This window comes from Balaenoptera ricei, chromosome 6 (genome assembly GCF_028023285.1).
Source record: "Balaenoptera ricei isolate mBalRic1 chromosome 6, mBalRic1.hap2, whole genome shotgun sequence".
Lineage (NCBI taxonomy): Eukaryota > Metazoa > Chordata > Mammalia > Artiodactyla > Balaenopteridae > Balaenoptera > Balaenoptera ricei.
The window spans coordinates 118,029,731-118,151,626 of NC_082644.1; the positions used below are offsets into that span (position 1 = coordinate 118,029,731).

Consider the following 121,896-nt stretch of genomic DNA (forward strand, 5'->3'; position numbering starts at 1 on the left):
GTGGCTCTAAATGGTACTATTAGCCATTACATTCTTCATCGCCATGCTCTTGCAGAGAAAAAGGAAGGCCAGTTCTACTTTAGAATGTCCTTGATGAAGCAGTAAAAATGATTTTATTAAAGCTTAACCCTTGAGGACATACCTTTTTAGTATCTTGTCCGACAAAATGGGAAGTACACGAAAGGCACTTTTCTGAGGTGTACCAAGGTACGATGGTTGTCTCTAAGAAGAGGACTTGTATGACTCAGTTGCCCGCTGAACTAGCTGCTTTTCTCCAGGACCACCATTTTTAGCTGAAAGACAAACTATGGCTACTCAGACTGAGGTATAAAATAGATCTGCCATCCACTTGACTGCCCCTCAACCTGGCGGCCTTGTCATCATTGGGGCATCTAAACCCACATGGGGACCCAGGAGGCTCCTCAGATGCCACATGATGAAGGGTCGCTGGCTCCACAAACCCCACTTCCCCTTGGACCCAGACAAGTGAGCATTTTAGAAATAGAAGGAACTCCCTGGTGGTCCAGTGGTTAGGGCTCCATGCTCTCACTGCTGAGGGCCTGGGTTCAATCCCTGGTTGGGGAACTAAAATCCCATAAGCTGCAGCGTGGCCGAAAAACAAAAACAAAACAAACAACAGAAAATGTGTATCTCCCTTAAAACTTAAATATCACCAGGAAGGTTGGAAATCTAAATGATAACGCATGTGAACAAATGACGGTAACGGAACTGACCAGGATACCAGCAAAAGTGCCATTTCAATTAGATTATTTTTATTGTGGTAAAACCCACATAACATAAAATTGACCATTTTAACTACTTTAAAGTGTGCGATTTAGTGACATTTAGTACGCTTGCCATGTTGTACAACCATCACCTCTAGCTCCAGAACTGTTTCATCATTCCAAAGGGAAATCCCACAGCCATTAAGTAGTCAGTCCCCATCCCCCCTCCTCCCAGCCCCTGGCAAACACTAATCTGCTTTCTGTCTCTATGGACTTACCTATTTTGGGTATTTCATATAAATGGAATTATATAATATAAGGCCTTTTGTATATGGCTTCTTTCTCTTAGCGTAAAGTTTTCAAGGTTCATCCATGTTATAGCATGTAACAGAACTTCTTTCCTTTTTTTTAATTTTTTAAAGTTTTTTTAAAAATTAATTAATTAATTAATTAATTTATCTTTGGCTGCATTGGGCCTTCGTTGCTGCGCGCGGGCTTTCTCTAGTTGCAGCGAGCGGGGGCTACTCTTCGTTGCAGTGTGCAGGCTTCTCACTGCGGTGGCTTCTCTTGTTGCGGAGCATGGGCTCTAGGAGCACGGCTTCATTAGTTGTGGCACGCGGGCTCAGTAGCTGTGACTCATGGGCCATAGATCACAGGCTCAGTAGTTGTGGCTCACGAGCTTAGTTGCTCTGCGGCATGTGGGATCTTCCCAGACCAGGGCTCGAACCCGTGTCCCCTGCATTGGCAGGTGGATTCTTAACCACTGTGCCACAAGGGAAGTCCTAGTACTTCTTTCCTTTCAATGGTTAAATAATATGTCAGTATGAATCTACCCCATTTTGTTTATCCACTCATCGGTTGACAGACATTTGGGTTCTATCTTTTGGCTATTGTGAATAATGCTGCTATGAACATTCCTGTATACGTTTTTGTTTGAACCTCTGTTTTCTACTCTTTTAGGTATACACCTAGGAGTAGAATTGCTGGGTCATATGATAATTCTATGTTTCACTTTTTGAGGAACCACCATACTGTTTTACACAGCAGGTACACCAGTTTACATTCCCACCAGCAATGTATGAGGGTTCCAGTATCTCTCCATCCTCACCAACACTTGTTATTTTCCATATAGCCATCCTAGTGGGTATGAAGTTGTATCTCACTGTGGTTTTGACTTGCATTTCCCTGATGGCTAATGATATTGAGCATCTTTTCATATGCTTATTGGTCATTTGCTTATCTTCTTTGGAGAAATGTCTATTCAAGTCCTTTATCCGCTTTTTCATGGGGTTGTTTGTCTTTTTGTTGTTGAGTTGTGTTCTTTAGATATTCTGGATGTTAGACCCTTTTCAGATATATAGTTTGCAAATATTTTTTTCCCATTTTGGGTTTTCTTCTCCCTTTCATGATAGAAAGTTATATTTTGAAATCGATTATTTCTCCAGTACCTACATTTCTGGGATCCTGACACAGAGGGCAAGACCTGATTCCTAAATTCTCCTACCAATGACCTTCCTTTATTCTACGTTTATCCTCACCTTCCCATCACGTGTCAGATCCTTCAGTTGGTATGGCTTCCCGGGGCTCCATGTTGAGGAAGATTCTGACATGGTTCCTTGGGAAGGAGGACCACAATTCGGGAATTCTGCCATTGGTACAGAAGGGGAGCAGGTAGGATGACTTTCTGGTACTCGCCATCCCATCCTTTATTTAGGAGCCTCCTTAGTGAGTTTCTTCTTTCCTTTCCCTTCCCAAGCCATATCCCTCAATAATTTTTCACTGCCTTTTCTCAGCCAAAGTTGCCAAGTTTTGTTTTCATGAAACAATATAATCAGGCAACTTTGAACTCTCATGGGATATATGACAATGTTAAAGAAATGCTGGGGATTTTAGGTGTGATTATGATATCATGGTATTGTGAATATTTTTAAAAAGATCTTTACCTTTCTAGAGATATACACTGACATAATAATATTCCTTCTACTTTTATATACATTTGAAAATTTCAATACAAAATAAAATAATACAGAAAAACAATCGCACCGAGTGCTGAGCAAAAGGAATGGAATGAGGTGCCCAACATTTTCCACTGTGTAAAGTGGTGATTTCTTTTACTTGCCCGAAGTTGCCAAGTTTTAAATCTTATCCTCACACTTCTTTTATTCCCCAGTCTTGGCTCTTTCCTTCTCCTGGGTCTTTCTCCTTAGATGAAAATGGAGGGCAAATTCCTAAGACTCAGGTGTGATGTGAAGAGAAATTGCCAGCATTCCCTGCCCTGAACTCCCTTCGGCATGAGCCCCTCAGAGGAGAACTTGCTTTTAAGCCCACCTATGTCAGGTACTGAGACCCAGATGCTGTCCACCTTGATGTGAGTGCCAAGGTCTGTGCTGGGCCCCCTGCTGCCTGTTCAGATCCAAGTGTCGTATTTTTACCTCAAGGCTCCCATTCCTACTGGAGTGCACATTCCCTGGGATGTGGCCACTTTTCTGATGGTTACGAGCCAGCCCGTGGTCCCTTCCCAGTGCCCAGATGCTCCCATCTCTGGGCCTTTGTTCAAGCTGGTCCCTCCATCTGGAATGTTCTTCCCGTCTCCTCTGATTAAACTCCAGTCTTCCTTCAAAGCCTGGTGTCAAAAGCACCTGCACCAAGAAGGCTCCCCCAGCCTCCCCAGGTGGAACCGATTTCTCCCCGGACTAGGATTCTTTTTTCCCTCCAGTTAAGATGACAACATTTTCTGAACTGTAATTGGGACTCACACTCTCTGTCATTAGTACAATTGCCTTTTGGAGAACAGGTGCAGAGAGTATGAAAGCAGGCCCGTCCAGGAATCCTGGCACATACGTTCACTGCACAAATTGTAGGCCTCACGTTCCTAGATTGTACTGCAAGTTACTGCAGTTCTGGGCCAGGAGGATGCACTAGACCAGGCCAGAGCCAGGCTCCAATGATTCAGGCCCAGCTCGGGCCCATGCCTATGTAATAGGGAAGAAACTTTGTATTCTATTACAAGTTGATCACTAAAGGGATGTTGCCTATAAGCTTAAATTATACATCATGGCCCATCTCTGGGGACCCTGCCTCCCAGGTAATGAGCATTAAGCTAAAATACCTTTATTTAGCTCACAGGAAACATCCTGATCAGGCCCACCTGAGAATGACTGCAGGAAGGAAGAAATTAACACAACCCTCCTGGAGGCTGACCTGAACCAGGAAATATTTGACTTTACTCCCTCCCCTTTCGGTATAAAAGAAGCCTGAATTCTAAGTCAGGCAAGATGGTTCTTTGGGACACGAGTCCACCATCTTCTCGGTCTGCTGGCTTTCTTGATAAAGTCGCTGTTTCTTGGCCCAACAACTCATGTCTTGATTTACTGGCCTGTCTTGCCACAAGCAGTAGGAGCTTGGACTTGGTAACACCTGGAGGTAGTGAGAGCTTGATGAATCAGTTTTTATTATTGTTGGGTTTTTTTTTTGAAAACCCCTTAACTTGAGAGTTTCTTGAACAGAGGGATGATTAATTTATTTTTAATTAATTAATTAATTAATGAGGCTGCATGGGGTCTTAGTTGTGGCACTGAGATCTTCGTTGCAGCGTGTGGGCTCTAGAGTGCACGGGCTTAGTTGCCCTGCGGCATGTGTGATTTTAGTTCCCTGACCAGAGATCAAACCTGCATCCCCTGCATTGGAAGGCGGATTTTTAACCACTGGACCACTAGGGATGTCCCAGATGATTTATTTCTCATCTTGCCATTTCTCAGCACTCTGACTGGCCTTGCCATACTAGATCTCAGTAAATATTTTTTGCAGTCAGATGGAATGTCTTCATTAGACAGAATGAGTGGAGGTTTGGATAAGACATGGGGTGGGGAAGCACAGGAGGTCCTGAGAACCAGGAAGATTATCTACAAATAATCTGCCATCAATCTTCCCGTCTCTGTACACATATGCTGCTCCCTCCATCGGCGGTGGGGCGGGGGGGAGTTCTGAGGTAGCCCTGTGACTCACTTTGACTGACAGAATGCACTCCTAAGAGGCCTGTCAGCTTCCACGTACACTCCTTTGGAAGCCAGTTGCCATGCTATAAGGAAGCCCAGACTGTTCTGCTGGAGAGAGAGGCCACAAGGAGAATCCTGGAGCGTGAGACACCTCATGGTGGAAGAGACGGTGCAGCGGCATGAGTGACCCCTGTCAATACAAGGTGGAAGAGAAGACCCTTCCAAAACACCACCAAGTGGTGAGAAATTACAATTTGTTGTTTCAAGCTACTAAGTTTTGGGGCTGTTTGTTACACAGCAAGTGATCACTGACAAGGGAAGCTCCAATGTGTCTGAGATGAAAAAGGAATAACAGTAATAACCAACATGTGCTGAATGCCCACTAGATGCCAGCTTGTGCTAACAGCCAATATACATCATCTCATTCAACTTCTCACGACAGACCCCTTCCCCAATTTTCAGAGGCTCAACAAATCAGAGGCACTTGTCTAAAGACACACAGTAAATGAGGATAGAGACAGAATCTAACTCAGGTCCGTCTGACTCCAACTCCTGCACTTTTTTTTAACCATGGTTCCATGCTGGGGGCAAGTCCAGGGGAAAGGCATAGACCCAGTGCCTGCTTCTGGCTTTAGCTTGGACACCCACTGAGGAGGTGAGCTGAGGTGAGCTGGCTGGGCCTCTGTGCTTTCTGGAGCCTGTGGGTGGTGTGCATGGCCATGCTGTGGACAAGATGCAGGCTCTGAAGGGTGAAGGGTGGCTTGGTCTTGAAGCTAGATGGGGCCCCCAGGAGAGGCTGCTGGGGCTGCCCCCAGGCTCTGGGCTGAGCCAGCACTTTAAGGCTGGCTCCCTGTTTGTGGTCAGTGTCTAGTGGTCCTCCACTTCCCTTCCCTTCAGCTGGACACTGATTTTCCTGAGCTTTCTGAGGTCTGGATGGCCAGAGAGGCTCTCCTATCCATCTGACAGCCAGGCGGTGGTGGGTGAAGATCCAGTAGCCTCAACCAATTGATCTGTAAAATGGGGTTGATGATAGACCCTAACTCACAAAATCATGGTGAAGAGGCTGGGATATACAGAAAGTGGGTGCAGCCACAACAAACCCTCAACAAATGTGCATTCTCCTTCCTACCCAACTCTGTCACCAGCTCCCTGTGGGAACTCAGGCAAATCACTGAATCTGTGTTTTAATTTCCTTACCCGAAAATGCTCAGTAAAAGATTGATTGATTGATTGATTGATTGATTGCTATGTTGGGTCTTCGTTTCTGTGCTAGGGCTTTCTCTAGTTGCGGCAAGCGGGGGCCACTCTTCATCGCGGTGCGCGGGCCTCTCACTATTGTGGCCTCTCTTGTTGTGGAGAGGCCTCTCTTGTTGTGGAGCACAGGCTCCAGACGCGCAGGCTCAGTAGTTGTGGCTCACGGGCCTAGTTGCTCCGCGGCATGTGGGATCTTCCCAGACCAGGGCTCGAACCTGTGTTCCCTGCATTGGCAGGCAGATTCTCAACCACTGCGCCACCAGGGAAGCCCCAAAAGGGGAGTATTCTTGATGGAGGGATGAAAGAAACCCAGCAAAGTCTTAGACTCTCCAGGCAGTGGATTGATGAGGGGAAGCTTTCCTGGCTTTCTTTTGAGGCCAGGGCTGGACAGAGCACTAGCAGAGGTCAAATTCTTGCTCTGAGAGTCTCAAGATTCTCTCTCCCTTCATTTTTTTCTTGTTTCATTCAATCATCTTTCATTAAACACCTACGAAGTGTCACAGATTGTGGTCCAGGTGTTGGGGAATTAAAAAATGAATAATTCAGTGAGTCTCTTTGGATGAGCGCCTAGTCTTGTAGGGGACACAGATATGTATAAAAATGACGACCATCAGCAAGCCTGGGACTGTGACAGAGGGAATGTTGGAGTGTGCCAGTGGGGGTTAGAGAAGAAAAAAGCAGAGAAAGAGAAAGAGAAAGAGAGAGAGAGAAGGGAGGGAGCATACAAAGGGAGGCAAATTTCCAAAGGAGTGAAAGGAAAAATAAAACCTGAATCTGACCAATGACAGGGCTCCCCATATTCCACGTGAAATTAATGCAAAGGAGATCCATATCTAGCCATAACGTGGTTTTAAAAAAGAAAATTGTGAATAAAGAAATATATTTATAAGTATTTTTTTAAATTAAATAATTTATTTTTGGCTGCGTTGGGTCTTCGTTGCTGTATGCAGGCTTTCTCTAGTTGCGGTGAGCAGGGGCTACTCTTCTTTGCGGTGCAAGGGCTTCTCACTGCGGTGGCTTCTCTTGTTGCAGAGCATGGGCTCCAGGCGCACGGGCTTCAGTAGTTGTGGCTCGCGGGCTCAGTAGTTGCACCTCGCGGGCTCTAGAGCGCAGGCTCAGTAGTTGTGGCACACGGGCTTAGTTGTTCCACGGCATGTGGGAATCTTCCTGGACCAGGGCTCAAACCCTTGTCCCCTGCATTGGCAGGAGGATTCTTAACCACTGTGCCACAAACAGGGAAGTCCCAAGTATTATGCAAAAATATTAAATTTCAATGTAACAAAAAACAGTGATCACATTTTGGGACAAATAAAATTATGTATTCAAGAAATCTGTAATTCGCTGTGAGAGGTAGATGAAATTCTCCCTTGGGCTCAGTTTGGGGGTCCGAAGAGATTCCTCCACTCCTAAGCAGAGTTGCAAGTTTCCTGATATTTAAAAGCAGCAGAAGAAAAAAAGAGCCTAAACGGAACAAACTCTTGCCCATTGGTTCATGCCAGCTCTCCCCAGCTTTGCCCTGCTCGGTGCACTCATTCCATACCTCCTTTCAGTGTTCCAGCCCTGGGTATTGCTGTTTACTTTTTAGTAACTTTAATGAAATGAAACCGTCTCCTTGAATGTCCCTCTCTACATCGCAGGCAGTCTCTTGGAGCTAAATGACCGCAAGGTCCAGCCTTGGTCGAGCCTTCATGCTCTGCTCTCTTCCTCCCCCTTCCTACCTCTGTCCTCTCTGGGTCCTGAGTTCTGGGAGAGTTTGGACAGGCACCTTCACAGTCCTAGAGAAATCCCAGGTGCCCGCCCCGGTTGACAGCATCAGATCACAGACAACAGCCCCCCTACCTGCCCCAGTATCTTAGCCTTGTTTTCCCCAGGAAACCCTCAAACGTCAAAGAGTAGCACTGCTGGGTTCAAATCCTTGCTCCACCACCCATGCCATTAGTGACCTCGATTTCCTTATCCATAAAGTGGGAACAATAATAACTGTCTCCCAAGCATTGAATTATCTCTTGTAAAGTGCTTAGCAGCCTGCCCAGCTGGGAAAAGTGCTCAATAAACAGTACGCATCATCGTGGCTGTTGTCACCCCAGAAAAGTGCAGAATGAGAATGATTTCCTGAATCCGGGACAAAACCTGGGGTTTGTGGTACAAGTGAAGCACCCGCTGCCATTTAAATCCCACGGACTTAGCAGACTCTGCTGTCCCCAGAGGGCGTCACTCCCCTTCTAGATCTGCCACCGGAGCAGAACACCTGCCCACTTGACTTTCTCTCTGCTTGCCATCTGTGATATCTCTTCACCTGTCTTCCAGAGCACTCAAAGCCCTCCAAACTTTTCATCTTTTTTTTTTTGTTCTCTCTCACCGGATAATAAAAAGAGGTAACCTCCTGGTTCTTAAAGAGTTCCAGAGTCCATTACCTCCCAGCCAACAAGGTCAAGGGCCAGACACTCATTCCTCCATTCAACAATATTCAAATATTTTTAAAAATTATTTATTCATATTTATTTATTGGGCTGCGTCGGGTCTTAGTTGCGGCATGCAGGATCTTCTCTAGTTGCCCCACTGCATGTGGGCTCTTAGCTCCCAGACCAGGGATGGAATCCGCGTCCCCTGCATTAGAAGGCAGATTCTTAACCACTGAACCACCAGGGAAGTCCCCAACTACATTCAAACATTTATTGAGCGCCTACTGTGTGCCAGGCACCTTGCTCAGTGCTCACCATAACCCTAACCCTAATCCTACTCAGGCTGAAATGGGTTAACTTTCCTTCCAGGTCTGACTGTGTGGCCTCAGGCAAGTTACTTAACCTCTCAGAGTCTCCATTCCTCACCTGTGAACTAGAACAATAATATCTAACACCGAGTTGGAATTAAATGAGACCAACCACTCCCCTGCGGCTGGCGTTCACCGTTGGTGTTTACGGTGTATATGGACAATTGCCAGAAATGATTTGGATTCCAAGCTCCAGATACGTTTCTTTTTGTCGTTGCTTTTTCAAATTGTTTGTTTTTCTAATTGCCAAAGCATCTAGAATTAAAAGTGAGTATCCCCCTCAGCCCTCGCGACCTCACACCGCAGAGGTAACCGAGAACAGAGCGCATTCTCCCTGACCTTTTGTCTTGCATTCACACAAATACACAAACACTCAAGAGAATTGGTTTATTATGTTTCATCTTACGAAAATGGAATAAAGTATCTAGACTGTGCAACAACCTTGCTTTTGAAGTAACAATGTACTATTACTTCAGTTTCCTTTCCGTGCTTACATCTAATACGTACTTTAACAAGATCCGGGCTCACGGTCTGGCAGCGGGCGCTGCGGTTCTGCAAGGGGAGGGGGCGGAGATCCGGACTCTCACACCTCCCTTCCCAACCCTCCCTGCGTCAGGGCCTCACCCGCCCCGGCCCCCTCCAGCCCAGCCCCCCTTCTTCCGGACCTCTCTCCCCGCTTCTCGCCCCAACCCCCTCCTCTGGGCCTCCTCCCCTTCCCAGCCCTCCCCCCCGACGGACCCCTCCCCCTTCTCTCCGGGGGCCCCTTCTAGGACCCCCCCACCCCGGGTCCCCTTCCCAGGCCCCTTCTCCCGGCTCCGTCCCCTAGGCCCTCCAGCCCCTCCTCCGGGCCCCTCCCGCGAACCCCTCCCCCTCCCAGGCCCCCCTTCTCTCATACCCCTCCCCCTCCCGGGACCCCAGCCCCCTCTCAGGCCCGGGGGCGGGGCGGGCGTCGCGGATCCCGGGAGGCGCGGCAGGGGGCGCTGCGCTGGCCGAGGCGCGGCTGCGGGCGGCGGCGGCGGCGCCAGGAGGAGGCGGGAGGACGCGGGGGCGGTGGCAGGCGGGGGGCGGGGAGCCGAGCGCGAGAGGGAGGCGAGCGGCTAGACATAGGCTCCGAGGCTCCAGCGAGCGAGCGACGAGCGAGCCCGGGAGGGAGGGAGCGAGCTAGCAGCCGCGCCGCCGCCTCGCAATCCGCCGCCATCCCGCCGCCTCCGCGCCCGACCGCAGCCCGACCGCCATCGCCCGGCCCAGTCGCGCCCGCGGAATCAGACCAGGTGGGCCTGGGGCGCGGGGCGGCGCGGGGCCGGGGCGGCGGCGGCGGCGGCGGGCGCGGCGCTAAGATGGAGGCGGCGCGGCCCGGCCGGCTTTGTCTCGGCGGTGGCTGACTGACAGCGGCGCCCGGGCCCGGCCGACCTTTGTCCGCGAGCGCCGGGCTCGGCCCGCCCCGCGCTGCCGCCGTTGGCCCGCGGGGCCGGGCCGGGGGCCGCCGGGGGGCGGCGGGCGGCCAGCTCGCCATTGTTGTGGCGGCGCCGCGCGGCTTGGGCTCGGCTGACTGCGGGGTCGGGCCGCTCCCCCCGCCGGGCCCGCAGCCCCTGGCGCCCCCGCACCCCGGGGCCGGGCCTGGGCGCAGCGCGGCTGGGGGCCTCCGGGGGAGGGGCCGTCGGGGCGGACGGGTCCCCGGAGCCCCCGGAGTCGCCTTTCCGCCCCACATTCCGGCGGCCGCGAGCGCCTCGGCGGTCGGGGGCGTCGGGGCTGGTTTCCTGCCGCCCGGCCCCATCTTGCTTCCTAGCGAGAGCGGCTCCGGGGTGCAGAGCCGGGGTCGCGGCGACCCTCGGGGCCGGCGGTCGGGGGTGGAGTCGCCTAGCCTTTTCGGGTTCCCCCGGGGGTCCCCGAAGTTGATGGTCAGGGGTTGCCGGCCTGTGTGCCAGGGACAGGGGGTTAACAGCCGCCCAGACGGCCGCGGTTTGAGTGCGGGAAGAAGAGGATTATTTTCAAAACACTTAATGCGCTGTTGCTGAAAATGTTTAATAATAAACAGGATGTCGCTGCTCAGGGCCTGCCAGATGGGTTTTTTTTCCTCCTTTCCTTTTTCTTTCTTCCCGCCCCCCCTACCTCTGCCTCCTAAGTAAAACCTAGCACTGTTGAAATCGCGGGCCTCTGAAGAGTGGATTTGCCTACATAAAATTGGAAGGCGTTTTTTTCCTTTTCTTTTCTCCCTCTTTCTAAATATCGTGGGAGGTCCGAGCCACCTTTGGCAAGCCGAGGAGGTGTTTTTCAGGGGAATGGTTCGCTTGAAGGAAGTGGGAGAAGGGGGGCTGGGGGAGCCTCTCCGGAGTGTGTCATTTGCTAAATGGCTGCCCGGGCGAAACCTTTAGAAAGCTTCGGTTTACAGGATTGTTGAATTGCCCCTGAGATTTTTTTTTTTTTCCTTTAAGGTTTGGTATGCATTTTAAGTGCTTTCTATATCCTAATCTAGTTTGGTTTTTGTAATCATCCGTTTGAAGTCTTAGCGTGCTTTCTCCGAATACAATTGCAGCCATCTAGCCCTGTGTGCGCAGTGCTGTGGTGGAAGGTGGGACTGGGGAGGCCCAGGCTTTGGGGTGCAAATCCTGCTTCTGTCGGAGAACTCTGGAATTCTCAGAGGCTTCATTGGCATACGTGGGGACATTGCATCCTCCCCCTGAAGATGGTGAAGGACCTAGGAGAGGGCCTGCCACACAGTTGGTGCTTAATAGCTGCTTCTCCTATGGCTGTTCGTATGCCTGCCATCGAGTCCTAGGGTGGAAGTTAGCCACTTGTGGTGCCACCCGTTGTGCTGAGCCGTCAGGTGGATGCCACAGGTGCTGGGCTAAGGCATGGCCAGGGGAAGACTTCCGGGCACAAAACATCACCGGGTTCTTGCTTATTCCGTGCTGGGGCTCTGTGGGGAGACGAGGATGGGAAAGAGCAGCATTTGGAACCCTCAAGGACTACATAGACCTGGGCTGTGTGGTGGTAGGTCTCTGTCCTTGGATCCGAGGTGCCTGCCTCTTCTGAGGCTGTTCCTGCAGCTCGGGTTAAGGCACAGCAGAACAGTACAAGATACTAGATGCCAAGGACAACAAGCAGAGGCCCAGGGAGTCCTGCCTCTTGAGGATAACTGTTTTCCTTTGGGAATGGCAGATAATCATTTGCTTGTTTGGGCAAGTGTGTCTCTTGGAGCCTGGATTCTGGTCCTCACTGGGTTACCGTACGCAGGTTTCAGCCTCAGCTCCTGCATCTGTAAAATGGGAATAATTATGTCTTGCCTTGGGTATCTGTTGGGTCCCTTGGGAGCCTCACATACTATTTGCAGCAAAGCACTTCCGTCCACGGGAGGATGATGAAAATGTATGTTTTTGGTTACCTAGTTTTCTGGTTTGTTTCTCCTAGTTCCTGATCTTTTTCTCCTGTTACCTTGGTTGGTGGAACCACCCCAAATTCTATCCGCAGCTAATGTTTTGATTTTGCCTGGAAGCACCAGAATGGCCTAGAAGAGCTAGGCTACTCAACCAAATCTGGGGTGTGTGCTGTTTATGGGAGACCATAGGAAGGACTGAGGCTAATACTCGGGAGACTGACCCCAGTCTTGGTCACGGGTGAGGGCTGAGACCCAGGTTACCTCTGGGCCAAACCTGTAGCTTGTTTGTAAAGGGCCTTGGAGACAACTCTGCTTGGACATACGGTGGTTGTGCAGTTTAGTGGGAAGTTTGTTTTGGTTCATTTTGGCATTCCCGCAGACATGTTGGTTGTGTTGTGTTTTGTTTTTTTTTGTTAAACCTCCTTGGAACCTCCTCCTGGCTGTGTGACTGAGACATTTTAGCGGGTCAAGTCCTCCTTTTCCTGCTTCCTGCCTCTTGGCCCATCCTTTCTATTTGATTTCAGCCTGGCTCTGCACTGTTGGTTAGCTGGTTGGTTAGGGGAGGTGATGAATTAGCTCCTCTCCCACAAGCCTTTTTGATTACCTGTGAATTTCAGTTACCACTGGCTCCCTAATGCTGCTTGCATGGTGGAGGGGCCTGTCATGCCCTACAACATTCTGGGTCCTCTCCGGGCTCCTTCAAGCGCGAACGGGTAAAAGGAGAGCCTGGGGAAGGAAGAGCCGGAAAACCTTGGGAGAGAGGAATTTCAGGAATGGCAAGTCAGAACCAGTTCCTGCACCGTGTAGTTGCCTGGAGCCGGGCGAGGGATGTTTGTTATGCCTTTTGGTTGGTCCATTCCCCCCACCCCCTTTTAAATTTCAGTTCTTTTTTTCCTGAAGGATTATTTTATCGTGCTTTCAAGATTTTTTTTTTTTTTTGCCTTGCACAAAGTACTGACTCATGTTGCTAATGGCTGTATGCTGGTTGTATGTCTCATTATTCTGCCGGTTTAGGATTGTTCATTTCTATGTTTGTTTCTGTTTCAAACCAGAACAGGCCAGTTGGGTCAGTACACGTATTCCTAAATTTGATAATGAGGCTTCTCTACTGTCAAATGTGCGTATCTTGTTATGGGTGGGCAGGTGTTAAATAGGGCCCATCTACACTAGATTTTAAAGTGATGCGTTTCCCTCTGAAGAATAAAATTTCCAGCAGAGATCTGTCGGGGTTTGTGTCCTGAAATCTCATATTTTAGTCAGGGCAAACTAGACTATCTTCTTTTTTTTTTTTTTAATTAATTTATTTATTTATTTATTCATGGCTGTGTTGGGTCTTCGTTTCTGCGCGAGGGCTTTCTCTAGTTGCGGCAAGTGGGGGCCACTCTTCATCGCGGTGCGCGGGCCTCTCACTATCGTGGCCTCTCTCGTTGCGGAGCACAGGCTCCAGACGCGCAGGCTCAGCAATTGTGGCTCACGGGCTTAATTGCTCCGCGGCATGTCGGATCTTCCCAGACCAGGGCTCGAACCTGTGTCCCCTGCATTGGCAGGCAGACTCTCAGCCACTGCGCCACCAGGGAAGCCCCTAGACTATCTTCTTTTCCAATCATAACTTGATTTCTTTCTGAAGATCCTTTTCTGGGGCTTGTACAGACTTGGGAACCTTGGGTCTGTCATTTGAACAAATAAATAAAGGCGTAATCTGAAAAATATATGTATGTATAACTGAGTCATTTTCCTGTACACCTAAAACTAACACAATACTGTAAAGCAACTATACTTCAATTAAAAAAATAGATAAACAGCGAAGATTTACTGTATATCACAGGGAGCTACATTCAATATCTGGTAATAATGTATAATAGAAAATAATCTGAAAAAGAAAAATATATATAAGTAGATTACTTTGCTGTACCCCTTAAACTAACACATACTTTAAACCAACTATATTTCAATTAAAAAAAGAAAAGAAAGAAAGGCGTGGCCTGTGGTGCTGGAGATGAGAGCGAAGTGAGAGATGGTGAGCCTTCCGGTGAAATAAAATTGTTTATGACAAGCTTTTGGGTGTACAAAGTGCCATTTGGACCGGCCTCCTCCCCTGGGAGCGCGGAGGACCTGGGCTGTGCTGTCGGTGATATCACCGAGTCTCTGTGGGTGGCACGTCGGAGTCTGCTCTGGGAGGGAGGCGTGCCCTCGTGACTTGAGCCAAAAGTCTTGGTCGAGTTTGTTCTTAACTGTACTTGTTGATTCCCCGCCCCCCCCCCCCCCCCCACCCCGTGGCCTGAGCTGAGGGCTGGGTTCCTCTGTAAGGTGCCAGCAGCGTGGTTGGCTTGTAAAGCTTGTGCATGCAGCAGGACGTGTCTGTGGGCAAAGTGCAGTCTAAAGTTGCTGTCCTGGTCCTTTACATTGTTTTTCGGATGACTTCTTTCCGCTCTCACCTCTACAGCTGGTTTTGTAGCTCTGCTCTGTATCCTTTCTTCCTCCTTTCAAGAAAACTACCAGCCTTTTCCTCCTTGTGGTGGTGCAGAAGCAGTATGTATTGCTTTTAGAAGTCACTGCCGAACATCGGCCAGGCATGGTGCGAGGCCCTTTAAGTGCGTTTTTCCCCATTCATAAAAGGAACATTTTCACTGAAAAAAATTTGCAAAATACTGAAAAGTATAAAGACAAAAATAAAAACAAAAATCACCTGTAACCTCACCATCCAGAGATACCTACATTAAGACTGGTTTATTTCTTTCCTTTGATTTTATGTGTTTTTTTTCAAAATTAGAAAAATATACTATATACACTATTCACGGATCATAGTTCCTCTTAACGTTATAGTATGTTTCTCTAAGTTACTGAAAATATGATTTTTTAATAATTGCGTAATTGCTGTTATATGGATATGCCATGATCTGCTTACTCCTCTGTTATTAGACATTGAGGTGGTTGTTACCCATTTTTTGTTATTATAAACGTAACTTTAGGGAGCATCCTTGCGTGTAAACCTTGGGTTCGCATTGCTGATTATTTCCCGCAAGTGGAATTTCCTGGTCGGGGGGCTCCTGCTTTGGCTCTCTCTGGAGCAGCACCAGTGTCCTCCTTGGTCACTCCATCTTCAGCCTTGGGCACAAGGCGGCCTCCTTCGTGGACCACTGAGTTCTGGGTGTCTCAGTCCTGGCAAAGCCTTTTGATGGGTGGGGCTTGGGGTCTTACTCTGTTTCCTGGTATGAGTCTGGACAAGTGTCTTGACTTAAATGTTTATTGTTCTGGGGACGCAGATGTGGATGCCCCACTTGTGTTCCTTAGGAGCTCATGATCCAGTGGGGGGAGGCAAGCACCTGCTTACAGAGGCCTTCGGGAGCTCCTCTACCCAACTCCATCATCACCCGCCTGTTGCATCATCTTTCCTAGCCCTGTTGCTTTTCTTTTTTTTTCTTTTTAAAAATATTTATTTATTTATTTGGCTGCGCTGGGTCTTAGTTGCCGCGTGTAGGATCTTTAGTTGCGGCATGCGAACTCTTACTTGCGGCGTGTGGAATCTAGTTCCCTGACCAGGGATCGAACCTGGGCCCCCTGTATTGGGAGCGTGGAGTCTTAACCACTGGACCACCAGGGAAGTCCCCCCTCTTGCTTTTCTTTACAACTCTTTCCACAACTTTACAGTTTTTTTTAACAATTATTTTATCATGGTAAAATACACATAACATAAAATTTATCATTTTAACCATTTTTAAGTGTACAGTCCAGTGGCATTAAGTACATTCACAGTGTTGTGCAACCACTGTCCATCTCCAGAACTTTATCATCTCAGTAAATTGGCACTCTGCACCTATTAAACGCCCCCCCCCCATTCCCCTTGCCCTCGGCCCTGGCAAGTGTCATTTCACTTCCTGTCTCTAGGAGTTCGATTAGTCTGGGTCCCTCAGATAAGTGGAATTATCCAATCTCTGTTCTCTGGTGAATGGCTTCTTTTATCTAGCGTAATTTTTCAAGTTCATCTGTCTGTGTTGTTGTGGCATGTGTCTGGATTCCATTCCTTTTTAAGGCTGAATAATATTTTGTTACACACACACCACATTTTGTTTATCCATTCATCTATCGATGGGCGACAACTTGGAAATAGATTTTTTTTTTAAATTTATTGAATTGTCCCTCTGCCCCGGTGGAGTGAATGAATGAGTGTCACATGAAGCAGATTCTTTCGCTTCCGTTTCTCCCTGTGCTCTGCGTCTCACACAGAGGGCACTCCATCAGCACGTGTAGGATGAGCGATGGGGCTACTTAAGGGGGCCTGGTGGGAGCCCACCGAGAAGTCGAGCCCAGCTCAGCCTGGGTTCCAGTGGTCAGGGAAGGCCTTCTGGAGAACGTAGCAGACTTGAAGCAAGCACCTCTTGCAAACAGTAAGCGAGCCCTGGAGTATTAAAAATGTGTTTCCAAGTTGAAGTCAGAAATGCATGGGCCACAGAAGAAAGCTGGTGGGGTCAGCTTGCTTTCCAGAGCCCCAGGCCCTTTGACTGTGGGCATGGTGGGAGTGCTCTGGTGGGGCGGGGGCCGGGGCCACCCAGGAGGCAGGTAGGACTTCACCTCCAGACATTGAGTTGATTCTCCCAGCCTGCTTGGAGCTCATCTCCGTGTGAAATGGGGGGTGAATCTCACCGCAGGACCAACTGGAAAAAGGAGGTCATCTCCTGTGCTCTTTCCATGGTTCCTTTGTGTCTTTAGAGCTTTTTTCGGCAGGTGTTGTTTACATCCAGTTCAGAGCTTAGAGAACTGCTCTGTTCCAGGCCGTGCAGAACATGCAGGCCAGTCTGGGAGGGCTGACCTGTCAATGGGACTGAATGGACTGAGTGTTCAGAAATAGTTGGGGAGAGTGGAACGATGCCCTGAAGCATAAAGTGGAATTCTTTCTGATACAAAATTAATTACAAAAGTATACTTACTGGAAAATAAAAAGAAAAGAAAAAGCAAGGGTACATAGAAAAATGAAAGCTCTTCCTTCTGTCTTCCCAGGCGGTAGCCACTATTTATGGTTTGGTGTGTTTATCCTTCATGTGAATATGGCCCTTTGTAGGCAGGTTTTTTGAAGAGCAAAAGTGGGATCATACTAGGCTTTCTTCATTTTTAAACTTATCATGAGCATTTTTCCATACTAACATATACAGATCTATCATACTGTTAATGTTTTAAAAATAATACTTAGGAGGTTTTTTAAAAATATGCAAGTGTATGGAAGAGGAAAACAAAAATAGTTCTTAATCCCTTGGCCCAGATATTCCCAGTTGACTTTTTTTAAAAAGTAGTTAGAAAAATTCAATCTGTATTGAAAAGCGTAAGGGTTCCTCTCCAATCTCTCTGAAAGGAAACCATTATTTGAAGTTTTTTGTGATTCCTAATAGAAAAAAAAAATTATTCACATTATCCATCCATATATATGTATATTCTTCTTATAGCAGGTTGCCCTTTTCACTTAATGTCTTGGTGTGCTCCTCGAGGGCCTTTATAGATGGATTACATCATTTATTTTAGCAACTGCGGAGAATAGTCTGTGGATATACTTGATTTATCCCGTTTCCTATTGGTGGACAGTTGGGCTGTTTCTAATTTTGGGATATTACACAATTTTGGTAAAGTTCAGTCAGCTTCTCTTCAAAAACATGTAATTTGTATATAATAGCATGTGAGAGCGTGTTCCCGTAGTGTGGACTCTTCCTGTTGAATAGCATTTTGGTAAGAATTCTGTTAAACTCCTTTTCAAAAAACTTTGTGCCAGTTTATATACAATAGTATATGAGAGCGGGTGTTTCTGAACTGTGGGCTTTCCTAAGTGAACAGCTTTTTGGGGTCATTTTGGGCATGCACATTTCCCAAATTAAAAGCAGTGACTGTTTCAGGCTTTCTGTAGTCGGTGTAGGATCTCAGGCTGGGATGGGTGTGGACACGTGTATCAGAAATGGCATTTGCTGTGGGCTCCCAGTGCGGAAGTGGCCCTGGGCGTCTCGTTAGGTGAGGCCAGTAGGGGGACCGGCGGGGGGCTGTGGGCAGGGGCACAGGTAGCCAGATCTTAGCTTGATTTTCCTTATCAACTAAAATGATGGTACTTGGCACAGAGAGCCTGGCAGAGAGAATTCAGAGACCTCCTCCGTTTGGAGTTCTCACATAGCCCTTCTGGAGATTTCTGAGGCTCGCATTACAGCCCTCGGTGGTCTTGTTGTTGTTAATGCATCTTACTGTGGGATTTATCTGGAGGCCTGTGCCCTGTTGTGTTCAGTTCTCAACTCAACCACTTGGCCTCCAGCCCCGACTTTCCCGGCCTGGTTATTCTAGGAAATCACACCTAGTGGACGAAGTGACTGCGGAAGTGAAGCCCCTGGAAACGCCTGGGTGGTATTTCATCAGGCTGGGGGCTCTGGTGAGGTGAGTGCCCCGGGGAGGTGCCGATCGGCAGCGCTGGCCCTTGCGGGCTGAAATCGCGGGGAGAGTTGAGGATGCCTCGCCCCCCTCCTCTGCTCCTTTCCTGAGGGAGAGTAGCCCTTGCCTTTGATGGTCAGCTGCCTTCAGATCCAGGTTCTTCCACTTGCAAGCTGGGTGATTAAGATTATTTAATCTTTTGGAGTCTCTGTTCTCTTTCTCTGCAAAATATCATAGTAACACCTGCCTCCTAGAGTTGGGGGAGGATTCAGTGGGTCCTACGCTGAAGTGTTTCTAAGGTGCCTGGCACAAGGCGAGCAGGCTCTCAGTAAACAGTAGCTATTAATGGTTCCTGGATTCAGCACTAGCTGAGGGCCTGGGGGGTTGGAGTAGGCAGGCTTATACACTTGGGGCTCTTTTGTTTACGAGACGCCGGCATTTCTAATTGTGTGCTAAGCCCTGTGCTACATGCTGAAGATTTAGACCCAAGTCAAACAGCCCCTGCCCTCACCTCCAGGAGCTCAGACACCTTACCAAGGGCCTCCCCTTGGGGCGGGGGCATCGGGGCTCTTTCTGCCGTCCACCTCTCTCTAAGGTAAATACCCCCAGCAGGAGCATTTGATCACTGGCTGCTGCCCTTCCCTGAGTTGGTTCTGTTCTTGGAGAGTTTTAGGTAAATGTCTTGAGAGGAATGAAGATAAGGTTTGTTACAGTTCATGGCATCAGGCAGACAGGAGTGTTCATTTCTGCTGTTTACACCTTCCTGGACCTTCAACAGGCCTCCTTTACCTCTTTGAGCCTCTGTTTCTGTATCTGCCGGGTGGGGCTGGAACCTGCCTCTCAGTGTTGCTGTGATGATGGCAGGTAGTCAGCTCGGAAACATGATAATGTTGCTACTATGTTGCTCAGTTTACCTAGCTCTTAAAACAATGTAACAGTAACAATACAGGCTTGTTACAAAAAACCCAAACACGCCAGAAATACAGAAAGTAGAAAGTAAAAGTCATTCCTTCTTGCCGCTATCCTTCAGATGGAGAGATGATGAGTGCCGTCTTGAAAACAGTTTCGTTTTCCAGTGACGGGAATGTTTTGACTGAACGTGTGAGTTTCATCCCTGAAGTGACCACCGGAAAACAGGAGATATGAATGTTTATAGGTGTACTTAAGACATTTCATTTGTGGTTCCCCAGCATTGTCACTTCAGTCCTTTCCTGTCTTAAGGAAAAAAGAAAGGGCCATGGTAATTCTTTGTCCACCTGGATGAATCCTAACGCTGTGTTGGTCATACTAGTGGCGGCAGAGAGTAGCTTTAACCAAGTGCTGCCCTCCAGAGATCTTAAGGCAATGTGATGAGGTTTTGATGTGGGAGCTTGGGGTACGGGGGCAGGCTGGGCCGTGTGCTCTGTGATGTGGACTTGTTAGGGGAAGGGGCAGCAGAGTCTGTGATAGTTCAGGGACTGGGGAGAGATGATGGAGTGGGGCGGGACTGGGGGCTGTGGGACCAGAGTTCTATCAGGATGGGGAAGGTCTTGTAATGCCCGTTTATCGTAAATAACCAATGAGTAAAGTTGGTGTATTTAGGTGGAGGCACATGTTCCTCTTTTCTTTTGCTGAAGTGACGGGTTGGCATCCCTCTGAAAGCCCCTGAGCAACACTTGGCCCTTATTTTTGGGTTCTTCCTTTTCATAACTTCAGACCTGCTCTTGCCTGATTGGTGGCCCAGGGACTATCACCATCCTGGGTTTCCTCTAGAGTCTGAGGCTTGGAGAATAAATAGCATATGGGTTCCGGGGCTGTAGTCCTTTGGGCTTGTTGGAGATCATTTAAACCAACCCAGCCCTTTTAGCCCCCCCGCCTTCAGTATATTTTCTGAAGAAAATAAATATTTGGTTTTATTTTCTTCAAAGAGAAGGTGGCTTGGGGGGGGGGGGGCGGTGGTTAGTTGTTGAAGAACCATTTCTGTGTCAGCAGACAACCTCCTGCACGTGGCTCAGCTCTGAGATGGCGTGATAAGAGTGGAAAGGGCGCAGGGCGACACCTCGGTCTGGTACTTCACCTCTCAGCCTCCGTCTCCCCATCTAAGTGGGGCCGACAGTGAGGACAGCCACCCCGGCGGTTGTTGGCAGGATGCTCTGCACAGCTGTAATCGCTGTTCCCCCAGCCTGATGGAGTACTTCCTCACTCGGATTAGCGGGAGGCATTACCATCTAGGCGGAATGGTTTGTTGATAAGAAGTCTCCTTTGGGGCACCTCTTCTGCCTCGTGCAGGCTGAAGGTGGGAGGCCGCAGGTGGAGGAGGGCTCCTGGAAGGCGCCAGGGTCCTGTTGTTTTGAGTGAACTGGGTCCTGCTCCCCTGTGGGCTTTCGCTCCTGGAGGGCATCTGCCTCCTGTGGTGGGTGCCTGGTTAGAGGTCGGGGTGTGAGCACTGCTGGTTTCTCAGGGCAGGGTCGCAGTTCTCATCTCCTTCCTTACCTTTCTGTCTGCCCTTCAGTTCTCTGGGCACAAACGAAAAACATGCTTCGTAGAAATGTCAGGTGGTACACGAGTATTGGCCCAAGCGTAAAGTTACACGTACCGGGACTTGGGTTGCAGCCTTGTCTGTCACAGTACACGGTTGGAGATGATTTATACGTCTGTCTGTAGAACATGGGTAAGTAAAATGTGGCACAACTATGCAGTGAAATACTAGGAAGGCATTAAAGAGTCTCAGATTGGTATATGTTTTCTTGAAAAGATGACCACAGCGTATTAATAAAAGAAAGCAAGTTGCAGCATAATGTAGCAACAACCCACATTTGTAGAATAAAAATTGAAGACCACAAATTGCTGACAGTTTTATGTGGGCTGAGAAAAAAGGCGTGGAGGATATCCACCAAGTTAACATTGGTTACCTTTTGAGTTGGATTGACTATTTTTGCATATTTTAATATCATTTGAATTTGTTACAGTGATTGTGTATTAGAAACACTTATTACTTACAGAGATAACTAATTACAGAGGTAACTCATAAATTTAAAGAAAGAGACATGCCTGTGGGCCAGGCCCAGGGGCTGGTGCATTATTGGCTTTTTCCTGGCAAGAGCTTCCTCCCGGCTCCTTGTTTTACTCAGACCCACCCCGAGTGCCTTGGCTTCTGGTGCTGGGACCCTGATGGTTCACAGGAATCCAACCAATTCAGTCATGTCTGTTTATGTGTCAGTGGTCCTCGGAAACTGCTTTGTTGATCTGGTTAGAAGGAACAATCCAGTACAAATCCTGTCTCCGATTTCTGTTCTCTCCTAAATCGGATTTTACAATATAGAGCATAGATTTTGATGGCATTTGCAGAGTGCTTCTCACTTGCTAATTCACCATTATTTGGAGGTGGAAAAGGAGGGAAAAACAGAAGTAGAGCTGTGTGTCATGTGTTTCTTTGATTTGCCACGTCCTTGGTAAAGTTTGACCCTGGGCAGGGAGGCCTGTGTGTGGCACGTCTGTCCAGCTGTCCATCCCTGGCTGTATACTGAAATTGCCTTTTTGAGTTTTTTATTTAAAATTTTTTTCTACTTGCTAAGTTAACTGCATATTCAAAAGGTGAGATAGTCCAGTAGCTCTTTGCAGACTGCAAATAGATTTCTAGCGGGAGTCCTCTCAGGCTTCAGCTCAAGCCTGTGTGCCTGTGAGCTAGGTGGGTAGGGACTGACCCCACTGCTCATGAAGGAAGGAGCCATAGCAGTTTAAGTTGGTCACTAGTGATGACGTTGGTCACTGGAACCATCGGGCAAGTGCTGTGCTTGGGGAGACTCAAGACAGACCCCTGTGGGTGAGGAGCCCAGAGCCCGCGTACACCCTGGGCCCACCGGACCCTGTGTTGAGAGTAGAGTTCCTACCTGATGCGGTGCACCCCGGGCCAGACTTGCCCTGCACATTCACCACAGCCCAAGGGTACACCCAGAGCCTGGGCGTACTGTGGATATTTTATTCTGGGCCTCAGGGCCCCTTGGTGGCTATCGTGGACCTCATAATCGCGGTAGCAGGTGTTTCTCTAGTGCCCACTGAGTGCCAACACTTCCGGAGCAGTGCCTGGATGTCAGACTGACCTGGGTTCAAGTTCAGGCTTTGCTATGCCCTAACTTGAAGATAGTGACCTTGGGCCAGTCATTTAACCTCACTGAGCCTTGGTGTCTTGTCTGTAAATTGAGGGTACAAATACCTGTCTCATTGTGGTTTATCTATTTTTTTCTTGTTTCAGAGAACTGCTGTTTTAAAATTCAGCTTTATTCAGATGTATTCATTAAATTACTTTTGGCTTTTTTCTTTGTGAATTGTTTCTGCTTTCCTTCGTGTTCAGTTGTGTCCTTTTTTCTAACTCCTCATATCAGATGCTTAATTTCATTCTTTTCTGTTAGGAATTTTAAGTTTTTAGATGATTAAATTTCCTCTGAGAACAAATTTGTCTCTGTTTCAAAAGTTTGGTGTGTAGTGTTCTTTTCTCCATCTGTGTTATTTTCTAGGTATTCTGCAGCTATGGTTTTGAACTCCCCTTTGAGTCAAAAGTTTTTTAAGATGGAGGTTTAAGTTTTCCAACTGATAGGGTTATTTTTTCTTCTGCTTTCATTATATCTTATTCTGTTGCACTGTGGTCAGAGATTTTTGCTTTTCAGAATTTGGGGTTTTCCTTAAAGTCTCATTTGTAGTCACTTTTTGAACATGTTTGCTGATCTACTTTGATCAGATCATCTATTACTGTCTGTTACTGTTTTGAGTGGGCTTTGATCTATCAATGTGTAGCGATTGCTGGGTTTTCCACTTAAAATGTTTCTTTTTTTTTTTCATTTTAAAATTGCTCTGCAAATACAGGTTCATGCTAGTTATATTTTCATTATGGATTGTCTCCCGACCCATGTCTTTGTTCTGCTTCTTACTTCTTTTGTGTCTGGCTTCTTTCCTTCAGTGTTATATACTTGTGAGTTTCACCCATGTAGTTGTGTGGCGTTTATTCCTTCTCATTTATTTATTTTTTCCAGTTTTATTGAGATGCAGTTGACAAGCTGTACAGGATAATGATTTGACTTACATACATTATGAAATAATTTCCACAGTAAGTTTAGTGAATATCATTTTTTTTTTTTTAGTGAATATCATTTTATTGAATATATGGATACAAAATTAAAGGAATAGAAAAAAATTTTTTTCCTAGTGATGAGAACTCTTCAGATTTCCTCTCTAACAGCTTTCATATATAACATACAGTGTGTTAATTATATTTCCATGTTGCACGTCACGTCTCTGGTACTTATTTATCTTATAACTGGAAGTTTGTACCTTTTGACCACCTTCATTCAATTCCCCTTCCCCTTCCCTCCACCTCTGGTAACCACACATCCGATCTCTTTTTCTATGAGTTAGTTAGTTACTTAGTTACATAATTACTTTGTTTTTGGAGTATAATTGACCTACAACTCTGTATTAGTTCTTGGTACACAGTACAGTGATTCAGTATTTCTGTGCATTTCGAAATGATCACCACGATAAGCCTAGTTACCATCTGTCTGTTCCTTCTCATTGTTAAGTAGTATTCTGTTACGTGAATATAATATTTATTCATTCTAGCCGTGACAGACTTTTAGCTTGTTACCATTTTGAGCTATTCTGAATACTGCTGCCATTAACATTCTCACACATGTCTTTCAACACGTGTGTGTATGTGTTCTGTTGGGTTCATATCTAGGAATGGAATTGCCAGGGCACAGGGGAGGCATATGTTTGGCTTTAGTGGATGGCTGCCTGTTGTCCAGAGATGGTACCAGTTGGCACGCCCACCAGCAGTGCAGGAGCCGTGTCCTCCCTCCACACACTCACTTGCACTTGGCGTTGTAAAGATGTCAGTTCTCCCCACACTGATCTCTAGATTCCATGTAATTCCAACCAAAATCCCAGCAGGCTTTTCTTTCCTTGTTGGTTGTTCAGAAATTGACAAACTGATTCTGAAATGTATATGAAAATGCAAAGGGCCAAGAATAGTCAAAGCATCCTTGAAGAACAAAGCTGAAAGGACATATTACTAGATGTCAGGACTTTGTAAAAGCTACCGTAAGTAAGGCAGCACAATGTTGGCAAAAGGATAGACAAATAGACTGATAGAACAGAGATCTTGAAACAGACTGCACATAAGTAGTCACTTAATTTATGACAAAGGTGCCACATGACAGGTGGAAAAGGTGGCCGTTTCAAAAAAAAGGTACTGGGAAAATTGGATTCTCTGTATGGGGGTGGGGGTGGGGAAGAATTTTCTACCTCAAATCGTATCCAGAATCAGTTTTAGGTAGATTACAGAGCTAAACATGAAAGAGAAAACAGAGCTTCTAGAAGAAAACAGGAGAGTACGATCTTGGAGAGGACAAAATTCTTTAAATAGGATACAGAAGGCACTACCAAAATAGAAAAGATTGACAAATTGAACTATCTTAAACCTTATATCTTCTACTTTTTACAAATGCTTCCATAAAATGCAACAAATACTGTTTTATAATTGCCCAGATACATTAGATAATCTGTTCCGTTTATCCCTTGGAACCCTCTGTCCTGCTCTCATCAGGACCGTTCCTGTCTTGCTGTAGTGCAGCTGCCATCTTGGGCTTTCTGTGGTTGTCACTCTGGTGTTGTCCCTCTGTGTTGGATCTCTTGTTTCTTTGATCCTATGTGTATGTATATCAGTTGGGGAATGTGAGCATCAAATAACAACTGTCTTAAGCTGTGTTAAAGAGTAAGGAAATTTATTGGTTCAAGTAAGTAGAACTCTAGAGGTGGGCAGGTTCCGGATTGGTTGGTCCTGTGTGAGGTGTTGTCCCTAAGGAACCAGGTATCTTATTTGTCTGGGTGAGTCACTGGCAAGGGGGGTGGGTTTCTCCCTTAGACAGGCATGCCCCTCCCCCAAGCTGGGTGTGGGTCAGCCTCCCAGCTGCTGTCTGCCTGGGAAAGGACTAGGTCACTTCCTCTGGAAAGGAAGAACGGAGAACTAGCTTCCAGAAAGGCAGGCAGGAATGGCTACTGCAGCATTTACCTCTGTCTTGGTTTTCTCTCTTGTTCATTAGAGTATCTTTCTCTGCAACTTTCTAAGAAGGTAAATAAATGTTTTGAGTCCTTGTGTGCATCTGAAAAAGTCTTTTTCTATCCCTGCACTTGACTTGGTCAGCTGGGTACTGGATTTTCGAGTGAAAATTGTTTTCGGGGGGGGGGTGGCGGGGGGAGGCGGGGATGATGCTGATGAGAGTCACAGTGGCTCCTGAGGACTCATTGCTGTTCCCCTTGTTCCTCCCTGGGACCTTTTTTTTGGAGTGGAGGGAAGGTTGGCTTTCAGCAGCTTTTGGGTTCTTATCTTTATCCCTGGTGCACTGAAGTTTCATGTTGTACCTTGTGTTCCTTTTACATGCCTTACTCTGAGCACTCGGTGGGCCCTTGCAGCCTTGGGTACTTCAGCTCTGGGAATTTCTCTTGTAATTTTTATTTGATAGTTTCCCTCCTTTTGCCTCTGTGTTTCTAGAAATCCTAGTTAGATTTGGATTCCTGTATTAATCTAATTCATCTCCTTGTTAATTTTTCTGAGAGATCCTTGACTTTATCTTGCATTTTTTCTATTGAAGTTGAAGTTAAATTTTTTTTTAAAAAATTAATTAATTAATTAATTAATTTTTGGCTGCATTGGGACTTCGTTGCTGCACGCGGGCTTTCTCTAGTTGCGGCGAGCGGGGGCTGCCCTTCGTTGTGGTGCGCGGGCTTCTCGTTGCGGTGGCTTCTCTTGTTGCGGAGCACGGACTCTAGGCGTGTGTGCTCAGTAGTTGTGGCTCGCAGGCTCTAGAGCACAGGCTCAGTAGTTGTGGTGCACGGGCTTAGCTGCTCCGCGGTGTGTGGGATCTTCCCGGGCCAGTGCTTGAACCCGTGTCCCCTGCATTGGCAGGCAGATTCTTAACCAGTGCGCCGCTGGGGAAGCCCCCCTCCAGGTTCTTTAGTTTGTTTATTTGGTTTCTGTCTTTCAGTTGAGGTCTCAGACACAGCTGATTGGAAACTGGGTGGGTGGGTCAGAGGGGGCTCTTGGGAGTGGGGTGGATGGGTGAGAAGCCAACCTTTTATTCTCCAGCCCCAAGGTCTGCTCTGTAGGTTTTCAAGAGAAGACTCCCTCTTTGCCAGGGGTGTGGAGGGAGGGAGGTAATTGGTTTGTCTACCACTCTCCTGTGAGGCCAAGAGCGGAGGGAGCCTCAGGCCCCTCTGGTTTGCTCCTCAGGTTTGTACTTAGCTTCTTTTTTTAGCTCCTTTCCTCACCCCCACCCCCTTTGACCCTGGTGTTCTCAAGTCTAGACTTCTCTTGTTTAATTTATCCGGGGGGGGGGGCGGGCAGGGAGGCAATGTGGAGGCTGGCTCTTGCACATGCAGCCTTTCTGCAAGTGCTCCCAGCTTTACCCCCACTCCCGTCCCCCCCGCAGTGTTACAGGGCACCTGCTACTCTTAGGACCTTCCCAGCTCTCTGGGGTCCTCAGTTCCTAGGATCTATGATCTCCTAAATCTATTACTACTTACGTCTGTTCTCTGCCAAAATCGTCCCTGTCTTTGGGGTCTATTTGTTGTCATTTTAGAGGGTTTTGGAAAGGTGAGCTATAAATGCCTGTGGTCCTTCTGCCATGTTTAAACAGAACATTCCTGTTTTCTAGATAGTTTCTGTGAATCAAGTGGAACTGAAATTAGGGTCATTTCTGGGGTGTATGTGCACATTGTAGATAAGTACACAGTCACATTTATGTACGAATGTGTTTGCGTAATTGTGTGTGTGTTTGTCAGTTATACCACTCGGCTGCCACGTGATCAGCGGTGGTTGTCTTTTTGTGTCAGAACATCCAGAGCTACCGTTTGCTGTAGAGGCTGCAGAGTATTGTGAGGCCCTGAAGGAAGGGGGGGTTGGGATGTCTGGCCATTGGTCACTACCTCCTTTCAGAGAGTGAGCTCTCTGGCCCTGCTTTCTTGAGAAGGGAGGGAGCCTGAAGGTGCAGAGAGTGTAGCGGGACGGGGTGGGGGGGGGATGACAGGGCCTGTTTGACGGATCCCTTGTCTGTGCCACCGAGTTCTCGTCACACCTTGGGGCCATTACCTCCAGTTCCCGCAACAGCCTTCCAAAGTAGAGCTTCTGTCCCCACTGTGGCATTTGGACTCACAGGCTCTTTCCGTCCTGGCAGTGTGTGTGGAGAGAGAGCTACTGCCTGGAGGAGGGAATTCGTCCTTGTGGGGAGGGCTTGTGCCGGGGAGTTCATGTAGGCTGCAGTGGCTGTTACTTGGTGGATGGTGGAATCAGTCTCTCTCTCTCTCCCCTCCTGTGTTTTTTCAGCAGTGAATGAATCTGTGAGGACCCGGGGTTTGGGAAGGTGGAAGGAATGCTTTCTCCTGGGCTAAAGAAAAGCACTTCCTGCCAAGTAGTCCTCCCTCTTCTAGCGCCCAGATTCTAGCTGCTACAGGTGACGTCATTCCTAGGGATAGGTTTTGGGTGTAAACAAAGTCCCCGCTGGCTGGGACGGCATCCTCCATGTGCTTGTGCTTGCCCTGTCTGCAGTACTCTCCAAGCTTTCCTTAAAATCAGTTTCAAAATATTTTTAAACAAAGAGCAAATCTGTTTAGAATTTATATAGTGTTTTATGACCTTCATTGCTGAACTCTTGAAATAGGAAACAAAACCACAGTAGAATAGAGTAGCAGGAGGCAGGATAATTAGCATTGCAGCATGGTGGCCCCTGAATTTAAGTGACTTGTGCTAGTGAAGAGACATCCAGCAATGTAACTGGGAGCTGGCTGACGGGTGATCACTTCTTATTTTTTTAAGGCTTTACAGTTCTTCTATATCAAGTGTATATTCCTTTTGTTCTAAAAATGTTATGGGTGAACAAATGAGCAGGACCGGGATTATCCACCTCCATAAGGCAGTCAGTCCTAACCCCAGCGTGTGGTTGTGTTGCATATCCCTGCTTGTTGCCCTCAAATGGGAAACCTTGAGACTGGGGCAGTTGAGTGCTGTTTAAAACGTGCTCGCAGTGGAGTGCTCATCTCGAGGGTTTTCTGAGCGTTAGCGTGCATCTCTGTCTCCTGAGAATTAACTAAAGGGGTCCACAAGCAGATCCTAAACACCTGTGAGTTTTCAGTCGTGGTTTTGAAGGTCTGCTCTCTGCATCAGGGCCCTTAAGCTGTGAGACGGCAAAGTGGGGTCAGGTCCCTGGAGCCCCAGGAGCCCAGAGGTAGGTGGGAAGTTGGAGGCTTCGCTGGTTGCATAGGAGTCTGGAAGGGGGAAGTAGTGTTGCAGGGCTGATGGTCGGGCAGAGCCAGGGTAGTAGCTGCCTGCGGTCGAGAGCCTTCTAAGGGCGAGCGAGAACTGGGTCACGTGTTGTGTTCGTTCTTTCATTTATTCCTGATGTCAGACCTGTGAGGTGGGTAACAGTATATTCATCTCCGTTAAGTCAACAGGGAAACAGGCGAGTGTGGAGGCAAGATGCAAACCCCTGTTTTGGAGAGATGAAAGTGGTGGGGGATGGGGTGGGATGAGACTGGGTGGTGCTTTGGGGCCGTGTGTTGGCTTAGAGCAGCGGTCCGCAACCTTTCTGGCACCAGGGACCGGTTTCACGGAAGACAGTTTTCCCACGGACGGGGTCTGGGGGGTGGAGTGGGGGGGATGGCTCAGGCAGTGATGCCAGCGCTGGGGGCGTGGCAGATGAAGCTTCGCTCGCCTCCTGCTGTGCGGTCTGGTACCAGTCCACGGCCCAGGGGTTGGGGACCCCTGGCCTAGAGGGTTTGGATTTGACCCCGGAGCAGTGGGATGAGGCTGGAGGTGTCTGAGCAGATGCTTGTGACCTGGTTTGGCTCTGGCGGAGGGTTCAGGGCAGGATGGGGAGCGCTGACTCTGGGGCTCAGGGACGCAGGGATGGGGCTTGCAGCCCCTCAAGTGTTCAGGAGAGCTGGGGACGGGGAAGTGCTTTGGTCGCTGCAGCTCAGGCCTTCGTCCTTATTTTTAATTGCTGTAGCTTCCTAAGGTGTGCTGTTCCCTCAGGGGTGTGGACCTCTTCGGGTGGTGGCTCGAATCTCCTTTAACCCCAGCCCTTTGTTGGTCCCTCAGGCCTTTATTTGCAGGCAGCTTGTTCTTGGAGAGGTTTGTGCTGGCCTGTCCCACAGAAACCTCACCTGCCTGGGCTCCTGCAGGTGGGATGCCTGGGCCCAGCCAGGCTCCAGCTTTGCAGGTGGGCTAGCTCCTGCCTCCTAGGGGCTGGAGAGGTGCGGGGCCCTGTGCTTCTGGCGGGCCGCCCTGGTTTTCTGACTGGGGCCCTGTAGGGAGCCCCTGGAAGCTGGAGGTGTGGAGCTGGTCATGCTGTTGCTGAGTGAGGGAGCAGAAGCTTCCCTGCAAACCCAGGTGGGATTCCCCATCCCCGCCCCCCACTCCTACCTCGTCCTGGGGTGTAGTCCTGGGGGATACGTGAACCCCTTTTTGTTGAATGCATTTTACTGTGATGTATTCCTCTCCACATCTGATTCTCCCTTTAGACTAGGAGTCAGCCAACTGCAGCTCCAAATCCAGCCCCCCCCCCTGTTGTTGTAAATAAAGTTTTATCGGAACCCAGCTCTGCTGCTTTGTTTATGTTGTCTGTGGTTGCAGCAGCGCTGGGCGGTTGAGTGGCGGTGATGGAGATGCTGCCGTCTGGAGCCTGCTCTGGAGGGCGGGCTGGGGTCTCGTTGCCTCCACACCCCCAGCAGCTAGTAGCCCCATGTCTGCTACACAGAGCGGGCAGCACACATCTGATAACTTGAACTAGGTGATGTGGCGCCTCCCCCATGTTGAAGGTTTTTTTTTTTTTGGCAGACATTGACGTGTTGGAGAAGGATGGAATTGTTTATTCATCTTGTACCCGGATTTTGTGGGGGATGGTTCTTTATGTTCTGACTGAGACTGGACAAGCATACTGTCTGACGACCAGGTCCTTTACTGACCCACGTGCTTGTTTCCTGACCTGTTTATCCGGGCTGCTCTCAGCTTCCCTTCCTGTTGGATTATGCTTTCCTTTTCCCCCACCCCGGTTGGGGGCTTCTGCTTGTGTCTCGAACTGATGGCACTTAGGCTGAACGTGCTGTTTCTATGGCTCGTGGGTCTTCCCCGGTGACCGACCACCTCCCCTCTGAGCAGGTGGGGTCCGGGCTGGAGCTCGCATTGGGTCCTTCATTGTCGGTGGTGATGGCTCCAGGTGTCCTGAGGATTGAGGACTGCTTAGGAAAGCAGGTGACGTGACCGAATGTTACCGGACTCAGGGAGACCTGTGGAAAGCCTGGGTTTGCCCCGGTGTGAATCTGGCTGGGGGCAGCACTGGCGTGTATAAAGCGTTCATCTTTGAACGGCTTGTCCGGTCCGGTCATCCGTGCAGTCGCCCAGAAGGCAGGCAGCCTTGAGCTGGCGCTGCCCCGTGTCAGAACCAGTGCACTCGCCCCCCCATAGACGGAGCCTCAGCAACCTGGCGTCAGGGCCCCTCTGTGGCCTGGTGTCCCTGCCCGGGCTCCCGCCTGTGACCCTGGGCAGGGACTCCTCTGCCCGGACCTCACCCTAGTGTCCTCGTCTGTAAAGCAGGCGGATGACAGTAGTGTCTTCTCCAGGGTGGAGGGCAGCGAGTGTCAGCAGGATGCCGGCCTGCCTGGAGCACTTCCCCGGGGAGGCCCCGGCTGGGCGGGCGGCTGGCTGCCGCTGGCTGGTACCCAAGTGGGCGTGAAGTGAGTCCTGTTACTCGGAAATGGCTTTTGATAAGCTGGAGGGCGGGAGGGCCTCCCTCTGGTGGACCGAGTGCAGGCGTCTGGTGACCTGCTGGACGGCTGGGCCTCCCGTCTGGAGGCTTGGGGCCTGGTGACTAAGTTGCCTTTGTTGGTGAATCTTAATGGTTGTATTGCTGCAGCAGAGCCTGGGCCTCTCAGCACTTCTTTAGGTAACTTGCCAAAATGGGCAGACCTGGAATTGTGTTAAAATGTCCTTTTCTTCGTTCCCCAAAGCTGTCTTCACACGGATTTGGGGTCCTTCTTTCCTCTGTTTCTTTTAGGTGAGCCATTTTCACATGCGTCGGGGCCCAGGCGGGGCCTCAGGTGGCTGCGTGGGAAGGCAGGCTTCCAGCAGTGGGGGCAGGACGGGCGGACGGCACTCCCTTGGCTTGTAGCTGTTTTATATGTCATACTGAGGTTCCAAATTAGATCTTGTTTAGGGAAAAAAAAAAACAAAACAGAAATGAATTCTGTTGCCTAGAAAAGGAAGAGCAAGCAGCGTGAAAGCCGTGGCTGTGCTCCAGGCTTGGTCTGTGCTGCCTGCAGAACCCGGTGTCTCAGCCGGTTTGTCCGGATCCAGGCACGAGGCAGGGTGGAATGGACACGCCTCTGACCCACCCAGAAGCGTGTTCCCTCGCCTCCCCAGCTTCGTGAGTCACACCCACATGTTTGTCTGCAAGTCTCTCTGTTATCTGACAGGCTAGTGGAGTGTGCGTGTGCGTGTGCATATGTGTGTGTGTGTGTGTGTGTGTGTGTGTGTTTTGACGGTTAGAAACGCAGCAGATATTTGTAAGCTGGTGATGTTTGTGAAAAGCGAGGGGCAAGCAGAGTAGCCAGATGGGTGTGGGGCAGAGCTGGGCCCCACACTTGACACCGATTCGCTGGAGGAGGTACATACCTGCATACCGTTGGGGAAACCAGAGTGTTTTTATTTGTATTTTGGATTTGAGTCCAGTGAAATTTGGCTTAATAAATGAACCCTTGCATGCCCTGAGGCTGGTGTCTGTAATCTTGCTTTGTAAAGGGCCAGGTAGTAAATAGTTGTTGCTTTGTGGAACATGCGTGGCCTCTTGCACATTCTTTAGGCTGACTGTAATTTGCCCACCCTGCTCTAAGAGAGAATTGGGGCTGGAGGATGTCCATCTGTGCAGTCTGAGTGTGGAGCCCTACAGTGAACAAGTATCAGGCCCCCTCCCCACAGGTGTTGTCTCCGTAGCAATGGTGGCTAAGTAGCGTTGCCTGTTAGCACCCCAGATTTCTATAGAAATACAGAATCCAGTCCCGATGTGTGGTGAGACATGGCTGCTTTGACAATAAATCGTGTAGTTCCATGGCTGTGGGTTATTAACGTTGACATGTTTGATTTTAGAACCCTCTGGCATTTGTGAAATCTTGTCTTGGCCCCTCAGTTCTGTAGGTGGGGAAACTGAGGTGTAGAGAGGCCAGTAGTGTGCCCAGCAAGTGCAAAACTTGGTTAAAAAGTGGGAGAAGGGTCCCTCCAAAAAGTGCATGTATGGGTTTAGTTGCAGACGTTAGTCCAGTGTGTTCCCTGTTTTGGCTTCACCGAGAGGCTCTTGTCAAAAGGAATAGAAAGCATATTCCCTAAACATAGTAGGTGCTCAATTAGTGTTTGCTGAATGGCTGAATTTATTTAGAGGACATAGTTCAAGCAACAGGTGTTGACCAACTAATACCTCTTAGTTCCCCTTGGCCAGAGTTTTTCTTTATTTTTTTCTGGGATGCCAGAAGCGGGGGTGCGGTCAGGCTCTGGTCTCCTGGTGCTGCCTGAGGGTGAGTGTGGGGACTGGTGAGTTCGGAGAAGCGTGGTGTCACCAGGAAGACCCACTGAGAGCTCTCTGTGTCTACTCTAACCTCTGCCCGTGGGCCCAGGAAGTACAGAATCAGAGAAAGATCGGTTTGTATCAGTGAACTGGCAGAAATTTGGACTGACAGGCTTTTTTTTTAAGATTTATTTTTTATTGAGGTAACATTGGTTTATAACATTATATGTTTCATGTGTACAACCTTATATTTCTACTTCTGTATGCCCCGGTGTGTGCTCAACCACCAAAAATTTAGTCTCTGTCTGTCACCATACGTTGGTCCCCTTTGCCCATTTCGCCCTCTCCCCACCCCTTCCTTTCTAACCACTGCTCTATTCTCTGTATCTGTGTGTTTTTGTTTGCTTTGGTCTGTTCGTTTATTTTTTTGTTTGTTGGTTTGGTTTTTTATATTCCACACATGAGTTGAAATCATACAGTATTTGTCTTTCTACGTCTGACTTATTTCACTTAGCATAATACCTTCAAGGTTCATCCATGTTGTTGCAAATGGCAAAGTTTCATCTTTTTTTATGGCTGAATAGTATTCCATTGTGTGTATATACCACATCTTCTTTATTCATTCATCCATTTAGGCTATTGTAAATAATGCTGCGATGAACATAGGAGTGCATGTAGCTCTTCAAATTAGTATTTTCATATTCTTTGCATAAATTTCCAGAAGTGGGATTGCCAGCTCATATGGTAGTTCTGTTCTTAATTTTTGAGGAAACTCGATAACAGTCTTCCATAGTGGCTACACCAATTTACATTCCCATGGATTAACAGATTTTAAGAAGACTTTTTAGTAGTATCTATAGAAACAAGAATTTTTCTGGTCAAGTTTCAGAATTATAGGACATTTGATTTTTAGAAATCAAGCATGTTGGGCTTCCCTGGTGGTTCAGTGGTTAAGAATCCGCCTGCCAGTGCAGGGGACATGGGTTCGAGCCCTGGTCCGGGAGGATCCCACATGCCGCAGAGCAACTAAGCCCGTGAGCCACAACTACTGAGCCTGCACTCTGGAGCCCGTGAGCCACAACTACGAGCCCACGTGCCACAACTACTGAAGCCCATGCACCTAGAGCCCGTGCTCTGCAACAAAAGAAGCCACCGCAGTGAGAAGCCCGCGCACCGCAACGAAGAGTAGCCACTGCTCGTTGCAACTAGAGAAAGCCCGTGTGTAGCAGCAGAGACCCAACGCAGCCAAAAATAAATAAATACAATAAATAAATTTTTTTAAAAAATCAAGCATGTTAAGATTTAATGTAGCAATTTGATGGCCTAGAATGTCTGGTGAATAATTTTTATTTCTCTTTGTTGGTTTGGTTTTTAATTTAGTAAAGAACTAGTTATCTGGATTTAAATGAATGATGCGGCATCTGTAGTCCTGCAAGTTGTGTGGCTGGGAAGGGGGCATCACTGGCTTTGTTCAGAGGTGTTTGTAGGTTCAGTGGTCAGGTGAAAGTTGTGGTCAGGGACAGCAGAGATGTAGCTGTGAGTTAGCATTTTCCATCATTGTGCTGAAGTGAGAGATTCTGCAACATGCTTCTTATTAATCGGCTGTGTGACCGTGGGTGAGTCCCATCATCTCTGTAGGCTGGACGTGGGGGTGGAGCTTGTGTCCATTTTATCCTCTGCTGTATCCCAGTCCCAGCTCAGGGCTTGGGCACGTGGCAGTGCCTGCCTAGTAAAAACGTGTTGAATAAACGATTTTAATAGTTTCCTCTTGTCGCTGTGACAAATTACCACAGATCTAGTGGCTGAAAACAGCACAGATGTGTTCTCTCCGAGTTCTGGAGGTCAGAAGTCTGAAATGAATCTTGCTGGGCTGAAATCGCGGCGTCGGCTGGGCTGTGCTCCTTCCGGGGGAGGCTCTGGGGGAGAATCCGTTCCCTGGCCTTTTCCAGCTTCTCCAGGCGGTCTGCATCCCTCTGCTCGTGGCCCTCTTCCAACTTTCAAGAGCACCCCTCCAGCCTGTGCTCCTGTCGTCAGCCGCTTAGAGTCTGACCCTCCTGCCTCCCTCCTGTAAGGACCCTTGTGACTACCTTGAGCCCACCCAGATAATCCAGGATAACCCCCCAGCTCAGTATCCTGAATTTAATCACACCTTTGCCTGAGAAGGGGACATATTCACGGGTTCTGGGAATTAGGACATGAACATTTTTGTTATTCAGCAGGTCACACGAGTTTGTAAAGAGTGCCAGGAGTCCCTCAGTATCCCAGTTATAGCCCAGTGGGAATGGTCTCCTACGGATGAATAAAAGACTCCATGCCTCTGCCGGGGCCCCTCCTTGGACCCCCGCTGGAGCTGTAGGGCCTCTTCAGGGCTGCCCTCTCAGGCTACCCATACATTTCCCACCTGGAGACCTTCAAAAGTGCTTGTTTATTAAGCCTTTTCCTTTTAGACCCAGAGTCAGCAAAGTTTGCAGGCCGCTTGTCCTGTTGCATATTTTTTGTTTCTTTAAAACAAGTATGAAAACTGTAAAAAAAGAAATAATTTTTAGCTTGAGGGCCTTACAAAACAGGCCATTGGCTGGGGCCCTGACTAGTGTTTGCCAGCCCCTGTTTTAGACTGAGCTGTGCAGGCTGGGGCCACGTGTGGCTGTCACCTTGGTGGCAGTCTCAAGGGCTTTTGTTGATAGTGGAATGTGTGCGTGCGCCTGTGTGTTGGGAGGGATTCATGTTCCTACCCCAGTGATCTTTTCTGTTGGTTTGATATGAGAAGTGTCTAAAAATTAGATCTCATCTTGTCTTAATGGAGAATTTCAGGTTGTTTTCCATTTGAAAGCCTATTAATTACTGGTCTGACACAAACACGATCCAGTTCCTTTCCTGGAGGAGGGGCTTACAGCCTAGTCTGGGGGAAGCAGCAGGGGGAGGTTATTACTAGTTCTGACTTTGGCAGAAACTCACTGGATCCAGCTTCGGGGAGGGAGATTTAAAGATAAAGGGGTGTGTCCTGGAACCCTTGGCATCAAAACCCGAATTTGGACCCTTGTGGCTGGTTTCCCTGCCTGTCGTCGCTGTCCCTTGCTCCTGGTACGTGGGGCAGGCACTGGGGAGGGTGGCTGGCGTTGCGCGCCCTGACGTGTGAGCTTGGTGAGCACCTGAGCATCTCTGCTGGTTGGTTTCTTCACGGAGCCCTGTCTCCTGGACGCTGCAGCGTGCTTCGCCTCCTGGGGACTGGGTGCTGCACGGGAGCCTCTCCCTTGGCTGGCTGTAGCTGCACCTGGTAGGTGACCCCCGCCCATCGTATGCAGCTCACGACGCTCACCCCTAGGCATCCGTTGAGGTGCATGAGTGTTTCCGGATACAGATTGCGTGCGTATCTATTCCTGTACCTGGGACAGTGACCAGCGGGTCTTGAGTATCAGGTTTCATGTGAAATGAATGAAAGGATGGATGTACCCAGCTCACTGGATGTGCTCTTCTGGCCAGCGTGGCTTCAGAATAGGATGAAATGACAGACCTTCCTGCTGCAGCTACACCAAGTGCCTGTTATGAGTCATGGCTGTTTTCACAGTTACCTCCGTCTTGTCATTTTACCGACATGCCCAAATTGATGCTTCAGCTTTCTTTTCCATACATTAATTCTAATGGGAGGTAATGGTCACTTGTACAAGTTTTAATTTTCCACGGTCAAGTTTAGAACCAGCGAGGCCAAGAGTGAGGGTGGAACAAAAGGCACTGGAGCTGGCACGTGGTCTCGCTGAGTATTGAAGTGGATGAGCGAGGAAGTGAGTGAGGAACGTGCTCCTGAGGAGCCTGTAGAAAGGGAGAAGGCGGCAGAGGGGAGAAGCTTCTTCCTTGGTCGGTTTTTCAAGATGTTCTCCGAGTGGAGGGCAGGAGTGGACGGTGAAGCCGCGTGGGCTCTGCCCCGGGAGGCCTGCTCTCTGTTTGCCCCGTCTGCACCTCAGAGAGCCCTGCTCTTGTTGCCCGAGCAGGTGTTTCCCTCTGGGTGCTGGTTCTTTAGTTTGAAAGGTACCTGCACCCGGCTGTTCCTGGGTGATTTCCTGACTGTGTGCTTCCCTTTGGTTTGGGTTTGCTTATCCTTGAAATGGACAGTAGACTTCCATAAGGACGACCTTATTTTCGATGTTACGTGGATGTGTTACAAGGGACGAGCATTTGTTTTTCCACCTTGAGGAGCTTTTCTTGACTCAGGGAGAGGACCCAGTGTGTAGCAGTTTACATCTCAGTGTGGTTGGGGAGTGGTAGGTAGAGTTAGCTGATTTTCAGGCAGGGAGAGTTCTTAGCGTTGCTCTTTAGATGTGAGCAAGACCGCCTGTGCGTGCTAAGGGCATCTTTCTAGGGACAGAGTCCAAAGCTTTCTTCAGATCTTCAAGGAGATCCATGATCCCTAAAGGATTCCGTCCACTGGATCAGAGCTTCTGGTGGATTAACACTCTTTTTGTTTTTTTCTTCCCCCACTTCAAAGGCAGATCGGGAGCGGTGCCGAGAAAAATTTCCTTACTAGATGACATTTCATCGCAATGTCCGATCGTTTGGGGCAAATAACCAAGGGCAAGGATGGGAAAAGCAAGTATTCGACTCTCAGCCTGTTTGATAAGTATAAAGGAAAATCAGTAGACTCGATCAGATCCTCAGGTAAGAGGGGGTTGGAGGCCAGTTCCTTATGCTTTCCCTTAAGTGAGAAGCTCCAGGTCAAGGATCAGGAAAACCTAGAGTCCCCTGCCTGGTCAGACAGGAATGGTCCATGCAGACCAGTCTTCTGGGCACGTGGTGGTCATCCTGGAGTTCAGGGGAAACACGTCACCCTCTGCTCCTATTTGATGTCTGATTTCAGAGCCTAGAATATCCTGACTCTGCTGTACTAGGATTATTTCCTCATCTGTCTTATCCTATTGAAGCCATGGATACTTTGAGCCCAATGGGTAGAATGGAATTTAATTTGCATTAGAGTTACCCCTTTGGGTCTCATGGTTCTGATATTCCGGAGCTTGGTGGGGAAAGTTCCTATTGATTCTGTCCACACCCCTTGGGGATTTTACGAATGCCGGGGGCCCTGCTCAGGCTTGGCTTGGGTCTCTGCGAGGCTGTCCCTTCAGTCCTGCTGTCATTCTGTGGGATGGAGGTTTCTAGGCCTGGCCCCTCCCCCACGTCCTAAACGCCCTGAGCCTTATGCCCACGAGTGAGCTGGAAGCCTCCGCACAGACTTCAGCGGCTCCTGTGTCTCTGCAGTCCTCCGTGAGGAGCTTGTAAAAGGACTGACTGCAAGTGACTTCCAAACGCTTTTTGTGTGTTTCCTTGGCGGGTCTGCCCCTTGTTTTTTGTTTGGTTGCCTCTGTCATTATCCCCTAGAGTTTGGAAGAGCAGCTGAATGAACCCGGCGTCTTTCCTTCCATGACTTTCTGTGCAACATCTCTTTCCACCTCTCCCTCCACGCAGTTATTCCTAGACATGGCTTACAGAGTCTCGGGAAAGTTGCCACAGCCCGGCGTATGCCACCGCCTGCAAACCTGCCAAGCTTGAAGTCTGAAAACAAAGGAAACGACCCCAACATCGTTATAGTACCCAAGGACGGAACGGGATGGGGAAACAAGCAGGATCAGCAAGACCCAAAGAGGTGAGAGCAGAGGGGCGGGCAGAGGGGCGGGAGCCGGAGCTTCGTCCATGGCCCGGCACCCTCTCCTCCTGCAGGGGCAGCTCTGGAGAACTGGGCAGGTTCCAAAGGAAGCTTCTTTCACCCCGGCTCCTGCTGCTTCGCGGTTTCTTGCTCCCTGCCTTCATTTTTCCTGGCTCTGGGAGCCGAGGCAACAGTGTTGCTGTGAGCTGCCTTTCCCTGGTGACCGGCGTCCCCTGTGCCTTGTTAAGCAGGGCTCATCTCTCCCAGAGGAGCCGCTGTGGGCGGAGCTGAGCGCCTCACTCTGGTTGGGGTCCCTGGGTGCCGGGCCCCAGGTGGAGGAGGAGGAGCCGTCCCAGCTGTGGGGCAGCAGCGCCCCACACAGGCGCCTGCACGTGCTCCGCAGGACCCAGTTACCGAGGACAGCCCCCCCGCGCCCCCCCCCTCCCCCATCCAGGCACTCGGGGTCAGCCGCAGCCTCCCTGCAGGCCCGCCCCCTGCCAGCACAGCACTTGCGGGGGCCTTGGGAGGCCCGGGGTCTGGCACCGCAGTCATCATTAGAGGGACAGCGCGGCTGTTGTGGCCGCTGTTGTGTGGTGGCGCTGAAAGCACGCGTGTGCCGCCTGAGCCTTCGTTCCTCCTTCCGTGGCCTGTGGCCCGGCTGCGTTCCAGCCAGCGGTAGGGTGTCCAGGAAAGAGGATTGGGGTTTGCGCTGGGAGGGGCTTGGGGAAGGACGGGGCCTCGCTGAGGCTGGCAGGCGGAGCCCTGCTGCTGGGGTTTGCCATGAACACAGAACAGTCCAGCCTCATACCCTTTCTTGCCCTGTCTCCCTTGTGGTCTGGCTGCTGATAGCCAGGACCCAGAAAGTAAAAGTGGCCCAGAGCACAGCCTGCCAACCAGGGTCCTTTTGTCTAATTGGAAGTGGCCAATAGCTTTTGTAAAACTTCTGTAGTTACTTCAGACAGGATGTAGAGAGTGAGCCAATAATTCGGTCAGATGATCAGTAATAACTGAATTTTAAAACATTTCCTAACAGTTGGCTGAGGGATCATCCTGACTGACGGTATAGTGTGACTTCTAGGACTGGACAGGTGTGTGTGAGTTCCAGCCAGGTGTTTATTGGTTTGTGGGACCTGGTTTATTTGACTTCTGAGCGTCATTGTCCTCCTGTGACGTACAAGTCACACCTGGCTCTGGGGGTGGCCACAGGAAAGGGATGAGATGACCCGGGTCACGTACTTAGCACAGGGCCTGGCACAGCGGTGGCACGTGGCGGATGTCCTCGTTCTGCTCAAGTGCAGACGCTGCAGACAGCTCAGCGCAAGCGTTGAAAGGCCTCTGCTACTGAAAGTTCTAGAGAGAGAGGACACAGCCTTGCTCCCTCCTTCTATCCAGTCTTACGCACCAGTGGCATCAAAAGCATCAGGCATCTTCAACGAGGCCAGTGTGCTGCAACATGTTTGCCAGCCGGAGGTGAAGAGTGAGTGTTGCGGGGGGCAGCAGACCCCAGTGCTGCTTCTCTGCTGCCCCTGGGCCACATCCTCACGAGGCTGTCAGGGAGGTGGCCGAGTAGGGAGGCCACACCTGCTGGGACTCAGTGTTTGGAGACCACAGAAGTGACACCACCTGGAAGCGTCTATTTCAGGTGGAAGGTGATGTGAGAGAGGAGGGTCAGTGGCCTTCATTGTGTAATAATCACAGGTGGTGAGTTGCTCGGTTGACTAAGCCTTGGATGTGTGTAGAATTTGGCTTCAGCTGAGCCACCGGCATCGGGCGGATTCTGGCCAGGGGATTGCTGTCCCCCGTGAAGCTCGTCGGGGGGAAGGTTGAACAGAAAGTGACTGGAAGGAAGGCTGTGAGTTGGCAGAAATCTTCCTTCAGAACCTTTTCTTGTTGCTCTCAGAAGATGACTTGTGGGGTATAGATCCACAGATGCACCTTTGCTGGAGGGTAGCTCCACGGTACCTTTTAAACTTTAAAACGTCTTTTGATCCAGCTGTCCCACTTCTAAGAACTTAGACTACTGAATTGCGTACACACAGGTGTGCCAAGATGTGTACACAAAAATGCTCGTTGCAGTTTTATCTGTAATAGAAGAAAAATTGGAGGTTGGCACATTGTGGCCCATCCACCTGTACTGCGTCATTAAAAGAAAGCAGTAGATCCATATGTGTTGTCACGAAAAGATGTCAAGGGCATTGAGTAAAACACGAGTTAACCGGACTGTATGTATGGTGTTACCCTACTTGTGTTACAAAATGTTATGCTAATATACGTAGAAAAATCTGCTTGAGTTTCTCTCTGGAGGATGAGATCGTGACAAATTCTGTGTTACATGTATTTATTTATTTTTACCACGAGCATATGTTTCTTTTATAAGCCAAGAGAAGGTTTTAAAAAAAAAAAATCTGCTCATGCTTCAAAGAGATCAGCCCCTGAGGAGCTGTGAGCTCTTGGTCAGGAGTGAGGGGCGGGAGCTCAGAGCCCATTCCCTGCCCCGACGCAGTCTCCCTCGTGGCACATCCTCCATCACTTCGTTGTTTGCCGTGAGCTTTCAGTCTTTGCAGACAGAAGGCTCTGCGGAAAGGCAGAGGGCTGGCCTGTCCTATCAGGTGTCGGTGAGCAGACCTCACACGTGGTCCAGTTTCTCGTTGTCTTGGCCAGCCTAGGAGTCTGCCGGGGAAGGTATTTTTATTGGCCAGAGGAGGTCTTGCTCCCAGCCAGCGAGCAGCCCTGTCTCTCGGGAATGTGGAGGGACCTTGTGGGCATGGCCGGTGCCTGTCTAATTCCTGTGTGTGTCCTGCCTTTATCTAGTTCCAGTGCGACGGCCTCTCAGCCGCCGGAGTTGCTGCCGCAGCCGGGTTTGCAGAAATCTGTCTCCAATTTGCAGAAACCGACACAGTCCATCAGTCAGGAGGTAGGTGCTGGGGACCCGGTCCCAATGGTTGCCTAGGCGTGGCGCCTCTGAGCTCCCTGGCGCTGGGGACCTATGGGAGCTGTCGCTGAGAAGTGTGGCTCTGCGTGACGTGCTCATTCCAGAGGCAAACCTGACGAGTGGCTCTTGGGAAAGACCCCAGATGCAGAATAGAATATCGACGCCTAACTTGATTCCAGTTGCCTTAGCTTGAGGCGAGTCACTCTGGCAGCTACAGGCTAGATCGGGCCCCTGCAGTGTCTCCCCAGAGGCAAGTGCCATAAGGAGACAGCAGGTGTTAGGCTACAGAAGGTTCGGCGGTCTGGTGAGTTTGGAAAACAGAATGAAGCAAGCTCCTTCACTTGGTTTTCTTAACGTCATACTTTCTCTCGGGGTCTTCGGTATGCTAATGTGTCCTGTGAGTCTCCAAGAAAAGGACATCATGGACAGCGGTCCCGAAATGTATTTGTCCTTGGAAACCTCTTTCATTGAATGTCTCTAGAGACTAGTGTCTCTCAGAACATCCTCTGGGAAATACTGAGCTATAATCCTTTATTTGTCGATGCACTTCATATGCCTCTAAACAGAGAGTCATGATTTAATCAAGAGCTCAGATTGTACTTGGTCCGTTGGTGTCTGTCTGTGGGTTACAGAGGCCAGTATCCGGTAGCTAGAAATCTAGACGAGGTGTCTGAACCTTTTAGAAGACCAGAAGAAACCTGGGCAGATACCTGGCGTTCACTGGCTCCCTTGAAAGAACGACTCAGTTCGCATTGCTGCCTGGGCAGTAGAAGGACTGAGGTGCCGTCCCCACCTGCGGGGAAAGCTTATGGCTTTACCAGACGGACACCCTCCCTACCCAACACTGAACTGTGCTTTGAAATTAAAGGAGAAGCAAGAAGAAATCCACATTCATGCGAGACTGCATGTTCATTGGCCTAAATCCGCTGGGACCTGCTGATCAGTCAGAGCACGTAGTGTGGAGTTCGTGTCTGTTTCCCAGAATTTGAAGCTGAGTGCGATTAAGGAGCCCTGGTTGTTTCTACAGCCCTGGCTCTACGTCAGACTCACCTTCCAAGCTTGTTAGAGACGAACAGGCCTGGGCGGGGCCTGTGTGCGGCTTGGGCACCTGTGGAGCACGGGTGCCGCGGGGACTGCGGTCGGGTCGGGCCCTGTCCTGGAGCTGGCACGCGGGCCCTCCGCCTGGCACTTACTTACCAGCTCTCCTCTCGTGCGGGGACGGTGTGGGGAGGAGACCCCCGGAGGTTCCCAGCTGTGGGGTGAGATTTGCCACAGTGTTAGTAACCCCTTGATGGCCCCTAGGCCTTCTCTTCCGGTTTAGTGCCTTCGGTGGGTGAGGGCGGGGGCCGTCCCTGCGGCTGCAGACCCCAAGCTGTAGGCTGTGGGATGGCAGTGCCCCGGGGCCCCTCTGCTTCCTGCTGGCCTGGAGCCTCGCCCTTCCCTCGGGCTGTTCAACCCCAACAGGGGCTGCCCTGCCCCTGTCACGGTGCTGGCACTTCCCTTGTGTGGTCTGCACGGGGGACCGTGGGCACTCCAGGCCACTCAGGTCAAGCACGCAGGGCGAGTCTGTGATAAATACATGGGTTATTGCACCTGCTCAGCTCTGCATCGAAGGCAGGTGAGACAGCCGTCTGCCTTGAGTGTGTGTAGTGGCAGCGGCAGGGGGAGGATGGGAAGAAGGGGTAACTGTTTACCCGGGATCTAGTCCAGTACGTGATGGAACGTCATGCTGCATCAGCTTGGATTTGTGTATCTTTACCTTCAGTTGTGAAGTAGCATGTTGTTGGGAAGGTAGCTGAGTTCAGTGGTTGGGGACCTGAAGGGGCTTTGGGCACAGCCTGGGGGGGGGGGCAAGTCCTGGTCCCGCCTCCCTAGCTGAGTGTCTAACCCAAGTGACCCTGGTGTGCCTAGCACCATACCTGGCGCGCGGTGAGCTTTCAGCAGAGGTGAGCCGAGCCGGGCAAGCCCAGATCAGTGGAGGCGGAAGGCCTCGCACCTGGGGAGTGGTGCCTTGTGGCACGGCAGTGATTGTGGAAAGTGGTGTGGCCCGGCCAGCGACTCGTCAGGCACGTGAGCTTTCCCGCGCGCGTGTTCTGTTAGCAGCGCCACCCAGTTTTTCAGACACACTAGAATTGGGGTTTGGTCTTGTCCCTGGAGCAAGACAGAGTGGCTCTGTGTGGACATGAGAGGCAGCTTGGCAGCATGTTCCGAGCGCAGCGCTGGCTCTGCCGTGTGACTCTGCTGGCCGCTTGCCCTCCGGCCTGCTCCTCGTCTGTCATGTGGCCGTGGGTCCTGACCCTGGGCTGCTGCCCGAGTGGGAGGCTGCGTGGAAAGCCCGCGTGGTTGGACCTTGCCCGGCTGGTGGTAGTGGGTACATCGGTGTAGGGTCTGGACCTAAGGTGAGGACCCGAGGGCGGGCACCTTGTTCTGACTCGCTCAGGGAGTGGACAGCAGACCGCTGGGCTGGCCTGTTCTCATCGTCTTCCTTCTTCCAGAATACAAATTCAGCGCCAGGTGGACCAAAGTCATGGGCACAGCTGAATGGAAAGCCAGCAGGACACGAAGGTGGTAAGTGTGTGTGTGGCGCTGTGCTGGGCGGGTGGGAGGGATGTGTGCCTTTTCTGGACTGCTCAGTTCTGTCCAGGCAGTCTTGGGCTTGCAGCTTTGTGGACTCTCGTCCCTGAGCGAGTTACTGCCTCTGCCCCGGCGGTGGAAGTGCTGATTCTGCAGAGCACGTCAGCTTTTTGGTTTCATTGAACGTTATTGCTAAGGACAGCCCTCCCGAGGTGTGCGGAGGAGACCCGGCGGCGCTGGGCCTGCGCTCCCTTGTCGGCTGAGCCGCTATTGGAGCGAGTCCCCGGCCCCCGGGGAGGAGGTGTTGCCTACGGGGCGCTGGCTTTGGACCTGGGTTTGTACAGCAGCAGCCCTGGGAACTGCTTGCTTTTGGGCAGTGCCACCAGAGCATGCGGAGGTTGCGTGGTATTTGTTAGCGTTGGCGTCCCGCCTGGCACAGGGGAAGCACTCCGACGGCTGCAGTGGTGCAGCACAGGGACGATGTGGGGTGAGCGGAAGGGGGAAGCACCCCGGGTGTTAAGTGAATGCCGAGCCACAGACTGAAATGGCTCCGAGGCAGGCCCAGAGCAGAGCGGCCCCCGAGCGGCGTGTCTGGGGGGCGCTGGGGCAGAGGGAAGTCTGGCTCCCCTCCAGCATCTGGAGCCCCTTGAGAATGTGGGCCCAGGGTCAGCGGGTGTTCTTGAGAGCAGCCAAAAATCCAGATTTTTCTACATGAACTCTCCTGATTTTCCAGTGTTGGCGTGCGTATTTCTAGCACGCTGGGCGGCGCCCCGAGCTGGATGGAGAGGGACGGTGGTGTGAGTGGCTACACCGCAGTTGCTTTTTCTTCTGTAAACCAGCACGGGCTGCCTTTTTCACCCTTGGCCCCTGTCCCGGCACTGCCCTCTGTCCTCTGCCCTCTGCGTATCCCTGTCAGCCAAGGCCTGGCCAGACTTTACGTTTTATGGCTTAGAGTAGAAAACCAGCTCCGTGCACCGCCTTCCCCACACACCCCTGCCACTCCGGCGCCCGAAGGACGGGCCCTTCTGGCCTCGGGTCGCTGTGCGGTTGAAGGCCACCCCTTCCTCAGCCCGTAGGTGTGCTGGGGTCTTTGGAGCCGCAGCTCGCCTAGAGGAGAAAGGGCAGGGGGAGCTCAGCCGGCTGCCCCAGCCTGGAGGGTGAGGGGGGCCAGGTGGGGCGGGGATGCAACAAGGCACTTCAGACCGGAAGCAAGGTCTTCACAGAGGCGTGATGAAGACGACTCACTAGACTGTTAACAGTGGTTCTTTGCTTTCTAGAGCCTTCATTTCCATAAGGTTGGGATTTCCTTAAGTAAATGGAATACTCATTTTAATTTAACAAGAACTTACAGAGATTAAAAAAAACTAGTGTAAATTGGCACTGCCCGTCACACACCAGCACGGATAGATACCCTTTGACCTGGCGGTTCCACTTGGAGGAAATCACCCTGTAGATGATACTTACAGCTGTGTGAAATGACACGCACAAGATTATTCATTGCAACGTTGTAATAGCAAAAGATTGGACACAGCCCCTTGAAATGTCCGTCAAAGGATGGTACTTTAATGAAACACTACTTGGCTGTAAGGAAAAAAAGCAGTTTTCTACCGCTCTGGCAAGATCTCCAGGACATATTCTTAAGTGAAAAAAAGTGTGGAATAGTACGCAGAGTATATTACGATTTGTGCAAACAACTGGGAAGAGGGAAAGTATGCTTCTAAAAATGTTGTATGCGCATTAAAAAAAAATTTCTGGAAGGAAACATAAGAGGAAGGGAGAGAAGGAATGAAACAGAAGACTACCTGTTTTGTGAGGGTGTTTGAAGTAGGAAGGTGGGGCACGAGGGTAGGAGGTAGGCTTCTGTTTACGCTTTTAAGGCTTTTTACCTTTGAACCTTTTGATTGTATTACCTATCAAAAGAAAACTTGATTTAGAAAATAATCCTAAAACAGTAAAATACTCTGTAAACATGTGATAGCTCGTCTGGGAGATGGCAGAGCCCAGTAGCCCAAGAGGAGAGAACAGACACGTGCCGACCAGGTGGGGCCGGGGCGGGAACCCGGCTTCTGGTTCCCCTCCTACGCCGGGGTCACAAGCCCGCAATGCCACCAGGGCTGTGGGGATTTGGGGGTGTGGCCCGCAAACATTTTCATGACTCTTCGGAACTCAGAAGGGTTCTTCCTGAGTTGACAGACTCTCTCCATGTAGAAGGTGGTCGTTTGGTCTGTTTCACCTGGATCAGGCCCAGGAGGCCTGCTTGTGTGGTTCAGGCAGAGGCCAGAGGCACATGGCTAGTGGGCTGTGCTGCCAGAGCACCACCGGCGGCTCCATCTGGGGCCTCAGAAGAAGCCTCTGATTTCACTGCCTCAGTTTCTCATGGCAGAGAACAGATGGTAGGAGGAATTGGTGGGTGAACATTACAGAGTGTTCAAACCTTAGGAATACGACTACTTTGGTTTGAGATTTTGAGTTCTTCACTTTATCTTTTTCATCTGTGGAGGGTAAGTTTAATTCATGATTAGAATAATACCTTCATGATTGTTGAGGCAGAAAAAAAGTACTAGGCATTTGCTGTTGTTTGTTTTGTTTTCTTTTTTCTTTCGGCTGCTCCGCACGGCATGTGGGATCTTAGTTCCCCGACCAGGGATGGAACCCGCTCCCCCTGCAGTGGAAGCGCGGAGTCTTAACCACTGAACCGCCAGGGAAGTCCCTCTACCGTATTTTTAAAGCATGACTTTTGTATTTCATTCTTGCCAATGACCTTTTAACATAATGAAGCCACTCTGTGAGCAGTCGTGCTCCTTTGCGACACTTGGCGATCGTCTCTCAGGTTAATCATTGGTTGGTAATGTGTCCAGTTATCCCCCCGGCATGCTCATTTGACCCTGGACCTTTTTACTAAGTGGGATGGTGAATGAGTCACCACCTTGTGCATCTGCACTAATCCCCGCTGCATCTTTCCGGCAAAGTCTGCCTGAGTTAGCAGGTCCTCAAATCAGTAATACCTAGGGACAGATTTGGCTGTATTGTCTAGGGATCAAGGCATGTCACAGTTGGACATTTTACTGTGTGATATTGCTGTTACTAAGTTTGTGTGGTGCGGGACATGTGCTTTGTATTCCAGGAGAGGGACCAAATCCCACTCTGGACCCTAAAATGCATCGTTTATTATTATCTATTCATCGAAAAGATGATTGCAGGTTCCCGGTGCTAAGTGCTGTGAGTGATTGGAACAAAGTTAAGAAAAGGCTTCTCTGCAGGAGTTCATAGTGTAGGGGAATGAATGAAAGAACAAAGAAGTTGTTCCCAGATTGCAAGAGTGAAATGTTTGGTCTTGTAGGGCTTGAGGATCTCTGTGGAAAATAGTAAACTGGAGTGGACAAACGAAGAGGCATAAATCTAGGGTGAGGGTGTAAATCTAGGGTGGAGGCGTTGGGGGGGCAGGGCATTACCTCCACCCAAAAACAGTTGGCTTCACTGGGCTGATTTCACCCAAGACCGTGCTTATCCGCCCCCCAGGGCCACCGGAAGGACCTTACTGCCTTCTTCCAGGAGTGGGAGGGAAGGATCTGGGCTGGAACCGCTGCCATACCTTACCCCCTGCCCTTTGTGACCAGCTCCGGCAGGGTGGCTGGCAAGGGGCCTGGTGCGGTCTGCGGGCAGCCTCCCTTTGTCACCCTCAGGGAACCCTAGTGCCACTGCGGGCACAGAAGGCCAGCGCAGACAGCACCCCAGGAAGGAGCTCCCTTCCGGGCAGCGTGGCTGCCAGCGTGTGCCGTTGTTAAAGCAGAGAACTGTGGATGCCGGTCTCACTTGCTCCATACGTCTTTCCAATTCTCTTGACAGGTTTAAGGGCCTCAAGCCGACTGTTATCCTTCTCTCCCGAGGAATTTCCGACGCTGAAAGCAGCTGGAGGGCAGGACAAGGCTGGCAAAGAAAAGGGCGTCTTAGATCTGTCGTATGGGCCAGGACCAAGCCTCCGCCCTCAGAGTAAGTGAACTGCAGCCCCTGTCTGGGCACCCATGGGAACAGCAGAATTTCCCCTTGTCTTTCTGCCCTCTTAGAAGCATGCTGTTTCTCGAGGAGCCAGGTTCCTTGCCTGGAAAGCACGACCGTTGATCCTGTACCTGATCCATGCATCTGCTGGACTTATTCCCTGGGCTGGGCTGGAGGTCACTCCTCCTTTCTTGTCCTTTGGGTCGGGCCAGACCTGTCCGCCTTCCCAGCAGTCATCAGATGTTAGTTCTGCTGTACCTGGGTGGTCACGGCAAGGACAGACGGACCAAGGGTCAATTAACTTGATTCCCGATTCAGGAGCTTGTTTTCTAATCAGTGGTTCCCAAACTTGGCCGAATCCTATCAGAATCACTTGGGGCGTTTGTTAAAAAGTCTTGATTTCCATCCCTCGCCCATCCCCAGCCAAATTAGAATCTGGTTTTTTTAAAAACACGTTCCCCTGGTTGAGTAGCCGGCCCAGCACTAGTTTCCACGACCCCTCATCTGGGGTCTGGCCAAGGGGGTCAGCAGGATTGTGTAGCAATTCTTACTGGTACTATTTTTTTCTTCGTGGCCTTGGGTGGTTAGTATTTAAGGTGTTGTTTAGGAATGGGATTTTCCATCTGTTCTAATCACGGATTCTGAAGTAGCCCTTGGGGCGGGGGGTTGATCAGGTTTTGAAATATGAGAGACTTTTATCTGCTTGTTTTGATTAATCCCCAAGGTATCCCAAAGTGAGAACAGATATCCTATAAATGAAACGATCACTGTGCAACTCTCATAAAACATACTGCCTTTTCAGCAGCCTATGCTGGGTTATTTCGGCTGCTCCAAATATATAATCAAATTCCTTAGGCCAAGAACTTTAACTTTCTGGGATTAATTAAGATGAGCTGCTGTAGGATTATAACAGTTTAGAACTAGAAGAAGCTTCTGGGATCACTTCCATCTCCTCGTTTGAGAAGATGAAGAAGCAGATGGCCTGAGGGGTGACCGGGGCTTGGCCAAGATCACACACGAGGTACCTGAAGAGCTGGGAGCAGTCTCTGGCTTTGTGGCTCCGGTCCTGGGTTCCATTCTCTTAGGGGTCAGGTACTCAGGGACCTTTCGTGTTTCAACTCCTAACTACAAGTTGACTGAAAAGAGGAGTCTTTTTGGCTCAGCTGATTCCTCGTTGGCCTCTTAATTCCGCCAGGCTTTGCTACATTTGCAGTGGAAAGCATCATCTTAAAAAGATGGTCAGAGAGGGTTGGCAGGTTTCAATCTGTGACCTGTGGGAGGGCCCCACAGGCCGCTGCCAGAGCAGGTGGGGCGAGGCCTGGTGGGGAGGGCCCCAGACCCTTCCAGCCCCCCTCTCGGTGGGGAGAGCAGCTCTGCTTCACTTCACAGTTGGGGAGTCTCTGACTAGAGGTGCCAGTGCTGAGTGGAGCTTGAACACGTGTCAGGAACTCTCTCTGGTTCTAAAGTCAAGTCCAGTGCTGAGCACTGTTGAGGTCAGCATGATTGTGGAAGAAATGGGGTCAGTATTTGTGGAAGAGATGACCCAAGGCTGCTTTCACTGGGACCATCTTGGTTTCTTTGGGGTGTTAGGTCTGAGGTGGTGTAGTTTCTGTGAGTCGATGAAGACCACGTCTCGTTTCCACTTGCCTCCTCTCTGAGTGGACCTTATTTTGTGTTTCTCTGACAGTCAGACTCCCTCAGCAAGTTCATATTCATGGCCCAGGCGTCTGCCCCCCACCTTCCCTGACAGATTTGACCAGTCAACCTGATTCTTCACTTTTGTTTTTTTTATTTTTTAATTTTTTAAAATTTTTTGGTGAGTGAGGGGGGTCCCTTGACCTTCAGAACCTCATACAATCCCTCCTCCCCCTCCTCTTTCCTCTCCCCTTTTGCCCCCTTTCAATTTCCAGATGTGACAAGCTGGAGGGAGGGCGGTGGGCGAAACATAATTTCTGCCACGTCTCTGAGCGCCTCCCCAACTGAGCTGGGCAGCAGGAACTCGAGTGCGGGAGACGGAGCCCCCTCCTCGTCATGTACCAGCGATTCTAAGGACCCCTCTCTCCGCCCGGCTCAGCCTGTCCGAAAAGGGGCTTCACAGTTCATGGGGAATGTATACCACCCACCTACATACCATGACATGCTTCCTGCTTTTGTAAGTCTTCGGAGTGTGCATTTTTTTCCCCGTGAGGTCAGATTGTTCATGTCCAGCAGAACCTACTTCACGTGGTTGAATGTCCACCTTGGGTTCTCCCTCCCAGTTTCTTTGCCCTGATACCCTACTTTGGAGGCTTCCATTACTTTTGCATTTTCTCTCCTCCTTTTCAAATCTTAAGGGCCTCTGGCTTCTCTCCCTGGTGATGTGGGTGTTATCTTAGCCTTAGCTCTTTAGAAGAAGGAGAGGCAGGTATGTTCCCCAAGACACAGGTCCCCAGATTTGCGTACTGACAGCAGGAAAGAAATGGGGGAGATGGTGATAGGATTAATTGGGAAACCCCAAGACTTTCCTGTTTCTTTTTCCCATTTTCCATTTTCCAAAACAAATTCTAATGCAGGTGGAACTCAGAATCTGGGTCATTTTACCAGAAAACCCTGTTCATTGATGTTATGTTTCAGATGTGTTCGCCACAGTCATCCGAGAGCCAGAGTGCAGTGGGACGAGGAACTTTTCCCCTTCCCCAGCTCCGTCTTGAACCCCGTGTTCCTTTTAGACAGTTCCAGATGAATGACCAAGACGGGTAAGGCTATTGCATTAGAGTCCCGTATGTAGAAATTAGCCTGGTTGGTGATACTGGACAAGATAGTGGGCTTACATGTGAAAGTGCTTTGTCTTCTGGAGACCTCAGAGAAACCAGCTCAAGACCCAGGGTGTGTGAGGAGGCTGGGGCAGGACAAGAGATTTCAAGTTCCTGGCAGGTGAAGGTGTGGCCAGTGTTTATTGCTGCTACCCTAGACATTAGCCTGAGCATATAAAACTGAAGAATGAAGCAGAACTTCTCTCGAGGATATATTTGTTCACTGTGTGTTCTTTAAAAAGGAGACGGTTTTAATATTAAGGGCACACATGAACCTTTGCAGTGTAGGACTTAGGTTTGGAAAAGTATTTGGGTTTGCTTCCATATGTATACTTGACACGAGTCCAGCATCTTTACCCTTCTCTCTCTCATCAGAAAAGAAAACAGGCTGGGAATGACCCGCCCAATCCGTCCACTGAGGCAGCTGGTGGAACGGGCGCCGAGGCCCACCATCATCAACGCGGAGAACCTGAGGGGCCTTGACGACCTGGACACCGATGCTGATGACGGCTGGGCAGGTGGGTGGCGGTGTTTGCTGGTGGGCTCACAGCCGAGGGTTTAGGAAGGGAGGACTGCGGTCTGTCTCTGCTTACCAAGGTTGGAAGTCCTCTGACACCAAGTCCACTGTTTTCCTCGGCAAGTTGGAATGAAAACGTGGGGCAGGGAGCAGCCTCGGTGCCCTGAAGAGATCCTTGTTGGTTGGCACTCAGACGAGCAGTTGCTTCCTGACAGAGCCATGTCTTCCTTTGGTCTCTGGTCTTGATCTTAGAGGGAGAAAGACTTTTTATAATGGAAAAGTTAAAACAAACGAGTGTAATGAACCCCAGGTAGCTCCCTGTCACCGAGTTTCAACAAAGTGCCGACATTCTGCATTCTTACCTTCACCCAACCCCGCCCCCCAACCTGATTATTTTCTTTTAAAATTCTTTTGGATTGTTTGTTTTCAAGTAAAATTTAACGGTATTGAAAGGCACACGTTTAATTTTACAGTTTTGACAGATGCATATGCTTGAGTAGCAGAGCCGAGTCACGATACAGAGCACTTGCCTCACCACCCAGCCCCTCCCTAGCGAGTCTCCCTCCCGGACTGTGTCCAAGACTCTGCCCAAGGCCTCCCTGTCTTACGATGAATCTTAACTGCAAACTGCAAACGAATGGAGTCCTACAGCTTTCCTTCTGCTGTGACGTTTGTGAGATTCATTCATGTTGTTCTGTATATCGATAGTTGCTTTTAATTACTGAGGTATATTTCATTGTATCAAATACTATAATTTGTTCAAATACTATAATTTGTTTACCCATTCAAAAGTTCCATTATGAATAATATGCTCATTTCTCTTGAGTAAATATCTAGGAGTGGAATTGTTGAATTAAAGGGTAGGTGTGTGATTAGGTTTATAAGAAGCACCCAAACCTTTTTCCATGGTGGCTGGTGATGCCATTCCCAGCCTCGGTTTTGAGAATTTAGTTGCTCTGCAGCCTCACAGCCCTTTGATGTGAGTCTTTTTATTTTTAGCCATTGTAGTGGGTGTGTAGTGGTATCTCGTTGTGCTTTTAACTTTCATCTTGCTGATGACTAATGATGATAAACACGTTTTCATGTCGATTTGGCTACTGGTATCTTTGTGTGTGTGTGTGTGTGTTCGGATACAAGTCCTTGGAGACTTAACATTTCACAGATATTTTCTCCAGCTGCCTGCCTTGTCTGTTCGTTTTTTAGCACTGCGTTTTGATGAGCAGAAGTTTTCAATTTTGATGAAGTTTAACTTACAAATTTGTGTTTTTCATGGTTTTTACTTTTGTGTCCTTTATAAAAAATCTTTGTCTCTCCTTGGTGGCAAAGATACTCCCTTAATGTTTTATAGTTTTAACGCTTATTTTTGGATCTGTGATCCATGTTGTATTAATTTGTATATGGTGTAAGATAGGGGTCGGGGTTCATTTTAATCCATTAGGTTGTCTGATTGTTTTGCACCATTTGTGATAAGACTTTTCTTTCCCTGTTGAGTTGCTTTGACACCTTTGCCAACAATCAGTTGATCATATAAGTGTGGGTCTATTTCTGGACCCTGTTTGTTCCGTTGATCTGTTTATTCATCCTTATGCCAATACCACACTGTAGCTTTATAGTAAGTTCTAAATTCAGTGGTGTAAGTTTTCCAGCTTTGTTCATTTTTAAGATTATTTGACTATTCTAAGTTCTTTTCATTCTCATGTAAATTTAGAATCAACTGGTCAGTATTTTAAAAGCCTGCAGGCATTGTGATTAAGATTGTGTTGAATTTATTTCTGGATAAATGAAATCTTAATTTTGAATCTCTTGTCCAGTAACTTGGTGAAACTTTCTCTATTAGGGCTTTCATTTCTCTCAGCAGTGTTTTATAGTTTTCAGTATAGAGGTCTTGAACATCTTTGTTATGTTTATTCCTGAGTATTTTATGTTTCTTGACACTATCGTAAATGGTACTGGTTTTTAAAAAAAAAATAGTTTTGTTTTTTAGTGTTTGATGTTATTATATAGACATACATAGAGTTGATTTTTGTGTGTGGATCTTGTACCAGACAATTTGCTGAATGCATTCATTAGTTTTACTAGCTCTTGTTGATTTCTTAGAATTTTCTGCATAAACCATCATGTTGCCTATAAATAGGGGGGACAGATTAAATGCCTTTTCTTTTTCTTGCCTTATTGCAGTGTAGTACTTCCAGTACAATGTTGTATTCAAGTTCTGTATTCCTGATCCTAGGGAGAAAGTGTTTAGTGTTTCACCATTAAATATGATGATAGTTGTAAGGTTCTTGGAGATGTTCTTTATCAGATTGTGGAGATTCCCTTCTATTTCTAGTTTGCTGATTTTTTTTTTTAATACATTTATTTATCTATGGCTGCGTTGGGTCTTCGTTGCTGTGCGCGGGCTTTCTCGAGTGGCGGCGAGTGGCGGCTACTCTTTGTTGCGGTGGGCGGGCTTCTCATTGTGGTGGCTTCTCTTGTTGCAGAGCACGGGCTCTAGGCTCGTGGGCTTCAGTAGTTGTGGCACGCGGGCTCAGTAGTTGTGGCTCGTGGGCTCTAGAGCACAGGCTCAGTAGTTGTGGCGCACGGGCTTAGTTGCCCCACGGCATGTGGGATCTTAGTTCCCCAACCAGGGATCAGACCCGCGTCCCCTGTATTGGAAGGTGGATTCTTAACCACTGGACTACCAGGGAAGTCCCCCTGATTTATTTTTTTAATGCTAACCAACTTTGCATCCCTAGAATAAATTCCACCTACGTCTAGATTCAATTTGCTGATATTTTGTTAAGATTCTTGGTGCCTGTGTTCATGGCGGATATTGGTCTGTAATTTTGTTTTAATATCGTCCTTGGGTTTTGATATCAGATTTTGCTGGGCTCATAAGATGTGTTGGAAAATGTTCCTTCCTTCTCTACTTTCTGAAAGAGTTTCTGTTAGATTGGTATTATTTTTTTCATAAATGCTTGATAAAATTCACCAGTGGAACCGATTAGCCCTGGAATTTTCTTTCTAAAGACGTTTGTGATAATAAATTTAACTTCTTTGATTAGTTATAGGGCTGCTCAGATTTCTGATGTTTTTGTGTCAGTATTTGATAAGTTGTGATTTTCAAGGGATTTGTTCCTTTCTTTTGAGTTGAACTTAGTGGTGTAAAGTTGTTGATAATATTCCTTTTTTTTTTTTTTTTTCTGATGTCTGTAGGGTCTGTAGTGATACAGGTATCACCCTTTTTCATTCCTGATAATTAGGTAATTTGTATTTTTTCTCTTTTTCTTGTTCACTTCTGCCAAGGGCTTATTAGTTTAATTAATCTTTACAAAGAGACAGCTTTTGGCTTTAGTTTTCTCCATTGTTTGTTTTCTAGCTCACCAATCGTTTTAATTGGAGCTTTCTAGAGTTCTCATTTAATTCCATTGTAGTCAAGAGAGCATATTCTGTATGACTACAGTTCTTTCCAACTTATTAAGACTTGTTTTATGACCAAGATATATGGTCTGTCTTGGTGAATATTCCAAGTGCATTTGAAAAGAATGTGTGTTCTGTAAGTTGGATATCACATTCTGTAAATATCAGTTTAGTCAGGGTGGTTGGTAGTGTTGTTCAGATCTTATATACTTACATTTTTGTCTAGTTCTACCAGTTACTGAAAGTGAGGTGTTAAACTGTCTACTATAATTGTGGATTTATCTATTTCTCCCTTTAATTCTGTCAGTTTTTGCTTCATTTATTTTGAAGCTGTTATGCACATTTATCATTTTTATGATTCTGACATATTGTCCCTTTATATTGTTTTCAAATATCCTTTTTTATCTCTCGTAACACTTCTTGTCTTGGAGTCTGTTTTGTCCTGTGTTGTTAGTATCATTGCTCTGACTTAAATTATTTATTGTTGTCATGATGTGTATTTTCCATCCACTCCCTTTAACCCACTTTTGTGTTTGTATATAAAGTGATGCTCTGGGAAACAGCATGTAATTGCACTTGCTTTATCATCAAATCTAACTCGCCTTTTAATTGGATTGGGCTTTTTGTCGTCGTCTCCTTTTTTTAACGATATAATTCACATGACAGATTTTCATATTACATTAAAATTTACCCTTTTAAAGTCTAAAATTCAGAGATTTTTCGTGTATTAACAGGTTTGTGCAATCATCCTCCCTGTCTGATTCCAGAACATTTCTGTCTCCCACGGAAGAAGCCCATACCCATTAGCAGTCACTCCCAGTTACCACCTGCCCTCCACGCACACCCTTCGGCAAACGCTCATCTACTTTCTGTCTCTGTGGGTTTGCTTGTTCTAGATGTTTCATATCCATGGAATCACACAGTAGAATACGTGGCTTTTCATATCTGGCTCTGTCACTTAGCATAATGTTTTCAAGGATCATCGTGTTGCAGCATGTGTCTGAACTCTTTTTAAATTTTTTTTTAATGGCCAAATACTCTTCCGTTGTATGGCTCTACCGCGTTTTGTGTACCCACTCATCAGTTGATGGTTACTTTCTGCCACCTGAGCCACTCGGGTAGCGGAGGGCCCTGGGGCGAAACGGCCACCCGCGAATCTCACTGTTCAGGTGTCTGTATTGCTAGGGTGGCCTCGTGGCTGGTTGCTGCCTGCTTTTGCTCACTCTCCTCACCTCCTAATACACTTGCAGAATATTTTGTCTAGATTTAAGAGCTGTTATCTTAAGTCTAACCAGGGGCTGTTAGTCTAACTAGGCTACTTTGCTGTTACCAGAGCCAGCACTGTCCTTCATTTTTTTTTTTTAAGTAAATTATTTATTTACTTATTTTTGGCTGCGTTGGGTCTTCGTTGCTGCGCACGGGCTTTCTCTAGTTGCATCGAGGGGGGGGCTGCTGCTCTTTGTTGCGGTGCGTGGGCTTCTCACTGCAGTGGCTTCTCTTGTTGCGGAGCATGGGCTCTGGGCGCGCAGGCTTCAGTAGTTTTGGCCTGCGGGCTCTAGAGCACAGGCTCCGTGGTTGTGGCGCACAGGCTTAGTTGCTCCATGGCATGTGGGATATTCCCGGACCAGGGCTCGAACCCATGTCCCCTGGCTTGGCAGGCAGATTCCCAACCACTGCGCCACCAGGGAAGCCCTGTCTTTCATTTTTATCTGCAGTGTTTGTTCTGGTGGTGGCAGCTGGGTGGTGTGCCTTACCCAGCTGGGTTGGTGCAGTTCCTGACTGGAGGAAGCTCCCCAGTGGCGACCTTAGCATTGTTGAGATTCTCATTTTGTCTCACTTTCCCTGGCTGTCCTCCTGTTGCAGGCCTCCATGAAGAAGTGGACTACTCGGAAAAGTTGAAGTTCAGTGATGATGAGGAGGAGGAGGAAGTTGTGAAGGATGGCAGGCCAAAGTGGTAAGTGTCCCTGTCCCCGCTGGTAACTCCGCTCCCAAGGAACGTGACCTTAGCGGGATGTAAATGCACCAGTGTTCTTGGTGCTGCCGTGTGCCCGTCACCATGCCAAGTGCATTTCCTGGTTACCCCAGCAACCTCACAAGGGCAAATACTCTTTCCATCTGCAGATGAGAGGGCCATAGCTATTGAGGACAGCTGTTTAGGGATGGAGCCAGGATTTGCACCCAGGCGTGGCTGGCTGGCTGGCTGAGTCCTAGTGATTTAACCACTGTGCCAGTATTTTCCCAAGCGTGTCTTATAGACTGCTTGTTCCGTAGATTGCTTTGGGTGTAGTGCCCCAGAAGGCTTCTCTGGCCAAGCAAATTTGGGAAACCACCTGGGTTCCACTTAACTATTTATTCCAAGGTCATCCAGAGCCTAGGGTATGCATACTGCAGTGCGCTGGGAATCTGGGGGGAGGCAGGTATGCCACGTTTCCTAAACTTATTTGACTGCTTTAATCTCTTCTTTTTTTTTTTTTTTTTTTGGATCATTCCATTGGACTGATTTTTACTCACAACACCTTTTGGAAAATACTTCATTGTAGTCTAGTCCCTCTAGTTTTTAGCATGATACCAGTAGTATTGGCTAGTACTTTTAAGAGAGCACCTATGGTTGCTTTAATTTGCTCCCCCCTGCCCCAGTACTGGCAAATAAGAATGTTGCTTTTTGCGTGAAATTGCCTATTTCCTTTGTATATTTATCTTTTAGACTTACTCTGCTTTCCTTTAAAATGTGATTACTGTTTTATATTGCTTAGATGTTAGTGCTTTAATATGTTTCTCTTTGTCTCTTTTATTGTCAGTAATTGAATGTTTATGTAGTTGGGTCTGCAAGTCTTTGTTATTTCATCTTTCGCTTCAAAGCTCCTCTTCCGCAGGGAGCTGGTGATGATCTTCTGCCACTCTTTCTCAGATGATACACAAACAATTAACGAATTGAGGCTTCTGTAATTCATTTTAATGCTGCTTGATTTCAACTGAAGCTTTGGATGCACTTGGGAAATAAATATCTATGGGTCAGTTTTTGGAACACTAAGCTCAGAAGGAGATGTGATCAAGAATTTAAATCAATGGCAAGCAAAGTTTTGCAGATTTATTGGAGCAGCAGGCCACTGTCTTCTTGTCTCTTTGAGTTGATGTGAATTGAATGTTCATCTGAAAGAGTTAGACCTGGGTTTTGGACCCAGTTCACCACTGGCTGTGACCAAGGACACATCAAATTGAGTCCACCAGCCACGACCTCAGTGTTCCCTGAGCTGGTTGAGACTCCTACTACAAGCTCCGCAGTCTTCTTTGACATCTTATTTCCCATCCACAGTGGGTTCCTGAAACTTTCCTGTTCCATCCCTTCCTGTTCATTGTCTCTGGGGGCCACTGGGACCCACATCCTTTCTTTGCTGCACCATCGAGAGGCTGGCCAGCTCATGTCCTTCCTACCATCTCACCCTCACACTGTCCCTTAGTTGTCTTCTACAGACTTGATTTCTCCTGGTGGGTCAGGAGGCTTCGTGTGGGCACCCCGCCTCTGACTGCAGTCAGGAGTCGCTAGCAGTTGTTGCCCCGTCTGTGGTCTCCTGATCCTCACCCGCCTCATCTCCCTTCCACCTCCCGTGCGTGCATGCTTGTGTGTGTGTGTGTGTGTGTGTGTGTGTGTGTGTGCGTGTGTGTGTGTGCGTGTGTGCGTGCGCACCTGCGCAGACACGTATATTAGCCAGGTCTGACTCCCTGCCTTTCTCTGCACTCCTGCTGGGTTTAGTGGGCACCACTAAAGAAGAGGTGCTGAGTAGATGCACATGTGTGTTTTGCCCCAGTGCCTTTGGTTACACTGGCGCATGTAAAGGTGAGCACTGCACAGGTCTTCCTTTGCTTCGAGCCTTCCCATCGCCTCCGTTGGGCATCTCTCCTCCTTTTCCACGCTGTGTGCGCTTTGCTTTGTTCCTCCTGCTCTTTATAATGAATCATCCAGTGAGCCCTCTTTTGCTGTTGTGAGGAGCATTTATTAAGCAACTCCTTTATGCAGAGCACAGGGCGGGAGCTGTGGCGTAAAGAGAAGGGCCTTCAGTGGGAGTCCTAGGTTCAAATCTGTTAGCTCTTCCGTGTGAAAACAGCTCCCCAACCTGTCGGAGACTCAATTACCAACTCTTTAACATGGGGGAAGTAGAGACTTTTTTTTTTTTTGCAGTAAATGAAGTAATGGGTGTGAGGCATCCTGCCGGGAGCCAGGTGTGTAAGGCTGACTTGGTAAACATTGGTGCTGCTTTTGGTGCTCTGGGCATATCCTCTCACCTGTAGAGGGGGTGCGGGGTAGGTCTGCTCTCATGAAGGAAATTGGTACGCGGACAGCCAACTTTGGAATTCCTAAGGGCCTGACCAGTGAGGCCAGACCATGCTTGGGCCGCCTGGGAGAACTAACGCTCTGTGTGGTTTGTCGCAGGAACAGTTGGGACCCCAGGAGGCAGCGGCAGTTGTCAGTGAGCTCTGCAGACAGTGCTGATGCCAAGCGCACCCAAGAGGAAGGAAAGGACTGGGGCGAAACAGGAGGCAGGACCCGTGTCGTCCGGAAGGTGCCAGAACCTCAGCCGCCTTCTAGGAAGCTTCACAGCTGGGTGTCAGGCCCTGACTACCAGGTACCGTGGGCACTGCAGGGGTTCTGTGCCTGTGATTAGCTGGGACACACACACACACACGAGCCCTTTCAAGTTCATTTGACCGGAGATCCAAGGCAAAGACTCCAGCAGGTCATCTAGTTGGCTGTCCTGTGTGTTTATGTCTCACTGAGTTCAGTGGTCGGGCTTCTGAAAAAGCCTAGGTGGACATTCTTTTTTTTTTTTTTAATGTGAAAATTTTCTTTTAAAATTTTGAAAACAGTCACAAACTTACAGAAAAGTTGGTGTAATACAAAGAATATTTTTTCTGAACCATTTGAAGAGTAAGTTGCCAGCCTGATCAGCCCCTGTCACCACAGAACACTTTGGTATCTATTTCCTACCAAAACATGACATTCGCTCTAGGTAACCACAGTCAAATCCAGGAAGTTAGCATTGATACATCACTGCCGTCTAATCCTTAGACTCCATCCCGCTTTCACCCACTGTCCCATTCATGTTCTTCATACAGAAGGATCCAGTTCAGAGTCACACGCTGCCTCAGGTGTCCTGCTCCTGAGTTCCCTTCAGTCTGAAGCAGCTTGTCAGCCTTTGCTAAACCTTCATGACACTGATACCTGGGAAGATGACAAGCCAGCTATTTTGTGGAATGCACTTCAAATCGGGTTTGTCTGGTGCTTCCTCATGATTGGGTTCAAGGTTTCCATTTTTTTGGCTAGAATCTCTCAGAACTGTCACTGACTCTTCTCGTTGCATCCTACTGGGTGACCGTGGTTCCACTCTGCCCGCTCTGACAACCTTCACGTGGATCTCTTGATTAAGGTGGTGGCTACCATGTTTCCCACCATGGAACTTGCACACACTCTTCCAGATCTGTAATGGGTAGCAGTTCTGTGGGGAGTGACTCTGAGACTACGAATAGCCTGTTTCTCATCAAATTTTTAATTAATTAATATCAGTTCTAGTCTGTTATAGTCTGTTGCTCTCATTGTTTCTTTTGATGTTCAGATTGTCTTTGATTTGGGAGCTTCTTCAAGCTGGCAGCCGTGTGCTTTTTACATCCTCATTCTTTTCTGAGGAATCCCTTGCTTTCTGATAGAACAAGCTTTTTTTAAGCTCCTTTTGTCCTTATCCTACCTTGGCCCTGGAGTCAGCCTTCAGTGATATTTAGGAACTAATATGTGGGCACCAGGAGTACTCACTGCTGTTAGAGCGCCACTGCTCCTGGCCCTTCTCCGGGGACAGTCAGGAAGCGTAGGTACGTGATACACACGCATGAAGCACAGGGATATCTCCAGTTCCACAGAGGTTATTCTAGCGGTTTGCCATTGTCCCTGGTATTTGTACCTATTCGGTCAGGCTCCCTGTTTCTGCCCCCACCCTCTCTGCCTTGCACAGGTGCCCTCCTGAGCCACTCAGATGTCAGTGCACCCCACCTCCACGCGGCCCTGAATTTCCCTGCTGGGCCACCTCTTCTAGGGGTTTCTTCCTCACCCTGCTTGGTTGGGCCCCAGCTCCCACACCAGCCACATCTCCATGTGCACACTCTCATCACCTGCCCTGAGCTCTCTGACTCCCGGGCACCAGGTGCCTGCCTTGTTCTGCCGCCTCGCGTGACTTTCGGACTAAATTGAGCAGGAGGGGCAGAGCTGGGGATGGGAAGGCGTTAATTTAAATGCACTTGGCAAAATTGCCATTTTCAATGCACTTTGCTATTTAAAGGGCTCCTGTTCCACATCTCGGTATAAAGTAACGGTCTTCAGTCTTTTTTATTGAGTACGTATCGTGCTAGGCACTGTGCTCGGTACAGGGGACACAAGTGAAAATAGACACAACACGACTCTTGTAAATTACCTTGCAATTAATCCAAATTTCATTCATATATTGGGGTTGCTCAGTATTCAAAAGAAGGTTTCACTTTCATCTGCTCGTAACAACACTGAATTATCTGAATAGAGTCAACAAAGATAAAATCTCTATAACTTTTATGGGTCCAAATTTCTGAAAAGATTGTCACAGTTTAAATATTTTGCAGAACATTTAGTTTATAAAATGATAGCTCATCTTTGGGCAGCTTTGAAAGGCACATCTGTAGTCTTGATGATGTGCCTCAAGACTGTACCCTTTGATTCTGCTATTTCATTTCTGGGAAATTCTGAAGGGAATAATAGTCAGGGATATGCCTTAAGGATCATCTGCAAGGACGTATTGAACACCAGGAGATGAGGTAGGTCATGGGATAGATAAGCCGTGGGGTGAGACAGGGCACAGCCATTATGGAGCATGGACAGATGGCAGCGGTCAAGGGCAAAGGAGAAGAGTGCACACTTTGGTAAAAAGTACCTTCGTGCTTCTAAATTAGAAGTTTATAATCTTGTGTTGTAGCAATTGTCTCTGGATTATGAGGAGTTAGTTTTTAGGAGAAAACTCCTTGGCTACAGTCTCTGTGTGACATACTGCTTTTATGGAGGTATAATTAACATACACAAAAAGGCATAGATCTTGTTTCTTTATGTTTGATGACTTTTTGACAATTATATACATCTGTGTAACTACCACTTAAAACGGGACGTTGTATATTTTTTTTGCTAGTCATACCTCGTTGGAATTCCAGTGGCTGGGGTCCACTTAAACATGCCCATCGTCTATTATTGCATATTCTGCCTGCAGCTTCACTTCCCGCCAGTCAGTGAGAAATCTTCCCAGTGTTGATAGTTTTTCACGCTGCATTGGTGGCACCCTGGTGGTTTGTCCAGTAACTGACAACCAACGAGAGATTCAAAAGTGGATGAAATATCCAAAAGAGATGTTTTTAGAGATGCTTATTTATTTTTATATATAAAGAATCACTTTGAAACCTTAATGTCTGAGTGTGAATTTCAATTTCTCACGGCCCTTCATATCCAGAGGTTTATATATATTGTCGTGGGAGAAGCAGTAGAGCAGTTCTGTGGCTAAGAAATGGTGAGTGTGTGCTCTCCTGCTCTTGGTATGTAGCTGTGGAGGCCCTAATCTTGTGTGCTCAGTAGTGGTGGTGAGAGCGTCCCGTTTTCTCAGTGTTTCCCATGTGTCAGTCACGGCACTGAGTGCTTTGCAAACGATTCAATGTACCTTCACAATCCCGAGGGCTTCCTTTATTATCGTTCAAAACAAGAAACTAAGGTGTAGAACGTTGGCGCTCACCCAAGCCTCGTTCCAAATATAGTAAAGGGCAGAGCAGGATCGAAACCCAGGTCCGCCTGCCGCGGGGCCGCGCTGCCTCTCTAAGGTGCGTGAGGGTCCTGGGAAGGAGAGCCCATCCCATCCTGGGGGCGCCTGTGCCCGGGTTGTGATGTGCGTTTCATCTGAGACCGTCTTCTCCCGGCAGAAGTCCTCCATGGGCAGCGTGTTCCGGCAGCAGTCTGTCGAGGACAAAGAGGACAAGCCACCCCCGAGGCAGAAGTTCGTCCAGTCGGAGATGTCCGAGGCCGTGGAGCGAGCCCGAAAGCGCCGGGAAGAGGAGGAGCGCCGGGCCCGGGAGGAGAGGTTGGCCGCCTGTGCCGCCAAACTCAAGCAGCTGGACCAGAAGTGCAGGCGGGCTCAGAAGGCGGGTGGGGCCCAGGAGCCGGCGGGGAAGGAGGCGCCCCGCTCTCCAGGCGCCCCACAGGAGAATGGCCCAGCTGTCCGCAGAGGTGAGCTGTAGGGCCCCGTCCCATGACCTGGAAACCCTGCGCTGTGTCGCTGGTTGGTTGTCCGCGTCTCCCTGGCTTCTGAGCACCACCGTGGCTCGCAGCTGATGTGTGGGGGTCCCGGTCGTTAGGAGTCTCGGCCTGGGCCAGGTGCCTGGGTTCACGTCCCGTTTCTGCTGCTTAAACCAGCTGTCCAGGCGCCTCACCTCTCTGGCGCGCAGGCCCGAGTCTGTGAAGTGGGTTGATGGGAACCTGTACCTCCCCGCACGCTGAGGGGCCACGGGGGAGCGTGTGCACGAGGCGCTTAGCGGTTTCTAGATGCAGAAAGCACACGCGTACTCACGGCCATGCCGCCGGGTTTGTCATTGCCGGTGTTACCGCCCTGCTCGACTGAAGACGCAGGTGCTGGAGGACTTCAGCAGGAGTCGGGATCTCTCTCGGGACGTTGAAAGAAGCCCGCCTGCTTGTTAGCATACCTTTTCCCTGACAGCTGTTCTAAGAGGAGTGGGTCACGCGGCTGCGCAAGAGACGCTGAACAGCGTTAGGTGGTGGAGGGTGTCTCTTGCTGCAGTTTTAAAGAATGTGATCAGCTGTGTTTTTTGTGACTTTCTTGAATCAACTAAAATCAACTCTCTTAAGTAGAGAAGAGCCTGATGTTAGTTTCAGTCGCTGAGAGTTTCTCAGATGGAGGTCTTATTGGTGATACGATGGTCATCAGTGCCCTTCTGGCCGAGGAACTCAGAGAAATCGACCCTTGTCCTCCTGTAAATCAATGTCCTGTCACTGAAGTCTGAGCGAAGCCTGGGCCCAGTGTCAGGGACTCACTGAGGTGGGGGCAGTGGAGAGTCCAGGAAGTAGATGGCGGGGAGCGAGCTTGGGCCTGGGTGTGGGGTGTGCCCCGAGCCCCTCTGCACCTGCCCTGCCTGTCAGTATTCCTCTGGGACGCTGGGTCCCCAGGCTTTGCACTGGCGTTTGTTTGCCTTCTGCAGTAGATTTAAGAGCACAACTGTCAATTATATCTCAATAAAGCTGGACAAAAAAAAGAATGCAAAGCTGGGATGGGGCAAGAAAGAAGGGAATTTCAGGGAGAATAGTGATATGGGAGACTGTGGTGAGCATTTACTTCTTGTCAGGCGCTATTTTAAGTGCACCACGTGGATCATCTCAGCGAATTAATTCTCCAGAGGCCCGGTGGGGTAGGTGCAGTTGTCGTCCTCATTGAACAGCTGAGGACACGGGCCAGTGGAGCTTCCTGGCCGGCCGGCTCACACAGCCTTGGGTGGAGGGTGGATGTGGGGCTCTTGTTGAGCCCCGGCCACTGTGATTTACTGGGGTCTGTTTTAACAGAGCCCCTCGCATCCGGAACCACATCCCGGCTCTCCTGCTGACTGTGTGACCTCAGGCGGTTCCTCTGATCTCTCGACCCTTAGTTTTCTCCCCTCTGGAGCGATGACGGTGTGGGGGAGTCCATGAGCTTGTGCGTGGGGAGCATTTAGCACGGTGCCGGGGTTTGAGGACTGCCAACAAGAAAAAGCATCTGCCCTAGACATCGCTCGGCTGAGCTTTTGTGGGCTCACCTGGCCCCTTCTCTGCTTCTTTGTTCCGTAGGCTCCCCTGAGTTCTCTGCCCAGGAAGCCCCCAACACGTTTTCGGAGGAAGCCCCTACAGCCCCTGCAGCTGTGGCTCAGAGCGGCGGCAGTGAGGAGGGGGCCAGGGAGCCTGGGTCCCCTGCGCAGGAGTTCAGCAAGTACCAGAAGTCGCTTCCGCCCAGGTTCCAGCGCCAGCAGCAGCAGGTAAACAGGGGTCGCTTAGCAGGTGTCGTAACAGACCTGCCCATGGAGTGGCTGTCCCCTTTCCTTTTCCCCACGCCCCCTTCCAGTAAAACAAACAATAGAAACCCACCCTCGTGTATGCCAGTCACCAGCAGGGATGCCGGGAGTGAGGGCCTTGGGACGTCAGCCCTGCCTCCAGTTCCTCCAGGTAGTTTACCCTGTGGATGAAAACCCTTGTTGGCAGTTTATGGACCCTGTTGTCTAATGCCGGTAAGGACTGGTGAGTGGTGTCTGAGTGGTTTTTCATCCAGAGCTGCACACCGTGGCCACTCCCTACACCGATAGCGGCCCCACCCTGGGAGCCTCCCAAGGAGTAAGGAAGGCCTGGGAGCTGCTTGGAGAGCTTCCGAGAGAGGCGTGTTAGCGTTCAGTTAAGAGCGTGGGTTTGTGGGTTTTGAATCAGACAGCTTTGGGTTCTGGTGCTACTGGTGCAGCTTATTCAGCTGTGTGTGGCCTTGGGCAGGTCAGTGTAAAGCGGAAGGAATGAGTCCCTGCCTCGGCATGGTGGTGAGGGTTCTGTTATGCCTGTACTGGTTTATCGGTGTGATCAATATCATCTTTAATGGCGCTCCATAAATCTTAAAACAGACCTACTGTTTGCTCTTAAGAAGATCATATGGGTAATGGTTGTAATCCCAACAGTCTCTTACAGGCCTGGTGATCTTGCTGAGCTGGAACCACTCATTGGCAGTTGTTTGTCTTACAGGCATAATCAGTGAAGCTTATTACTGATGAACAATGCATTTTGGTGGGAAACTGAGATCATGCATGGACGTTACTTAGTTCAGCAGCTAGGTGTGCAGTAAATTATTGTTAATAATCAAAAAAGTTTCAGAACGTGGGGGTACCCTGGAGACACAGGTCAAAGTCTCCAGCTTTCCCCAGAATCTCTTTTAGTTGCCTTTAAAACGTTCACCCCAGACCCTACTTTCCTTGGGCTCCTAGGAAGCATTCCAGAAGCTCCCCACGTCCTGTGCTCTAAACAGTAAGTTACATTCATTGCGCTTTTGTAGCGTTGTACTGTGAGCAGGCACTGTGCAGTTACTCCCGGGCTTGGTGAAGAATTACTGCTGACTGGAGAGATCTCTGGAGTAACGCGAGCCAGACACAGTAGTAACAGTTGCTCTGGGTAACTCTTCTGGGGGGCAGTGACAGGTAAATCCATCCTTAAGACTAGATAGAAGTCTGACGTGTCAGAGCAGCCTGAAGGAGTCTGGCAAACAGACTGTCTGGTCAGCTGCCCTGGGGACCTGGGGTCTAGACGGGAGGAGGAGCTGTGGGCAGAGACCAGGGGAGTTCTGCTTACTGAGTTCTGAGTGCTCCTAAGCAGTGCCCTGAGCCCTGGCGAGCCTTCCAGGGAATCCAGCCCAGGCTGGGATTGTGCCAGCCGGCTGGCAGGAAAGGGTGTGTCCTCCTTGTCTGACTCTGCACCTGCATCTCTGCCAGAATGCTGGTTCGGGATGCAGTTGTGAGGGCAGCCCTGGAGGTCACTGGTGCCGTGGAGCAGTGTCTGAAATGAAGCCTCACTGGGTCCAGGTTCTTGATTTTTAATGCTCTAGTGATGCTTTACGTGTGTCCTTCTGTGCAGTGAATTTTCTTCCTACCAAGTCTGGTGGTAGAGGTGAGGATACTGCAGTGAACTTGGCATGTAGTCTCTTGGTTTAGGGAGGGAAACAACCAACAACAGAGTTACACAGGAGAAGCCGCAGTGCTGTGGGAGCCGAGGACAGGGGACCTGATCTTACCTCAGGAACTGTGGCGGGTTCGCAGAGGCGCAGTGCTCTTTAAGCCAAAACCTGAAGGATGGGTAGGGGTGAGCGGGTTTGGGGCTGGAGGGAACAGAGGGCCCAGCGTGTTTCCAAGGCCAGAAGCGGGCAGGCGGGCGGGCGGGCAGGCGTGTGGAGTGGAGGGCCGGGGCAGTCGTGGGAGGCAATGCTGGAGAGGCGGATGGGGCAGCACCCGCAGGGCCCTGTAGGTCGTGTGACGCCCTGTCGGACTCGGGCTGTTAGAGGCAGAGCTGTGGAGGACCCTTGAAGGCTCCTGACGTGGTCAGGGCGTCGGAGTGAGGAGGGTGGGTTGAAGGGACAGAAGGAGGGGAGGAGGAGGAGTGTCGTCTGGTGGCGGTTGCGGACGGGGAGATACGCCCTGGGAGATACGCCCTGGGAGCTGTGCTGGTCACGTGTCAGCTCCAGGAGAGCGTTTGATCTAAATGAAAGCCCCGTCTGCAGAGGAGCCTCAGGGCCCAGTTGTGACGATGGCATGACTGTCCTGTCCGTCAGTCCTGGGAGACAGCCAGAGCCTGAAGGCTGTCATGCCCTGGGGCCTCCCCTCTGTGGTCTTCTGTTCTGGGTGGGTTGTCTCTGCCGCCTGATGGAAAGCTGGAAGAGTGTGTGTGCGCGCACGCACAGCCCCTCTGCCCCGCGGCGCCTGTCCGACCGGATCTCTCTCGCCTGGCCAGGAGCAGCTGTACAAGATGCAGCACTGGCAGCCGGTGTGCCCTCCGCCGTCCCACCCGCAGCGCACCTTCTACCCGCACCAGCCTCAGGTGCTGGGCTTCGACCCCAGGTGGATGGTGATGCCTTCCTACGTGGACCCACGGATCCCGCCCACGCGGACCCCGGTGGATTTCTATCCCTCAGCCCTGCATCCCTCGGGTAAGCACTGTGGTCCCGTGGGCCATCCCTGTGGAGCTCAGGACAGTGTGGTGTTTAAGGGTATTGCCTTGGGGGGTAGACAGACCCACCTGGATTCCAGTCTGACCTCTTTGCAGGTCACATATCCAGTCTGAGTTTTACTTCCCAAAATGAGGGTATGATAGTACCTCGCACAAAGAATTGTCAGGAAGAGACCTTAAGATTATGCATTGTAAATTGCTTTAATTAATTTTTATATCTCTGCTATGTTGTTTTGTCCGTCTTTCCATTCTTTAATGTTCTTTGTGTTTTCTCTCTCTTTTTTTCCTTGATTAGTCTTTCCCAAGGTTTGTCTAATGCCTTTTTTTTTTTTTTAATAAATTTATGTATTTATTTTTGGCTGCATTGTGTCTTCGTTGCTGCGTGCAGGGTTTCTCTAGTTGGCGGCGAGCAGGGTTACTCTTTGTTGTGATGTGCAGGCTTCTCACTGCGGTGGCTTCTCTTGTTGCGGGCTCTAGGCGCGCAGGCTTCAAGTAGTTGTGGTTTCCGGGCTCTAGAGCTCAGGCTCAGTAGTTGTGGCGCACGGGCTTCAGTAGTTGTGGCGTGTGGGCTCACTAGTTGTGGTGCACAGGCTTAGTGGCTCCGTGGCACGTGGGATCTTCCCGGACCAGGGGTCGAACCCGTGTCCCCTGAATTGGCAGGTGGATTCTTAACCACTGCGCCACCAGTGAAGTCCTAATGCCATGTTTTTAATGCTGTTTTTTTTTTGTTGTTGTTGTTTGTTTTTTTTTTTGTTTTTTTTTTTAATAAACTGAATTTATTTTTAATTTTTTAATTTTTATTTTTTGGTTGCACCAGGTCTTAGTTGCAGCATGCGGGCTCCTTAGTTGTGGCATGCAGACTCTTAGTTGCGGCACGCGTGTGGGATCTAGTTCCCTGATCAGGGATCGAACCCAGGTCCCCTGCATTGGGAGTGTGTGGAGTCTTAACCTCTGCGCCACCAGGGAAGTCCCTTTAAAGCTATTTTTAAAAAGCATCTTTTGGATTTTTTAATTCCTGTATTTTATTTGGTTTTTATTTCATTAACTTCTGCCTTTTTTCCCCCCTCATTATTTCCATTGAAAGTATTTTGTTCTTTTTCTATCTGGTTATGTTGATGAGCTCATTAGTTTGACTTTTCTCATGTATTTAAGTCTCACCTGAGCTATGAGCCTCTATGAGTTTTTTTTTTTGTTTTTTTTTTTAATAGCTACTTTTATTTTTATTTATTTATTTATTTTTGGCTGTGCTGGGTCTTCGGTTCGTGCGAGGACTTTCTCTAGTTGCGGCAAGTGGGGGCCACTCTTCATCGCGGTGCGGGGACCGCTCTTCATCGCGGTGCGCGGGCCTTTCACTATCGCGGCCCCTCCCGTTGCGGGGCACAGGCTCCAGACGCGCAGGCTCAGTAGTTGTGGCTCACGGGCCCAGCCGCTCCGTGGCATGTGGGATCTTCCCAGACCAGGGCTCGAACCCGTGTCCCCTGCATTAGCAGGCAGATTCTCAACCACTGCGCCACCAGGGAAGCCCTATGAGTTTTAAGATACATTTTTATTATTGTACAGTTCTAAATGTTAGTCTGATTTTATCCTTTTTGAGTGATTTTTTATGGTATGTTGTAAAACTTCCAAATGTAAAGTTTTAATACCATCTTTCTGGTGTTAATTTCTAACGTGGCTGCCTCGTGGTCAGGTAACGTGGTCTGTATGATACAGACCAGCGGTCACAAACTTTTTCTATTAATGCCAGATAATAAATATTTTAGGCTTTGAACTGCTACTTAGTTTTGCTGTTGTAGAGCAAAAGCAGCTGTAGACAATAGTGCGTGAATGGCTGTGGTTGCTTTCCAGTAGAACTTTATTTTTAGAAGTGGCAGGTGGAATTTCACTCAAGGGCTTGAGAAGAATGTATTCTGCAATTGGACGTGGTCCATGACATCGTGCTTGCTAATTGCGCTGTACAAATATCTGTATCATCACAATGTTTTATCCCCTTGTTCAGTTACTAAGAGGTGTGTGAACATTTCCCACCATGATGTGGATTTTGGCAAATCTTGTAAACCTGTCAGTTTTTGCTTTATCTGTCTGGAAGCCGTACTTCATCTTGTTCCTTTTATCTTCTTACAGGACCTTTGTTATCATTAGTTGTGCTTTCTACCTTTAATGTCTACTTTACCTGGTAATCATTTTATTCCAGTTTTCTTTTGATTAGTATTTATGTGGTATCTTTTTCCCCCAACTTTTTACCATCAGGCCTCTCTGAGCCCTTTTTGGAGGAGAATATCTTTGTACGTGTAAGATGTGTATGGTTTTACCCACTTTGAAGCTCTGTGACTTCAGTTGCCGAAGTTGTTCCCTTTTGATTTATTGGGATTATTATATTCAGATTTCTTGCTCTCCTATTTTATGCTTTCTGTTTATCCCTCTTTTCTATGCTTTTCTTTTTCTTTCTTCTTTTTTTGGTGGCAAGTTTTCCTATTCTTTTTGTTTGTTTTCCTTCTACATTCTATTTCTACTGTGTGAATGGTTACATTAAATTCTAACATGCACCCTTGACTTCGCCAAGGCTATTCAATATCTTTACCCTGAACCTGAGCTTTAACTACCTCCTCATCAGTCTTGTTATTTTGGCCTGGAATTTTAGTTCCACCTTGTTTTATTCCCACCAAATCAGCTATTATTTGTTGTTTTATTTGACCTGTTCTTGTTGAGATTTGTCTGTATGTTTACTAGTTTCTTTGCTGCTTATCCTTCCATCTGGGTTCCATTTATTTCTTCATGAAGTACATTCTCTCCAGGTCTTCAGGAAAATTGTTTTGGCAGTAGATAGTCTTCGCCTGAGAAAGTCTTGATGTCACTCTTTCCTCATGAATGATAGTGTAGCTGGGTATAGAACTCGAGGTTGGCAGTTACTTTCTTTTAGTACTGTGAAGATAGTATTCCTTGTTTTCTGGCTCGTGTGTCTGATTCGTGTCTGGGTAATCTACTGTTTTCTTTCTGGCTGCTTTTAAGATCTTCTCTTTGTCTTTGGTCTCCTGTAGTTCCTTCTCAGTATGCTGTGTCTAGGTATATATCTATATCTATCCTTACCTTATTCTGCTTAGAACTCACAGTGCTCAAATCTAAGGATGTATGTCTTTCATCACTTCTGGAAAATTCTCTTCTAATTATCATGTCAGATGTTGCTTTTTCCTCATTCTTTATATCCTTTCTTCCTAGGTCGCCCATTTAGATTATTTTGTGCCTTCTCATTCTGCCTTCCAAGTCTCTTAAATATATAAGAGAGCTAACCTCTGTGGGGCCTGCTGGGAAAATCCTTCAGCTATTTTCCTATTCTCTTTTCTCTCCAACTGTGTCTGATCTGCTCTTTTTTTTTTTTTTTTTTTACTGTCCAATGAGTTTTTAATTTCAGTGATTCTATTTTTATTACTAGAATTTTTTCCTCAAATCTATTATTTTTTCTTGTGTCTTATATTTTTCGTAAGTTTTTAATTCCTTTATGCTTGTAATCATTTAAAACATAATTTTCTAGTGCTTCACATTTTAATTTGTTACCTGAAGTTCTTGAGGAAGGTATATAATCCCGTGGGCTTACCATGGACTCATAGTGGATTGTTTTCCACACAGTGTTGTGGTAATTTTGGATTGTGAGTTCATTTTCAGCAGAGCTTTATTTATCATGGGGATCTAGTATAGCTTGGTTTGAGGGTATATCCCTCCAGTGTGGTTTTGTTTTCTTCTGCCAGCCTAGAACTACCCTTTATTTTAACTCAGGAAGTTTCTGGAACATTCTAGGGGTATAAATCTGAACTTCACCCTCCTGCCCCCAAACCTGCATGAAAGCTGGCATGTGGCTATGAACTCCTCATGGAGGACTGTTTTCCCTACCCTAGCCCAGGCCAAGACACAAATTCAGTCATCTCCCTGTACTAAAGAGCATATATTTTTCTGATCCACCTTTTAATTGAGGGCATAGCCCTTTGAGGGTCTTTGTTTAAGCAGCATCTCAGCTGCAGCTCTCTGCCTTGTGTGGAAAAGCCCCGTCTCCTGTCCTGGGGGGGCATTTAGGAGCATGCCCGTAGGTTACTAAATCTGATAGATGTGTCCCTGGCTCCCCTCTAGGGAGCACCAGCTCGTGGCTGTGGCCGTGGCTGTGGTTTCAGCTCCCTGGGGGTTTCCCGGTTTTGGGGGAACGGAGCTCTGCGAGTGAAATGTTTAATGTGTTTTGTCCAGCATTTTTGTGACAGGAGGTTTTTTCAGGTAATATGAGCTGCCATATTGCCAAAAATAGGTCCGTGTACAGTGTGGAGCAGTTCCGCACACCTTGTAATCAGTACTTAATAAATGGTGTGTAATTCTAGGATTCCAGAGAGGGTCCCCACCACCACCTGACTCATACTAACTTTGTGCTGGAGTCATATATTGATAGCATTGGAACAGAGCACTCCACAGCTAAAAGAAAGCTTAAAGCCGTTGGCCTAATGCCGAGCCATTTTCCTGGTCAGATTATCTCAAAAGATGGGCACAAAAACACTGGGGGCCAATAATTAGCTTTGTGAAGTATTTGAAAAATCAGATCTTCTTTTCTCCACAGAATCTGGCCCCGTGAGAGACCTTTAATGTCGTCTGCAGCCGCCCAGCCCCCTTGTTTGATAGACATGCACAGAGGGGCCCGGGGAGGGCGGGGGTGCCATTTCCCCGACTGGTTTATATCTGGTAGGACCGAGACGTCAGCATGCCCCAGTCTCCTCGGGCCAGATAACAGTTTAGTGTCATTTGTGTATCCCCCACTGCCCTTCCATGTACAAAATGTGGAGTGTTACTGTCGAGCTTAGGGGTGGAAATAAAAGGAGCTAAAGCCCCAGTCCTTTTCTGAACTTCTTGCAGGGGTTGGAAGCAGGGAGACGCTGGCTCTGTGTTGCATGTAGGCTCCCTGGAGCGTAGCTCGTCTTCCTTGTGTCTGTGCAGAAGACCTTCAGGCATCTTGCGTTGCTGACTGACTGGCCCCGCTAGCGTTCCGCTGACACCCATGAGCTCTCCCGTTTGATGGTTCCAGTTTCCATTTGCCAGTTTTTTATAGCCTTCAACACAGGGGCTCTTCATCCGGGAACTAGGATTGGACCTCAGAGGTTTTTAAACAGGCCTTTCAGATTGCATGCGTGCGTGCCTTCAGAGGTTCTGTGATCAGAAAGATGGGACCTCAGTGATGTTAAGCAGGTGGGGTGCTGTGTCCATGTGATAGTTGGGGCAGCTTGTCTCCTTTGGGCCTGTGGTTGACCCATGGCTTGCTAAACGAGGTGACTGATTGGTTCTTTGCCTTCTTCAGGATTGATGAAACCCATGATGGCCCAAGATTCTCTCAGTGGAACTGGCTGTCGCTCTGAGGATCAGAGCTGTGTGCCCCCACTGCCAGAAAGGAAAGTGACCGCCATCGATGCAGCCCCCGTGTGGAGCCCCGAGGGTTACATGGCGTTGCAGAGCAAGGGCTACTCGCTCCCCCACCCGAAATCCAGTGACACTCTGGCCATGGACATGCATGTCAGGTGAGGCGAAACTTGGTCCTCCTGACCTGCAACTGAAGGAGGGGTCTCCAGGTCCTCATTGAGATAGGGCTCTGGGAAGAGGCCCTGTCCCAGGAGATGGTGCCCCCTGGGGAAGGAGAGTGAGATAAGGATGGCCGGATGCTTTTGTGTGAGAGGCGCTGATGGCAACTGAGGGCCCAGGAGAAATCCTGGCGTCAGAGGCAAATCCTGCGGAACCTTGGGCAGGGCCGAGGGGTGGGGGCCTCACAGGGCAGGCAGGGCTGAGTGCGTGTGTCGTGGCTCCTTCCTGTGAAAGTAAAGGCGAGCTGGCTGTGCTGGCCCAGCGCCCCAGACTCTCCGCGGACGCCCCGGCTCCAGCTTGTGTGAACCAGAGGATCCCCGGCTGCTCGCTGAGTCCACCGGCCACTGACTTCTTCACTCTCTGGACTCCAGGGGCCGCCACCAGCCCATGGCCCAGCATCTCTGAGACCTGTTTAAAGATAGAGCGAATGTTGGTGCCTATGTTTTTTTCTTTTTCTTTTTTTTTTTAAATTTTTCTTTTTAAAACTAAACTGTGTTCAGCATGGAACCCAGGAACCAGGCTCCAATCACATTGACTGATTTTTCTGGTTCCTTTTCAGGAATGAAAGCTCTTACTCTGCCTCACCTGGAAGGTCAGGGGGCGTAAGTGCCCGGCGCAATCTCCTTGAGGAGAGAGGGGAGGAGTACTTGAGTGCTTTTGACAAGAAGGCCCCAGCAGACTTTGACATCTGTGTCTCTTCTCAAAGAATAGGCCAGGAGCTTTTGTTTCCACCCCAAGAAAATGTTCAGGAAGCAGGCGCACCTGGGAGTCACACCCCAAACCTCAGGTGTTCCACACTGGAGCCCGACTTTGCCCCGGCTGAGAAAAAACCAGAGTATAGCGATTGGGACATGAGCCGCCAGCCGAAGGCCGCCGACCCAGACACCAGGGTCGAGAAGGAGGCGCCCCAGGAGGAACTGTCCTTCAGTGTCTCCTCCTGGGAGAAGGAAGGCAGCCCCGGCAGACAGCCGGCCCTGGAGCCCGCGTGGACGCCAGAAGCCCGGGGCGCCGGCAGCCAGCACCCTGAGCAGACCAGCAGGACCCGGAGGTCCGGCCCCATCAAGAAGCCCGTCCTGAAGGCCCTCAAGGTGGAAGACAAGGAGAAGGAGCTCGACAAGGTGAAGCCAGAGCTGGGAGAGGGGAGCGCCCGCCCGGCTCGGGAGACGGGGCCCGTTTGCGAGATGGCCGAGGACCAAGACCAAGAGAACGACCCCGCGCTGGCCAACGTGGCCCCGGCTGCCTCGGAGGACCAGGGCTTGGCCCGTGCTGCCTTGGGCCGCGGGGCCAGCCGGCCGGAGGAGGATGACAAGCCCGTTGGGGCCCGGGAGGCCAGCCCCTCCCGGGAGGCCAGCCACACACCGCCTACCAAGAGGAATAACTGGATCTTTATTGACGAGGAGCAGGCCTTTGGGGGCCGGGGGCAGGCCCGGGGCCGCGGCCGTGGGTTCCGAGAGTTCACTTTCCGCGGGCGGCCTGCGGGCGGCGGCCTCTGTGGCGGGGGCGTCCTTGGGGCGCGGGGCCTCTACGGCGGCAGCCAGAGGAGCGGCCGCGGCCGGGGACCGCGAGAGTTCGGGCTGGCAGACGACTTCCCCCGGGCCAAGCCCCGGCGGAGGATCGCCAGCGAGACCCACAGCGAGGGCTCTGAGTACGAGGAGCTTCCCAAGCGGCGGCGGCAGCGGGGCGCCGAGACCGGGGACGAGGGCGCGCTCCCGGAGAGGGAGGAGGCCGCCGGGAGGAAGGGCGACTTCAGGGAGTCCTGGCGGTCCGGCAGGATGTACCCCGAGGACCACGGCGGGCCAGAGGCCAAGAACCGAGGCCTGCGGGCCTTCGGGCGCGCCCTCCCCCCGCGGCTGAGCAACTGCGCATATGGCCGGAGAACCTTCGCGGCCAAGGAGGCGGCCCCCTGGCCGAGCCGGGGTCTGGGCGCCTCCTGGCAGGAGTCCGGCCCCCCCGACACGTGTGGGGCCCGGCGGCCCTCAGACAGAGACTATATCCCGGACACCTACAGACACCCCGACGCCTTGGGCACCCGGGGCTTCGAGGATGGCCGTGTGGAGGACAAGAGGGCCTTCTTCCAAGATGACCACGCGGCAGATTCCGAAAATGCCGAGAACCGGCCCTTCAGGAGAAGACGGCCCCCGCGCCAGGACAAGCCCCCCCGCTTCCGGCGCCTTCGGCAGGAGCGGGAGGCCCTGGGCCTGTGGGGGCCGGAGGATGAGCAGCCCCTGCCGGCGGGCCAGTGGCCGGGCCGGCCCAGACCCTGTCCCGGGGACAGGAGCGGCACCACGGGCCGCAGGTCCCCCGAGCTCGCCTACCAGAACTCCTCGGACCACGCCAACGAGGAGTGGGAGACGGCCTCCGAGAGTAGCGACTTCAGCGAGAGGCGGGAGAGGCGGGACGGGCCCGGGCCCGAGCCCGAGCCCCAGGCCGACGGCCTGCCCGGGGCGAGCGCGGGTGAGAAGAAGGAGCTGGCCAAGCGGAGCTTCTCCGGCCAGAGACCCCTCGTTGACAGACAGAGCCGGAAGCTGGAGCCGGGAGGGTTTGGGGAGAAGTCTGTTAGGCCAGGTGGCGGTGAAACTTCTCCCCGTTATGAGAGCCATCAGAGTGGGACGCCTTTGAAAGCCAAAAGGTAAACCGGAAACAGAGTCCCGGGTTCTTTTTTGTTGCTGTCGTTCTGTTAGCCGGTTGTCCCAGCGGCACTTCATGCATGCGTGTCCCTCCGTGTGTCAGGGCCCCAACTCCTTCCCCCTCGTTGCGCTCTAGGAGGGTGCCCACCCGCCGAGGCCATTGTACGTGAGCGTCTCCGTCACTGGCTCTCGCGCTGCTGTCTGCTTCTCTCGTGGCGTGCTGTTGCTGCTGCTGCTATTGTGGCTTCAGAACTAAGACTAGAGTCCCCGCCCCGCTGGCCCCCCTGTGGTGCCCGCCCCCGTCCGTGTTTCATGACTTCAGCCCCCGTGTGTCTCGTCGGAGTCCAGCCGAGGGGCCCCCACCACAGAGGGGCGCTCCCTGTTCACGGCGCCTCATGAGTACCGGTCAGTCCACCGGACCCCTTGGCTCCAGGCTGCTGCCAGGCAGCGTCCTCCAGAAACACGTGGGGCATCGCTGGCCTCCTGGCCCCGCAGAGATCGCTCTTCCCTGAGTGGCTTTGCTTCTCGACAGTCAAGAGAAGCAGCGCCGCTTGGGATTGCCACCTCGGCCTGGTGAGAGCCAGGCGGTAAGCAAAGGGAGTGAGCTGCCCAAGGCCTGGTGAGCACCTCTCGTTTGGAATTAGAGGCTTTGGTCGGGGGGGATGATCGGTGCTCAGTGTCGGCTCAGTGCCCGAGCCTGGCCCGGAATCAGGGCAAGGGCAGACGCTGTGCAGCCTGCATTCCTCATCGTGCACAGGCCACGCCCCAGCGTGCTGAGGAAGACGGCTTCCCGCCTCTCAGCCTCCTTAGAATTCAGGGCACCAAAGCCTGGCCTGTAATTAATCCATACCCCTGAAGAAGGAACCACAGAAGAATGCGGGTTCTTTTAGGTGTCCATCTAGACTAGCTTTCTAGGCCCCAGATGCCAAGACTTGGCTTTGCTTCTGATTTCTACCCCAGTAACTGGGCTGGCAGTAGGGCGGGGCCTGGGCTCCTCTCTGGTCAGTCTTACGAGAGGAGCAGGAAGTTCTGCAGCCCCGTTCTAAGCATTCCCCCTTCTCTCTCTCCTTTCTGTAGCCCTACTGGGTTTGGCACACAGTGGGAAAGAACAGAAGTGTCAGCCCTGGGAAGGGGTTGGAGAGAGAGCAGTGTTCCCGTGGGCTCTGCCGTAGCAGTGCTGCTGGGGCAGCCTCCACACGGGCTTGCAGAGCGCGCTGCCGCCAGCACGCGGCCTCTGCTGCACGGAGGGGACGCTGAGAGGAAGTGACAAAGATCGGGGCGCTGCGCTTGTGTGCGTGCTCTGCGTGCATGTGCGGTTTGTCCTTCTCTCTCCTTCCCCGGCCGCGGGTTCCTTCTGAGCTAACGAGGTCCTCCTTCCTTTACAGGTCCCCGGATGACACCTTGCCTGGAGGTCCTGGCTGCAGCAGTGGGAGCGGCCACTACACGCTGGAGCGGGCAGCCCACGCCACCTCTGACATCCCCGAAGCCTCCTGTGAGAAGGCAGAGAAGGAGGCCCAGCTGGCTGCCCAGAGGGCAGGCGAACAGGGAGAGACCATGAAACCGTTTGACCTGAACTATGGAAGTGAGTGTCACCTCACATCTTCAGGGGAAGAAGAATCCGGGCAAAATGGGGAGCCGTGGCCACCTCTGTGGGTTGCTGAGTTTGCCCTTTCATTGAATATCTTAGCTTCTGGGCACGTACTGGGTTAAGAGCAAAACAGAAAGGATTCCTGCCTTCATGTCGCTCACAACCTTGCTGAACCCCCATAACAGCCCTGCGATGTCCCAGTTTTAAAGATGGGGAAGCTGAGGCCCAGAGAAGTTGAGTGGTTTGTGCAAGGTCACACAGCTGTTTAGGAGCGGAGCTGGGACTTAAGTGTGTCTGTCTCCGAAGACTCTTTTCTTAACCGTAGCCTCTTTGATTTGAGGTAACACTGTGTTAGAGGGGCCGTGAGAAGGGTGTAGAAATCATAGCTGGGTTTCCTAGACCCTGGTGAATATGCTGAGGCCCAAGCCAGCTAAGAGCCTGGCCTCTGAGCTGAGCCGGTCCTTAGATATCTGGTGCCCGTAGGGTTGGGTTACTTTTGGCTCCCAGTAAATGGAACCACTCACTGTCTTCCCTTGTGAATCTTGGTTCAGATGCCATCGTTGAAAACTGCGGATCCAGCCCCGGAGAGGAGACTGAGGTGGGCTCTGTGGTGGGGGAAGGCTTCATCGAAGTCCTGACCAAGAAGCAGCGCCGTGTGCTGGAGGAAGAGAGGAGAAGGAAGGAGCCAGCCGTGCAGGTCGGGGTGCGAGGCGTGGGCGGGGCCGGGGCGGACGGGGCTTCTGAATTAGGCCCAAGACAGGAGAGGAAGAAGGTGTGTTTATTAAACATGCGCTGCCTCCCCGGGCCAGCCATCCCTGTGGCTCCGTGGCAGTAGATGGTGTTCTCCCTGCTCTCCGAGAGGGGGACTGGTCCAGGGTGACACCCGCTGAAACAGGGCCGAGCAGGACGCAGGCCTCCGTCCACCCCGAAGCCCACCCCCCTCCCACCGCGCTCCGGCCTGAGTGGCACGAGACTCATCACCCTGGGAGTCACGAGGGCTGGCGACTCTGTACTCGAAACGGAGTTGGGGCCGAGCACTGCTCCCCTGCCCCGCCGTCCCAGGTCACAGCCCACGGGTCGCTTCCGGGGGCGGTTTGGTCGGCACTGCAGTTCCCACGTGGTTGAGGTCTTGGCTGACGAGTGCTGTAGCGCCGCTGGCTGTAGCGTCACTGGAGCAGTTTCCGGGGGTGTGGTTCTGGCGCCTGGGATAGTCTTCCTGGGGAGAGCTTGTTACCCTTCATGTCTGAGGTCGAGGCCGGACCGCATCACCTTTCTTCTCCTTAGGTACCTGTCAAAGGCCGAAGTCTTTCCTCTCGTATTCCTCCTCGGTTTGCGAAAAAGCAGAACCACCTGTGCCTGGAGCAAGGGGATGGAACTGTGCCTGGCAGTAGCCTGGGCACCGAGATCTGGGAGAGCAGCGGCCAGGGTAAGAGCTCGGGGTCTGGGCTCAGCCGCGCGGCCCACGGCCGCCTCACGGGCTCGGGGCCTCTCATGAGGGAGCGTCCTGCTTTGGGGCTGTGAATGCAGACGGAGTGTTACCTGTTCCCTGGCTTCCTCTGCTGGGTCGGAACGATGGATGCCACGTTAGCACCACGTGCTGCTGCAGCCTCTGAACAGATGTCAGATTTTCCCTGCCTGAAATTTGGTGGAGAGGAGAGCATTCCGTATCCAGTGATGGAAAAGGATGGCCCCCACCCTCGCCCAGCTGAGGTCACTCGGGGAGTTGGCTTGACTGTGCCCACACCGGTTATCCTTTCTTCTTCCCTTGAGGAAGAGCAGCAGGCGACTGCTCAGGAGAGCAGGAGTCCAGAAGCTTTCCTGTCTGTGCTGTGTGCTCTTTCCTCAGCAGAAGGAAGTTTCTGTCAGCTCCTCCCCGAATGCTGTCTTAGGTTTGAAACCAGGCTAGGGTGGCCCTTACCTTTTAGAAAATTTGTTTCCCTGAAAAAATTTCTTACCCAGTGCTTTTTTTCTGGTAATTTTTCATTTTAAAATACAAAACCATTTTAATTGAGCAGATTCTTCTTGAACGCCTGCTTTCGGCAGGGCCCTGCAGGGTATACGGGGGGAGCTTGGAGAAATCATCCATTTCCAAGTCTTTTATTCCAAGCAGCCGAGGCTTCCAGAGTGAAGTGACAACCCCAGAGCCACGTGACAAACACCCAAGAGCCTAGGCTCTGGACCTGATTCTTTCAGTTTTACCTCATGGCCTATCTTCATGTTCCTGGTTACAACCTTGGTTCCAACACATTGCAAAATAACATTGGGAAATAGTCAACTCTGACTGAAAGTACGATAATTTTTAATAAAATTTTGATCAGTCAGTTTGGTTGTGAGAGTGGTGGGTGTCATGGTACAAATGTCCAAAAATACTTACGCGCCATATTGGTCAAGCAGAGTGGGCTAACTCAGGAGTCGCGCTCTCCCTCCAGGATTCTGCAGCATCTCGTTGGCTGCTCAGACCAGGGGTCTGTGGGTGACTTCACAGGGCCCCTGGATCTTAAAAAGAGCATGTGAGATTTCATGTGCACACACAGGGTCCATGGCTTTTGTTGGGTTCTCAGGGTGGTCTGTGAGCTAATAAAAGTTCAGTAACATCAGCTTGAATTTTTCAGAGACTTGTAGAGGTGCCAACTTGTAGAAATAAATGGTTTATGTGCAAAAAGCTTCACCACAGCAGAGGTAGTGATAGAGCATTCTAACCGGTGTGAGTGAAAAGTTGCTGGTGTGTTTAGTAGAGCACATAGTCAGTGCAATCACAGGAAGCACGTTCACGGAGATCTGCCTGAGGATGTTGGAAAGTCGGGTGAAGGTATCAGACCAGATCCTCTTTCGCTAACGGGTCGATTGCGGTGGGAGTAGGGGCGGTTCAGAGACTTGGGTTTGTGTGAGCTGCGCCTGTGCTTGTTTTTCTGGCTCGGTGGGTCCTCTTCGACATCCTGACTCTCTGTCTTCCTCCCTAGCAGCCCTCCCCATTCAGGCCTCGACCGGCGACTCCTGGGCCAAAGCCGCCACCGCCTTTGCCGGCACCGAGCCCGGCTCTGCCGAGGTGAGTGGCCGCCGGGCGCCAGGCGTGTGCTCATGTCCGCCGCCGTCCCAGAGGCCCGCCCGTGCTCTCCCTGGCCGGGCAGTGAGCCTGGCTCGTCACTGGTCTCCAGTCTTGCTTTTGGATGTGTGGGAGGGAGGAAGAGCGGGGATGGCCAGGGAGCGCCCACCCTGGGTAGGCGGCGTGAGGGCCTCTCCTCGGCATCGGGCGGTGGTCACAAGCGCAGCGGGTCTGTGGTCTCCGTGCAGGGCCCACGCGTGCCTGTGATGATGGGCTTGGGCCAGGGACGTGTCGTGCCGCCCAGTCTCACTCTGCAGGCAGGCAGGCGGAGAGGGGATGGGCTCTGACCCTCCTGTGTCCTGCACAGCAGGGCTTTAAGAGCAGCCAGGGAGACAGCGGCGTTGACCTGAGCGCCGAGTCTCGGGAGTCCTCAGCGACCTCCTCGCAGCGCAGCTCCCCGTACGGCACTCTGAAACCCGAGGAGGTGAGCGGGCCCGGCCTGGAGCCCAAGGCCGATGGCCACAAGGAGCAGACTCAGAAGCAGTCGGAGCCGAAGGTAACCTGGCAGTCTGGCTCTCAGGGGCCGGGCTGGGCGGAAGGGCTGGTGTCTTTTGTCTTCTTCCCCGACTCCCGGTGCCTTGGAAGCTGGAGATCAGGGTCATTCCAGGCTGTGCGTCTCAGCCTCTCTGCTTTTCCATCAAGGATTCCGAACAAGGCTCGGGACAGAGCAAGGAGCACAGACCAGGACCCATCGGCAATGAGCGGTCTCTGAAAAACAGGAAGGGCTCCGAGGGAGCTGAGCGGCTGCAAGGGGCTGTGGTCCCCCCTGTTAATGGGGTGGAGATTCACGTGGACTCCGTGCTGCCAGTGCCACCCATTGAATTTGGAGTCAATCCAAAGGTGAGGCTTTGATTTGTTTTCTTCTACCTGTGGCCCACCCCCCGCCTTTGATGCTTGTTAGGGTGGGCTCCTAGAAGGAGCGGGGACATGGGCGCTGGCAGTGCTCCAGGGGAGCGTGGCAGGTGGCTTTGCAGGTGAAGAGGTGCTGTGAGCTGCTTTCTCGGTCTCCCTGCTGACACCAGGCAGGTTCTCAGGCCGAGCAGGGAGCCGGGCAGAGAGAAGCGGGGGGCCTCCTTTCTCGGGGGCCATCGGGAAACATCTGGCCATCTTGCTCATGTGGTGAATGCTGCTTGGTGGGTTTTTGAGTTGCTGAGATGGCAGATCACATTAATGTGTGTCTCTGACAGAAGGTGAGCCATGGTGACTCCTGTGGGCTTTGCTCCTTTTTTTCCAGGACTCTGATTTCAGCTTGCAGCCCGCTTCTGCCTCTGGTCCCGCGGGGAATCCAGTTGTCAAACTTCAGGACGCGTTGGCCAGTAACGTAAGTCTGTGCTTCCACCTCCAGCTCTGTCGTCCCCGTGCCAGCAGGCCCCGGGCAAAAAGAGCAAGAGCCTCGTGAGGTGTTCCGAAACCAGAGGGGGCGAACCAGCCATGGCTCTGGAGTTGGGCGGACATGGTTTGAGTCCTGATGCTGTCTCTAGCTACTTACGCGTCCTTGAGCAAGTTGTTCCACGCTCTGGTTTTGTGAGCTTAAAATGGGATAGTATAACTCCTGAGGTCTGGTTTATTTGGCACTTTGTGATTTAAAACCTCCTAGGTTCTGTGGTCGCACATGTTTGAGAATGCTGCGCTCACCAGGTTTCTTTACTCTGCAGTTTCTCAGAATCCCTGTATCGTGCTGATGGGTGCCGGGCACTGCAGGAGGAGGGCCTAGCGGTTGCATTTCCGAACATGTGTTACCAGGACCTCTTTTTCACAGTTTTGGGGGAGGGGGCTGAGACAGGACCTGGTATCTCCATGCCGTGTAGTGGTGCCTGCGTGCTGGCAGCCAGCTGTGTTTATGTTGCCAAAACACGGCGGCCCCGCTGGAGGGCTCGGGGTGCGGGGATGAGGGTGGCTCTCCACGGCCTTCTTTCGAGAGAATCGGTGGAGGCAGCTATTTGCAGGGGTCTCGAGTGCACACGACCAAAACGGAAGGCGTGTTTGGACACGTCGTCTCGCTTTCTCTGGGCCTGTCAGTGTTCCGTGGTCTCCTTCCCCTTCAGGCTGGGTTGGCACAGAGTATTCCCATCCTCCGGCGCGATCATCACATCCAGAGGGCCATCGGCCTCTCACAGATGTCCTTCCCCACCGCCGACCTCACTCTGAAGGTAACACTGGCCCTGAGCAAGGCGGGGCCACCCAGTGCCTTGGCTTGTGAAGGGGCAGGAGCGGGCAGCCCCGCCCTCCCTCCCCGGGCTTAGCTTGTGCTGTCCGCTGCCTCCCGGACGGTGATTTTCGTCTCCCCCACCTCCTTGCTTCCGAAGATGGAGTCTGCGCGCAAGGCCTGGGAAAACTCGCCCAGTTTGCCGGAGCAGAGCTCTCCAGCAGGCGCTGGCTCGGGCCTGCAGCCGCCGTCCTCCGGGGCAGCCTCCAGCGGGGTCAGCTACAGCTCCTTCGGCGGGGTCTCCATGCCCCCCATGCCCGTGGCCTCGGTCGCACCTTCTGCGTCTCTTCCAGGTACTTCCCCCGCGAGCCAGCTCAGGGAGCCTCCTCCCTTCACTCGAGAGAAAGGCTGGATTCGCAGCCCTGAGCGCCACCCCTGCCTTGACTTAAGGAGTGTGTAGAGGGGGGCGCGTTCTAGGCTGGGGGTCGTAGCTTCCCACGTGCTCAGGTCACTTGTTTCCTAGGCTGGGAAGCAGGACCGTGCGACTTTGGTGAGGCTCTTCCGCCTCCTGGAGAGGGGACTGATCAGAGACTTGGCTTTGGGTCAGACCGTGTCGCATGAGAAGCTCTCTGAGCTGTGCCCCCTCCTCCGTGACATAACACAGGGTGATGGTGGCCCTGGGTGGGGTCGCCACGCCAATGAGACGAGCTCACGTCTGGGAAGTGCTTTGTATCAGCTGAGCCCAATTTTATCCTGTCACCGTCCTCGTCACTTGTGTTGGTGCCCCAAGGGAGCCCGTGGGGATTTTGAGGTCTGGCTGCCAGAGTCTCAGTGATGTAATTCCAATAGATCCTTCTGACCCTCCACTGTGGACTCAATAGCAGGGAGATGAAGAGGAAGGTGACTGAGAGACCAAGGCAGCCTTCCTTTATAATGAACCCCGCGGCCCCCATGTGCGGGGCAGTGGGTGAATGGGTGAGCTGGGGAAGGCAGGCTGCAGCCAGCCCCTCCTCCTGGGCGCTGGGCCGTGCACACTCCCTCCTCCCACTGATTCCCAGGACCTTCTGGAACAGTGAGACTTGATCCCGTTTCTCCCCCTCGGATTCTGTTTCCAGGCAACCACCTGCCACCTCTCTACCTGGATGGCCATGTGTTTGCAAGTCAGCCCCGGCTGGTTCCTCAGACGATACCTCAGCAGCAGAGTTACCAACAGGTGATGACGGCGAGCCAGGTGGCCCCGCGGGGGTGGGGGAAGGGGTGCAGCACACGGCGTAATTACCTTCTTCATTATTTGTTCGTGGTGTGTCTCATTTTTTGTATCCCTCACGTTAATGCTCAGTACCTGGCACGTATGGCAGCCAGTCAGTATTTATTGGATGAGTACACGAGAGACAAGGAGGAGGAATGGAGCTGAGTGCTCCAGACTCTGCTTAGTTTTCCCTTCTCGAAGCTCTCCTGTGCCCTAGCTGGGGAATTCACTGAAACGGAATTCTCTTTGGTGATCAGGTATCCTTCTGATGAAGAGAAGAAAGGCCTAGACTCCCAGGCATGGATGCGTTAGAAAGAGGTAGTTGTAGAAGCGAGCAGGTGTTTGTTTTTATGCAGAATTGGCATAATTTCTGTGCCGCAAGGGGATGCTTTTTGGAAGTCTTCCTCCTGAAGCTGGTGCTGGGCCTTCCTAATCGTCCTGCAGCCCCACCGACCTGTGTTCCCGCACAGACCAGGATGAAGTGCTGTTTTGGGGACGGAGGACTTGGCCTGTCCTGATCTCTGTTCATAACATATCCTTAAGTATTATGTTGTTTGGTTTTGCAAGATCTTGCTCTTCGTGTAACTGGATCATACTGCACGTATTATTCTTCACGCACATTTTCCATCCACCGTTGGCGTTTCTGAAACCCACCTCTGTTGATACGTGTAGCTAGTGTTCCCACCACTGTACAGAATCCAGTATAGGGATGTGCCCTGGTTTGGGATTGCTGCCAGTTTTCTGCTTTCTCCCGAGAGTGAAGGAAGCACAGGCAGGACATGAGTTTGCATTGTGGGCGGTGTTGGCTGCCCGTGGAGAAGGGCGGGGGGGCTGGCAGGCGGGGCTGAGCGCCAGCCCGGAGGACAGCGCGGTGACGGGCTGGCTCCCCGCCTGCAGGCTGCCGCCGCCCAGCAGATCCCGATCTCCCTTCACACGTCTCTGCAAGCTCAAGCCCAGCTCGGACTGAGGGGCGGGCTCCCCGTCTCCCAGTCTCAGGAGATCTTCAGCTCCTTACAGCCCTTCAGGTGAGGTGCCAGGGCTTGGGGGGCTGGCAGCTCGCAACAGGGGTTTCAGCCTTCCCAGCCTGTGGGCCTTTTCCCTTTGCCGGCTGCTGCTCTGCGCTCCCCTGCTTTGGGGCGGGTGTGAGGGTGAGCTGCGCTGTGGCAGAGCTGTGGCCCGGCCTTGTCCTTTCTCTCCGTGTCCTCCGGCCCCCTGCCTGCTCTCCCTCCTTGCTGCATCTCGCTGCCTCTGGCCCACTCTTTCAGTGTCTCCTGTCCCGTGCTGTCTGTTTAATCCAGTGACGCTCAAACCGTGGTCCCTAGACCAGCAGCACCGTCTAGGAGCTTGTTTAAGTGCAAGTTCTCAGGGCCCATCCCAGACCTTCTGAGTCAGAATCCCTGGGGGTGAGCCGACAGCCTGTGTTGGAGCGAGCCCTCGGGGGATTCTGAGGTGTGCCCACATGTGAGATCAGCTGGTGCAGTCGTGCACCTGCCCCGACCGTCTGTCTGGCTTTTGCAGATCTCAGGTGTACATGCACCCCAGCCTGTCACCGCCCAGCACCATGATCCTCTCCGGAGGCACAGCCTTGAAGCCCCCCTACTCGGCGTTCCCAGGCATGCAGCCCTTAGAGATGGTGAAGCCCCAGTCCGGCTCGCCCTACCAGCCCATGAGTGGAAACCAAGCCCTGGTCTACGAGGGCCAGCTCGGCCAGGCCGCCGGGCTCGGCGCCTCCCAGATGTTGGACTCCCAGCTCCCACAGGTCAGGAATTCACTCACTCCCACCTCAAAACACTAGGTCTCTTTTCTTCATGATCGTTTCCCCTTTTACCTGCCTTGTGATGCCCACTGACTTACATGCTGCTTGTAGCCACTGCCACTGGTCCTTGGGCTGCCAGGCCAGGGCCAGCTCCTCCACCTCTTGTGAACAGTCCCGAGACCTGGCTTTCCCCGAGAGCGAGGGCGCTGCTTCTCCTGCAGCCTCCCCCCCTCCTGCTGTGGCCTTGGGGGTGGCTGCGTGTCTCCTCTGCGTGCACACTCGTGCTTCTAGGCCACTCTCCCCGCCTGCTCCTCACACCCTGGCTTTGGAGCGCCCCCCCCAACCCCCCGTAGACTGTGCCTCCACTGGCCCCTGTGTGCTGCGAGCGCCACGTTGCTGAACCCGTGTCCAGTTCCACATCCTCCTCCCCCTGACCCGTGGGCGCGTTAGACGGTTCTGAGGGTCACTCCCCTCCTTTGGCCCGTGGCTCAGTCTCCAGCACGTCTCCCGTTGTAGTTCTCAGGGGTTTTGTTGTCTCTGTAGGTGACCTCTCACCCCTAGGTCTCTGCCCCCAGTTCCACGGCCTCACCACCAGTGCCTGCTCGCCTCCAGTCTGGACTGGTCACTGCCAGTAGCTGTACCTCTCCCGTCGTCTCGGGCTGAAGGGTCCTACCTGGTCAACACCTCTGACTTTTCTCACTCCCTCCCTCTAGTGACCCACCTTCAACCACCTTTTAATTCTCCCTCCCCCATCCCTGCCCCCCGCCCCCTTCAGCAGAGCCCCAGACACCCTCCTTGTCTTTTTTGTTTTTTTGACCGCGCCGTGGCACGCAGGATCTTAAGTTCCCCAACCAGGGATTGAACCCGTGCCCCCTGCAGTGGAAGCGTGGAGTCCTAACCACTGGACCGCCAGGGAAGTCCCCCGCTCCTTGTCATTTGCACTCAGCTCCGCCCCACCCCTCCCTCCCTGTGCTCACCTGGGTTAAACCCTGGCCCGCCTCAGCCCAGCTTCCTGAGACTGGAGGGAAACCGACCCCGTCAGACTGGATTCAGGTTAAATACAGCCGCCCTCTGGAAAGCCAACGTTTGGGCACCTCCCCACCCTCCTCATTGCCTTCTCCCCCACCGTGATTCTGCATCCTGTGTAGCCAAAGAAATGAGTCGTAACAAGGAAAAGAGAACATCTGCAAGCTCCCAGCGCCACGTCTCTGAGCCTGCGAGGGGCCCTGGGGTGAGAGCAGGCAGCCCATCCCCTCCGCCCACCCGGGAGCTGCCCCAGCTAGCGTCCTCGGCCCGCCATCAGCACGTAGAGGTGCTGCAGTGCTGCCCTCCGGCTGTGAGGGTCCCTCCCGCCACATCCCCAGGCAGCCCGGTCTTTCCTCGTTTTTTAAGAAACAGACGCTTCTTTAGGGACACCGGTAGATTCCACGTTACTGAACCTGACGGTTCTTCACCCTCCTCCTGCTGACCCGTCAGTAGCATTTGACCCAGTGGTCACTCCTTCCCCCAACTCACGCTCTCTGGGTTCCGAGGACACTGCTCCTGGTTTTTCTTCCACCTCCCTGAGGCCTCTTCCCGGTCTCCTTTGCTGTTTCCCCCTTGCCTCCCCAGGCAGTAAGTCGCTGTGCCTTCTGCGCTCTGTCTTCGGGCCTCTTTCTAGACCTGTGGCTCTAAGCCTCACCCAAATCCAACGCTTCCCAGTTCTCCCGAATTTCTGTCTCTTGGACCTGAACTCAGAGCCAGTGGGCTGCCCACCGTCTCTGCTCGTGTCCGGCCTGGGTCATCCCTGGATCCCTGCTTCCCCGCGCCCCCGCTGATTCGTCACATCCCGTCAGCCCTGCCTTTGACAAGTATTCAGAGTCTCTGGCCCTTTCCCTCCCCCTCCACCCACCCCCTGCCCAGCTCGTGCTCTCGGCTGCCAGTTTGTTCTCAGCACAGCAGCCAGGGCGCCTCTTTAAGACTCACGTCAGCTCACACACCGCACCCCGAGCCGGCGCTCCAGAAACACTGTGCCATCCTTACCTTCTTCCCGCACCCAGCTGTGCGCAAGGAGGGGCCCGGGCCTTGAGGTCTGGCTGCCCCACGTCTCAGTGATGCACTTCCAATAGGTCCTTCTGATCCTCCACTGTGGACTCACTAGCAGGGAGATGAAGAGGAAGGTGACCGAGAGACCACAGGTGGCTCACCCGCCCCGTCCCGAGGGTCTCCTGGCCCACCTCCTTCCCTTCTCGCACCTCGCTCTGGACTTCAGGGTAACAGGCTTCAGAAGGCTCCAAGACTGCAGGAGCCCTAAACCCCAGACCCCAGTTGTTTTCTGTCACCTTCGGAGGCAGAGCATGAAGTAGTCTTGCCTTTTTGTGCTGCAAAAAGGGGCACAAGGATACCATTCCTGTCTAGCTCCCATCTTTTGGGACTCGCTTGGACACTGCTTCCTGGGAAGGCTTCTAGACCTTCCTGACCTTTCTCCCCGCCCCCCGCCCCGCAACATGCACACGGGGTTTGCCGCCCGCCTTCCGCACTTGACACCCGTAGCTGTCCTGCTCATTTTCTAGCCATCCGAGTTATTTTCTCACCACCTAAGGCTTGCCCCCTACCACTGAGAGTATGAAGTCTAGGGTGATCTCTGCTGTGTTCTATCCAGAATCTGTCCTACTGTGTGAAGGCTTTGCTTCCTTTGATCTGGAATGAGAACGTGAAGTGTGGCGCGCGGTTGCGCTCGGATGCGTGTGTGAACGGCGGTTTGTGGCCTCCTCCCCTGACTGTCCCTGTTGTCCAGCAGCTGACGATGCCGCTGCCTGGCTCCCAGCTGCCCCTGCCTCGGTACGGCTCTGGGCAGCAGCCCCTGCTCCTGCCGCAGTCCATCCAGCTGCCACAGGGGCAGAGCCTCTCTGTCGGGGCGCCCCGAAGAATGCTCCCACCCGGGTCCCAGACTTCAGTCCTTAACACCAGCAGAGAGGTGAGGATGACTCCGTCCTGCTGTGGCCCTGGGGTGGGGTGGGGCTCCCGTCTCTGGGACCCTTTCTGGCCAGTCAGGAGCCACTATCGTGGGGGAGGGTGCCGGCGGTCTGGGACGCAGGCTCCGGGCCTCGCCAGACCACTGGTGGCCCACTCGTTGCCGAGTTCTCTCGGTCCCGTGGCAGGAAGCCCTGGTCACTTGTCACTAGCAGCGTGAACAGGCCTGGGTGAGCAGAGCGGGGAGGAAGGTGCCTGCGGCTGAGGTCTGCGGGGGCCGAAGTCCTTGCCAGCTCCCGGGGTTCTGCAGAGGGTGGCCTCCGGGGCAGAGAGGGCACGTTCACCGCGGCCAGTGCTCAGGGGTGGCGCACAGTCTGCCCTCCCACCTGCACAAAGGGAACAAACACACGTGGTCGTTCCTGCCTCCAGCCTGCACCGGAAGGCCAGGCGTGCACGCTCCTTGACGAGATGCTTCTCTGTCCTGAAGCCCTCGTGGCCCCCACTGGCTCTGCCCAGGGTGGTTGGTGGCGGGGGCAGCTGTCCCCAGGGCGCTCCAGTGACAGCCCATCGCTACCCGGTGTCTTTAGTCTTCTCAGATGGAGATGAAGGGCTTCCACTTTGCCGACAGTAAACAGAATGTTTCTTCAGGAGGCTCCATGCCATCACCGCAGACCTACAGGTAAAGAGATGCCCTGGGGGTCGGATGCTCACAGCTGAGCCCTCGCTGTGGAATCGTGGGCCCAGGGAGAGCCAGCGCGAGGGCACTGAGGCTGGGTCACCTTTGTCAGCCCGTGTGTCACCCTGAAGTTCCAGTGCTGGGACACAGGAGACTCAGGAACTCTGGGGCGTGGTTTTGCTTTTAATCATCATCATAAAATGTTCTGGTATGGGAGAACTTTCTGGAAAGGCAGGGAAAGGAAAGGCTAATGTTATAATAGCGTCAGGACAGACCCTGGCTACTAACAGCTTTCTCACCAGATTTTTTTAAAAAGATTCACTGGCAGAGAGGGCAGATACCCTTATGGGGGGGCGGGGTTTCCTTTCCTGGGGCCACATGTCCCTTGAATGGCCTTGTGTCCCCACCAGGGCTTGCTGCTGCTGGGCTCGTAGGGCGTGAGCTGTACCTTCTTTGCCTTCTCGGGATCTGTCTCCGCCTCCAGTAACTGTCCCGGGTCCCTTGGCTGGATTCAGAGGGGGCTTTGTATCAGTCCTGATGTTGAGTTACAGTTGACCCTTGAACAACGCAGGGGTTAGGGGCGCTGACCCTCCATGCAGTTGAAAATTCAAGTATAACTTTACATTTAGCCCTTCGTGTCCACAGTTCCATATCCGAGGATTCAGCCAACTGCAGATCGTGTAGTACGTGCTTACTGAAAAGAATCCACGTGTAAGTGGACCCATGCAGTTCAAACCCGTGATGCTCAAGGGTCAGCAGGACTCAGCGTGTTAGAAAGCCAGGGAGCGTCGGCTTCTGATGGCTCTCTCACCCGCGGAGAAGCGTGCGGCCGGGGAGGCAGCACACGGCGCTGGGCCCGAGGGTTGGCACAGTCGACTCTTGTTACGTGTGGGAGATTCCTCCTGTCTGCACACGAGTGAAACAGGTGTGCGTGCCCCGCAGTGCCCTGCGTGAGGCTGCCGGCGCGGCTGAGGGCAAGGTCGCCCGCACGGCCGCCCGCCCTGCCCCATCGCGCTCAGAGTGTTGAGGGCAAGTCCTCCTCCGTCACGTCAGGCCGTACTCCAGCTGCATTTCCCGAGAGAGGGCTTTTTGTGAATTTTCCCCCGTGTCATTATCTTTCCTGTTCTTATTTTCACTCTCTTGGCTTGACTTGACTTTTGTTTTGCTTTCCAACCATTTTTTTCACATAGGCCAAAATAACAGACCTGTAAGAAAAATATACATGGACAGCAGCACCAGACAATGAGTGTGATTTGGAAGGAAAAAGGAAGTTTCAAGCATAAAGAGAGGCTGTCGTTCCCCTGCTGCCCCAGGCAGGTTTTAGCCTCATCTGGCTGCAGAGCCTTCCTCACAGGCAAATCCAGAAAGGGATGCTCACATAACAAGAGTCGCCTGTGTCCATTCACTGTAGGAATGGCTGCAGCAGCTTTATTCTTTGGAGAATATTTAGAAAATATAAGCCTTAATTAGTAGCCTTTGTATTGTTGGTGTCTTTGTGGGGTTGGGAAAATTGGTATATTTTTACAGTGCAGTGTTGCCTAAATTTTCTGGAAACAGGGCTTCTGAGGCATGCCCTGTCAAAAAAGCGTTCCCTGGTCAGATACTTGGGGGGCGTGCATGCCCGAGAGGGCTTGTTGGGGAGTTGGGGTGCACCTCAGCATAGGGCCTGAGCAGCCCCCTGGCCCTCAGGGGAAAGTCCTGTTGAACTTTGCACACATAACTACTTCACGATTTTTGACCCCAGAATCTTTTTTCCACATAGCGCCTGATTAACATCCCCGGGAGCTAGTTGTCTGGTCAGTGGAACACATTTAGAAAGATGTTCTACATTTTTGTTACTTTTGGTATCTCTCTTTACCACCCCTACCCTCCACCCCGCAAGTGAAGACTGGAAAGATACTCAGCATAACTCACGTATCAGGTTTGTTTGTTTGTTTGTTTGGGTTTTTTTTTTTTTTGGCTGCGCTGTGCGGCTTGCAGGATCTTAGTTCCCCGACCAGGGATCGAACCTAGGCCCCCGCAGTGGAAGTGCCAAGACCTAACCTCTGGACCACTAGGGAATTCCCTTTTTTTTTTTTTTTTGAAGTCTAAACTCCTGTTGGAGTTAAAGTTCATTTTTGTTTCTTTCTTAATTTTTTTTTTTTTTGCTGTGCCACACGGCTTGCGGGATCTTAGTCCCCTACCAGGGATTGAACCTGGGTCCACGGCAGTAAAAAGCACCAAGTCGTAACCACTGGACCGCCAGGGAATTCCCTCATGTGTCAGGTTAATAGACCTTTTGTCTGGAGCATCATGTTGGTCTAGACCCTCCAAACCTGAGAGACAGTTGGTGTCCGTCCGTCGTCTTGACCGGTCAGTGTCTGCCCGTGGTGGGGACCTGGCCTCTGCCCCTCAGGTGTGTCCCCATGAGCTGGGTTGGAGGTGCCAGGGCCCAGTGGCGACACCCTCGCCCCCTGCGCTCTGGCTGTCTGGGTCTGTTTCCTCTGTTGGAGGCTTGACTCCGTTTCCGTGGTGACGCGTGTGTTCTCACCCCCTCCTTTGGTTTTTTCAGGCCTAGCTCTGCTAGCCCCAGTGGGAAGCCCTCTGGATCAGCAGTTAACATGGGCTCTGTGCAGGGACACTACGTTCAACAGGTAGAAGATGGCTCTCCAGACCCTCCAGCCCCGGACGCTTAGGCCCGTCTCCAAGTGCCAAAAGAGGAGGGACTGTCCAGCCGTTTGCGTGCTCCTCTTAGAAAGAGAGACGTGCCCTGGCGCTTAGAGCGTGGCGTGGGAGCCGGGGAGCCCGAGTCCCCCCTGGAGGAGGAGGCACTTCTCCTCTTGACGGGCGTCTGGGTCCTTCCTTGTCCGCAGAGGAGGGAGGGTGCGGGTTCCTCGGAGGAGGTGATGCCGGAAGGCGGACTCTCCCTCCGCAGCCATTGGGCTCTGAAGGCACTGGGGCTCGTGGGTCAGCTCTAGAGGCCGGGGGTGTGCGTGCCTGCGCGTGCTGGCCTCGTAAGGGCTGTGTCTCGTCCTCGTCTTGGCCGGGTGGGATCCAGACGGAATGACGTTTCCCCGTTTTATAATGAGACGGATCTCTCGGCGTCTTTGCCTTCAGCGTGATTCTCTTCACTCCTCTAAAATGTGACCAGGCTCCAGAGCTCAGACACGTCAGGCGGGGGATGTTAGTAAAATGGCACTCCTGGATGGTGGAGGTGGAAGCTTGTTCATTTCACGTCTCCTAACTTGGTTCCCCGAGGGTCGCTCTTTGAGTTGCTTGGACTGAGCTTCTAGAGCTTTCTTCAGAGCTCCCCCCACTGTATGAGGGGCCGAAGGCAGGCTGCTCACTCTGCGACACACCTCACTGTGCGGAGCTGCAGAGTAACGGGACCCTGACCGCGACTCTGGAGGTCGAACTAGGGGCTTGGGGAAAGGTTTCCTCACCGTGGGAGTCGGGGAGGGTGGAAGGTCTGGGAGACCAAGTTGGGCGAGAGGCCCCGCGCCCCCTCAGCACAGTCGGGAGCTCTGAGGGGCGTGGGGTGCACTGATGTGAAAAGGTCCCTCCAAGCGGCCTTGGGTGTGCCGCCTGCAGAGGCCCCTGGGCAGTGCAGAATGCTTCCTGGAGGACCCGGGGTCCTCCCGCCGCTCCGAATCACTGCACTCGGCGCCCGTGGGAGGGACCAGAGCAGCCTCATGCCAGCGTCCTTCCCAGGACAGTCACTTCTGAGTTTGGTCCTTCGACCGAAGGATGGGCTTCTTAGGGTGGCTTTCCTCTGACTCAGGAGCAGGAAGCGGGTGGTGGGACCGCGGATCCTAGCAGGTGTGTCTGCGTAAGGGTAACTTTCTTTGTCCCCATCCGTCTGTCCAAAGGCAAAACAACGAGTGGATGAAAAGCCCAGCCTGGGAGCCGTGAAGCTGCAGGAGGCCCCCTCAGCCGCTTCCCAGATGAAGCGAACTGGAGCGATCAAGCCGCGGGCAGTGAAGGTGGAGGAGAGCAAGGCCTGAAGATGCTGGGCCCGGCCTGCCCGGAAGGACTGCCGCCCCTCGACCTCGCTGCCACCGGACGCTGGGGAGCCTCCCAGGTGGACCCACCGTCCACCGACCTGGCCCGGACTGCGAGACCTCCCGCTCTCCTCCACCCTGAAAGCTCCGTTGTCCAACCAGCTTGCACCCGTGGATCTGTGGCATTGACCTGCTTGGCTTTAATACGAAACAAACGAAAAAGCAAATGACTCCATTCCCGCCTCCTTTCCGCCACGACCGTGGAGTGACCGAGCCGTCATGCCGGGCAGATTAACCCCGCCCTCCCCTCCTCATCCTGCTCCTGGCAGCCACGGCGCCCTCCACCGAGCTTCCTTCCGTCCCCGCTTTCCGTCCCCGGGCACGGTGGTCTGGCAGCAGGGCCGTTTTAGTTGAGGCTTTTCGTTTTAAAAAGCAGCTAAAGGTTTTTACAAAAGAGAAAGGAAAAGAAAAACACAAGCTTCATCTGTAGAGCTGGACTTTTATATGTTCTTTGCCATCCTCTCCTGACTCCTCTTCTGTTCGGTAGTTTCCTTTTAACGTCTCTCCTGTTTAATTTGATTCATCACTGCGATACCTTAAGAGATGACTCTTGGGAACGTGCCCTCTCCTGCTCTCTCTCTCTCAGTTGGTTAACCTTTGAGGTTACTTGCAAAAAGAAGTGGTGACTTAAGACACCGCTCCTGAGCTTGGGAAGCGGTGGTGGGGGGGGGGGAGGGGGGATGGCGTTTCAGTCGCTTCCAGCCCCTGGCCTGATGACCACAGGGACTTACAGGCAGCCCAGTGAAGCTGACGACGTTTTTAGCATAAGAATTACACAGAATTTCTGTTTTGAACTCTTCAAAACTGGTGGGGACACTGACCGCTGGGCACCTGAGGTGAATCATGGAGCTAGAAGGCCCTGGCATTTTCCAGTTTGGCCTGGACGGTGCGAACTGGCAGCATGAGCCCCCTCAGTGTCTGCTTCTGGGGTTCCAGCACCCGCGGGGCCTGATGTTTTCCCACGTGCTCCCTCTCCTCCGAGCTTCCCTCGTCCTTCCTGAGCTGCCTCTGTCTCTCTGGGTCCTCCTGTCCCTCCACCTCTCCCACAGCTCGTCACTGGAAGCCACGCACTTCCTCTGTGGTGACGGACGCGTGGACGGTTGTCACTAGAGACCGTGCAGTTCATCCGCGTGGCAGTGAGCGCGTGGACGGGGGTTTGGTTGGGTCTGTGACAGAGGCGTGAGCTCTGGGAGGGCCTCCTTTTCTCCGCTCCCAGCAGCAGACCCAGGCTGTGGGGACAGAGAGGCCTGAGCTGGGCAGTGGGTCTCTTCAAGGACAGAGCAGTGTCCAAGGGGAGGGTGGGTTGCAGGGCTGATGGTGATTCCCAGAACAGCCTGGGTAGCCTCGTAAGTCTGCAGAGCTGCCGTTATCAAAGTCTTTGTGTGAGGCGTTTTATGCTAGGCTTTTGTTTGTTTTTAAGGTAAGAATTAGAAGGAAATCATCCCAAATTCTGTCATTCCAAGGAAAGGCGAGGGGAAATTTGAAGTTTTGCTCACGCTCTCGGGAGTAACTAACCCGCCATCTACCTGCCGTTGCTGGCGGGTCCAGGGAAGACCTGGCTCGGAGAATGGGCAGTAGGCGATCAGGGGCGTGCCCCACAGAGTCCACCCGCAGCGTTGCCACAGGTGTGTGACAGTCACTCGGGCAGTGGTTCTAAACTCTGTCCAGTGTGGAACACGGGGAAAGACGCACCTTAGGAACCGCGGGAGTCACTTGTTGCTCTTCACTGCTTTAAGGAAGTGGGGGAACAACAGCCTCCTGGCAAAGGGTGCAGGGCTCCTCCCCGTGTCATCCGGGGAGGCCAGTTTTCTTGAAGGATGCTTCACCGCTTGATCGATAATGTTCAGCACTCCCCTCCTTGCCTCCACCCTCAGGCCTTACTTCTCACTAGCTTGTTTTTTTTTTCTCCTTCATCCCCTGAATCTTTACTCGGAAGGCCCTTCTTGAAGGGCTGCCCACTGGCTCACCTGCTCTTGTCTCACTTCCCCTGCGAGTGCCTAGCTGCCGTCCCCGCACCCAGCCGCCCTGACCGAGCTCCTCTCCGCTCCGACCGCCCCTGCAGAGGCCACACACTCATACTTAGAAACACGGCCAGACCCCTCACACCTAACTCCAGTGCACATTGTCAAAAGGAAAAAAGGCTTTCTCATTTTGAAATTGAACAGGACAGTCCTGGATGCTGTTACAAACTCTCAAGATGTATCCTTCAGGTGAACCTGCCATCAGAGTGACGGTACTTCCTGTTTGAGAAAAAATAAAAATGAAAGGGTCACCTGTTCTCCAGCCAGCCCTTTTCTCTACCCCTGTATTTCCCCACCCCACCCCCCCAATAAAAACAGAAAACACTAGAATTTATTTATATGTATTGATGTTGTAGGTCTAGGTGAAAAAATAAGTAAATGTTTCACTGCTCTATTTATATATAATGTCTGAATTATTCTGTGCAGGAAAGGCCAAGAAATTGCATGTGAAGTTCAGTGCGTTTACCACCTTCGTGTGCCCAAGCTGCAGTCTCTTCCCCGCTGAGATACAGATTTTAAATTGAACTCTGGAGGCAGAGGGCAGGCCTTGGGCCCAACCAACACCCCGTCCCTTCCTTGGTCTGATGAAATGCAGTTTTTAGTTCAGAGTTGTCTTAAGGTGCAATATCTCTCCTCTTTTCATGTGGTTTTAGAGCCAAGCTCAAGGTAATAGGACTTAGGGTCATATTTCGCCTTCAAATCCCCATCCTCAGAGCGCATGTCCATGCAGAGGCCTCCGGCAGGATGCCTTGGGCCTTTGGCGGGAACAGCTGGAGACTAGCACTTACCTTTTCTGCTGCTGGGGGTGGGGGTGGGGTGTCAGAGTCTTCTCACTGCGCCTCTGCCTGCTAGAATTACCCTCCCTTCCCATGCTGGCTGCCTTGCCCTGGCCCATTGATGGTGCAGCCCGTTGCTCAGCAACCAGTGACCCTGCAGTATGTCCAACATCAATTACTCAGTGGGGTAAAATCCGAGAGTATGGGTTCACGTATCCTTGTGGCCTTGTCCACCCACTGAAGATTTCTTTGGCATCTGTATTTGGTCTGGTTCTCTTTGCTTCCCCTTTTTAATCAACGTTATTATTGTTTTCAAACTTGGAATTCATACGCTTTCGGCTCTGGGTTCCTTCAGGGGGCAAACTAAAGTACGACTATTGCACGTTCAGAAGAACTGGTTGGTCCAGTTCCAAAGCCATGGTCATTCCAGCCACTTCTAGGGGATATTGGGGCATCTTGTCGTTAAATAACGGGCATCAGTTCTCTCCAGCTCTGCCCTCGCCCTCCTGTCTTCTGGACCTGCCTTCTGGATGGTTGATGAGGTTGGTGACTGATGGTCAAGGGCCGAGGAGGCCAAGGGTGTGCACACGAGGGCACGGGCACGCCCAGAACTGGCCTGCCGAGGCAGTGTGTGGCCAACTGCTGAAGCCCCCTCCCTGCTGTGTGGTTCCCCTCCGCCAAGTAGCTGCATGTTGCCTCTCAAATCTGCATTTGTCGCATTTCCCTTCCTGCAGAGCTAGCCTAGGTTCGAAGGTCTGTTGGAAATGGCCTTCGGCAACCAAGGACACTAGCATACTTGTTTGTACTTTGTACTCTTCTGTGATGACTGGGAAATGCAGACTTCCAGAAAGCCGGCTCTTCCTGTTTGAAAAGTGAACTGGACCTAAGACAAACAGATCACCCGGACAGGAATGGCTCAGTGTTGGGGTCAGACACTCTGTCCCCCAGCGGTGCCCTCCACCGGGACCACCAGCGCATATTTGGCTAGTGATATTACAACCTGCTGTTCACCATTTCTCCATCCCAGTTAGGTGGTCTCCAAGATGGTACAGTGTCCCCGGGGCCCCATCTTCAGCATGCTACAAAGCCTCGGAGTGGAACCTTCTGTTAGGGCTCTCTGTGGATGACTTTCTTCCATTGTGTAAAGGGGTTACTGTACTCCCAAGCTTTTGACCTCATGCCTTGCATAGTAAAAAGGGTTTGGGTTTTTTGTTGTTGTTCCTGAGAGGGTTGTGTTTCATTTCCTTTTGTTCTTATTTTGGCCTTTCCTCTCTTTGTCTTTTCATGTAGACCAGATATTTGAAAGGGCAGACGATGGCTAAAGGTGTAACGTGCAGCTTGTTTCTACGTTGTTTGGGGGAGCTTTTACCTTGGATGGGAAATGGAACCGTGGATTCACCAGGCCATGGTGGCACACTCACCCTTCACCCTTCCCTCCGGTTCAGTACCTGTTGTTTCTCCTTTCAAATATGTGATTGTACTAGCTCTTTCCATACGAAAGAATTCTCCTTATTTAAATAAAAAAAAAAGTAAGAAAAAAAAACAAAACCCACTGAAACTGAACATGCTTTGTCAGGTTGTGTGTCCCTCGACTCTGTCATTTGACCAGAGACTTAGAGATGGAAGAGTTTTCCTTTTACGTGGGAGATAGGAGTGACTGGGCTGAAGTGCCCTACGGCAACGTGAGGGCGAGGAGGGGGGTGAAACCCGAGGTTAAGGTGCATCGTCCCAGTGGGTGGGCGTTAGCACTGCCTGCCCCCTGCCCTCCCTCACCCCACGCCCCCCAACTCCCCATGAGAAGTGGGTGGGTCAGAGAAGGTAAGCGTTTGATGTGTCATGTTTTGTTGCCACTTCTAATGTCCCTTTTCTTTTGCTGCACTTGGGCTTGGAAAGAAGAGCAAGCCAGGCGTGGGCAGTGAAGCATGGAGAGCTTGGATTTGGGTTCAAGCGGTAGTTCTCCGTTCTGCAATTCACTAGCTGTGTGACCTTGGGAAGGACACTTCATTCAGAGTCACAGTTTCCATAATTGTAAAACGTGGGTTGTAAACAGTAGCTACGTCGTGGGGTAGTGTGGATGCACAGAGGTCATGGGCAGCATCCAGCCCAGTGCCTGGTCCCAGGTCAGAATGTAGGAAACTTATAAATTATGCCCGAGTAAATTTAACACTTTCCGAAAGGGAAACCCCGCCGGCTGATTCCGTCTGAGCCTCTCCACTGTGGAAGCAGGGGACCCAGGTAGGGCGCGGCCTACAGCTCTCAGGGCCACACCCACCCCCTGGACTCCCTGCTCCTGGGGACCGGCGATCCACAGACCTCCAGGGGCCTGACCGCGAAGGAGCCCGAGGGCGCGCAGGATGGAGGCTCTGGATTCTCAAGACCAGACGGCCCCTGCTTTCGTATGAAAGACCACAGGCTGAGAGCCCGGGCCCAGGACGCCCTCCGGCCGCAGGCACGGGTGAGCCCGCGCTCCCTCCCTCTCCACAACCCGGGTAAGTCAGAGTCACCTGCACTGCGCTAATGCTGGGTGACGGCCATGGGAAAACAGGAAAGAACCATAATTCCAGTTATTAAACCTGCAGTACCCTTCTGTCCAGGAGTATTAACTCCCATATAGACGAGGGGAGGAGGAAGGGGTGGGGCTGGGCAGCAGAGGTGACTTCGTGCCGGTTAATCGTCCGGGTCACTCCCTTGACCTGGGGCCGTGTCCCGCTGCAGAGAAGGCTTGGCCGGGCCGCGCGGGCCGGAGAGTGGGGGGCACCGCCGGGGCGGGGGGGTGGACCCTGCCCGCCTCCACCTGCGCGCGCGTCCGCGCCACACTGAGCGAAATGCCCATACGGTCCCACTGTGTCGTCTTAAAAAGGCAGCCGTGTGTCTAGTGTGCCCAGGAACCCCGGATTGCCCAGCCGTGAACCACAGACTGCAGACGGTCCCCTGCATAACCTTCGCGTCCGGGTCTGGGCTCGCCCAGTGCGCACGCACGCTGCACCCCCGGCGGCCTCGCAGGCGCGGCGAATCGAGCGTCGAGCGGGCTAGTGGGCGGCGAAGAGTGCCGAGCGGCCTCGTCCCCAACGGTCGGCGCCCCAGCCCCTGGCCCTCAGGCGTCCGAGGCGTGGCCCGGCACGGGGAGCGGCTGTGAGGGGACTGGAAGAAACGCGAGTGCGTTTGGGGCGCCGGGGACCAGAGCCCAGGCGGAAGCGGGAGAGTCAGTGTGGAACGCGCGTGCGCGGTCTGTGGGGCACTGGGGCCGGGGGCGGCCGGTCTTGCCTGACCCGGGGAAGGGGGCGCCCGAGGCAGGCGTTCCCCGGGGAAAGAAGGGCGGCGCCCAGGAGCAGGTGAAACCTTCGGGAAAGATAGCGGCCTGCGGGAGAGAAAGGGGAGTGCCGGGAAGAGGAGTGGGGGCCTCCCAGGGCAGACAGGGTCTCTGGAGAGAAGGGGGTGCTCAGGGCGGATGTAGCTGCAGGGAGAGAAGCGGGCCTCCACGGTAGATGTAGCCTTGAGGATAGAAGGGGACCGCCGAAGGCCAGATGCAGCTTTGATGCGAGAAAGGCGGTGCCCAAGGCAGATGCAACCTTAAGAAAAGTGGAGCTTCGGGGAGCAAACGGGGTGCCCAGTGCAGATGCGCCCTCGGGGTGAGAAAGCGGGCGCCCCGGGGACGGTCCTGGCTCGCGGCGGGAGGGGAGGGGAGGGGAGGGAGGATCTTGGCGCAGATGTGGAGGCTCTGAGCCTCAAGGGGTGGAGGTCACCGCGCTGTGAGCTGGCCGCACTGCCCAGGTGGGGAGGGGCCAGGAGGCCGTCTCACTGACCGGAAGTGCCCAGCAGGTGTTGGTGGAGTGAGTGAATATTCAGTTCTCAGCTTCCCACCTCGGTTGACCGTTGGTGAAAGCAGGGTCCTGTCACAGCCTCTTTCGAGCCGTCGGGGGCCACCTGTGTTCTGATGACAGCTCTTCCCTGCGTTTCCAGGGCATCCTCCCCGGCCCGCTTTTCTACAAGATGTTGGGATTTTTGCAGCGCCCTGTGGTGGTGACAGCTGACATCAACTTGAATGTCGTGGCTCTGACCGCGGTGGGGTTGCTGAGCCGACTCTGGCAGCTTTCCTATCCAAGGGCCGTGGTGTAAGCCAAGCAACTCCATTCTGGGTGCATCGGAAGGAACTGTAATTTGTTCAGTGCGTTGGTGACAGGAAGTGCCTTTTTGAACAGCGTAAATGGGAGAGTAAAATTCCGGGCTTCCTGGTGATGGGTGTCTTTGGCAGTTAGAGGAGAGACCAGCTTGTCCCCAGGACAGCCCCTGCAGAGGCCACCTGTTTGGTCTTGCCCCGTAGGTCAGTAGTGGGTGCAGTAGCCTTGGGTGGGCGGAAGATTGAGGCATTTGGAAGTGAGTCCTCCCTGATACTAGAGTGTGTTCTTTGTCGTAATGGGAAATGATTGCTGTTATTGTTAAAGGGCTGTTCATTATCTGATTAACACATGTGTTCCTTTTCACTTAGCTTTTTATTATGGCAAACGTCAAACAGATACAAATATACAGAGAATGGTATATTCATCACCCAGCTCATAGCCAACCCCTTCCCTGCAGTGGATTTTTTTGAAGCACATCATAAACACTGTGTCTCATTTATAAACAATTCAGTATCTATCTCTAAAAGATCAGGATTCTTAAAAATCACGTGACCACAGTAGCATCATCACCCCTGACAAGTTGCCAGCGGTTCCTTAATGTCAGCGAAAGTCCCTGATTGAAAGAGGTTTGTTGCGGCTGGCGCCTGCGTGCCTCCCTTTTACACCTGTTTTGTTGGGTCACCAGGTCTGATTCCGACTCTTAGCTGCAGGTACGCTGGTGGACAGGCAGATTAGCTTTGCGTTCAGGAGGCCTTTTGGAGACTGGCTCACGGTACACCCTAAACCCAAACGTAGGGAGAGAAATAGAACCTGTGTCAGGAAAGCCTCCTGAATGCCCAACTTTCGTGGGGTGTTTCCCTTCCTGTCCTTATGGATGTGTGACGCTGCACACGTGTCTTCATATTCGGGGACGCCGTGTAGTTGGGGCAAAATTTGACCTTTGCTGGTCACTCTCCAAAGTCATTTGGAGACACAGGTGTACGTTTATCCTCATGCCTTTTGTGTACGGTTAAGGTTTCTAGTTGACTATAACGTGGGTTTGCTTTGCAGGTTTGATGAAGTATATTATGGGCAGTACATCTCTTTTTACATGAAGCGGATCTTCTTTTTGGATGGCAGTGGACCACCGTTTGGCCACATGCTGCTGGCCTTGGGAGGTAGGATTCATTAGTAAGAGAGGTGGCCCTTTAACACTTATAGGTGAAATTTCTTCAGGGCAGAAGCGGTGTCTTATTCTTTCTTTATTATTGTTCCCCTGTTGACTGCCGCGGTTTGGTGCTTCAGAAATATTTACTGAACAGGGTAGTTACTGATTAATCTTCTGTTTTAGGTTATTTAGGAGGATTTGATGGTAACTTTTTGTGGAACAGAATTGGAGCAGGTAAAATATCATTTTCGTTTCCCTTATTAACTTGCATGTATTAGAATGGAGAGGTCGTAGCTTTCATAGGGATTAACAACTATGGTTTATTCATCTGAATCCAAGGTATGATAAATGTTTGGGTACAAGGGAAAGGTTTTCAAAAAGTCCGGTAAATTCCTTAGTGTTTAGTTACCGTAAGTATTTTATCCCTGGTTTTTGGTACGCATAGCACGCTCGCCATGTGTGGCATCTGATTGCCGTTATCTTTTGTACGTATAAATGTTATGTGTTGCCACAGTGTTTTTGGAACTAGATGGGGTAAACTTATAAATAAGGATAAGCTCATTTCAGAGTCCTCGGCATCACTCCCGTACTTACTGAGAACTGGCCCTTGACCACACGGAGCTTCTTTCAAAGCCTCTGCCCGTGGCCTGCACACTCCGTCCCTGATGGGGCCCCCAGCCTTGCAGACTTGTGTCGTAGTCTGTGAGCGTGGCAGTCTGTGTGAAAAGACACTGCAGTGTAGGGAGATGGTGTGGGCACAGTGCTCTCAGCCCCGCTGTGGTTGCTCTTCCAGAATACAGCACCAACGTGCCCGTGTGGTCCCTGCGCCTGCTGCCGGCCCTTGCAGGGGCCCTGTCGGTGCCCATGGCCTACCAGATCGTGTGGGAGCTCGGCTTCTCTCACTGTGCCGCCGTGGGGGCCGCTCTGCTGATTCTGATCGGTAAGGCCTGGTTGGGGCACAGGGAAGATCCCAGCGCCGGCCCTTGTTTGTGTCTGTGCGGTCCCGGAGGGCTCAGGGTTTAGTAGACGTGCCCCCTGCAGTGTCTCCTGCTCGCAGGACGGAAGGACACACATCCAGTGTGTCCAGATTGGACTCTGGGAGTCACCCCGCTCCCAGACCGGGGGATTGTGGAGCTGTGTGTGCAGACTGTGACGTCATGGAGGTGCAGCCGTGTGTAGCGGGCCTGCCCCAAACGACACTCCTACGCGCGCCTGCCGTGAGCACCTCCCCCTGCAACCAAGTCTGTCCTTGAATGAGAAGCTCCCCCGTACTCCCACCTCCCAGGCCTTGACCAGTGGAGATGGGCTCAGGAATTAGTGGGTATTCCTCAGAAGGGATCTCTTGGCCCAGGTCTATGAACAAATGACATTAAGTCAGATGAAAATAAAAAGAATTCATGTCTGCTGAGTGACGACCCTAACTGGGCCCCTGAGCCCACAGAGTGTTAGAACGTCCACGCGGCCTGCAGAATCTGTATTTCTTTTCTCAGACGAGGAAAACGAAGGCTCAGGAAGGGCAGTGACTTCCCCAGAGTCCCCCAGGTCTCGGGAGGCTTGATTCACACCTCAGAATTGGCCTTCGTGGTTCCGGGGCGTGTCCCCTTCCAGCCACCCCGAGCCCGAACTTGCCACCCTCACGCTCTGGGACGTTTGACAAGGGCCCTTTCTGGTGGACGTTTGCCCTCGCTGCCCAACACCTGACGCCCGTGTCATTTCCCCGACAGAGAACTCTCTGATCACTCAGTCAAGGCTGATGCTTTTGGAATCAGTGTTGATATTTTTCAATCTGTTGGCCGTGCTGTCTTACCTGAAGTTCTCCAACTCCCAGAAACACAGGTATGGAAAATGGGACGTGCTCTTCCTAGTTACCAAGAAAGAGGAGTCCAGGGGGTGGTCGACCTGAGCAGGTCTGATACCTTTCCACGCAGGGGAGCTGCCCCAGGCACCTCGACTGGCTCTTGGCTGACTTTATAAATAATCCTCATCTTTCTATAACTCAAACTAACTGGAAAAATGTTCTGGCCAAAGAGGAAAATTCTATCAGGACTGGCTGCTGTCTGGGGAGACGAGGAGTCATTTCCTTGCACCTGGAGCTCGGTGCAGCGAGCTGACCCCGAGATCTCTGAGGAGGGCACCTTCTCTGGCCTTTGGGAGACATTCTCATCTCCCAGCTGGGCGTCTGTGCTTTGCTCCAGGCCCTTCTCTCCGAGCTGGTGGTTTTGGTTGATGCTGACGGGTGTGGCCTGCTCCTGTGCCGTCGGGTGAGTTTGCTCCACGGGTCTGGGGCAGCAGCCGTGTCCTCTGTGCGTGTCTCGTCTTAACTTTCTCCCTATTGTGTCCCTTCAGCACCAAGTATGTGGGTGTGTTCACATACCTACTGGTGCTCGGGGTTGCCGCTGCCCACGCCTGGCACCTGATAGGAGACCAGACGCTGTCAAACGTAGGTGCTGACGTCCTGGGCAGGGCGAGGCTGGCCCTGGGGGGTCGGGGGGCAGGGAGCGCCTGCTGACAGGCCTCGGAGGGGGACAGGCCTGGGCCCGCCTTCCCCAAAGCGGGGGTGACGTCCCCTCCGTCTCTGGCAGGTCCATGTGCTCTGTCACCTGCTCGCCCGAGCGGTGGCCCTGTTGGTCATCCCGGTCCTCGTGTACCTGCTGTTCTTCTATGTCCACCTGCTGCTGCTCTGCCGCTCCGGGCCCCATGACCAGATCATGTCCAGTGCTTTCCAGGCCAGCTTGGAGGTAAAAGTGACGCCCAGCCATCCTAGAAAGAAGGCCACACTAGACTCGGAGTTTTCTTATGAAACACCACCAAGTGGGCCTTAGAGGAAAAGCCAAATCGAGACGTGAGGCATCGCTTCACTGCTACTACACGAATTCTGAACATGCTGACGGTGTAGGAGGGAACGAGGGGTCCGCTCTCTGCAGTGTGACCTGCTGGGCAGGTGCCAGGCTGCACAGGACAAACGCGACTCTGGCATTCGCTCAAGTAACTTTGCAAAAATAATAAAATGCTCCAATTGCGGTGTCAGCAACGTAGACTCTGAAGTCGGACAGACCTGCTCTTAAGGGCCGGCTCTGCCGACAGCCAGTTCTGTGTGTTTGGGCAAATCTCTTCACTCACCCAAATCCCAGAGTCAGACGGACATAATTGCTCTTATCACGGGATGCCTGTAAGAAATAAATAAGGACGAATGGGGGGAATTCCCTGGTGGTCCAGTGGTTAGGACTTGGCGCTTTCACTGCTGGGGCCCGGGTTCAACCCCTAGTCGGAGAGCCGAGATCCAGCAAGCCGCTAGGACAAGCGGGGAGGGGCTAGGTGAGCTCCTGGCCCAGGGCAGCCTCCAGTCGGTGGTCATACAGCGTAACATGTCAGGATTATATCACATGCAGTCGTAGCTAATTGTGAGATACAGTGATAACTGCCCCCACCCGGAATACACCCCGGCTGGAGGAGGGGCTGTCAGAGGGGCTGGCGTAGGTGTCACGCTCTCGCTTTCTCTCTCCCTCTCACCGGCCACCCCTTTGCTCCTGTCTCAGGGGGGGCTGGCGCGGATCACGCAAGGCCAGCCCCTGGAGGTGGCCTACGGTTCCCAGGTCACTCTGAAGAACGTCTTTGGCCAACCCGTGCCCTGCTGGCTTCATTCCCACCAGAGCACCTACCCCATGATGTAAGGAAAGTGACTTTTTAATTCGAAGGTTATGACGTGTTTTGTTTTTTCACATTTTTGCTGTTACCAACTCTTACTTTATGTGAGTAAGTTTGCGAGACAAAAAAGAAACTGAGCTCTCAGATCCTGATTATCGATGAGACTCGTTATTTCTGTGTGTAAAACCACTAGAGGGACTGACTGGTGCTGCCTGGGCTCACATCTTCAGCCCCGCTGGGACACGAATGGATCTGGACAGCTCGCTGGGTGGCATCTGTAGGGACCTTGGTGGGGGGGAGGGGGAGGCCGCAGGCCCCTTGGTGCCCCACCCGCAGATGCACCCTCTTCTCGCAGATACGAGAATGGCCGTGGCAGCTCCCACCAGCAGCAGGTGACCTGCTACCCCTTCAAGGATGTCAACAACTGGTGGATTGTAAAGGACCCCGGGAGGTGAGTACAGGTCCGGGGATGCCTCGCCTCGGTCCCGGCCTCCTCTCTGTCCATGCTCCGTCCGCGAAGCCTTGGGACCGGCTCTGTGCCGGGCAGCCTGCGGTCCAGGACTTAGGGGCCCAGCATCTCCTCTGGGTGTTTCCAGGCGTGTCCCGACTCTCCCCCACCCCGTGGTCTGCCCCCACTCACCGCCGCCCTGCAGACACCCGTCTCCCTGCCGTCATCCCCACCTCCAGTCCCAGCCAGTCCTGTTGGTTCTGCCGTCAGGGTGTCCGTCTCCCCCATCTGTCTTTTTCCACGCCTGCCTCCCCCACACCCCACAGCCCCCCAGGTGTCAGGTCAGGCTCCTGCTCAAACCCCTCCCTGAGCTCCGAGCTCCACGGCCCTTAGAACGGATCCAGTCCCCGACTGGTCTGCAGGGCCGCGCCCTCCGGCTCCAGCCCCGCTCCCCTCGCAGCGCTCACGCTGCCCCGCATTTCTGCAGGAAGGCAGGCTCCTGCCGCAGGCTCTGCACCGCTGTCCCCGCAGCCTGGAAGGGTCCCACCGGGGCCCTCTTACTCAGCACCTGAAAGTCAGCTCCTCTGGGACGCTGCCTGGCCGCCTCCCAGGCCCCCCGCCTTCCCCCCTGTCAGCATCCCGTTGGCTTCCGCGTGTCCGCTGTCCGGCTGCCCACACGTTTGCTCCCTGGTTCCCACTCAGTGCAGTAACTTGAGGGTGGTGGCCACGTCCGTCTGGCTCCGCCAGATGCTCAGCTCCCAGCCGCGGGGCAGGGTCTGATAGGCCCTTGGTCCACTTTCACTGAGCGAACGTGGAGCCACAGTCTCTGTTAGAAGGATTTCGGGGCAGGTGCGGGCATTCGTAGCAAGTACGGCGCAGCTGCGGTCAGTGTGAAGGTGGCTACTAGTGGCGCCATGCCAGGAAGCTTGGAAAGTGACCTGAGGTCTCAGAAGAGAGTTAAATAAAACGTACGCGCTGTGTTTTCACACGCGTTCACCTCGTACAAGGAACCCGGTGACCGGGCGGCTGTGCGATTCCACGTTGCCCGAGCGAGGACCGGGGCCCCTGCCGCCCCGTGAGCGCAGCCGCACTTTCTTCCAGGCACCAGCTGGTGGTGAACAACCCCCCGAGGCCCGTGCGGCACGGCGACATCGTGCAGCTGGTGCACGGCATGACCACCCGCCTCCTCAACACGTGAGTCCCCTCCTCTGTTCAGAGCAAAGCGTGACCGCTGCCGTGCGTCACCGCCCCTGGCCTGGCTCTGCCCTCGATGTTGGGGGGCAGGGGACCCCTAGTGGTGGTCGCAGGGTAGGGGGAGAGCCTTAGTGATCTGAGTGGGACGGCAGCCTCTCACCCGTCCTGCAGGGGGGGCCGGGGTGACGAGGAGAGTCCTGCCTGGAATGAAGTGTGGGCGCCCTTGCAGATGGGGGACCCGCAGAAAGGAGAAGTGAGTTCAGGAAGGATCTCAGCTGGGGGATGGAGTCAGGAACCCTCCCTGGCTTGACCTCTGGGCAGCCTCCGCATATTGACGGGCCTGGGCCGCCTCTGCTCTCCTTCCACCCGGCCTCTCGGGTCCTCTTGTGGGTCTCAGTGACCCCACACTCGCGCCCCAGCCCCGGCCTCCCCGCTGGATGCCTGGGCTCTCTGCCTCCCCTTCTGCTTCCCGGGGAAGGAGCCGGTTGCTCAGTCCTCATCCTCTTCCGCCACCCCTGTAGTCGCTGTGTCGGGAAATCCACGAAGGTCGCTTCCTTCTCTCTGCACTCCCAGCCCCGCCCAGGCCCCGTTCCCTTTGTCCTGTGATGCTGGGAACCCCCCTGCCTGCCCCATTCTGCACACGGCGGCCACGGCTCCCTCTGAAAAACACACACTCTACTCACTGACCTCACGTCTCTGCGGAGGTCCCTCCAGCGACTCCCAGTGTGACTGTCACACTCAGAATCACACCCCAGCCCTCCCCTGGCTGCAGGCCCCCCGGGACCTGGCCCCGTGACTCCAGTCACCCTGGCCCCCCACTACCCCCAGAATGACCACATGCCGCCCCCCTGAGGCCTTCACTTGCTCCGTCTGCCTGGAATGTTCTTCAACTCAGATCCCCCCACGCACACACCCCACCCCGTGGCCCAGTCGCTCACTTTATTCAGGTGTCAGCTGAGATGTCCCCGCAGCAAAAGCGTTGCTGTGTGCTGTGCCTGCCCTGGTTGGGTGTCATTCGTAGCACTCACAGGGCCTGCGCTCGTGACTGACTTCCTGCTCACTTCAGGGTCCCCACGTCCTCTGCGGGGCCTCGCACAGAGTCTGGTGAAGCGCGGTTTCCTGGTGCGTGGGCGAGGGGAGCTGGGGTTTCTGGGCGTGTTGTCCTCCGACAGTAGTCGTGGCGCCCCAGCCATTTCCGAGCCCTGACCTCAGGTTGCTGCCGGCTGGCCGGGTGAGCTCCCGGGCTCAGCTCGTCCTCTGAAAGGGGGATGACAGGCCCCACGGTTTAGATGGGTGTCTGCCAGATTCCCCCAAAGATGTGATGACTGCAGAGCCTCTGCCCTGTCGTGTTTGATTTATCGCCCAGCTCCTAGGTGCTGCATCCTTGGAGTGGCAACCGTGGTGCTTGAAGGCTGAGCTGGCTTTGTTTCCTGAAAAGCGGTTTTTTTCCCGTAAAAGCACAGCGAGCGCCTTTCAGAGGAGCTCGGGAAGCCCCTCGGCAGCTCTGTTTGGTTTTCCAGGCACGACGTCGCGGCCCCCCTGAGCCCTCACTCCCAGGAGGTGTCCTGCTACATCGACTACAACGTCTCCATGCCCGCCCAGAACCTCTGGAGGCTGGTGAGCGTAACCCCAGCGACCATGCGCGCTGGCAGCACAGCCCGTTCCAAGCCGCCCCTTAGGACAAGCAACTGCCTGTTCTACGGAAAGGGGGAATTGGGTAGTGTTCTTCTATCAGAGGAAGGAGCTTATGGTACGATGGATGGGTGGGCACTCCGTATGGGGCTCACGTGGCACTGCTGGCAGAAGGTCCCTCCCACTGTTTGGCCTCCAAACCAGCGCCCTGAGCACACTGGGAGCCTCTTTTGTCAACCCTCACCCGGGATTAAGAAGGGTTTCCCTTGGGACAGGCAGGGCCATCTGGGGGTTGATTCCTGGCACTGCCCTCCTGGGCCCTGGGCCTGTGGTCAGGCAGCGCCCTGGGCAACGTGGCAGGAGGAAGGTTCTGTCACTGGGCCGTTGGACCGTCTGAAGTCCGGGACACGCGTGAGCAGCGCAGCGGCGGTGCAGTGGCCGCACTGGGCTAACCCCCGGGGGAGCCGGGCTCCCCTTCAGCCGCCACGGGCTGCGCGCCTGTGCGCGCCTGTAGCACCGGCCCCCGCTGGGCTCTCGGTGGTGTGAGGCCAGGCGCTGCTGGCCCTCAGCGCAGCCAGGGGCCGGGGAGGCCGCCTCTGTCTTTGTGCACGGCGGGGCCTGGCGCTCTGCGCTGCACGCAGCTGTCTGTGCAGCTGCCTCTGTCCCCTCCCCCAGTGCTCCTCTGACGTGAGTTGTTGCACCAGCTCCTTATCACCAGGGTTCTCCTGAAGGCCCCGCCCACTCCCCTTGCTGCTAAGGCCCATTGCCGATCCTTTCCTGCTCCTCAGCCCCTCTGGTGGCGCTTTGAGCCCCACACGCCCCCGTTTCCAGGAACTGAAGCTCCAGGAACAGGCAGAGAGGACGGCTGACCGGAGGGTGAGGCCCGGCCCGGCCTCCTCGTCCTGTCCGCACTTAGCCCCTCGGGTTCTTTCTTGTCAGTAGCTACATGACCTCCCGGGGTCGTCGCCAGGCTCCAGTAAGTTAAATACAGCAGCGCCAAGCTCTTCAGACGTTAGTTTTCTGTTACCCAGCGTCAGGAGTACCCTCTAAGGGCATCTTTTCAGGGACAGTCTCTGACCTTCCTTTGCACCATCTTTGCGCGCCATCAGGCGTTGCAGAAGCTCAAGGGTGAGCATCTGTCTTTAAGTCCCCACTGAGGAGGCTGCCCCGTGCAGTCTCTGGAGGAGGGCAGTGTCCCCCTCCCCCTGACCACCCCCCTCCAGCACCTTGCACAGGCGTCAGCAATAAAGTTGATGGCACCGTCCGGGATCAGCCGGCGGCTCCCCTTGGGGGACTGTCCCCTTGTATCAGACCAAGTCAGTCTCACTGTGGTGACTGGTCTTCATTTTTACATTTAAGGAAATCTGAAAAAGAGTGAAATAACGGACCAGACCTGCTTTTACAGGACATCGTGAACAGAGAGTCAGACACGGACGTCTGGAAGACCATCTTGTCGGAGGTCCGGTTCGTGCACGTGAACACATCAGCCATCCTCAAGGTCAGTGACGCCGCCTCACATGGTCCTGCCAGGTGGGACAGGATGAAGTGTTGCGGGAGCGGTGAGGGCCCTCTGTAACTGCTCAGAACCGAACCCCATCGTGACGCTCCCCAGAGGAGAGCCGGCCGCCCTTGTCAGCTGCTGGCCAAGTGACTGGGGTGGGGCCCCCCGGGCCAGGCGGAGCTGATCCCTCCCTCACACCCTCCCCACTTGGCTTCGCCAGCTGAGCGGGGCGCCCCTCCCAGACTGGGGCTTTCGGCAGCTGGAGGTGGTCGGGGAGAAGCTGTCCCGGGGCTACCACGGGAGCACCGTGTGGAACGTGGAGGAGCACCGCTACGGCAGGAGTGAGCCCCGGCCCCCGATGGAGGGGACCGCATGCGCGCTCCAGGCTCCACTGCAGACCCTCCCCCTCCCCCTCCCCCTGTAGCTGAAGCGGTGATAGGACTCGGGGTGGGGGCGGGTGTCCCTGGAAGGCAGGGCTGAGCGGGTGGGTGGGCCGTGCACGGTGGGGAAGACCACGTGGAGTGGCGCAGTCCGACTGAGTCCCGGCGGGTTGTCAGAAAAGCAGCTGGCAGCTGCCACTGGGAGCTCCCTGACCTGGTTCTGCTCGTGTCTTCTGGGTTCCGGTGGCGCCTGCCAGGCCAGGAGCAGAAGGAGAGGGAGCTGGAGCTGCGCTCCCCTGCGCAGATGGACGCCAGCAGGAACCTCAGCTTCATGGCCAGATTCTCAGAGCTGCAGGTGACGGGCGGCTGGAGGGCTGGGCCACCTTGCGCACCGGGTGCTGGCTCCTCGCCAGGGAAGGCACTGCAGTCTGTAGATCTCCCACCTGCCCACTGTCAGCCTTTAAACTGGGACCTGACTCGGCAGGGAGGGAGCATTTCCCTCTGTCCACTCTAAGTGACATGCCTGGCACTGTCGGTCCCCTGCCTCCTGGCTGTCCTGCCTTGTGGCTTTGCCGGCAGGAACAGTCAGGAGCCAAGGAGACTGCGCAGCAGAGTGGCACTGCACACAGGTCAGGGCAGAACAGGCCACGGTCAACACGGTGCAGCCCCAGAGAACTCAGGGTCCCAAATCTAAAAGCACCCTTAGTGCCCAGTCCCGTCCCTTAAACAGACGAGGCGACCGGAGCCCTGGGGTAGGCGCCTCCTGGGCTCATCAGCCCGGTGCGCTGCCTCTGTGGCATGATCCAAATGAACTTGAGGTCAGACGCCCACGTGAGAGGGGCAGCAGTTTACTCTGCCCCCTGGCAGATCCCTGAGCGATGAAGGCGGCTGGCTGTCCGTGTGACTCCCAGCGGCCTCTGCTTTCCGCAGTGGCGGATGCTGACGGTGAGAAGCGATGATTCCGAACACAAATACAGCTCCACGCCGCTGGACTGGGTCACGCTAGACACCAGCATCGCCTACTGGCTGCACCCCAGGACCAGCGTAAGCGGAGCGTCTGTGCGGCAGAGCTGCCCCGCGCCTGAGAGTTCTGTGATGTTAAGAGCAGCCATTGCATCCGACCAAGTCCCAGCCTTCCTGCGCTTCCCTAACGAAAGCCTGGGACTTGTTTTTAGTGCTCTGGCAGCTCGAGGCCAGAGCTCCCCTGAGATGCCAAGGAGTCGGGTCCTAGCTTGTCCACAGGCGGAGGGAAACCAGGCTTGGTGGCTGTGGTGGGGGCGCGTGGCTCCCCTTCTCTGGCAGACGTGGTTTTTAAAATAGCCCTGCTTGATTTCCCGCATGGCACGTGGCGTCTGGGCCGGTCAGTGCTCTGTTTCCCTGTACATCGTCTCTCTTCACCTGGGAGAGCAATCGCAGCACGTAGCGGGTGCCCAGTAATTACCCGCTGGGGGTGGGTATGTGCTCAAGATGCTCGCCGTCTTCCTCCCCCCCGGAAGTGGGGGGCCACGGCTCGCTGAGAAGCGGGGTCTGAGATGAGCTGGTCCTCAGTGCCCTGCAACTCTGCATCAGCCCCCCTGGGAGCAGCTCTGCTGTCAGAAGAGTGTCCCGTCTACTCCCGGTTCTCAGTTTCAGCTTACAGAGCTGAGAACCTTCACACGTCCGTCCCGGCAGCGAGGGCGGAGGGAGTGGTGGGTGCCTGTGTCTGCTCTGGGCTGTGGCGTCTTGGCTGAGGTGACAGGGTCTCTCTGTGCGCCCGCAGGCACAGATCCACCTGCTCGGAAACATCGTGATCTGGGCCTCGGCCAGCCTTGCCACCCTGGTGTACGCCCTGCTCTTCGTCTGGTACCTGCTCAGACGCCGAAGAAGAGTCTGCGACCTCCCTGAGGGTCTGTGCAGCCGCCCACACGTGTCTCACGCCCCCTCCTTCTGGTTCTGACGGGAGCTCCTTGTGCTTCGGGTGTCAGCCCGGCCGCACCAGCAAGCAGGGCCTTGAGGCCACCTCTTTGTTTCTGCCTCAAGGGAACTTCTGTCTCTTCCCCAGAGACAGAATGTTGCAGTCCAGTCCCCGCATCGCCTTCAAGGCTTCTCCGGGGACATGCAGGTGTCAGGCAGGAATTGCTTCCTGACCCCAGGACACTCTGGAAGTGGCTGATGGGACAGAGGCGCCAGCGGGCACTTAGTCAGGGGTGGTGGTTTGCAAGGACAGAGACCCCCTTCAAACCATCCTGAAACAGGAAAGGAGCAAACACCCAGGGCAGGGCAGGGCCCCGAAGGCCGTCAGGAGCAGGGAGGCGCCTTCTCTGGGCTCAGCTCCGAGCTGGTCATTCTCTCCACCGACTCCCGGCTCTCCTGGGCGGGTGCACGGGTCCAGCCCCTCCACTGCTCCCTGAGGAGTGAGACCCAGCTCGGAATCTCCGGGTGAGCCAAGGCCAGCGGGGAGTCGGGAATAAGCTGGGCCTGGCCCCCAGGAAGCTGGCATTTCTCAGGAAGGGGACGGTAGTACCAGCAGGAAGCTACAGGAGGTTCTTAGGACACGGTCTGTCCTTCCTCCAGAAATGTGGGAAGGCTGGGAGGGGACATAGAGAAATCAGGAGCTGGAGCTCGCGTGTACTTTGCGGATGAGGAGGCCAGCCTGCGGGACCGCTGGGAGCTTCCCAGCTGGAGCCGTCGGCAGCGCTGGCTCGAGATGACCTTTTCCCGCAGATTGCTGGCTGCGCTGGGCGCTGGCCGGGGCTCTGTGCGCCGGGGGCTGGGCCGTGAACTACGTGCCCTTCTTCTTGATGGAGAAGACGCTGTTCCTCTACCACTACTTGCCGGCGCTCGCCTTCCAGATCCTCCTGCTTCCTGTGGTCTTGGAGCACGTCAGCGGCCGCCTGTGCAGGTACCGGGCCCTGGCAGCCACGCCCCCTGGGGTCCGGGTCCAGGGGGGTTTTGAATGGCGATTCCAGTGTGATGCAGATGGGGTTAGGGTCACAAAAGAGGCACAGGCGAGGCTCTACAGGGGTTCAGGGGATGAAGCTAACTGAGGCTGGTGGGAGAGGAAGGTGGCTGAGGTGTGTGGGAAATGGGGAAGGCCCTTTGGGCCTGGAGAACACCAGGAGCAAAGAAAAGGAAGGGGAAACATGGGGCGTGTCCCGGAGCAGCCAGTGGTTAGTGGCCGGATTGCGTGGTGCACGGCAGAGATAAACCAGGAAGCTTTGTAAACCGGAGCGAGTTCTGTAGGCCAGGGCAGAGGGCGGCCCTCTCTCTTTGGTCCCCAGGAGCCTGGTAGTACGTCAGGAGGGCTGCACTGTGCTCACGGGGGGCTTGAGGGCAGTACTCCGGCACCTGACCTTAGATGGAGCAGAAACTGTGGAATTCTGGAAGCAGAGCGAGTGAGGAGGGCGGGGCTTAGCGCCTCGGGCAGGACGTGGTGAGGGCTGGTGGTCAGCCCGGGGGTGGCCGGAGGAAGGAGGGGCCGGGGTAGGTGACCACGTGGGCGACGGATGCCCAGAGGACATCGTGGTGGGCAGGGGCCGGCCTCCCCACGCCCGTGCTCTGCCCTGGCCGGCAGGTCCCAGCTCCAGAGGAGCTTCTTTGGCGCGCTGGTCGTGGCGTGGTTTGCCTCTGCCTGTCACGTGTCCAACACGCTGCGCCCGCTAACCTACGGGGACAGGTCACTCTCACCCAGCGAACTCAAGGCCCTTCGCTGGAAAGACAGCTGGGATATCCTGATCCGGAAATACTAGCAGGACACGGACACAGTGACGGACGGCAGGGCCGGGTCAGGACAAAGTAGAACCGTCTTTTATTATGAGCATGTTTACTTCTGACAACGCGGAGTGGCTCTGAGCTTGGTGGAGACTCAGGCTCGGCAGCGATTCTGTTCTGGTTTCGTTGTTGAAACAGTCCTCTGATGAGCACCTCGTTTTGAGCAAAGTCTGTTTTTCCCGGACCGTAAAGAACAACGCCCTCTACGTCTGCTGACTCCTGAGAGCCCCGTGAGCTAGCTGAGTGTGCAGTGGCTGGCACGGGGCTCCTGTTGGCCTGGATGACGGCAGGGAGGGGCCGGTTCGGGTCGAAGCAGACGAGGCCCCGATCTGTCAGAGGCTGGTGGTGGGCTTTGGCTGACCGGCCCGCTGACCTGCTGACCCAGCGAGGCCGTGGGGAATCACCCTCATGGTTCAGTGGCACACGAGCTACTGGAACGCCGGCCTGAGGAGGTTGTGGAAGGCTGGCCGTTCCTCCTCACCATCGCTGACTCTTTAACCGCTGCCCAGAGAGCCTGCTGAGAGGTGCGTGAGCGACTAGCCTCTTCAACTGTCAAGGTTTGTGTCATCCATACCTCTCCTTGTCCTGATTTTGCCTTTTCTTAATGTAATTAAAAAGGGACAAATTGACATTCATATTTGGTATTTATTGGATCTCTCCGAAAGGGCACAATAAGTTTGACAAAACTTTCACAGTCATCAGAAATCAGCCACCGTGCTCAGCTGAGCTCAACTGACGTCTCTGTGTAACTACAGTTAGAACTCGACAGCTGGTGGCTTTTACAGAAACAGCCACGTGGGAGGGAGGACAAACGAGGACAAGACCATGACTGTTGGTGAGGCGCGGACGCTGCGTGAGCACAGGGGACTGGCCACCCTTGGCCCGCGGCATCTGCTCACGCCTCTCTGGTCCACACACGCCTTGACTGTAGGTGACGTGCCCTTGACCTGGCCGAGGGCGACACCAGGAAAGACCTGTCCAGACAGCAGCCTGGGCTCAGGGGCCCAGAGTAGGACTGCATGAGGACACTGTGCCCGCCAGAAGGCAGACCCCCAAGCAGGCAGACTCAGGCTGGGCAAGTGGGGGCCCCGCCCGTGTGTTTGGTGCTGGTTACGGAAAAGCTTGCTCCCCAGGGCTCCCTCCTGGCTCTGCCTTCAGAGCACAGGCCGGAAGGAAGGAAGCCTCTCTATGGCCCCTCGTGTACCAGGTCAGCGTGTACCAGGAGCACGACCCTGCTGGTGGGTCATGAAATTGGGTTACTAGGTCACAACGAGCATGGTGTCAGGAGACAGACTACAACAGAAAACATGTGGTTGTATAACACATAAAAAGGAAGAGTGTTACCTCTTCACCCTTCTCAGTTACACGTGTGTGAACCAGATCATACTAGTCTCTCTTGCTGTGGGTTCACCGTCAAAATCACAGCGTCTGGGCTATTTCTTCAACGTTCCCCAAAATACGTGACTTGCTCACCACACGTTCTGTGGCGTTTCTCAGTAACTAAAGAGACCTTTAAGCCTCTGTAATGTGAGGAAGCGGGTGGAAAGGTCAGGGCTGCCTGCAGACATCCTGTCAGACCCAGTCTGAGTAACTCGTCCAGGTTTCCCGAGTTAGCGAGGGACGCCTGGACTCCAGCACCACCCCGGCCACGGTTGTGTGTTTAGGGGCGGGAGGGCATCTCCGGACCCGCCGGGAGCTGAGCGCTCCACTCCTCAGTGGGGCCTGCTGCTGGACTCCAGGTGCGACCGTTTGCCAGAGGTCAGCACCCTGGGGTGGTCTCCCGGCTCAGGAAACGTCCTCTTGTAGCTGCGCCCGTTAGACCCTCCGCGATGCCACTTGCAGATGTCGCCGTTGAGGATGTCCTGGATGTGCTGCACGATAAGGTTGATGGCCACTGCAGCAGAGACGGACAGAGCTGGGTCAGCTGCCCCACCCTCCATCGCGACACGCCGGGAGGGCTGCCCGCCCAGCGGGTGAAGCACACGGTTTTCCTCCCTGAGGCATCTGTGTGGCGCTGAGTCTCAGCAGACAGACAAGTGCACGCTGGGGCCTGAGCACAGTAAAACCTACCTGGCTCGGTCGCGAGGGTTTCTGTTAACTAACCCTGGTTAAGATGCCTTCTGCTAACGACTGACTCCCTGTCACTTTTCCATATATTTTTTTTTCCCACCAGCTTCCCTGAGATATAATTGACATAATGCATTGTGTCAGTTTAAGGTGTACAATGTGTTAAATGTTTTTCTAAGTGCATTTGAAACCTGTGCCACAGATGTACACAGACAGGCCTCACGCGCTGGGGGTGTCTCAGTAACCACGACAGGATGGGCAGTGCCTGCTTCATGGTCCTGGGAGGAGTGGGGTCAGCCGGCAGGCCTGGTCCTTACCCATATTGTCAACCCCTCGAGGGATTATCACATCAGCATACTTCTTCGTCTGCAAGGCGAGAAAAAAAGGAACGTCTCGTAAGGATCTGTCCCCCAGATGATTTCAGCTTGCTTGGGGCTAGATGCAGGGAAGCAAGCCCAGGCCCGTCATGGAAGATGGGGGGGCAGGGATTCGAGGTATCTGTCAACCAGGTGAGAGACGGTGACCCCAGAAGTGAGGGAAGGTGAGCTGAGGCAGCCGAGGAAGAAACAGTGCTCGTCTCCCGGCGTCTCTGAGATGCTTGTCTCTCATGAGCACTGCTGTAGGGGCCAGTTCTCTGTGCTGACCGCCTGGTTCTCTGGGCCGAGTGAAGTGGGGCACCCTCCCACTACACACAGGGTTCTTGACCCAGTGACAGCAGGGCTGTGCTGCACACGAGGACCTGCTCCCCTTCCTTCCCCGCCCCTCATCTGCTCCCACGCCGAGGAACTCACTCCCTGTGGGGCACCCTGTGGCACCACCGAGGAGGGACCCCCAACCAGATGCTGCTGACGGGGCCGAATCTGAAGCAGCGGAGGGAGGCAAGGGAGGAAACGGTCTGGGCCAAGAGACAGACCTGCAGACCGCTGAGTGTAGCCAGCATGTGGATTTGGGCCAAGGAGGCCTGTCACACAGATTAGCCACGGGGGCGGGCGGGACCAAGTCCTCGGGCAGCTGTGTCTGCAGGCAGTGGAGACCCACGGGAGACGTGAGCATGAGAGGGCCAGGGCTGCCTCCCATGGGGCTGTGGACAGTGGGCTACGGGGGGCAGGAGGGGTGGAGCCCAGCAAAGAGCTGAGAAAGGTCTTCCCTTCGGGGACGCGGGGGACACGGCCAGCTTAGTCAACTCGCTGTGTGGCTACCGGTAAAGGGGAGGGAGAGATGGAGGCTCCGGCCCAGGGCGGTTCTGCTTCCACCCAGGGGCACCCGGTCACATTTGGAATCCAGAGTTTTACCGTAAACGACCTACTTTGCCAAATGTCTTTCTGTAAATAAGAGAGACTGCAAAGCAGTCAATTTACTTTTCTGATCATTTTCCAGAGACTTCAGAGAACGTGAATGTAAAATAAAAAATGTTTTCTTGAAATAGCAGAAACAGAACTCCTTCGTCCTGTTTATCTAAAGCAGGAATCCTGGTTCTAATTCCTTTGTGCCTTGTTTTTCCCTTTTAAGAAGCAAAATATTGTTCAATTCCCCTTTAAATCCTTACGCAAGTCCTATCTAGTGACAGTGAAGACTGTGAGATGGAGGAAGAGACAGGTGGCCACAAACAGTGAATTCCTCCTCTATAGGCCAGCTGGACCTTCCAGTGCCAGCCAAAGGCAGCCCAGAGAAACACACGGCATGGATGAAGTTTCTAAGCACCTACTGTGTGCCCGACACCACTTTGGCAGCCAACAGACAAAAATCCCTGCCCCTGCGGAGCCCACCGTTCTAAGGCGGGGGAAGGAAATGCACAGTGTGGGTCAGGGGAGAAGCAGCGCCCTGGAGAAATGCACACAGAGAGGCCAGGAGGGAGGCGGTGCCGGTGCCAGGGGTGAAGCCTGGTGGGGGGGGGCCGGGGAGGAGGAGGCAGTGGGGAAGGGGTGACGGAAAGAACAGAGGACACATTCACAGCTGAGAACGGCTCCTCGGGAACGTGGGTACAAGGAGCTAATTCTCCATTTATACAGCAGACCACGTCCCTCCACGGCTTGGCTCTCACAGAACAGGGCACCGGGGGTCCTTCTGAAAAGGGAGAAAGGGAGGTCCCCAAGCAAGCGGAAGGCGGTACCGGCAGGCAGAACTCCTCGAAGGCCGGCTTGACGAAGGTGGTGTACTGCGTCAGGATCTGCTCCAGGTCCCGGCCGCGGTGCACGTCCCGGAGAACTGTGGTGACAGGAGCAGAGTGGGGACCTTCAGACCCCCGGGACCCGGGGCCGGGCTGGCCAGGGGCAGCGAGGCCCGCGTCCGCCTTACCTCTTCGCGACAGCCTGACGTCAGAGTCGGTGTCCACAAAGAGTCGCAGATGGAACATGTCCCGGATCTCCTGGCTGTAGAAGACCAGGATGCCCTCGAACAGGACCACATCTGCGGGGTAGACCACCGTGGTCTCTGCTAACCTGCAGGGTGCGACCAGGAAGGGGCCCTGCCATCAGCTTCAGTCCCCGGGGGTGGACTCCATGCTGGGGACAGATCCTGGTGGCGGCGGGGGGGGGGGGGGGTCCTCACCAGCCCCCAGCGCACAGCCCTCTCCTCCCAGGAGCCACCTGCTCACCTTGAGTGGGTCACAAAATCATAGATTGGGACCTCGACTGTTTTGCCCTCCACAATGTTTTTCAGAGTCCTGTGCATCAAATCGTTATCAAAAGCATCTGCAGGGATGGAACAAAAGGCAAGACAAGCCCATGTCCTGGTGCTGGGGACCGCAGGGAACTCGCTCTGCCTTGTGGTCAGCACAGCTGGGTGCTGGTGCTACCAATGGCCCTAAGCAACAGCTGTACAGTTTACGTTTGCAGGGCCCTCTGCAAACCACAGAACGGACCTGTCCTCGCTGCCCTCGGGCAGTGCCACCACCCAGGGATCGGCCAGCCCTGGGAGGTAGGTGGGCTAGGCGTCTGCTTCCCTCTATTTCTGGGAAATAACACAGACTGACGCTTCTCGGACCTTCTTCCCATGCGCCCCCTGGGAAGGAATGAAGGTGGGAGCCAGCCACTGGGTGGCATCTTCTCGTAGCAGCAGGGAGGGGCAGCCTCGCTGTTCCCCCTCACCCACCCCATCTCCACCTGTTCCCCGGCCCCTGACCGGACCAGGAAACGGAGCTTCAAGGCCTCTGGTTCTTGTTTACCCACTGCTTCCACTGCTGGCCTCTCGAGGACTCTGCCCCAGGGCAGGTGGCGGAATGAAAGGCCACAGTGGACGCGGTCTGTGCAGAGGACCCTTAACGTGGGAAGATGCATGGCTTTCTCCGTGACCATAGTCGTGGCAGAGCGGTGGTCCCGAAGGCCCTTCTGAGGCGCAGACTCCCTGACTGGCTCCAGGGGAGCCTGGAGCTCCGGCAGGGCCGCCCAGGGCCCAGAGAGCGCGGGAAAGACGCTCCACCGCGGAGCGTGATTTCATGGAACCGCTTAGGTCTCTCCCTATCCAGGTCCAACCCTGGACCCAGTCTCCATGGTCTGCCCTCCTCCCCCACTCCCTCCCCACCCTCAGGGTCTCCACCTGGATGGTCGAAATTGTACTGTCCCTTCAAGGCCTTGGCCTTCTGTTCCGTGGTCAGAACCTTATAGAACCTGTCTTGGCTCAGGATGACCAACTTCCGCTGCCGGTGGTCTACTTCATTCTGTCCCAGCAGCTCCATGATCTTCTCGCACACAGTTGACTGGAAACACACAAACAGGATCCCCGCCTGGAGACGCTCCCCCTGACCCACGAGCTCCCCCTGACCCACGAGCTCCGAGGGGCTGCCAGGCCGGCCAGTGACGGGTGGGGCTGCGCTTGGCGGGAAGACCTCGGGGCACTGGCAGGGGCAGCGCCGACCTGGAGGCCACTAGAGGCCAGGCCAGCGGGAGGCTTGCGGGGGGCCCCCAGGTCCAGCGCCCCGCTCCCCGCCTGCGCCCCGGCCTAAGTTTGGCCAGCCGTGGCCGCAGCCAACGCCCGGGAGGGGGCACCTCGGCAGCCAGGGGCTGGGGTCGCTCTCTGGACGGAGGCCGGAGTTCCAGGGGGTCGGGGTGACACTCAGGCCCCGCCGCGCCGCCCAGCCCCTTACCTTGCCGCTCGCGGTACCGCCGCTCACCCCGATCAAGAAGGGCCGCTGGTGAGGACGGTCGGCCTCGTGCGCGGCGCCCTCGCAGTCGCCGCCTACAGCCGAAGCCATCCCCGGCGCCGCTCGCCCGCATCGGCTTCCTAGCTCACGCGGCCTCCCCCAAACCTGCCGGCCCGCCCCCGCGCAAAGATCGGAGACGCCCCCCACGGAGCCCCACTTCCGGGAGGCGCGCGGCGCGGTGGGAGCGGGGCTGCGGGCGCGCGCGGGGCACCGCGAGAGTTGTAGTCCCTCGCGTCCGAGGGCGCCGCGCATGCGTGGGCGGGGCCGATGCTCCGGGAGGCTGCGGAGGCAGCTGGACCGGCTGCGGCGACGCCCGGTTTTTGTTTTTGCTGCAAAGGACAGAAGCAACTCAATATGGCTACTGGCTGCAGGAGTCTCCAGACGCCGGGCGGCCTCCGGGAAGGTTCCCTCCAGCCACACCTCCGCTGCCTGGGGCCGTCAGAATGATCCCCCGGGACTGCAGGGTCGGGGTGGGGACGTGGGCCAGCGCCTGCACCGGCAAGTCAGACTACTGAGTCCCGTGACCCGGGTCGGAAGTTAGAACGGGTTCTGCCTCCTCGCGTGCGGTCACCCCGAGAGTGTGCTGTCGCCTATGCACCTGCCCCTCGTGCTCCGCCCCTGCCTCCACCTCCCGGCTCCGACGCCTCTTGCCTGGGCACAACCTTAGCGCCGCCTCGGCTCCCCCCCACTCCAGCCCAGCCTCCACGCTGGCCACCCGAGTTTCCTGACACTGCCCTGATCGTGTCACCCACCCACTCCCCCGCTAGAGCCTTCAGTGCTGCCTCCAGCACAAGTTCCTGGCCTCCTCAACCTTCCCAGTATGTGGTGGGCAGAAGTCATGGAATGACTTTTTAGACTCAGCACTAGACAGGCTGTGAGGCAAGAAGACAGAGACCCTGTCTGCTGGATTCCACCTGTACCCCCAGTACCTGGCACAGAGAAGGCAAACACCAGCCTGTTCCAACCTATGTTTCCCCAAGGCATCAAGTCTCTCTTTGCAGGTTTAGCTCCTAATGCATTGTGAGCACTCCATGAATATTTGATGACGTTGAAATATGATGCAGGAGAGACTAATGTGCAGACATCAGGCGAAGTCACTGTTTATGTAACTTCAGAGGCCTTAACCCACCTCAGGAAGGGTTACAGGATGGTTCTTCTGATCGGGGGGAGAGGGTACAAGGGAACTTGGGCCTCCTGAGCCCTGTGGACCTGGACAGAGGGAAGCCGAGGAAGGAGCGGCTGGATGGGCATGAGAAAGCCACCCCCTACCTGAGAGGAACTTACACAGAAGCTCAAAACAGGGAGGGCCATTCACACGTTCACGGGGGAGGCAAGTTTAGGCACTTGGTTCTGGGTTTAGAGTTGGGTTCAAACCTTGCGTCTGCCGAGTGACCTCGGGCAGTGATGTGGTCATGGTGTTTCCTTACTTCCCAGGCGTTATGGGGGAAGTGTTATGACTTAGTGAAATTAACATGTATGAGTGGAGCTTGAGGAATCTGATGGCGGGCAGAGGTTCAACAACAGACCACAAGAGAAACTGAAGTAGAGAAGTTTATTACTCACAGGTCTTGGAGGAGGTACAAGGCATGCCTCAAGGGGCCACCCAGAAGGTCAAGGCAGAGTGCAGACAGAGAGGCAGGC

At 52.9% G+C, this 121,896-nt stretch overlaps 3 protein-coding genes, 1 long non-coding RNA gene, 2 other non-coding genes and 1 pseudogene across 26 annotated transcripts; 4 read left to right on the forward strand and 3 right to left on the reverse strand.

The window, feature by feature from the left end:
- Positions 1–8,537: 8,537 nt before the first annotated feature.
- LOC132368001 (uncharacterized) lies at positions 8,538–9,726 on the reverse strand. Its single transcript, XR_009503907.1, has 3 exons — positions 9,640–9,726; positions 9,252–9,296; positions 8,538–8,581 (listed from the first exon to the last, which is right to left on the reverse strand). It is a non-coding gene; the product is annotated as an uncharacterized LOC132368001 (long non-coding RNA).
- An 82-nt stretch (positions 9,727–9,808) lies between these two features.
- On the forward strand, positions 9,809–95,789 carry PRRC2B (proline rich coiled-coil 2B). 13 transcript variants are annotated; one of them, XM_059925862.1, is made up of 33 exons: positions 9,809–10,015; positions 37,570–37,739; positions 38,541–38,718; positions 41,530–41,632; positions 44,146–44,218; positions 48,071–48,214; positions 50,131–50,372; positions 50,834–50,955; positions 51,388–51,530; positions 56,792–56,882; positions 59,358–59,550; positions 62,897–63,200; positions 64,806–64,990; positions 67,488–67,683; positions 73,024–73,240; positions 73,861–75,930; positions 77,314–77,510; positions 78,068–78,213; positions 78,801–78,942; positions 80,477–80,562; positions 80,927–81,115; positions 81,262–81,459; positions 81,854–81,940; positions 82,665–82,769; positions 82,926–83,118; positions 83,881–83,978; positions 84,912–85,039; positions 85,533–85,773; positions 88,547–88,726; positions 89,310–89,401; positions 90,044–90,109; positions 91,950–92,031; positions 93,247–95,789. In XM_059925862.1, exons 2-33 carry the CDS (start codon positions 37,625–37,627, stop codon positions 93,379–93,381), a joined length of 6,741 nt encoding a protein of 2,246 aa, XP_059781845.1. In that variant the 5' UTR covers positions 9,809–10,015; positions 37,570–37,624; the 3' UTR covers positions 93,382–95,789. The 13 variants fall into 13 exon arrangements, with proteins under 13 accessions (XP_059781845.1, XP_059781847.1, XP_059781849.1 ...); XM_059925864.1 differs by having other exon boundaries at positions 88,550–88,726; XM_059925866.1 differs by having other exon boundaries at positions 80,930–81,115.
- On the forward strand, positions 83,592–83,677 carry LOC132368272 (small nucleolar RNA SNORD62). Its single transcript, XR_009504016.1, has one exon. It is a non-coding gene; the product is annotated as a small nucleolar RNA SNORD62 (small nucleolar RNA).
- LOC132368273 (small nucleolar RNA SNORD62) lies at positions 87,856–87,941 on the forward strand. Its single transcript, XR_009504017.1, has one exon. It is a non-coding gene; the product is annotated as a small nucleolar RNA SNORD62 (small nucleolar RNA).
- Positions 95,790–96,792: 1,003 nt separating the features above from the next.
- LOC132368117 (uncharacterized) lies at positions 96,793–97,729 on the reverse strand (annotated as a pseudogene).
- A 581-nt stretch (positions 97,730–98,310) lies between these two features.
- Positions 98,311–114,679, forward strand: POMT1 (protein O-mannosyltransferase 1). Of its 8 annotated transcripts, none has more exons than XM_059925896.1 (20): positions 99,186–99,567; positions 100,196–100,347; positions 101,404–101,510; positions 101,684–101,734; positions 102,294–102,440; positions 103,225–103,336; positions 103,696–103,761; positions 103,847–103,940; positions 104,083–104,238; positions 105,037–105,167; positions 105,501–105,596; positions 106,695–106,787; positions 108,308–108,404; positions 109,825–109,917; positions 110,141–110,261; positions 110,558–110,655; positions 111,231–111,344; positions 112,060–112,186; positions 113,004–113,181; positions 113,854–114,679. In XM_059925896.1, the coding sequence occupies exons 2-20, from the start codon at positions 100,226–100,228 to the stop codon at positions 114,026–114,028; spliced, it is 2,178 nt and encodes a 725-aa protein (XP_059781879.1). In that variant the 5' UTR covers positions 99,186–99,567; positions 100,196–100,225; the 3' UTR covers positions 114,029–114,679. The 8 variants fall into 8 exon arrangements, with proteins under 8 accessions (XP_059781872.1, XP_059781879.1, XP_059781876.1 ...); XM_059925888.1 differs by having other exon boundaries at positions 99,358–99,437; XM_059925889.1 differs by lacking the exons at positions 99,186–99,567; positions 100,196–100,347 and adding an exon at positions 98,311–98,724.
- On the reverse strand, positions 114,676–120,823 carry UCK1 (uridine-cytidine kinase 1). Of its 2 annotated transcripts, XM_059925900.1 has the most exons (8): positions 120,676–120,823; positions 120,199–120,584; positions 119,652–119,811; positions 118,711–118,807; positions 118,413–118,555; positions 118,228–118,322; positions 116,435–116,483; positions 114,676–115,944 (listed from the first exon to the last, which is right to left on the reverse strand). In XM_059925900.1, the coding sequence occupies exons 2-8, from the start codon at positions 120,505–120,507 to the stop codon at positions 115,763–115,765; spliced, it is 1,035 nt and encodes a 344-aa protein (XP_059781883.1). In that variant the 5' UTR covers positions 120,508–120,584; positions 120,676–120,823; the 3' UTR covers positions 114,676–115,762. The 2 variants fall into 2 exon arrangements, with proteins under 2 accessions (XP_059781883.1, XP_059781882.1); XM_059925899.1 differs by having other exon boundaries at positions 120,199–120,823.
- Between the last annotated feature and the right edge of the window lie 1,073 nt (positions 120,824–121,896).

Excerpts from the sequence above, each read along its gene's own strand:
- PRRC2B (XM_059925862.1), top strand. The coding sequence starts at position 37,625 with ATGTCCGATCGTTTGGGGCAAATAACCAAGGGCAAGGATGGGAAAAGC. Across the intron at positions 48,215-50,130 it reads ACCAAGCCTCCGCCCTCAGA|ATGTGACAAGCTGGAGGGAG; the intron begins GTAAGTGAACTG and ends TTCAATTTCCAG. Across the intron at positions 78,214-78,800 it reads GGAAGGAGCCAGCCGTGCAG|GTACCTGTCAAAGGCCGAAG; the intron begins GTCGGGGTGCGA and ends TCTTCTCCTTAG.
- POMT1 (XM_059925896.1), top strand. The coding sequence starts at position 100,226 with ATGTTGGGATTTTTGCAGCGCCCTGTGGTGGTGACAGCTGACATCAAC. Across the intron at positions 100,348-101,403 it reads TCCTATCCAAGGGCCGTGGT|GTTTGATGAAGTATATTATG; the intron begins GTAAGCCAAGCA and ends TTTGCTTTGCAG. Across the intron at positions 110,262-110,557 it reads GGAGCACCGCTACGGCAGGA|GCCAGGAGCAGAAGGAGAGG; the intron begins GTGAGCCCCGGC and ends GGCGCCTGCCAG.
- UCK1 (XM_059925900.1), bottom strand. The coding sequence starts at position 120,507 with ATGCGCGGCGCCCTCGGACGCGAGGGACTACAACTCTCGCGGTGCCCC. Across the intron at positions 119,812-120,198 it reads GCGGTACCGCGAGCGGCAAG|TCAACTGTGTGCGAGAAGAT; the intron begins GTAAGGGGCTGG and ends GTGTGTTTCCAG. Across the intron at positions 116,484-118,227 it reads TCGAGGAGTTCTGCCTGCCG|ACGAAGAAGTATGCTGATGT; the intron begins GTACCGCCTTCC and ends CTCGCCTTGCAG.